The 140,590-nt window shown below is 35.6% G+C and overlaps 5 protein-coding genes, 3 long non-coding RNA genes and 1 other non-coding gene across 12 annotated transcripts in view; 3 read left to right on the plus strand and 6 right to left on the minus strand.

The window, feature by feature from the left end:
• Positions 1-16,644: 16,644 nt before the first annotated feature.
• LOC113763931 (GDSL esterase/lipase 2-like) lies at positions 16,645-18,514 on the minus strand. The gene is made up of 5 exons (XM_027307927.1): positions 18,211-18,514; positions 17,929-18,053; positions 17,618-17,845; positions 17,273-17,534; positions 16,645-16,938 (listed from the first exon to the last, which is right to left on the minus strand). The coding sequence occupies exons 1-5, from the start codon at positions 18,512-18,514 to the stop codon at positions 16,697-16,699; spliced, it is 1,161 nt and encodes a 386-aa protein (XP_027163728.1). The 3' UTR covers positions 16,645-16,696.
• Positions 18,515-30,240: 11,726 nt separating this feature from the next.
• Positions 30,241-31,659, minus strand: LOC113760145. The gene has a single exon (XM_027302716.1). The coding sequence runs from the start codon at positions 31,657-31,659 to the stop codon at positions 30,241-30,243; it is 1,419 nt and encodes a 472-aa protein (XP_027158517.1).
• An 8,055-nt stretch (positions 31,660-39,714) lies between these two features.
• Positions 39,715-40,211, minus strand: LOC113760794. The gene is made up of 3 exons (XR_003467101.1): positions 40,137-40,211; positions 39,883-39,982; positions 39,715-39,781 (listed from the first exon to the last, which is right to left on the minus strand). It is a non-coding gene; the product is annotated as an uncharacterized LOC113760794 (long non-coding RNA).
• Positions 40,212-45,171: 4,960 nt separating this feature from the next.
• LOC113760146 (U-box domain-containing protein 40-like) lies at positions 45,172-45,930 on the plus strand. Its single transcript, XM_027302717.1, has one exon. The coding sequence runs from the start codon at positions 45,172-45,174 to the stop codon at positions 45,928-45,930; it is 759 nt and encodes a 252-aa protein (XP_027158518.1).
• Positions 45,931-52,048: 6,118 nt separating this feature from the next.
• Positions 52,049-121,125, minus strand: LOC113764031 (probable LRR receptor-like serine/threonine-protein kinase At3g47570). 4 transcript variants are annotated; one of them, XM_027308066.1, is made up of 5 exons: positions 120,188-121,125; positions 119,200-119,562; positions 115,302-117,305; positions 114,840-115,173; positions 114,519-114,738 (listed from the first exon to the last, which is right to left on the minus strand). In XM_027308066.1, the coding sequence occupies exons 1-5, from the start codon at positions 121,101-121,103 to the stop codon at positions 114,714-114,716; spliced, it is 3,642 nt and encodes a 1,213-aa protein (XP_027163867.1). In that variant the 5' UTR covers positions 121,104-121,125; the 3' UTR covers positions 114,519-114,713. The 4 variants fall into 4 exon arrangements, with proteins under 4 accessions (XP_027163868.1, XP_027163867.1, XP_027163866.1 ...); XM_027308065.1 differs by having other exon boundaries at positions 114,813-115,173; XM_027308067.1 differs by lacking the exons at positions 114,519-114,738; positions 114,840-115,173 and adding an exon at positions 52,049-52,351.
• Positions 67,803-67,909, plus strand: LOC113764268. Its single transcript, XR_003467548.1, has one exon. It is a non-coding gene; the product is annotated as a small nucleolar RNA R71 (small nucleolar RNA).
• On the minus strand, positions 99,388-102,033 carry LOC113764032. The gene is made up of 3 exons (XR_003467445.1): positions 101,921-102,033; positions 100,354-100,431; positions 99,388-99,623 (listed from the first exon to the last, which is right to left on the minus strand). It is a non-coding gene; the product is annotated as an uncharacterized LOC113764032 (long non-coding RNA).
• Positions 121,126-134,192: 13,067 nt separating the features above from the next.
• Positions 134,193-134,487, minus strand: LOC113760614. Its single transcript, XR_003467080.1, has 2 exons — positions 134,354-134,487; positions 134,193-134,279 (listed from the first exon to the last, which is right to left on the minus strand). It is a non-coding gene; the product is annotated as an uncharacterized LOC113760614 (long non-coding RNA).
• A 4,190-nt stretch (positions 134,488-138,677) lies between these two features.
• Positions 138,678-140,590, plus strand: part of LOC113760147 — a 5,004-nt gene continuing 3,091 nt past the window's right edge. Inside the window, exon 1 of the mRNA XM_027302718.1 lies at positions 138,678-140,528. Within this exon, the coding sequence (XP_027158519.1) occupies positions 138,678-140,528 (1,851 nt within the window). The remainder of the gene's footprint in view (positions 140,529-140,590) is intronic.

Here is a 140,590-nt window from a genome sequence, read left to right on the forward strand (position 1 = left end):
TCGTAGGATCGGATCATAGAATCGGTAGATCCTACAAAACTGTAATAAATTGTTATATTTATAATTTTTAAGTTTGCAATTCATAAATATAGTAACAAATAATGTAATTCATGTGCAATCAATATAATTATATTGTTAATTAAGGTTAATTCATTTCTAAAGGTTCTAAACCATATTAATTTATTACAATAAAGACACAAAACACTAGCTTCATGTGATAACCTATAACAAAGATCATTTATTCACTTTAGTGAATTATATGAGTCAAATTTAAAGATTCATCAAAATTTCTAGGTTTAGAATTGGGCTTAATTATTTACATGGATTTAAAACACTCTGAATATAGTTTACAACGCAACAAACGACACTTAATTTCGAGTTTTCTATACAAAGATATAGTCAAAATACTAAAATTGTTATTTAATTTATTGAAAATAGTAGGATCGTATCAGGATCGTAAGTTGGATCGTTAGTCTTAATCCGGATCGTAGGATCGTACGATCCTACGATCCGGATCGCGATCCTAACAACTATGCTAAGCAGTTTAAGTGATGCATATGAATTGCACATCAACATATTAGTGCGAGTGATTTCACTATTAAAAGCAATTAAGTCACTATTGTAATTTGTAACTAATATTACTTATTATTAATCATTGTAAACTATAAACTTGAAACTTATCACTAATTATTGTACAGTCTAAGGTGTATTGTAGTTTAAATTAATCACTTTTTACTTGTTCCTTAAATCATTGATTAAGGATTCAAGATATAACTAGCTATACGTGATCAAATGAATACCAATTAAACTACAAAATGATTAAAACATGAGTACTGTGTTAAATTATAAATTAAGTTGGGGATCAAATCAGCAATAAATTTTTAAATAACTGAGGAGCATAATGAATGTATAATAATTTAGAGCCCCAATTCGACAGTGAAATGAATTTAGGTATCTCCAATTCAAAATTGAGAGCGATATATATTTCAATTGAGTCCAATAACAGAATTTACCGAATTCATATATTGAAGAATTACCGCATTTGCACAATTTGCTGACCCCTATGAATAACGTCGTCAATAAGGGGATGTATTAAAACCGTTGAGTAACAATTACTAATTTGCATATATTAAAATCCTTGATTTAATTTATAATGTTAACGAAGGTTATAAATATTAAAAATGGTAAGTTAAGCTTATTAATTAGGAATGCAGGTTATAAATATTAAAAAAAGGTAAATTAACCTTATTAGGAAGAAATTGCAAAATAAGAGGTTCTTTGATCATTATAATAGCAATCCTATCATACTCGAATTCCCAACCAAACACAATTATAGCATTTTTTTTGGGATATATCCTATCTACTCCTAATCCAACCAAATATTAGATAACCTGCAATATACAATTCCGAGTATCCCCCATTGTTTTACTAACTCCATTTTGATTTTGACTATTGCATAGTATCAATTTCGGCCCACTAATTATATTTCTAATGACAATGGTAAGTACGATTTGTCTATTTGATTTTTAGGTATCTAATTTTGCTTGTATTCCAATTTAAATTTGAATAACAAAGCCATACTAAAATGGGTTATTATCAAATCAAGTGCTTACATTGATTTTTAGGTATCTAATTTTGCTTGTATTCCAATTTAAATTTGAATAACAAAGCCATACTAAAATGGGTTATTATCAAATCAAGTGCTTACACCACTTAAGAGAACAAATAAAATGCAAGTTGCCGGACTTGATCACTTAACAAATACCAAATGGACACTATAATGCCCGTAAGATAAACCAATACCCATGGCCTATACAAAATGTAAACATGCAATAAATGATAAAACATCACCACCGAGGGCCTTAACTGCAAGCATTAGTCATTCATTGAAGAATGGGAGCCAGCAAATTGCACGTCTCGAGGCTTTTGCCATCAAATTTTGCTTTCCTCTGTCGAAGTGCAATAACTAGTTCATGCTTTAGTACCAAATGGGTTATTATCCATTGGGTCGAACACATATGAGTAATTATCCATGCTTCAATTAACCTTACCCACGGGTAAGTATATGCATTTAAATTGCTGCCAATTTCAACATCAAATCGGGGTCAACTTTTTCCAATTCAAACAGGGTGTTAGTGATGGAGACAAATCAACGCGAATAAACAATATAGGCAACCTGTACAAACCCTTCTCATTTTCAGTAATTTCTTATGTGTCATCTTCTCATTGGTTAATCTTAACTTTACCACAAAAATATTAGAAACTTCTTCACCATTTTGTAGAACTTCCCACTATAGATATGATGAAACTACTAGCATAGCTTCCAAATCCAATCACCCCAATAAAATGATCAGACCTGACAATTGGATGGGTTGACCGATTTTTGGACGGGTTGGTGTTGGATTTTTGTTTAAGTGAGTTATACTCGTTCAATTATAGATTGGATTGATGTTGAGTTGGGTCATATTAAATTGACTCAAATATGACCCATTATATTATTTCATGCATTTTGATAAATACGCCTCACACACATTTACATATGCACAATAATTTTTTCATACATGTAAACACATTTTTTGACATACATAAATTTTGTTTTTATTTTTTAGTTTTTTATATGAATTCCACTCTTGTGGGGTACATCTTTGCGGCTGGTCCTTTGCTAGTAAGCAGTCTATGGATACATATTGAACATTAATGCAAAAACTGAGTGCTATTGAATATACGGCCTTAAATTATGTTTGCGTCAAAGTTATAGGCTCCTAAGACGATACATTTTATTTTAGTTTTTAATACCAAAAGTAATTTTGGAGTGATTTTAAATAATTTTTTAGTATCACTTTAGCTAATTGCTACTCACTATACATTCGTTAAGAGGACTTAAGTGTTATTTTTTTTGGGAAGAGTGGAACTAATTTATAAAGGATCTATTTAACGGGTGCCTAATCGTTAAAATATATTTTGGGTGTTAAATTTTTGGAAAGGTAAAATTAATTAGCGAAAGTGTATAAATACAATGAAGGGTAGTAATTATTGGTGTGTATATATACATGGTAGGTTGGATGGAATTTAGGTGTGTTAATGAGCGTGCATTTGAAAAATTTATCATGATGGCTAAATGCAGGGATACAATGATTATGATTGTGTGTATTTCACATGGTAAGTTACGTGTAATTTAGATATGCTAACAATTCCTCTAGACACTTGTTAAAAAAATCCTTTGAATGTAGTTTTTTTTGGGATAATTGCAGAAATCTACCCTGAGGTTTCTGACATTTGCACTAACCTCCCCTGTGATTTGAAAAATTATACTGACCTCCCCTGAGGTTACTAATCCTTTGCAAATTTAGTCCAAATGATTAAAATATTGTTTTAAGGAGTGAAATTAGAATTTTGTACCAGATTTGCCCTTTGTGCTACATGTCCAATGAATGACAAAGTATTATAAATCAATTAACAATTAATAAACTTTAATGAGTATAATTTATGGGCAAACACGCATTACTCATTTAAAGTTCCGGCTCTTTACGGGTATTTTACTTTCAAACATTTAATTTATGATAAATATATCAATATTTGCAAGTGAAATTCAAAAAGTGTTACAGTAATATTCTTGCAAAAAGGAAATCGGTAGGTTATTTATTTAATATAAATTAAATATTTTTTTAAAAAAGAAATGGCCCATAAAGTATTAATTCTTTATGACTTTCATCCATTACATAAGTAAAGTATTCGCTCTGTATGTGCATTTTATTCTGAATTATTTAATTTATGTTAAATACATAAATGTTTGTAACTAAAATTGAAAAAGTGTTATATTAATATTTTTACAGAAGAGAGATTGATAGGTTTAATATTTAACAAAAATTAAATATTTGAAAGTAAATACAAATATGTATTTGAGCGTAAATATTTGTATTAAATTAAATGTTTGAAAGTAAAATACCCGTAAAGAGCCGGTACTTTAAATAGTTACCGGCTCTTTATGAGCAAACACGTATTATTCATTTAAAGTGCCGGCTCTTTACGGATATTTTACTTTCAAACATTTAATTTATGATAAATATATCAATATTTGTAAGTAAAATTTAAAAAGTGTTACAGTAATATTCTTGCAAAAAGGAAATCGGTAGGTTATTTATTTAATATAAATTAAATATTTTTTTAAAAAAGAAATAATTCATAAAGTATTAATTCTTTATGGATTTCATCCATTACATGAGTAAAGTATTGGCTTTTTATGGGTATTTTATTCTGAATCATTTAATTTATGTTAAATACATAAATGTTTGTAACTAAAATTAAAAAAGTGTTATATTAATATTTTTACGGAAGAGAGATTGGTAGTTTTTGTATTTAACAAAAATTAAATATTTGAAAGTAAATACAAATCTGTATTTGAGCGTAAATATTTGTATTAAATTAAATGTTTGAAAGTAAAATACTTGTAAAGAGCCGGTACTTTAAATAGGTAATGCTTATTTGCCTATAAACTATACTCCTTAAAGTTCATTAATTGTTAATTGATTTGTAGTATTTTGTCATTCATTGGACATGTAGTACAAAGGACAAATTTGGTATAAAATTATAATTTCACTCCCTAAAACAATATTTTAATCGTTTGGACTGAATTTGCAAAGGATTAGTAACCTCAGGGGAGGTTAGTGCAATTTTTCAAACCACAGGGGAGATCAGTGCAAATGTCAGAAACCTCAGGGGAGGTTTCTGCAATTATCCCTTTTTTTTATCTATTGAAAAATTTTTAAAGCACATGCATATGTTTGTATCTCTATCCAAAACTTGGCCATCCAAATAGATATTCTTAAAAGTAGTTCTTGTTGGTATGTTAAGCCTAACTTATATGTTAAAAAAATCTCCATATCAAATTTCACAGTTTTTTTTTTGGTCAAATCAAGTTTTAGTAAGCTTTCTTATTTACTACTTCAATTTGGAATTCAATCAAGGTAAAATTCGTTGTATTAATTAGTTGTTCAATATTTACCAAATCTTGTGAATTATAATTAAGATGCTTTTTTTATTGTATTTAATTTGAAAAAGTGAAATGTTAGAGTCTTTGTTCTAATTGTCTAATGACACCATCCTGTAGTCTCTCCTGCCATATATATTAGTGGAGCGTATTAAATTTATCTCTTAATTCTAACAAGCTTAGATTTTACCAGTCACAGCAATTCTTAGGAGCATGAACATGAAGGGTTTGTAACAAGATGACACAGTCAGATGGTTTTGAAGGCATACCAGAATTGCCAGAACCTATTATACATCACATGCCATCTATCCTCACCACCAAAGAAGCAGTAAAAATAGTTTCATTGTCTGAGGCATGGTTGAGTGCATGGCAAACTCGCCCCAGTCTGCAGTTTATCGATCACTACCTTTTGAGTTCTGAGTGGGACTATAACAATGATTTCCCAACTTCTGAAGGACTACTAAAACTTGTAGATTACACGACTTTCACCCACTCCATCTTTCAAATGTACTGCGAGTACAAGAAAGATACAAGTATTTTGGTGCTTAAGCTTAACAACCTCTTAGCTTTGGCTTCTCCTGTTGATAGCTGGCTGCAAATTGCATTCGAAAACAGTGTTACAAGGCTTGGCATTTGTATCTATTTTTATGCTTTACCTCAAGTGGTTTTGGAATCCAGATGGCTCGTAGACTTATTTGTCCAAAATTGCGTGTTAAATCTGCATACAGTTGAGAAGATAAGGTGTAATAGTCTTCGACAATTATGCCTTTTTCAAGTGTATTTAGATGATCTGACATGCGAGAAAATAATTTCAAGCTGTCGCTTAATTGAAAACCTACAAATTAGTTACTGTTTTGGGGTAAAGAATATTAAGGTAACCAAACTTCAAAAACTTAAGACATTTACTGTTGCCTTGCTCGCCAGTAGAAAATTTAAAGTCGAATCACCAAGTCTTGAATTCTTTTACTAAAGGAATGTGATCTCTTTCGACTCAGATAATAAAATAACTTGGCGGCTTCAACTCAATCCATCTCAGAAACTGAAGAATTTGTTCTTGTGCAGTGTTGCCATCTCTCATGAGTTTTTCTTGAACTTTGAACAAAATTTCCCACACCTTGAAGAGTTGAAAATCGACTTTTGCTTGGGGCTGCAAACACTCGAAAGTTCAAGTCACTCAATTAGAAACATACATTTGATTGGGAATCTGGAAGAGGTGCAGCTAGATGCTCCTAGCATGGTTTTGTTGAAATATGACGGGTATACAATCCCCAAGTATTCTTTTATCATATCTCCATGCAATCTTTGGGTTTCAGATATTAATATATTTTACCAGTGAGTCATCTGCAAAATTAACTACTGGACAGGTAGTTAATTTTGATAAGTCAGCCATGTTTTTTGCTAGAAATACTCCCATCATGATTAGAAAGGAGATTAGTGAGGTGTTAGACAACATGAGGGAGGCTCAGAGTGGTAAATATCTAGGCCTCCCTATGACTATTGGGAGAGCTAAAAACCAAGTTTTTGGGTATCTGAAAAATAAAATTCATAGCAAGTTACAAGGTTGGAAACATAAGATGTTTAGTCAAGGGGGTAAAAGGGTACTGATCAAATCTGTTATCGTGGCCATGCCTAATTATATCATGTCGTGTTTCAAACTTCCTAAATGTATGTGTAAGGAGATTAGTGCTAGAATTGCTAGATTCTGTGGGGGGGTGGGGAAAGTGATAATAAAATGCATTGGGTCAGATGGAGTAAGCTTTCAGAAGTCAAAGGGAGGGGGGTTGGGCTTTAGAGACTTGGAAGCTTTCAATTTAGCTTTGCTTGCAAAACAAATTTGGAGGATCATCACTAATCCAAATTTGTTAGTAAGCAAAGTTTTGAAAGCTAAATACATGAAAGAGGAAGACTAGCTGGAACAACAGCCCCCTACCACTGCTTCTTGGTGTTGGAAAAGTATGCACAAGAGGGGAGAACTACTTCAACAAGGCTTATGGAAGAGAGTGGGAGATGGAAGGACAGTGAAGATTTGGCAAGACAAATGGATACCTGGTTCGATCAATGGACGAGCATCAACTGCAAGACCAACAGGATGCCAGCTTGAGTACGTCCATGAATTAATAGAGGAAAGGAAGTGGAGAACAGATCTCTTGCAGCTTTAGTTTAATGAAGAAGAGGTGGAACACATAACCAGTATCCCCTTAGTTTATATGGAAGGAAAGATAGACTGTTCTGGAAACATAGTCAATCTGGAGTATATACAGTGAATACAGGATATGATGTCGAAAAGGGGGAAGGAAACAATGTGAATCAAAGGTTAGCGCAAGGATCAGAAACTAGCTGGGAGATTAGGAAGCATACAGTGTGGAAAAGACTGTGGAGATTAAATGTTAAGATGAAATTGAAACACTTCTTATGGAGGTGTCTACAAAATGCACTGCCTGCTAATGAAACACTCTATAAGAGGATTGGAAAGGGAAGCAATTTATGTAACTGTTGTGGGGAGAACGCTGAAACGATTGAGCACATTTTCTTCTTTTGCCCAACAGCTCAAGTAGTATGGAAGTTAGCTCTAGTGAAGTGGTAGGGGATAGTTGAGCTGCAATGTAACATTTGGAGATGGTGGGATGCTATGATGCAATCTGCTAGGGAGGCGCAAGGTATGGACAGAATCCAGCTCATGATGAACATACTGTGGCAGATCTGGAAAGATCGAAACAAGATGACATTCCAGACTGAGAATGTGGATGCAAAACTGATTGTAGATAAAGCACAACAAGAATGGCTTGAGTATGAAGCTGCAAATGAAACCAACACATGGCCAAATACAACATCAGTAGTGGAAGGACAGCTACAGCAAAAATGGGAACCACCTAAGGAAGAAGAAATAAGGATCAACACAGATGCTACAATCTCAGCTAGGATGGTAAGGACAGTCTTGGGGATAATTGCAAGGAATTGGCGTGGAGAGATTGTGAAAGCCAAAGGCATCGTGGCGAGGAGAAGAGGAGAAGCAGCCACAGAGGAAGCTTTAGCAGTAAGGAGTGTGCTGGAAATGGCCAAAGCTGCAAGATGTACAAGTATAGAGATCCAATCTGACTATAGAAATGTAGTGAGCCTAATCAACACAGGCAATGTGCAGGAATGTAAGCTACAAACAATCCTGGAAGACATTGAGGACCTGAAGAAGAGCTTTGAATGTTGTTTGTTCTTGTTTGTTCCCAGAACTGCTAATGGTTTTAGCCATGCTATGACTCAATTTGCAGTCAAGTCGGTTAGGATTATTGAATGGGAAGGTTCATTCCCATCTTGGCTATCAGAGTTAGCTAGAAAGGATATGGGGGTAGTTAGCCTTTTTTTGTAATTAACCCTTGTGTTATCAAGTGTTAATATTTATAAAATTGGTATCGTTTGTCAAAAAAAAAAGATATTAATATATTTTACCAGACAAATTTGGGGACTTCATGGTTCTTCAGATTGCTGGAATTTTTTTACGAAGCTAATCAAATCCGAACTCAACATCGGAATGGGACCAATGATCATGCCAGCTTTTAGTGTAGATTATGAGAATCATGAATTTAGTGTCATCTTTCCTCAGCCTCAAGTTAAATTACTCTTTATCTGCTTTGATAGATTTGATGATAAAATTGCCGATGCTGCATTGTCGTTTCTGGTTTACATCTTCCTGATTTGTCATCCTAAACCTATAAGAAGACATTGGAACTTCTGGAGTCCAAAAGAGAATTATTTAGTTTCTCTATAAGTTACTGATGTTCAAAACGAATCAGAAGCATGAGAAAATGCTGCAAACTACGTTGTGGCAGAAGCATCTAAAGGAAGCAGATGTACAAATATTTAAAGAGAAGCGAAAGGGTCAACATCCCTTACCATTGGACTGGGAAAGTTTTTCAAATGCATTGCCAACAGAAGAATGCATTTGATATCTTCACTTTGATTTAAAGTGGGAAAAGACAGATATGCCATGAGAAGCAAAAATACTAGGAACATGATCGATTCAACTTCAATAAAAATTGGAAGTACTGCGTAGATATACCTATTATTGCTATGGCTATTTGTATTATTCTTGGTTAAACTATGATCAATGCTGTGGTTGACTTGAGGATGCTAGACGTTTTGTTCACCGAGTCTGCCAAAATGCGGGGGAGAAAAGATTTTCTTGCTGCTAATTATATTCGTAGTTGATGACGGAGCACCAAGGACCAATGGCGATCAAGAGCAAGTTATTCAAGTACCAAGTGGTCCGATCACAAGAGCTCGTGCCAAGAAGATGTGCGAATCCCTTCAAACTCTTGTATGTACCATCCAAGAGAGAATTGGAGATGATTTGAAGATTATTGAAGGCTTGGAGAATGAAGATTCAACATTATATACCTTACTCCAAGTGGACGAGTCAATTGAAGGTTAGTCGAGGGCAATTTAGTCATTTTAATCACTGTCTTAGTTATTTAATTTTATTAATAAAGTCGGCCAACAACCACCTTGTATTGGCCGAACATTAGTTAGTAGAATAAATTAGTAGAGTCGGCCCAAAGGCCTAGCCCAGCCGAATTTAGAGTTTTCCAAGCCACTTTAGGTTTTAGTTTAAGTGAATCCAATTCACTTTAGGATTTCTAGTTTAAGTGGATCTAATCCACTTTAGGTCTAGTTTTCCAAGTCACTTTAGGATGTCAATTGTATGGCTATATATAGCCAAGGCAAGAGACCTTTACAATCAGTCTTGATATTAATAAAATTGTGAGTTTTCACTTTTCTCTTTCCAAGAGAGCCTCTTTGAATATTTTGAGAATCTTTCTCAAATTGTTCAATTGAACTTATCAATCAAGTAACTCCTTGGTTGTGGTGTTCATCTACCTTTAATTTGGTTCGCTAGTTCGTTAGATAACGGGTTGAGATAATGTCAATAGTGTTCATTATCTCGGGGATTAGATTTGGGTCAAATTTTCACTGCCTAAACGATTGGTGATTAGTTGTCTAGATCGTGTCAAGTGAGAATCATATCAGTTGGTAATCAGAGCTAGTCGACAACCACCAGGTTATATCCTTCTTTTCTTTTGTTTCAAGTCATATATCATCGAGTCTCCAAGTTAGTTTCGTCAAAACAAAAAAAAAAAAGTACTGTTCATCGGATACTGTTCACGTACTGTTCACTGTTACTGTAGCGGTACTCTTCATCCGAAATTTTTTTTTTCTTTTTTCTCATTCCTTGTTGTTTTTTATTCTTGTAGTTTCTTTGGTAATTTCTTGACGTTCTTGGATTGCATAGTGGGTGCTTGAAATTCGAAGTGAGGGTTGGAAAATTTTGTCGTGTCTTGCACTAAAAAAGGCTTTGTTGTATTGTTTCTTGAAGTTCTTGACAAATTTACCTTGTTTCTTGAAAATTCTTGGGTGAATCTTGAAGTATTGGGTTGGTATTCTTGGGTTCTTGAATTCTTGAAGTCAAAATTACCAAATCTTGAACAAACCAAACCCTTGTTCTTGTTTCTTGAAGTTGGGGCAGATCTTGTGCAAAAAAAAAAAAATCAAAATAATATTCTTATTCTTATTGAGATCCGAATTGAAAAAGAAGAAAAAGAAATTTGAATTGCGTTACAAAGAAAAAAACACAATGCAAGAAATAAAAAGGGGAAACAAATCGGATCACAAGGAGAAAGAAAAAGGAAACCAACTTGAATTTGAAAACCAAGTTGACTTGGGTTTGCAAAACAAATCCTAGTTGCACTCAAATTACCAAATTCTGATTGGTCACCTTTGTACCTGTGAGGAACCAGAAAATCAGCCACTAAACCACCCAAAAACAACCCATTAAACCTTGCTTACAATCTCCAAACAAAATCAGCCTAATGCAATCGGGTAGAGTACTTCTAGGATCCAAACAAAATTCTGCCGTCTTGGTCTTTGTTTTGGTCGAAGTAGTGTTCTGTCCAGCCTTGTATGTTAGTATTTTGAGTCATTTTGTAGATTGTTATTTGTGTTAGGAGTGTCCAAATAGAGTCCAAACAGGTCTGGTCGTTGGTTGTCTTGCTAGAGTCCTTGTTGAGTTCAAACTCTCACCACTCTTGAATCACTCTCTTGCGGACTAAACAGAAAACAAATCCCAACAAACTCTTGCTTGTGTAATCATTGTTTGAGTCATTATTCGGTCTTCAATTCCAGCTACACCTACATCACTCTTGGGAACAACTTGATTAAAGTTTGATTGAATCACTTAGAGGGAAATTCTAATTTCTTCAAGGAGACAATCAAGGGAATTGAAAAGTGAGTTGTGAGAGCATTATAGTATTTTAAACACTTGAGTGATACACGAGAGTGAGCGAAACACGTAAGGGAGCGAGTAAGGTTATTTTGCTACTAACCTTTTCTTGCAGGTACACATGAGCTTGGACGAAAGTGAACACATTCAAATGGCCGATCCTACACTTAAACTGGATGTAATATTGAATGAGTTCTACAAAAAAATCAATTTCTCCATCGAAACCTTACATGAGCGAGTTGACAAACTCGAACATGTACAAAGCTCCGTGAAGCAAAGTCGAATGAGGGCCTCCACCAAGGGATCCGAAGGGAGCTCCAATGAGGACGAACTTGAGGATGGTTCGAACCTTGATAATTACAATGGGCGGAACAAAGGGGGGAGGAGAAGACCTAAGTGAAATGACGATCCAATTCCGGGCATTAAACTTAAGATTCCAGTATTCCAAGGAAAGTTCGACCCCGAAATCTACTTGGAGTGGGAAAGGAAGATCGAAATGATCTTCGAATGCAACCACTATACTGAAAGCCAAAAGGTGAAACTCGCGGCCATTGAGTTCACTGACTATGCGGCCATATGGTGGGATCAACTACGCACTAGTCGGTGGAGGAATGATGAACGGCCCGTACGAACTTGGGATGAACTAAAACGGCTAATGAGGAAACGCTTTGTACCAGCCTACTACCATCGAGATTTGCACAACAAATTGCAAACTCTCACTCAAGGTAGTCTATTGGTTGAAGACTATTACAAAGAAATGGAAATGGCCATGATGCGTGCTGATATTCGTGAAGATCTAGAAGCAACCATGACTCAGTTTTTAAGAGGCTTGAGGACCGACATTGCTGACATAGTGGAGCTACATCACTACCTTGACTTGAATGAGTTGTTAGATAAAATAGTCAAGGTAGAAAGGAAACTCAAGATGAGGGGTACAAATCGCCAAAACTCCAACTTTCAATCTGGAAATTGGAGAAATTCGACCTTAATGAGAGAGGACAATCCCTCGAGTGCACAACACTCATCAAATCCGAGTGGAGCTTCAAGGGGAACCTTGAGACCAAATGATACTCCATCAAGGCCGACTCCAAGGGAAGGGTCTAACTCCAGCTGAGAGGTCTCTAAACCAAGGACCCGTGACACTAAATGTTTTAAGTGTCAAGGGTTTGAACATATTGCCTTTCAATGTCCAAACCAAAGGACCTTGCTTGTGTTACCCAATGGAGACATTTTGACGGATGTAGAAGAAGATGAACCTGAGATGGTGCCTTCATTGGAAGAAGAAATCGACGAATTTGAGGAAATACCAACTAATGACAAGGTTGGGTACCTAGTCGCAAGGCAAGCACTAGCCACTCAAGCTAGTCGAGATGAGCTCCAACGAGAAAACATTTTCTACTCAAGATGTCATTTACACAACAAGGTTTGTAACCTAGTCATTGACCCAGGGAGTTGCACTAATGTTGCAAGTGCATTAATGGTGGAGCAACTCAACTTACCAACAACCGACCACCCGCGTCCCTACAAGCTCCAATGGCTAAACAATAGCGGCGGGGTACGTATCTCCAAACAAGTCTTAGTTACTTTTCGCATTGGCCGATATGAAGATGATATTGTATGCAATGTAGTACCTATGCAAGCTGTACACATCCTTTTAGGCCGTCCTTGGCAATTCGATAAGAGAGTTATTTTTGATGGTTTTCTAAATAAATACTCCTTTTTGCATAATGGTAAAAAAATCACACTTGCACCTCTTACACCACAACAAGTGCATGAGGACCAAGTTAGCTTACAAAGGGAGTATGACATACATGCTACTAATCATAGATAAAACTCAAAGGGAGAAAATGGTGAGATGAGGCTAGAAAAAAATGAGAGGAAAAAGGCTGAAATAAGCTCGGCTATTGAGAAGAAAAGAGAGAGAAAACAAGTGTTAATTGCAAAAGCCGACGGTGTGAGGAAAGCCTTGTTTTCTACTAACCATCCTTACTTTGTTTTGCCTAGCATGTTTGTTAAATTTTCACAGGTTTATGAGGCAAATAAAGTGCGGCATTATGAGCCAATTCCTAAGCTATTTGTCTTGCACAACATTGGTAAAGTTGTAGATAACTTAATTGCGGTGAATGAGGTAAATTTCTTCCATACAACTCTTTGTTATCGTGGTACACCTAATGAGTATGAGCTGTCCATAAAGGTAGGCATTCTTCCCAGCATGGTTATGAGTAGTTATACACCTTATCTTGAAGAATTGGATGCTACTTTCTTAAGCATAGCTAAGTTTCTTGAATTGGTCATGCATGCTAGACCTTTAGAGTTAATTGGCCTTATTTTTAAGATTGTTCATGCATGTCATGTGGTTTATCATATTGGATTCATGGATTTTGATAAAGCTGTACATCTACTCTATGACCATCATTCTAGAGTTAATTTTAATACTTCAATGAATTGCAATTGCCTTAGTCTAGTTTTGGGTCATTGCATGATTCTTTCTTTCGAGTCACGTAATCATTTTGTGTGTGCTAACATCTGCATTCATGGTATGCTTCAAGTTCTTGAGTTAATAGGTGTTGTGTTTCAAGGAGTTAGTTTGCCTATGAGTCTCTGTCCTAGTTTCATTATAGTTCATGTGTTTAGTGTGCATTTAAAATCCTTGTCATGGGAGTTTGCATTTATTTTACTAAGTGATTCAAAGGTGTGCTTGGGACATGTCATAGGTCTTAGCATGACACATGGAGTTCACATATTTCCATCTTGCTATCACCTTGGTGGAAGTGTCGATTATATTTACTTCATTGATACTCATTCTTCATTCTTTGTATTTGATCCAGGAGTCAATGACTTGAACTATTGGTGTCATAATCGTGAGTTGAAGCATGCACATTGGTTCGTGTTCCGTTTGCATAGAAGGCATGCTTCTTGGCTCGTATTCATCCAAATATTCCCTGATATCCTCTATCGCAAACAATCGTTCGATTTGGGGACAAATCGCCTTCAAGAGGGGGGATTGATGACGGAGCACCAAGGACCAATGGCGATCAAGAGCAAATTATTCAAGTACCAAGTGGTCCGATCACAAGAGCTCGTGCCAAGAAGATGCACGAATCCCTTCAAACTCTTGTATGTACCATCCAAGAGAGAATTGGAGATGATTTGAAGATTATTGAAGGCTTGGAGAATGAAGATTCAACATTATATACCTTACTCCAAGTGGACGAGTCAATTGAAGGCTAGTCGAGGGCAATTTAGTCATTTTAATCACTGTCTTAGTTATTTAATTTTATTAATAAAGTCGGCCAACAACCACCTTGTATTGGCCGAACATTAGTTAGTAGAATAAATTAGTAGAGTCGGCCCAAAGGCCTAGCCCAGCCGAATTTAGAGTTTTCCAAACCACTTTAGGTTTTAGTTTAAGTGAATCCAATTCACTTTAGGATTTCTAGTTTAAGTGGATCCAATCCACTTTAGATCTAGTTTTCCAAGTCACTTTAGGATGTCAATTGTATGGCTATATATAGCCAAGGCAAGAGACCTTTACAATCAGTCTTGATATTAATAAAATTGTGAGTTTTCACTTTTCTCTTTCCAAGAGAGCCTCTTTGAATATTTTGAGAATCTTTCTCAAATTGTTCAATTGAACTTATCAATCAAGTAACTCCTTGGTTGTGGTATTCATCTACCTTTAATTTGGTTCGCTAGTTCGTTAGATAACGGGTTGAGATAGTATCAATAGTGTTCGTTATCTCGGGGATTAGATTTGGGTCAAATTTCCGCTACCTAAACGATTGGTGATTGGTTGTCTAGATCGTGTCAAGTGAGAATCACATCAGTAGTTATATTTATCTTCTTTCTTGGATATGGGTTACAGATTGAGGCACGAAATTCAGGAATACATCACTCCAAAACTAAAAATGAAAGCAAGATATATGTCATTATTATTATCCTTTTCTTAGCAGAAATTATTACTATCCTTTTCTTACTTACTCAGGTGCTTAGACAACTGGAGTAAAAGAGAAGTGACAATTTGCAACATGATACAAATTCACCTTTTATGTTGTGATTGTAATTGTATGAATAGATAATTTCTCGGGCACATCATCCGACTATGCTTTGTGAATTATTATGTCCTTTACACAAATATAAAACATGCTACAGGTTTGTAGTCTAGGGTAAAGTTTTCATCTTTATATAACAAAAATATGAGGTGTAATCAATAATTTAGAGGTTGGTTTTTGTCTTTTTATCACTTTTACTTCAATTGAATTAGTTTTAAATCCTGGCAGTTCATTTTCCTCTTGTGGATTGCTCGTGGATTCCATTGCATACACCAAGCTAAGACAGGAAGACTTTTGCTGAGGATTAGCAGACCAGCCACTTGGTCATTTTTCCAGCTTATAGACATCATAGCCTCCAGATATTTGGCCCGTAGGGAATAGGTTATGAAGCTAAAACGCTGTATGCAATTAGAAAAATTTAGAAGAGTAGGAGCAAAAATGAATGAATGAATAAACTCTACAGGTCTGGTTTTAGATATATCCACTATGGTTGGATTTCTATTTTGATTCATTTGGAGAGAAAAAGCAAAAGAACAGCAGGGACTGGAGGAGTAAGGTCCTTGTACAGCAAGACAAAAGGGGGGGAAACAGTTGAAAAAGAAATTTTCTGTATTGTAGGATTTGATTGGAATGTTGGACTTCTCTTTCTGCTTCATATCCTTTATAACTAGAAAATCATTTTAATTTAGAAAACTTTGACATTTGCAATCCAGTATCTACAATTCAATATATTGGCATATAGCTTTTCTACATGTTCAAGGGTAAATGCAAACTATTTCATAACACTCCTCTGCATAATGGCTAAAATGTATTTTGAATATTGTAATGTGGAACTGAATACTACAATCAGCTAATCAATCATGCTGCTGCTCAAAAACCATACAAAATCACCCTAGTAAAATTCTCTCTTTGTTGTTTCTTGTCAACAAACCAAAACGATAAAGAGAATTGAGTCCATGAATTTCCCAGAAGATCAAAAAATCATTTTATGCAGTTCTACATTCATTAATATCTGCTTGTTTGCTGGATCAGATCCCAACGATCTTTGAGGTCACTTTCTCATCTGCAGCTTATAATCAGGTATCAGTTTAGAAGAATCTGAATAGCTTATCATTCAACATTAGGTAGCCTGGCACCTTGTGAGATTTAAGTAAATTCCCCAAGGTTTGGCAATCAAAAAACAGAGATCCTCTTCCATCAAACAGTCTATTTCAATTTATTCATGGAACAATATGATGAAACAAACACATTTATGTATTGTTTTTGGCAACCAATATATATATATATTAACAGGTGTTTTGTTTTATCTTGAAGTAAAAACAGAAATTAAGAAACATAAATGTCACAAATGGTCCCTTAGTAATGAACTTCAATCTTGAGTAGAGCAGGTTACAGTGAAAGCTGAAAAAGTGACTTGAGATTATAAGGGCCAGTAACATTGGAGGGTCCAGCCCAGATGAGCTCCGCGAACTGCTGGTTGGCAGCTTGAGTTGGATGAACGGAGTCAAAGAAGGAATAATCTTGTGGATTGCCACAAAGCTCGTATTCTTTTATTCCCCACCTCCCTCCGCAGCTGTTTGTTCCTCGGAAAGGACCACTGCCGCAGCATGCACTCTTCACTTCCTTAAAGCCTTGTTATGGGAGTAATTAAATGCAATAGCAAAAATGGAAGCTAATTGTTAGTTACTCCACCATGTTCGCATTCTTGCTAGAATTATGGATGGTTTACCGAAAAATTTAGCAACCATTTAACTAGTGAATTCAGGGTTTTCTACAGTTGTAAATTTCAATTAAATTTGTACAGTACAATCAACTATATACTTTGATACTAAAATAACAAACTTAGACAGGAACATGCAAAATCAATTATATACTTTGATAATGGCATAGTTGATGAATACATAGTTATGCTTTTAATAGTTGGAGAAAACTATTCCTAATAGGCAAAAAAGTTGATGCACCTACCGTATTTTGATGGATTGTCAAATAAATCGACAAAAACAGCGAAAAAGTCAAAATATGAATATCTAAAGCTTTTGAGCTGCTTCTGCAGGTGCTCGAGTCCTTTGGAAAGTAAGACATTGTGTAACTTGGCCAAAGCTGTCATCTGTCCATTGCACTCTCCAGTCCCTCCAGCAGCCAAATCGGCAGCTCTATAGACTGGTGCACAGCCTAGAGGCGGCATATTTACAACTCCAAATTTTCTCCCACCTTTCTTGTATATTTCCTGTTATGCATGCTAACAATCACTTCGCCTTGCTCTATAATGGCTAATTGACTATTGTCTAGTAGTAAAAATTAAAAATTTACCTCGAGAGCAGCTGTAATGTTGCCAACCACCATTGCTACATAATCCTCTGGGGTAAACGACTTAAATATGTTGGATTTTCTTGAATCGCTGAAGTAATCATTTGCCCCTATGCTAAACAAGTACACAGAATTGGATACGATTCGTTCTGCTCCTCTTCTACCGATATTCGAAATCAATAGTTTTTCAGCCTCGTTGAAATGCCACAACTGCGTTTTAAGGTCGACAACCTGAGAAATGACTCGAAATCAATTAGCTATATATGTTGGGAAATGGCAATATTACATCACTGGTGGTCATTTCTCTTACTTACCGATCCGGGATAGGTTTCAACTAGAGCACCAGCGCCAGCAGATGCAAAGTTTGCACCATAAGCCAACTGATATTGGTAGCCAATTTGGAGATAAGGTGGAATGAAAGGGAGCTTTGCGTATTCAGCTGCAAATGGTCATTACAAGAAAGCAAGCTTGTTATTGAAGTACACACACACACACACATGTATATATATATAAATGTATGTATGTATAAAGGACATAATTAAGTGCATATCTTGTTGATTTTACTTAAGAAGTCAGGCTACCTCCTACATACTTACCAATAAAATCCGTAATTACACGGCCGTCGCAAAACCTTCCCGATGGATATTTGAAGAATGATTCTCCGTATGGGGGAAAGTTGGCCTGGAAACCTGTACTTGTGTTGATGTAGTTGTTATTCCCAGGATCAATAAGTGAATCACCAAAGACGAAGAGAGCAGCAATGGCTTCCGGATAATGGTCATCATGATGGAAACAATCCGCTGGGATTGTTAGACTTGCAAGGACAACTAATACTACTACTAAGCAGAGTTGGCTACACGAATTAGCAAGTTTAAGCTTAATTCTATATTCTTTCGTCATCTTCATGGTAGACTCTCAGGTTTTTCTTTTTTAAGCTCAAGTTGGATTGAAGTTTTATATTGGTTTTATATGGGGATTTTTTTTTTGTAAAAAAGAATAAATTTCATTCAATAAATCTGCACCAACAACGAAAGAAAATACACCAAATCAAACATGATACAAATATGTACACATCTGAAAACCAATAGATGCACATTCATCGTTGTAGTGCTAAGAGGTTTCAGCCGACATTTTTGAAAAATGTTCCAGTTGTCTTGTTCACTTCTTTACTAATCATGTAGCAATTTACGTAAATGATCTAAATATTGACTTACTGTGTCACTTGTAGAAGAAACTTGAGATTCAAATCTGGCGTCAACGTTACTCGACGAGGTATATGTAGTAGGTTTCGTCTTTTTCTCATCATAGCTTGGAAAATGATTTCAATTGATGTTAACGTGTCTCCTTTCAATAAAACTGAAGAGTACTAATGGTCAATATAGAGCTGCGCTTGCCTTTCTTTCAAATTGACATAATTTAAAAAAAATAATTTAGTTCACAAATTTCAAATTGCCTTTCTTTTTATTTTTTTAATTATCTTTTCATCTCATATACATCACATCATAAAAAATACTATAATAATTATCTCAAATAAATTATTCAAATAAACTCCTATCCAAATAAACCATTTGGTTTTCAAGAAAAATGAAAGAAAATACTACCATTAGATTGTAAATGATAGATTTCAAGTGTTTCTACTTTCTACCAAATAAATGAACTCATAAGTTTCCCAAGGCTAGACTAGACGAAGCTTCTTCAAATGGTACGGTGGTTTCTACCATTTCATTGGTATTAGATGACACAACTGCACGTGAGATATGCCGCACGTCAAGTCAATAGGAACCAAAGGACAACAACTGACAAGCCTCACTTCACCTTGAAAATGAAGCACAAAATAAGAGAAAAGAAATAAAAGATTACCAGTAACCTAATAAAGAGGTGTGCTGAGGATGGGGTCACATGATGGGCAGGTTATGAATGTGAATGTTCAGTTACGTATTAAAATGATAATATTTCAACAAAAATAAATTTAGTCTCCAATATTTATAATTTTAAGCACATTTCAAATGATGGAGCTAAACATTGACTAACAGTCAAAATTGTTTTAGCAATAAAATCCTATTTCAAACTTTCCTATACCACAGCCTCCTAATTTTTGCTTCGTACAGCAAATGTGTATTATTATCCAATTTTAACTTATTTAATGAAGATATACTTTTAGGTTAAATGATAATGTTGTGTCTATATTATTCTATATAGAGTACATAGTGGTTAACGACACTATATCATCTGATTTGAATTATTTATCTATAGAATCAAAGAAGTAAAACAATAAAAAATTATTTCATTAAAAAGAGACTATACTAGGTCAACTGTATACAACCAAGAGACATTTAAATACTTTGAACTCGTACAAAATTGCTCTCTTAATGAGGGCACAATTTATTTACTTTCCTATCTATTAAATCAAAAGTTTCAATGGAAAGTTTTAAAATAGTTACTTTGCTATTTGTTTACCTTAATATTTTCCCCTACCTCTTCCCCGTTACCTTAATAATTTTATTGAATGATTCAAACAATTATACAAAATATTAATTTCATCTTAAATTCAACTGATAATCTATTAAAATTAAAGAAAGAAAAACGAATCTGATTTACTTATAGTTCATATTCTTTATAGTTCGAATGGATATCTAATTAAGCATTTAAATATCAATACAATTAACAAAAAAAATAATAGAATTCATTATCAATTAATTCTCCATAATGCAAAACCATACATACATAAATTATGCTACATTTGAGACTAGTAATGCAAGAATAAAAGTCTATGAGAAACAAGTGGGATGAATACGCAAAAGAAAAAAAAAAAAGATGTGTGGTATAATAGGCACTACTCTTATGATAACATTGCTCACAAGCTCAGCTGACTGACTTTATTGCAACCGTCTATGAGCTGAAGGACCAGGAACCGTGTAATGAGAGCTATTGTTAAGGAAATATGCTTTGTTGTTGCTTAATTACACAATGTCACCTTATGCAAAGGCAAATTGGGACCTCGCTATTGGGTTGGGAATTTCACATGCTTTCTTTGTATAGTATTTACCATACCTACCTAGAACATGATATAGTATTCAGCAGTATTGCATTTTTGACGCATTGAGTCTTGAACACGTTATACAAGCTTATTTCCTTATTAACAATTTGCCTAAAAATATTCTAAGGAAAAATTGAAGATAACAGGGGGAGTATAGTTACAAATATTGTATAAAGACTGAAACAAGAAACAAAGATCCTCCTCTATCATACCGTTTATTTTGATTTAGGGCAAATTACAATTTACCTCCTTGTGGTATAGTTAATTTTCACGTAATCTCCTGTAGTTTTAAAAACTATATATACCCTCTTCATAGTTTGGATTAAAGTGTCAAAACAATGGAAATAATCATTCGTAACGAAACCTATGAAAATATAGAAATTACCGTGTTTAAAAATTAAAATGGCCGAAGTGACCAAATATATAAATATAATATGTATGATACTCTAATCCTGTATACCTTTATGTTTTACCATATAATCTCTTATGGTTTAATGTTTTACCATATAATCCCCTTATGATTTTCAAAATGTATACATAATCCCCTTATGGTTAATAAATAATTTTCAATTTTTCATAGGGATATTTTTTATATTTTAGGTGACTCCATTATGGGTTGCAAATTTCGTCACTTTGACACTTTAATCCAAATCATGAGGGGATTATGTATAGCTTTAGAAATTATAGGAGGTTATGTAAAAAAACTAAATCATATGGGGGTAAAGTGTAATTTTGCACTTTGATTTATTTGTGAAAGAGAAATGATGCAATGAAACAAACACATTTATGTTCTGTTTTATTTTGAGGTTAAAACAGAAACTAACATTCATGTCGCAGACGGCCCTTAGCAATGAACTTCAATCTCGAGTAGATTACATTATGAAAGCTCGAAAAAGTGAGTTGAGATAATAAGGCCCAATAATATTGGAGGGTCCGACCCAGATGAGTTTCGCAAACAGCTGGTTGGCTGCTTGAGTTGAATGACTGGAGTAGGGCTGCAAACGAACCGAACCGCTCGCGAGCCAAACTTGACTCAAGCTCGAACTCGAGCTCAAAATATTAAGCTCAGCTCGCGAGCTCGAGTATATATATATTTTTTATATTTTTTATTTTAAGTATATATATATTTTTTATTTTAATAGTAAAATTACATATATATCCTTAATATTTTATTATTTATTAAGAAAAAATATTATTTTATTTATTTTTTTAAAAATAAAATAATTATAGCTCGGGTTCGGCTCGAATCAAGTCGAGCTCAAGCTCGAACTTTAAATTGTCAGCTCGTCGAGCTCAAACTCGAGTTCGAGTTCAATAAAATTAAGTCAAAGCTCGATTCAATAAGGCCAAAACTCGACACGGTTCAACTCGTTTGCAGACCTAGATTGGAGTCAAAGAAGAAATAATCTTGTGGATTTTCAATTTGTCACATAGATCCTATTCTTTTATTCCCCTCCTCCCTCCGCAGCCACCAACTCCTCGAAAAGAACCACTGCCGCAGCATCCACTCTTTAACTTCTTTAAAGCCTTCCATGTAATTAAACCAAAGTGCAAAAATGGAAACTCATTGTTAGTAACTCCACCATTCAATGCAGGTTTGCTAGAAAAGTTTAGCACTGGTATAGTTAGTTTTGGGTTCAGAGTTTCTACTGTCGTGCCCCATTTTTTAAAATAAAATTTTAGTGCTGAAAAAATGATGAGGTTATCTAAAATTAGTTTTTTATTTTAGAGAATAAATAAAGAAAAAGGGCCTAATATAGGACTTAAAATGTGTGATGATTTGGGTCCAAAATTTAGTCTAAAAAGGGTTTTTAAAGAAAAATAGGAGTCGCCACTTGATATTAAATTTAGGTGTACCAAGTCACTCAAATATATATAAAAAAAATATAGACAAAACCCTTTTTAGACGACTTCAGGTCTTTAAAAACAAAAGAGCAAAGTTTGGGAGTCACGATTGAAGAAAGGGAAGGCAAAGATTTGATAAGTTCAAATGTAAGGCACCCTTTCAATCTAATCAAAATTAGTTGCGAGATTTAGTCGAAAATTTTCTTAGTTTAAACTATAAAACTTATCATATTAGGATGCTTCTACATGGACGTGAATCTAGATCTAGGGGTATCGGGAGGGTCGGAATGTCTCTTCAAAATTTAATTGGTGCAAATCATATTAATTGCGACGCCCAAGAGTGATTCCTTGAAGAGATCACGAATATGTAAAAAATGAAACTCAAAAAGAGAAAATTATAATATAGATAAATATATGTGACCTAAAAGAGGGGAATGCAACATAATGGGTATGGGATACTAAAATCCGTGACTTGAATTTTCCTTCTTATAAAAGGGAAAAGAGCATGCTAAAGTTAAAAAACCATATTCGTTCATTTCCCATATTTGAAGGATGATTTTCCTAATCCAGTCAAGCAAATGGACTAACCTATTTCTAATTTCCTAAATGGAATGCAAGTCTAAATGTCATGTTTCGCGCATATAGGAATAAGGGAGATAATATATAGAGGAAAAATCATGAAAGGTGAGAAAAAGACCCTAAAAATAAAAATATGCATGAAATGCAATAAATGTCACTCAAAAATGTGATTCTAACGCGTAAACGACCCTAAGGGTCTAGCATTGGATTAGTCCATTTCTATAGGTTCTCACTAGCGTTGGACTAGTGAGAAATCGGAGAAAAAGGCCACAATTAGCATTAGATTAGTGTGGTGACGTCATGCATTTATTATAGATAAATAAACCATATAAAGTATAATTAAAACAAATAGAGCACGAACACATAAAGCATAATATTTTGATGCAAAAATCATAAAGAAAGTGAATAAACATATAAACACACAAGCATGCAAGTACACAAGCAAATAAACTCACATAAAGACCTAACTATTATATTTGGGGCTCTAACTACAATCTAAGGGGGGAATTTGAAAAACTAATAACCTGACTATTACATTCATCTAACAAATTATATTTCTAGCAAAAATAAAATCTATCTATTACATAGCCTAACTAAATACATCTTTTGGGCACCTATCTATTACAATTTGACATTTAAATGCCTTCCAAAAAATCATCAAAAATTAAATGAAATAAATAAAATGGATGAAAACTTAAAATGAATAATGAAAAAAATAAAAAGAAAAACACTCAAAACATGCAATCATATATAAAAACACCTAGGAACACATAAGAGGATTTAAAATAATAAAAGAAGGTACCTCCCTTGAAGTAGTGGTTAAATGAGATTGGATTTGTCCTATTTATACTCCAAAATCAATAAAATGGTCAAGACACCAGTTTAATTAACAAATAAAAGGAATAACATGTAAACATAGTGCAAATTCACTTTATCATTATAAAGAAATTAAAATAATCATGCAATCTACCAATTAAAAAGCATTTAAATGAAGTATGGTTAACAATTAAAGAAAATAGACAAATTATACTTAAAAAATCAAAACTATCAGGGATCTAATTGTAAAAAAGAAAATTTTTAGGGTCAAATTATAATTATTACAAAGATTAGGGGTCAAAATTAAAGAAAAATAAAGTTCAAGGATTAAATTGCAATTAAATTAGAGACCTAATTCCAAGAAATAAAAAAAATTTTAGAACCACAGTAAAATTACTTAAAAGGTCAGGGCTAAACTGTAATTTTTGTATGAGATTTTGCAATATGAAAGGCCACTTGGGCCATTTCCTTTCTTTTTGGGCCGACAAATTATTTTGACCCGACAAAATATCCAAGGAAAGGAACGGGCTAGCCCAACTTCTGGTCCAAGCAAACCCAGCTAAAATGCATGGGTTTTATCCTCCCAAACCCATGTCATTAACCCAAAAAGTAAAACCAAACTCTTTATCAAAAACTCAATCAAAATAACATTAACCAAATCTTAACTTCTTTTTACTAAATCCAACAAAACATTAAATCTACCCAAAATTATTAAGCCTTAATCATGCTCTAAAACCAGAAATAATTTACTCAAAAACATGCTTAAAATATACAAAAGAGGATTAAAGCTTGAAAAAGAGAATTTTTTTTAATTTTTTCCAAGCTTTGGGTCATAGTATAATTATGCAGAAATTGAGGGGTTAAGTCACAATTTTCAAAACTTCCATGCAATCTTTTTCAAAGCTTTCTTCCGCATGCTTTTCTTATTTCATCAGAACACAAAATACCACCAACAATCATCAAAATTTGGACCAAAACAAGATTGTGCAGCCCGGAAACTCAACCAAATCTCATCACTTGAATATCATATTTAGTCACATGCACACATGGTAGAAATCTCAATCCAAGAGTTCACAAAAGACATAGCGGAAGGAAAGACAAGGCCAAGAACAAAATGGGGTAAAGTTGTTGTAGATTTGAGCTTATACGGAGGGAGAAGGTTGAACGGGTTACCTTTGATGTTGAAAGACACCAAATAAACGTGGGAGATCCAAGAAAAGTTAGCTTTAAGATTGGAATCTGACAGTCGAAATTTTGAGGCAGGATGTTCACGGGCTGATGAAGCAGCAGATTCGAGCCTGAATTTCACGTACTTGGAGGGGTTTTTTCTCGGAGATTTTTGAACAGAAGTTGCACTTCTACAAATGTAGATAGTGCAAATTTGGAAAAAACGTTGAAGTTACTGAGATTGAGGTCGGATTTTGCTCAAGAAGGAGGCAGGATGCTCAACCCTTGCTCAAGGTTTTCACAAAATTTTTCTGTTCTTTTTTTCTTCTTTTTCTCTTTTTTGGCCGCCTTCCCTTTCTCACATCTTCCTAATGGCTGCGTTTTCAAGCCTTTCTCTTGCTTTTATATCGAATAAAGTGGCAAAAACCTACTTTCAAGGGTATGGATGAAACCCTTACTTTGCCGGGATTTTTGAGCCATTAGATGGCTTTTTTCCAAACTATTCTTGATGAATTGTGTGAAGGTGATGTGGTTCCTTGTACTAACAATGTATTAGGGGGAAAACAAAGGGAAAATGCCAATCAAAATTGCTCCAAATGCCAGCTACAACTCTCTGTACTACATACTGGTTTCGGTACCAACTTACGAAGAAGAAGATGCGCGTGTGGAGAAAAAAAAAAATTTTTAAACAAAAATCTGATGAACCTGTTTTTTCTCTTCTTTTCTTCTATCTTTCCTTTCCTTTTCTTTCTAATTTCCTTCTAATTTTCTAAGAATGAATTGAAATGATTTTCTTTAGAAAAAGTAAGAAGTAGGAATAAAATAAAATAAATAAAATGAATAAATGAAATAAGAATAAAAATAAATAATATAAAATTTTTTGGTGCCTACAACTTGCCTCTCTTTGTCCGAGTTTCGCAGAAGTTCAAGACAAAGACGTAAACACTAAATTACTTACATGTTTGCTCCAACTGTAACAGAATCAAAACAAACAAAGTGAGTTTCAAATAAAATCTGCAAGTGTTTAAATCGATCAGTAGGATCTAATCCCAGTCGAAACAACTAGTAAAATCTAATGGATTGGAAAATCCAGACCTAAAGAAATGAAAGATTGGTGGGACAAAATCCGAACCCAACAAAGTAAAAAGTTGGTGGGATAAAATCCAAATTCAATAAAATAAACAGTCGGTAGGATAAAATCTAAACCCAATAAAATAACAACTGGTTGGATAAAAGTTCAAATCCAACAAAATAAAAGTTGGTAGGAAAAAATCCAAATCCAACAAAATAACGATTGGTGGGATGAAACCCAAATCCAACAAAATAAAAGTTGGTGGGATGAAACCCAAACCCAACAAAATAAAGGTTGGTGGGATAAAATTAAAATCCAACAAAATAATGATTGGTAGGATAAAATCCAAATTCAACAAAAATAACGGTTCGTAGGATAAAATCCAAATCAAACAAAATAACCATCCCAAGCCCAACACAAATAATGGTTGGTGGGATAAAACCTAAGCCCAACAAAATAACGGTTGATGTGATAAAATTCAAATCCAACAAAAATAACGGTTGGTGAGATAAAATCCAAACCCAACAAAATAACAGTTGGTGGGATAAAATCCAAACCCAATGAAAAAGTAAAAATGCATTGCAAAAAGGTGTGAAGCGATTTTTGCTATCTATCTGAGCAAATATTGAACTTGCTTATGGGATCAAATATCACCTTTCTAAAAAAATTTGTTCCAGTGTAGATTAGACTTAGCTAAATAAGTATTGTTTTTTTCTTCCTACAAGAAGATATGCATAATCCAATCCTACAAAAGGAAATAAAAACAATCGCGACGAAATATAATATCACCACTGTGTGGTTCTCGAGCCTTGAGGACCCTATAAACGTGAGCTTTTTGATGTCGACGAACTGTCCGATTTAGAAGACTTATGCAACCTTCTCTTGATCTGCTAGTATCTGTACTCAGCCAACCATACTTATACCATAAGATATACATTTATGTACCAATTATGATAAATTACGGGGATTGTCTTTTGGTTGAGTTTAATGAAAAACACGTAAAAGTTTTAAAATTATTTCATGCAACGACACAAAATACTACAAAATAATTTTCAACGAGAAAAATGACTTTTATTAAGTTTACGAAAGATGATTTAGAGACTTGGATACAAATTCGAGTGGCCTATCTATGATGAAAGAAACGTCACATTTGACCTCTTCTGATATCACCTTCCTGAAATTCAGTGTTGCCTGGTTACTGTCAAACTACCAAAAATAAAATTTATATTAGATCTACTACCAAAACTGAATGAGTATAGTGGTAAGTAGAGTCGTCTCCTCAGGGAACCGGTAGACTTATCACACATAGGTAATTGGGGGATTTTTGGAAGGGAGATAAAAGAAATAAATTATAGATGTAAGAGTGCTGAATTTCCAAACGCAAGAGATGCAATAACTAGAGAATGTAATAATCAATTAATTGACACAACCTAGTCAAGGAGATAATCTTGACACCGGTTCATGCAATTGATCATAGATACCTGAATTAATTCACACGTTCACAAATAAATTGGTTAAAGCAATTCAACAACCACCGAACCACCTCTCCTTAATTATATGGTAGTCCAGAGACGCTCTTAAACTACCCCCTTGTAAAATAGATAACTCCAGAGACACTCGAAGGATTTAATCTATTCACAACTTTAGGAATTAGAGAGACCTAATTCTAGTTAATAAATACACATGCGGGTTCATTTAAACTAGATTAATTAGTCCTACGGCACCAATTAGACTGCTTGCGAGGCAATAAAATTGTCCCGTTCGCCACTAATTTAAGACAATCAAGTGATACGCACCCTTGTCCTAATTGGTAATATACTATTTAGACAATTGAATAACTGGCCACATTAATCCAATAGATCCAAACAATAATAGGCTATTAAAACAAAGAATAATTAAATACTCACAAACGCCAAATTTAGAACAATTAAAACGATCTCACAGTTGTTCGTGCACAGGGCCTTGATTATTCCTCAACTAGATAAAAGAACTTAGCCTTACTTCATAATGATGAAGCAATCGAAAGCTTGCAAAGTAGTTTCGTCGTTTGAAGAAGTAAGGATCCGTCGGCTAGTCTACTAACTTGCGTTGGAGAAAAAAAACAAAGATAAAAACAAAACAAGATCCAAGACCGAAAATAAGATTCCTAGTCTATTGTAGTCTTCCTTTTAAAGTCTTTCCGTCGCTCTCTTGCTTTCCAACTCAGAGTTTGTTTCTAAAAGGGATTGCTTCCTTATTTTCCCCCTTGAATTGTTGTCAAAAGTCTTCTTTGAATCTGTTTCCTAATCCCACGCAGGTTCAAAATGTGTCTCCCAAGAATAGCGGTAGCTCCAAGAATAGGATCCGCGGTCCGTCTTTTTCACGCAGCCCTGCGGTCACTGGCGCGGGCACTCTCTGGAAGGACTGGTCTTCTGAAAATTCACTTCTTTGTGTCACTTTTGATATCAATTACCTGTAAATAATACCAATACCAAATATGAGCAGAAATCCATTACTCCGCACAATAATTGGCCAAAATTAGGACTAAACATCAATGTAATAAACACTCAATTATTGCCCTATCATTGCCAAAAGAATTTCAATATGAGGAGAAATCCAAATGAACATAGTCACCAGCTTTTTAACAGTCGATCCCTAGCTTTCCATTCACAACTCAGTCGGTGTTTCAAAACCTAACTTAGTGCCCTTTTGGATTTTCACTAAGGTTGCCCCCGCCTATTTAGTTTTCTTTTCTTCTTTTTCTTCTTTTTTCTTCTTTTTGATTTTGATTTTGATTTTTAAAAAAGGCGCCCTTTCAGGTTTTTACCTAATGAATAAATTTAACAAAAGCCTCTATCGATTCAGAAATATGTTTCAAGATTGATGGCATCAGTGTGACAATTCTTTTCCCAAGCCAGTATCTTACTTCAATAATTTGTTGTATCACACCATAAAAATCGATCATATTGTTACCATGCTCACCTCTAACTACAATACCACTGTTTTGAGTCTTTCTTTGCCTTTCCCGATTTTCCGTGTGAAACCTATACCCATTAACCATGCAGCCCGTATACATGCAAACTCGATTGTCTAGCCCAAATGCTAATGCTCGAAGCACACCATTGGAAGCCTCGCTGCCATACATAACCTAGTAAGGACAATTTCACCTAAATCAGTAATTTGTTGTATTAGAGATAAAAAAAAGTAGGCTGTCCAAATGACACTACAAACATACATGCTGTTTAACCCATTTTGCAAATTCTCTATCGTGCCTTTGGTCCACATTTTCAACACTCTCTGCCTCCAACTCCATTTTATGCGCACTATAGACAAAAACAATCACCTTGTATAAATTTGCCTTTGAACATATCAAAATATAGAACAAAGGTACAAGCTTTAATTAACATTAAAAGCTTACTTTATATAGTCCTCAAGCTCATCACAATTGTTCAATATAAATGTATGAATTTTTTCCAGCTCTGAGTCAAGGAAATTGCCCCTTTTGGGCCCTCCAAATGGACGACCAGGGCATGAAAAAATGGACAATTCACCAGTATTATATCCCCTATCATTGTTTCGTTCAGGCTTGTTGAATATTGTATCAATATTGTCTAGGTACATAGAGCAGAATGTCAAGCATTCTTTATCTATGTACCGCTCAGCAATGCATCCCTCTGGCCGGGCCTTGTTCCCAACATAACTTTTCAGCACTGTCATATGTCTTTCTCAAAGGAAAATAAAAGAAATTAGAAGATTGCAGTGGTCTTTAATAAAAAAAAACTTACAAGGCTATATGTACAACTCTCTACCTCTCAAATGGGAACATCCAATGATATTGAGCTGGACCGCCAAGGATAGCTTCAGCAGGCAAGTGAACCATCAAGTGCATCATTATATCGAAGAAAGCTGGAGGGAACAACCTCTCTAATTTACATAAGATGACTGCAATTTTTTGGCCTAACTCCTCCAGAACCTCTCTATGTATTGTTCTAGCACATAATTTTTTGAAGAATTCACTTAACTCGAATAGCACTTGCCGAACTTCTTTTGTTAAACTTCCACGGATTGCAAGTGGGAGTAGCCTTTGTATAAAATGTGGAAGTCATGACTTTTCATTCCAGAAATTTGAAACTAGCCACTCTTTATACATCGGCAAATGTTTGAGGCAAACCCATCTGGATATTTGACAGAATTCAAGAACTCACATACTTTTTTTTTCTCCTCCTTGGTTAGGCTGTAACAGGCATGTGGCATGATATAAGAGTCGCCATTTGGAATCAAATGTAGCTCTTTTTTCAAACCCAAATCCTTCAAATCTTGACGACACAACCAGTGGTCTTTGGTTTTGTTTTCAATATCCATAATTGTGGCAATGACAGCCTCTGAGACATTTTTTGACACATGCATTAAATCCAAATTATGCCTAAGAAGGAGGTCTGCCCAATATGGTAACTCAAAGAAACAACTTTTCTTTGTCCAGTTCAAACCACTCTCAGAACGCTTGCGTTTCTTTGCATTGGATTGCGCCTTGGTCTTCCCAAAATTTACCTCCATATTTTGTACCTGATCCAAAATTTCATTTCCAGATAAAGGTGCAACAGGATTCCTAAAGTCCACATTGCCATCGAAAGGTTTTTTTTCTCGCCGCCAAGAATGGTCAATGGGTAAGAAGCGGCGATGACCTGTGTAACACAACTTTTTTCGGTGTGGTAAATGTACGCAAGTTGTCTCAACCATGCAAATAGGACATGCTTGATACCTTTTCGTACTCCATCCGGACAGCATTGCATAAGCTGGAAAATCATTTATAGTCCATAGTAAAGCTGCCCGGAGGTCAAATTTCTTGCCACTATATGCATCATATGTTTCAACACCAAGCCACATTTCATTCAGTTCATCTATTAGAGGCTCCATGTAAACATCAATCTCATTTCCCGGGGATTTAGGCCCAGGAATTAGCATTGATAGGAAAAAGAAAGGATCTCTCATACACTTCCAAGGGGGCAGATTGTATGGCACTAGATAAATAGGCCAGATGCTATAAGCACTAATCATGGTCCCAAAAGGATTGAAACCATCAGTTGCAAGACCTAACCTCACATTTCTAGGATCAACGGCAAAGTCCGGATGCAACCTATCAAAGTGTTTCCATGCTTCACTGTCTGCTGGATGCCGCATGATGTTATCATCATGCACACACTTTTCTTTATGCCATCTCATATCTGAAGCTATTTCTTTGTGGGTATATAATCGTTGCAGCCTAGGTTTCAAAGGAAAGTAACGCAAAACTTTGCGTGGAACTCTTGAACCTGCCATCTTGTAGCGAGGTTCTTTACAATTTAGATTTGGACAAGTGTCAAAATTTTCATTTTCCTTGCGGAAGAGAACACAATCATTGACACAAGCATGGATTTTTTTAGATTTAAAACCTAAGTCTCGAATGAGCTTCTTAGCATCAGCAAAAGACTTGGGAACTGTGGCTTCAGGAGGTAGTGCATGCCTAAAAATTTCCAGCAATGCATTGAAGGACTTTATAGTCCACCCGCTCATTGTTTTCAAATGGAGCAAAGTGACTACAAAGGATAGCTTTGAGTAAAAATGATTCCCTGGATACAGCTCCTTTTTGCATCTTCTAACAATTTAAGAAAGTTATCTGTGTCACTATGATTCGCATTTAGACTATCATCTGTTGATTCTTCCCTACCAGCCCAATTGTCCCCCCATTGTGCTGTCCCAATGTCGTGCAACATGTCATTTAAATCTTCAGTATCACTATCCTCCTCTCCATCCCCATGTTTAGTACTATCCCCACAATTTTGGTGTCGAAATTGTTCCCCATGGTGTATCCATCTTGTGTAGCTTTTACGAATGCCTTGAGTCAATAAATGATCCCCCACAACTGTTTTAGTTTGGTTACAAAAATTATTGCATTGTGTACATGGGCATGGAATTTTTTGATTTTCAACTTTTTGAGAATATGCAAATTTGAGGAAATTTTTGACTCCGAGTTCATAAGCCTTGTCCTTCCTATTGCTAATCTTCATCCAAGTTTTATCCATGTCCTAGATATAGACACATCAGCCTTTAGTACAAAATACTTTTCTAATATCAAACTAAAGAGAATAATTTGTTAACTAGCTTTTTCAAAAATTAAGGCTACAAGTCATATGAAAAGCAGCCATAAAAGTAATATGAAAATTCATATGAAAAGCCATGAAATCAGTATCATATATCAAGAAAAGTAATATGTAAAGCAGCCACGAAATGAACATGAAATTAACCATGAAAGCAGTTTCCTAAAATCCAAAAAAGCCATATGTAAAGCAGCCATGAAATTAACCATGAAATCAATAGAAATTAAAGAGGAGAGACTTCAACAAATGCACTAGCAATCAACAAATGTTAATACCAACTGATGGTTAATACCAACAAATGCACTAGCAATTAACAAACAAATGTTAAAGAGGAGAGACTTCTAAAGCTCAGACTTTAAAACAAACAGAACAGAACAAAAAATACGCTTGTTAATACCAACCCAAAAAAAAAAGAACAAAAACAGGGGAAAATTAAAAGAAGAACAAAGTCACAAACGATGTTAAATCCAGATACCTCTACGATGTTATGGAACAAAGTCAATAAAAGAAGAACCGTACACAGAAATTTCTCAAGATACAAACTGAAAATGCAACATTTCAGAAGCCCAAATTGCCTCGAATAATGGCAAGGAAATGAAGCCTTTCGGGGGTAGGACAGAAGCCATTGGATAATGAGCTAACAAAAACAGGGGAAAATTAAAATGTAGGTTCGAAAATGGCAAGGAAATGAAGAACAAAGAACAAACTTCAGTTGAACTTACCTAAGAAATGTATAGCTTTCCCCAATTGCCTTGGATTTGCTGGTGCTAAAGAGCTCGACGCGGTTGCGGGTCAATAGAGGGGAGAAAGGGCTATCGTCAGTGGTGAAGGAAATGCTGAAGAATAAATTATGGTGCTGGATAGCTCGGACTTCAGTGGCTGATGGTGGTGGATAGCGGCGGACTTCAGCGGTTAACGGTGGTGAGCGGCATTTCGACACGGTTGCGGGTCAATGGAGGGGAGAAAGGGTCATCGTCAGTGGTGAAGGAAAGGCTGAAGAATAAAGCTCAAGTTGCTGGGTAGCGGCAAACTTCAGCTGCTGATGGTGGTGGATAGCGGCGGACTTCAGCGGCTAACGGTGGCGAGCGGCATTTCGAATCTACGGGAAGGAAGGGTTAGTTCACCATAGGAAGGAAAGACTGAGAATGAAATTTGTCTAAGTGTTGGAAGAGAGAAGCGGCGAGACTTTTGTTTGTGTGTGAACAACCAAAAACGACGTCGTTTTGTAGAGATTTCAGCCACCCGCCTCGCGCCTCTTTCAGATTTCAGACTGGCGCTCTTTTTTTTTTGGCATCTAAGCACATCTTTGAGATTCCAGGATTCACACCTTTAGCTTCATACATTTTTTTTCTTTTTTTTTTCCCTGGTCAAATTTTTTTTTCAGGTTTCTTTTTTCATACTTAATCTCTTTTTTTTTTCCTTAATCTCATCTATAAATATCAAATAAATTATTTGATATTGGTTTCTTTTTTGTGCATGTATATATATATATATGTGTGCTTGTTTGTGTCTATATACATCTTTTTGGGTTTGGACAACTCAATATACAAATTATTTAAGAAATTACCTTACAATAAAACTTACACAATAAAACATGTTTCAAAAATTTAACATGCATAGAATCGCTTATATACAGTATAGCACTTCTTACTCATGCTTATACTACTCTTTGTCTATTACTTAGTTTTTATAATAAATTAAAAGAAACATGTAATCAAATATTCTGTTAAATGTGTGGCAACTCTCAATCTTATTGCACAACAGATATTTTACTGAATAATTTTAATTTCGTATATACCCATTCCATATGAAAATAATTATTACTTATGATGTATTACACGTTATACTAATCTTTCACAGTGCTAACATTAGACTACAAATTATATTCAATTACACTTTTTCAAATTATTTCAGTTATTGATTTTTGGGGGTTGTTATAAGGAATACGTGAAAAAATTTTTATGCTCAGACATGTCTATTATGTCAACTTAGCAAAAATTACAAATATCTAAAAATAATTTGTTATTATATCATTTGCATTTTGCTAATACGTAATGAATAGGGGCTAAATTATAAAATTAAGGTGTCATATCTTCGGTGCTTTTGCTCATATAAAAGAATTGGGGGCTAAATAATAAAATTAGGGTGCCATAGTAGAATTAGTGAAATTTGATGAAAATACTATAGAATTGCTTATATACAGTATAGCACTTCTTACTCATGCTTATCCTACTCTTTGTCTATTACTTAGTTTTTATAATAAATTAAAAGAAACATGTAATCAAATATTCTGTTAAATGTGTTACAACTCTCAATCTTATTGCACGACAGATATTTTACTGAATAATTTTAATTTCGTATATACCCATTCCATATGAAAATAATTATTACTTATGATGTATTACACGTTATACTAATCTTTCACAGTGCTAACATTAGACTACAAATTATATTCAATTACACTTTTTCAAATTATTTCAGTTATTGATTTTTGGGGGTTGTTATAAGGAATAATAAAAAATTCGTGAAAAAATTTTTATGCTCAGACATGTCTATTATGTCAACTTAGCAAAAATTGCAAATATCTAAAAATAGATTGTTATTATATCATTTGCATTTTGCTAATACGTAATGAATATGGGCTAAATTATAAAATTAGGGTGTCATATCTTCGGTGCTTTTGCTCATATAAAAGAATTGGGGGCTAAATAATAAAATTAGGGTGCCATAGTAGAATTAGTGAAATTTGATGAAAATACTATAGAATTGCTTATATACAGTATAGCACTTCTTACTCATGCTTATCCTACTCTTTGTCTATTACTTAGTTTTTATAATAAATTAAAAGAAACATGTAATCAAATATTTTGTTAAATGTGTTACAATTCTCAATCTTATTGCACAACAGATATTTTACTGAATAATTTTAATTTCGTATATACCCATTCCATATGAAAATAATTATTACTTATGATGTATTACACGTTATACTAATCTTTCACAGTGCTAACATTAGACTACAAATTATATTCAATTACACTTTTTCAAATTATTTCAGTTATTGATTTTTGGGGGTTGTTATAAGTAATAATAAACAATTTATGAAAAAATTTTTATGCTCAGACATGTCTATTATGTCAACTTAGCAAAAATTACAAATATCTAAAAATAGTTTGTTATTATATCATTTGCATTTTGTTAATACATAATGAATAGGGGCTAAATTATAAAATTAGAGTGTCATATCTTCGGTGCTTTTGCTAATATAAAAGAATTGGGGGGTAAAATATAAAATTAGGGTGTCATAGTAGAATTAGTGAAAGTTGATGAAAATACTGTAGTATACAGTGATGCAAAAAGTTGTCACAAAATTGGAACTGGGTAGACTTTCAATGACAACAAGTTATGTTGTCACTGTAGAGAGAGCGTTTGTGACGACTTTACTTGAGTTGTCATAAAATCATTTCCCGCGGCATCAAATGAGATGCGCGCCAACTATTTCGTGACGAGTTGAGAATGACAACTTCCAATGTTGTCACTGATTATGCTTGTGCTGTACTCATCTGTGATGACACCTAATGTCGTCACTGAATTAGGTTATCTGTGACAAGATTTTTGTTGTCACATAAATTTTTGTCACGGAAAAATATATTTCTTGTAGTGATACATTAGTACAAATACCGTTAGTATTACTAGTGATAAAGGGCACACTCAATCTATATGCAATTTAAAACAATCACTTTTTATATGGAAGAAATTGATATAAAATTTTAATAAACAAAAAAACTTTGATCTTTTAAAATCTTTTTTAATAATATTTTAATGAATTTGGTAATTATACTGTTTATGGTTGGTTATCGATGAAAGTTAGTTATGCTATTGGATGACATACATAGACAACATGTTAAGCAAATGATAAAAGTATAATTAAGTGATCATGATGATAATGTTGAAAATTTAAAAGTGACAAATATGGTCTAATTAAATTTCACCTATTTGCACTTCGGTTATTATGTCATCAATTCATTCTCAGTAATTTGGTCTAATACAATTACAAATGCATTTGTTAAACATTTCTTTATGTTCTACCCACAAATATAATAAAACAATCATGCAACAACATATTACTTCACCTACATATATAATGAATCAATTTATGTAATTAAATGAATCAAAATTTATCTAATTCTGCACATACATATATTATTTATTTTTTCTAATTTCTTTTCACTTATGTATCTAACTTTACATTTTCTTCATTATGTCTATTGTTCATAAATTAGGAAACTAATATTAATAATATCTTGCATCTTTTCACATGGGTTAACGTGGGTGAACCGATGGTGGAGGTGAACCCATGTGACATGTGAACATGGGTTCACCTTCACTGACGAATCGTTTGGGTTATTGTAATGTGGAACCCACCATCACAACACTCCTTTACGTTCCGGTAGCCTTAGCCCACACCAAAAACAACCTCGAATTTTGTTTCTCCTAACGTGTCTTGCTCTCGTCACATGCGCACCGCATCAAACCACTTTACCAATGCATTGGTACAAACCACCATACCAATCCTTAGAATTTTGTCCAGAGTATAAGGAGAATCAACTACGTATGGGGACTTGGTTATGGAAAGGAAAATGCTTCAGGGCAGCCGCCTATGAGTAGCATTTGGTTTCATCAAAGCAAAGGCCTATTGCACCTTTTTGTTATTCTTGTTTTTGGATATTTGGACCATGGATATTGAAGATTTTGAGAAAAGTATGATAGTGGTCATTCATGTTTTAAGTTGGCAACGAACAGGATGTAATCAATGAAAATCTATTAATTAGTAAAACAAACAAGCAATTTTGCGTTGCATGATAGACATGATGCTCAAATTCAAAGGGAAATAACGATTTAATAGCTAAAGTTGAGATTTTAAAATTCAGAAATCATGGTTTCAAATCTCTTTTCCCTTCTTCGTTTCTTAAATCACATTTCTCTTTTTCTAGAAGTTAAAAAAAAATGTACTCACAAAATATAAAGGTACCTAAGAAAATGGTACAAGAATAAAATATACCACACCCACACAAAAGCACCAAAATAATCAAGGGATGCTGAACTGTTTTCTTCTTTACTAACATTACCCTGAAGCTTGGGCAGCAAATCAATAGAGAGAATTGACGTTCCCTTTTTCTTTTCTATGTGGAAAAGAAGCATAACATTAGATGTCAGTTTCATTATTCAAAGGAATAGTGTACATTTCCATAGGTACAATTGATCGTGGACAAAGACTTGGCATAAAAAAACAATACGGTCAATGTGTGTAGCATTTGACTTCGATAGGCAGCATGACCCGCCTTTGGAATTCCAGGGCTCTTGTCACTATTACTAACAGAAAATTTTTTTAGTGATTAAGGGCTTAAATTTCGATGGATAGTGATCAATCAAATTTTATAAAAAGCCCAATTCCGCTTTGAAGCGCAGGCTAAAGCTCAGAAAAGTGTCTTTTTTTAGTCAGTTTCCTTTTCTGCTAGTTTCGTCCGAAAAAAAAATCCATTCTTGACCTGACCAACTGCCCATCCTACATCCTTCACTTTTGAGTTTTCTGGAAGGCAACAAATTGTGTAATTTCACCAGAGCTATAAGCTTTTAGAAACCACATATTTATTTGAAACCATGGGCTTATAAATAGCTTTTGAAATAATAGCCATTCACTAGAACCAGTGTGTGGTATAATAGGCACTACTCTTATGATAACATTGCTCACAAGCTCAGCTGACTGACTTTATTGCAACCGTCTATGAGCTATGAAAGACCAGGAACCGTGTAATGAGAGCTATTGTTAAGGAAATATGCTTTGTTGTTGCTTAATTACACAATGTCACCTTATACAAAGGCAAATTGGGACCTCGCTATTGGGTTGGGAATTTCACAAGCTTTCTTTGTATAGTATTTACCATACCTACCTAGAACATGATATAGTATTCAGCAGCATTGCATTTTTGACGCATTGAGTCTTGAACACGTTATACAAGCTTATTTCCTTATTAACAATTTGCCCAAAAATATTCTAAGAAGGAAAATTTGAAGATAACAGGGGGAGTATAGTTACAAATATTGTATAAGACTGAAACAACAAACAAAGATCCTCCTCTATCATACCGTTTATTTTGATTTTGGGCAAATTACACTTTACCCCCTTGTGCTATAGTTAATTTCCACGTAATCTCCTATAGTTTTAAAAACTATATATAACCCCCTCATAATTTGGATTAAAGTGTCAAAATAATGGAAATAATCATTCATAACGGAACCTATGAAAATATAGAAATTACCGTGTTTAAAAATTAAAATGGCCGAAGTGACCAAATATATAAACATAATATGTATGATACTCTAGCCCTGTATGCCTTAATGCTTTACCATATAATCTCTTATGGTTTAATGTTTTACCATATAATCCCCTTATGATTTTCAAAATATATACATAATCCCCTTGTGGTTAATAAATAGTTTTCAATTTTTCATAGGGATATTTTTGATATTTTAGGTGACTCCGTTATGGGTTGCAAATTTCGTCACTTTGACACTTTAATCCAAATCATGAGGGGATTATGTATAGTTTTAGAAATTATAGGAGGTTATGTAAAAAAACTAAATCATATGGGGGTAAAGTGTAATTTTGCACTTTGATTTATTTGTGAAAGAGAAATGATGCGATGAAACAAACACATTTATGTTCTGTTTTATTTTGAGGTTAAAACAGAAATTAACATTCATGTCGCCGACGGCCCTTAGCAGTGAACTTCAATCTCGAGTAGATCAAGTTACATTATGAAAGCTGAAAAAGTGAGTTGAGATAATAAGGCCCAGTAATATTGGAGGGTCCGACCCAGATGAGCTTCGCAAACAGCTGGTTGGCCGCTTGAGTTGAACGACTGGAGTCTAAGAAGAAATAATCTTGTGGATTGTCACCAATATTTTAAAATCCGGACCGTCTATTGAATCGGTAAAATGAAAGGGTTGAGAGTCAATCGGTCGGACCGGTTCAATCCCGATTCAATGAATTATATATATATACACACAAACAAACACCTGTGCATAGGTTAAGATATTCCATAGATTTCACATGATAAAAAGTTACATATTTCCAAACACACATGAATTTTTAGAACTATAAATTTAACCAAACAAATTCATCTCAATTATACCTATCATTAAAAACTTTTTAGACCTTTCACAAACCACTACCGTATTTTGAAATAAAATAAAAGTCATTGAAACTTCTGAAATTAAACAAAGTCCAATAGAACTACAGATGCTAAAATCACAACCAACATAAGAGCAATATTATCCCATGTCCAATAGTCTAAATATTAGAACTAACAAAGAACAATATAAAAACTCATTTAATTCTAGAAAACAATCGAAAAATCCAAGCAAGTCTAATTTCTGAGGTTCTTATCATCTTTTTCGTCATTCTTGGACAACAAGTATTTAAAAAAAGCCATCTTGACAAGTCTTCATCATCGTCCAAGAGCATATATGAACAACTGACAAAAACACAAAGCTCATGTTAGTTTTAACACACCAACTAGTTCAAATCTTAAAAATAGAAAAAAAAAAGAACACAAATAAATTTCATACAAATTACCATTTGAATCTTTAATGCCAATCATCATCTTCATCATCATTAAAAAAGTTTCTACGCTGAAATGCTTCTAAATCAACATCTTCCCCTTCATCTTCATTATCTAAAGAAATCAACATATTTAATTGTTCAATTATACACACATTGAACAATTAAACACAATATTAACTTTACTTTTGCATCAAACTAATAACCAATTTCAGTTGGAAATGATAAATAAATTATAATTTCAGCTTTTACTAATACATGAAACTAACCTTCAAATGGTTGAGAATTTGAACCTTGATCATGAACTGGAATTTCTTCAAGTTCTTCATCTAACTCATCATAATCAAGTTCCCCTTCTTGTTCTTCTTCAACCACCCAAAATTCTGTTTTATCAATGGACTCATAATCAACGGGATCATACGATCTTTTTTGCTGATTATGCCTACAATATTTACACTTAGTTAATATTAAAATATTTTGAAAAAGAATGAAATGTCACTTATAAAAAGGAGTCATTTACATATACCTATTTTGCAAATGCAAATTATAATGCACATGTACAAGATCGTTGAGCCTTTGATGCTTCAACCTGTTCCTTTTTTTAGTGTGAATACATTCAAAAACACTCCAATTACACTCACATCCTAAAGAAGAAGCGGTTTGACTTAAAACCCGAATTGCAAGCTTTTGTAAATTTGGAGCATCACATCCAAAGAGTTTCCACCAATTCTCTGTCATTTTCAAAATTATAATATAAACAAAATAATCATAAATGAAATATATATTTTAGTAAGATTTAAATAGTAAAAGATATAAATTACCTGGCCTGTCTTTCTCACTAGTGAGAATAGCAAGTTTTCTGCCAAAACTTCCCTCCTGCTCTCAATACATTCCAATTTCCTTTGTTAAACTTTCCACACTACACCAATCCACTTTTGACTCTATGTAATCCAACAAACCATTTGTAATTTCTGGATGTGCAGAGAATGTGGCAGTGTCATACTGAAAAGCAGGATTTAAAAAATAGGCTGTAGCATGCAAATTTTTCCTCAACATTTGATCCCACCGGTCATTGATGACATCAACGTAAGCCTTATACAATCTTTCACTATTTCTGAACAACTTCTTGATGCCAGTAATTGCTCTAAACATACCTTCATAAACATATCCCAAAGAAGGCCTTTCATCAGTGTCACAAACTCTCAACAACCGAATAAGAGGACCCATTATTCTTACTGTGATCAAATAGTTATTCCAAAATCTATCATCCAAAACAATTTGTTTGACCTCTTTTCCCTTGCTCATTTTCAAGAACTTTTTATAATCTCTACTTGTGACTAAAGCTTGTAAACTATCTTTGTGATCATGTAAACTCTTTAGTGCAATAAAAGCAGTGGCAAATCGAGTTTCTCCCGGTCGAATAATCTACTTCCACCCATTAGTTTTTCTCAATCAATTCAAAGTAAATTTATGATTATACACAAAAGTAGTTACTGTGGAAGCAAGAGATACTAGAGATCTAACAGTAGTCATGTCACCAATATCCTTCAAAATCAAATTGATACAATGGGGCAGCACATGGAGACCAGCAAATAGTTGGATATCTTTCATTCAATAAAGTTCCCGCAGCCTTATAATTGCTAGCATTATCAATGACCAAATGCACCACATTCTTTGGACCAACCATTTCAACAATTTCAACAAAAAAATTGCACAAATTTTCTGCATTTGTCACAATGTCCGAGGCATCTACAGATTTAATGAAAGATATACCCTTGGGACAATAAACTAGAAAATTGATTAACGGTCTTTGTCTACTATCTTTCCACCCATCGCCCATTATAGTACATCCAGTTTCAGCCCAAGTGTTCGAAATGAATCAACAACCAACTTGACATCTTTCTTTGCATCTTGCAACAAATTGACTCTTAAAGAATGATAAGTTGGAGCTTTATAACCATGGCCCATTGATGCTATTTGATCACTAGCTTTTTGAAAAAATGGAGAATTAACAACATTCATTGGAATACATGCATCATAGAACCAAAGAGCAATGGCCATATCAGTATTTTGCCATTTATCCTTGCTTTGCAAACAAGCCTTAATAGTAGGTTGAGAACTATCACGTCCACCCTTAAAGAAAGTATGAATACCTGTGGGAGTAGTGGCTTTTCTTTTTCCTTTACCAGATGATATACCAACCTCATTCATTGATGTTTCCTTTACTCAATGAGGAGGAACCTCTTGCACTTCATCACCCTCAAAGTCATGCACTAGTCGTCCAAAAGGATTTTCCACCCCAAAGTCTCCTCTCTTTTCTTTTGATTTTTTTTCATTCACTTGTAAAGATGATAATCTTGCAAGTCTTACTGCTGGATCAACCTTTGAGCATGAGGTAATACTGCCTGTTACTCCTGCTAAGTGTTGCTTCATTCGATGGATGCCACCCCCTTGAAATACTTTAAAGCAATGAGTGCATGTCATGGTTTTTCTTCCTTGTGCATTTCTGCCCTCAGAAACATGTCCCCATGCTATATCTGTCTTCTGTCTATGACCATGAGGTTGACTTGCAGATTCTTCACTATTGAATGCTCCAGATGGTGAACATTGTGAGTTACTACCACTACCGGCATCCATTCTAAAATGAGATATCTAAATACAATTAGTCAAACAAATAAATTAATTAAATGGTTAGTTCTAATTTGAGCAAAATCTGATTAATATATAGACAAAAATCTATTGTGTTTACATTAGTCAATGGAAGAAGATGAACAAAACTCTCTAACATGCAATAATTTTCTGCTATAGAATATTTAGATCACTCAAATATTTGCATATAAAAAAAATTCTTAATTACTAACTTGGTGCGCAATTCTTCTAATCTCCACTTTTGTTTGTGTGTGTCCACCACATATTATGGACTTAAAAATGTTCATCCAACCAAAAAAACTGGTTTAGTGGTTTTATGAATACTGCCACGCAAATGCACAAGTAATTGGTTCACCAAAGACTTTAATTGGACCTTTGTTAATTTCTTTTTTTTTAAGCTAGGCTACAATGTTGGTGCAAATTTTGGAATTTTTTCTTGTGTGTAATTCACCTAGAAGGTTAGTTATTATTGTAAAGAAAGTGCAATTATTGTCAGTTTTGAGTTTCTTATCTGAGGATTATTTTTCTATACCAAACTAAGATCCTATATTGATTTACTTTTCTAGCTTTCTTGTAATTGAAGCATACGTATCTTCTACGTGGTCATAACCAATTGGTATCCCAAGTCTGCAACGAGTTGGATGACATTTTCAATTACGGAATGGAGAATATGGGGGTATGAAGCTTGCTTTGGTCAAAAGCTGTGCTTTTTAGCTAGACGGACCAAAGATTATGGTCCTACTGACTTTGAAACTCAAGCCACCCAAATGATTAAAAAAAAATTTTTGAGCCAGAGTGTCATTCTGGTTTAGGACCCTGTCAATTAATGCCATATTATCCAAGTTGCAAGTAGTGTCCACCATATAAAAATCAAAATGCTACAATTAATAAAATCAAAACACGTCCTTCTCAAGCAAAATTCATCAAACAGTCCCTCTCAAGCAATTCATCAAACAACTGGCGAGTCAACTTGAGACACCCCCATTTCACTAAATAAATGTAATGTTTCTAGCCAGAGACCCAACAAAGACATCATCAATTGTTGAAATTCCACAAGAAATAGAGTAAAAATTGAATTTTTTTCTCTAAAGTTTATATAACAACAATTGATATATTTTAAAATCAACTCAAAATATTTAATTTAATCCATAATTCTAAGTTAAATAGGAAAAATACGGACCATAATTAGCATATACACATCAAGTAACCAACTAAGAGCAACCAAAAAAAACAAAGAAAAGGTAAACTAACCTGGTAAATTGATAATGGCTTGAAATTTTAGAGGCTGACTAAACCATGCACTTCAATGCAAGAACAATTGATACTTCAACTTTTGAAATGAAAACAAAAGAAAATTGGAGTCCTTGGAGATTGAAGAAGAGAATTGAAATTGGCTTTTGTCATTGATAGTTGACCGAGACAAGGAAACAGAGAAAGCCAGGCGACGTATTTGCAAATCGGAGAGAAAACTCTTTAGTTTAGGCCTTAGGGTTAGAGCCGTTGGTTATTGCCTTATTGGTACTACTAGTCTACTACTTGGTGGCTGACCGAAAATAGGAAGTCAAATGTTTTAAAAATAAATAACTGTGGTTCATGGTTTTATACGGTTTGAACGGTTTTTCTCGGGTTTGACCGGTTCTTGAGATAAGTCAAACTAAGATATGAACCGGACCGTGTCCATGGCCGGTTTGCGGTTCGATTGGTTGAACCAATCGATCCGGTCCAGTTTTTAAAACATTGTTGTCACATAGCTCGTATTCTTTTATTCCCCTCTTCCCCCCATAGCCACCAACTCCTCGAAAAGGACCACTACCACAGCATCCACTCTTTAACTTCTTTAAGCCTTCCATGTAATTAAACCAAAGTGCAAAAATGGAAACTCATTGTTAGTAACTCCACCATTCAATGCAGGTTTGCTAGAAAAGTTAAGCACTGGTATAGTTAGTTTTAGGTTCGGAGTTTCTACTGTCGCGGCCCATTTTTTAAAATTAAAATTTATTGTTGAAAAAATGATGAGTTTATTTAAAATTAGTTTTTTATTTTAGAGAATAAATAAAAGGGAAATTTGCCAAATTGGTCCCTAACATTTATCAAAAACACTTTTTTAGTTCCTAACATATAAAATCAGCCAAAATTGTCCTTCACATTTAAATTGTGATCCAATTTGGTCCTAATGCTCATTTTTGCTCCTTTCTTCGGTTAAAAATAGCATGCCCCTCTCACGTGGTCATATTTTCAAGGGCAAAATTGGAAAACAAAAGCTTTACTCAACTGGCTAGTCTGTTACACTGTGTAGCAATTTGTGCACCGAGAGAGACAAAGAGAGAGAGAGATTTATCAGCTAGCGGCAGAATCTTATCATCATCATGTCCCCAATTGTAATCAGCAATACAATTTCTCTTTCAAAGTTGATAAGATTACTGCTATCATCATTATCATCATCGACAATACCTACCCGATTTGAAATCTCCCAATCGATCCGTAATATCCCTCACATATGAAAACCTTTTCAGGATCAAAACAGCAATGGAAAAGGGAGATGGGCAGTGGCGCCAAGCAGAAGCAGCTACCCAAGTGGAAAATCCACTTTGAGAAATCCCCAAAGCAAAAAATCCAACCTCCTCTGGAATTCGTCTGCCCCATCCCGGCTCCCTCATGGTTGACCCTATTATTGTCTCCTCCGACCACTCCTTCGAGCGTAACTGCATCGATGCCTGCAAGTCCCTCAACTTCAGACCCACCCTCCCTGACAGCTCTATTCCCGATTTCTCCACCCTCATCCCTAACCTCGCCCTCAAGTCCACTGTTCTCAGTTGGTGCCATTTTACTCTCTTTACCCCTTCTCCCAAACCCTTCGATTTCTGCTCCGCTCATAACCTCATTCGTACCTTATTGCTCGCTTCCCGTTCCCAACAGAACCCTAATCATCAATTATCAAAGTTCTCTTCCCAAGAAACCGAGCTGACTCGGACGCCTAGTCAAGTTTCCGCCAGCTCCAAGGAATCCGTGACGGCCGCCACTGTCATCAACAAGCCCACCACTCCTTTACCTTTCACCACCCGCCCCTATTGTTGCTGCTCTTCTTCGCCCTCCTCGGATATTGAGTCCTTGTGTCACTCTAGCTCCCTCGAAGAAGACAAGTTCATGACCAAGCTCCGGAGCTCTCAAATGTTCGAGCAAGAGGAGGCTCTGCTTTCCCTCCGGAAACTAACCCGGACCCAGGAGGAATCCCGGGTGAATCTCTACACTGCGTGTCTACTCTCGGCTTTCCGGCCTTTGATCACCTCCAAATATGCTTCTGTTCAAGTGAACTCAGTCACCGTTGTGGTGAACCTGTCCTTAGAGAGTCGAAGCAAGATAAAGATCTTGAGGTCAGGGATCGTCCCCAGTAGATCTGGGATTTGTGTTTTCTAATTTTGCCCTTGAAAATATGACCACATGAGAGGGGCGTGCTATTTTTAGCCGGAGAAAGGAGCAAAAACGAGCATTAGGACCAAATTGGATCACAATTTAAATGTGAAGGACAATTTTGGCTGATTTTATATGTTAGGGACTAAAAAAGTGTTTTTGGTAAATGTTAGGGACCAATTTGGTAAATTTTCCTAAATAAAAAAAATGACCTAATATAGGACTTAAAATGTGATTTGGGTCCAAAATTTAGGCTAAAAAGGGTTTTTAAAGAAAAATAGGAGTCGCCACTTGATATTGAATTTAGGTGTACCAAGTCACCCAAATATATATATAAAATAGACAAAACCCTTTTTAGACGACTTCAGGTCTTGAAAAACAAAAGAACAAAGTTTGGGAGTCACGATTGAAGAAAGGAAAGACAAAGATTTGATAAGTTCAAATGTAAGGCACCCTTTCAATCTAACCAAGGTTAGTTGCGAGATTTAGTTGAAAATTTTCTTAGTTTAAACTATAAAACTTATCATATTAGGATGCTTCTACATGGATGTGAATCTAGATCTAGGGGTATCGGGAGGGTCGGAATGTCTCTTCAAAATTTAATTGGTGCAAATTACATTAATTGCGACGCCCAAGAGTGATTCCTTGAAGAGATCACGAATATGTAAAACATGAGACTCAAAAAGAGAAAATTATATCTATATATATGTGACCTAAAAGAGGGGAATGCAACATAACGGGTATGGGATGCTAAAATCCGTGACTCGAATTTTCCTTCTTATAGAGGGGAAAAGAGCATGCTAAAGTTAAGAAACCATATTCGTTCATTTTTCATATTTGAAGGATGACTTTCCTAATCCAGTCAAGCAAATGGACTAACCTATTTCTAATTTTTTAAATGGAATGCAAGTCTAAATATCATGTTTCGCGCACATAGGAATAAGGGAGATAATATATAGAGGAAAAATCATGCAAGGTGAGAAAAAGACCCTAAAATAAAAATATGGATAAAATGCAATAAATGTCACTCAAAAATGTGATTCTAACTCGTAAACAACCCTAAGGGTCTAGCATTAGATTAGTCCATTTCTATAGGTTCTCACTAGCGTTGGACTAGTGAGAAATCGAAAAAAAGGACCACAATTAGCATTGGATTAGTGTGGTGACGTCATGCATTTATTATAGACTAGTTAAAATGACATCAGAAGTTTGTTCTAAAACACAAGCACCCGCTAGGAGGGAAATTGATTGATCTACTAGAATATGGGATTCAGATGTAGCTTGTGCTGTCATTGAGGTTGACTAACAGGCAACGATGAACTCCTACCATTGTTTCCTCTTCCAGACAATCAACGGTCCCCACAACCGGGAAGTGGTAGACACCTGCCATGTCTGGTGAAAGTATTTATTAAAACTAGGAGGGGATCACCGGGCGAACGCACGGTGTGAAATTAATAGGTAGTATGCCCAGTGTAAAGTCCATTGTAATTATTTTTTTTAAACAAAATAGATAATCCATAATTAGGAGTAATGACTAAAATAAGTTATAAAACTATGTTGGCCAAATATGTTGAGTCAAGGCCAAGTATATTAATAAAGAATGCAGTTAAAAAAAATTCTATAAATTATTACAAGTTGTATGCATAATTGGATACTAAGTGTTTACTAACTATGGTTCAAGCTTGCATTTCTCAATCTCTTTACAATGCCGAATATCGTTCAAGAGTTTATTTGTCTTCCTCTTCCTAGAGCTTATTCGCATAATCTCCTACCGCCATGTTTTTATCCTGCACAAGAGGCAATGCAATTTCATGCAATTTTATGTTTAAGCCATATGTTTAAGATCCATCAGCATACGATGCCGTTTGATTGATCAAAAGGAAAAAGGAAAAAAAAAACCCATAAATCCTCAAACCATATGCAAAAAAAAGTTCCAAAGGTAAAAAGTTCTTCAATATAAAAGACTTCCAAAGGTAATAAGTAGATTAACAATTAATCGCAAAAAGGTTGATAAATAATTGGGATTTATTTGGCAACCAAAAAGAGTGTTAATAATTACAAAAAGCTGGTAATTAAATGTTATTTGCTAGGCAATAAAAAGTGACAATTCACTTCCAAAAAAATAAAAAAAAAATTATCAATTGATTGCAAAAGTTGGTAATTAGATGTGGTTCATTTGGCAACAGAAAAAAAGTGTTAATAATTGCAAAAAACTAACAATTAAATGTGATTTATTAGGCAATATAAACTCAAATTGTTAATTAATTAATTAACAATTAATTGCAAAAAATTGATAATTAAACATAATTTGTTGTACAACCCAAAATAAAAGAGGACATTTTTTATGACATTTGAAAAAATTTTATAATTAAATGCATTTTTTGTGCAACCACAAAAAAAGAAGCCAATTTTTTTAATAATTCCAAACAATTGTTAATTAAACATGATTTGTTGGGTGACCAAAAACTTGACATTACTAATTAGTTATTAACAATTAATTACAAAAATTTGGTAATTAGATGTGATTTGTTGGACAACCAGAAAAAATTTGACAATTAAAGGTAGTTTTTTGGGCAACCACAAAAAAGAAGTCAATTTTTTGCTAATAATTGCAAAAAAATTGTTAATTAAACGTGATTTGTTGAATGACAAAAAACATGGCATTAAATTAGTTATTAACAATTAATTGCAAAGAATTGATAATTGGATGTGATTTGATGGACAACAAAAAAAAGGAATCCAAAATTTTTGTTAATGTGATTTGTTGGATAAAAAAGAAAGAAGCAAAATTTTAGCACAATCCTACATGCAATTGGAGGACTACCACCTCTCATCCAATCAAAACTCGCCACATCACCATTTTCATGTGCAATTGGGAGGACTACCACCAATTGATGAATCAGAGGATGACAACTCATCAAATTGGAATCAATTGGAGGACTACCACCAATTGGCCAATAGAAGAGCGCCACATCAGCAAGCAATTCAATTGGAGGCGATTGCATTCACACATAGACTATATATGTTAATAAATAAACCATATAAAGTATAATTAAAACAAATAAACACATAAAACAAATAGAGCACGAACACATAAAACATAATATCTAGATGCAAAAATCATAAAGAAAGTGAATAAACATATAAACACACAAGCATGCAAGTACACAAGCAAATAAACACACATAAAGAGCTAACTATTACATTTGGGGCCCTAACTACAATCTAAGGGGGGAATTTGAAAAACTAATAACCTAACTATTACATTCATCTAACAAATTATATTTCTAGCAAAAATAAAATCTATCTATTACATAGCCTAACTAAATACATCTTTTGGGCACCTATCTATTACAATTTGACATTTAAATGCCTTCCAAAAAATCATCAAATATTAAATGAAATAAATAAAATGGATGAAAACTTAAAACGAATAATGAAAAATAAATAAAAAGAAAAACACTCAAAACATGCTATCATATATAAAAACACCTAGGAGCACATAAGAGGATTTAAAATAATAAAAGAAGATACCTCGTTTGAAGTAGTAATTAAATGAGATTGGATTTGTCCTATTTATACTCCAAAATTAACAAAATAATCAAGACACCAGTTTAATTAACAAATAAAAGGAATAACATGTAAACATAGTGCAAATTCACTTTATCATTATAAAGAAATGAAAATAATCATGCAATCTACCAATTAAAAAGCATTTAAATGAAGTATGGTTAACAATTAAAGAAAATAGACAAATTATACTTAAAAAATCAAAACTGTCAGGGATCTAATTGTAAAAAAATAAGAAAATTTTTAGGGTCAAATTATAATTATTACAAAGATTAGGAGTCAAAATTAAAGAAAAATAAAGTTCAGGGATTAAATTCCAATTAAATTAGAGACCTAATTCCGAGAAATAAAAAAATTTTGGAGCCACAGTAAAATTACTTAAAAGGTTAGGGCTAAACTGTAATTTTAGCATCAGATTTTGCAATATGAAAGGCTACTTGGGCCATTTCCATTCTTCTTCGGCCAAGAAATTATTTTGGCCCAAAGAAAAATCCAAGGAAAGGAACGGGCTAGCCCAACTTCCGGTCCACGCAAACCCAACCAAAATGCGTGGGTTTTATCCTCCCAAACCCATGCCATTAACCCAAAAAGTAAAACCAAACTCTTTACCAAAAACTCAATCAAAATAACATTAATCAAATCTTAACTTCTTTTTACTGAATCCAACAAAACAAATATTTCAAGAAATGTGTTTTTTTTCTACTTTTTTTTTTGTCTTAATATGATATTTACTTAATTCTAAGTGACTCATTAATTCTCCATTTCCATTATTGAATATCAGATACATCGTAGTAATTGATACATAAAAAAAACTAATTTTTGTTATGTTACTAAAATTTCAAATATTTAAAAGTTTTTCCCAACACATTACACGAGAAAAGACTCTCACACGAAAAATTCAGCCGAGTTTCAAACCCTCTAGTACATCAGAATGACAACCAACCAGGACTTTACTTGAAGAATACTACAGGATTTAACCTGGCAATACTTTAATTTCCTAATAATATGGGGGCCTTTCACAATTTTCCGTTTTCACTTCGCAGGTGAAGCTGTAGAAGGAGAAACACTAAAAAGAAGAGAGCTGGAATCACATGGGATGCTGTTTGGTTGATGGGGTCCTCTGACCTTTCCCTCTCTTTCCTTTCTTCCAACCGACAATTATGAGCTTTAAACAATAGCAACAAAAAAACCAATTATATTTCCCAATTTATTCTTCTTTTTTCCTCCTTTCCCTTTTCCGATCTAAAATCATGGCTAACGATAAGGTAACCATTCCAATTCACGTTCTCACTTTTTTTCTCTCTTTTTTTTTAATTCCAAAATGTTCGGTCTTGTTTCTTTCTCTTGATAATTAGTTACAGAGTCGTGGAGTTCTTTTTTTTCTCCTTATTTTTCTTTTTGGAGTTAACTTTATAGCAAGTTAAGTCAAAGGTAGCATTCTTCTTGCTTATATTTCTTGAATTTTGTTGGAATGATGCAGCTCTTGACTTGGAAAAAAGAAACTATTTTTAGAAATTGATGGTTTGATTAGCTAAATTTTGGTTCAAATTTGTAGTTTAAGTTAATTTTAGTGCCTTTTGAAGAAATTCCTCTTTTTAAGTAAGTCTGTCAAGTTGAATGAAGTTGGTTTATGGTTAATTTTCTGGATAGCCAAGAGAGGGGCTTGATCTGTATTCTACTTAAAGACATTTTCAACTTGGTCCAGCCCATTCTGAGTAAATTCAAAAACTTTTTTGATCTTGAAATATATTGAGCGTAGCCCTACACATTGATGCCGATTGCACAAGTTGGTTGAGATTGTTAGAAGACAAACTCAATGCAACTGGTTAAGGCCCAACCTTCCTGGCTACAAATTATTTTATTTTATTTTATTTTTTGTGCGTAGCGACATAGGTTTAATCATATTGTAGTAGGATTATTCATTTGATGCATAATATTCAAAACAACTTATTATAATGGCCATTGTTTTCGCATTTTCTAACTCGCAACTGAAGTGGTCTGGTGGGATCTGATGGGAGGCCATGACAAAGAGATACTTTCTGTAAATCATATTATATACTCAGTTCCACTATGCATTTAGTTAATGCAAAACGATTTTTTTTTTAAGTACTGCTTGTTTTCAAAAAGGCAAAAATGTTCAAATTGGCCTTACCTGACCATAGCTTAGAGTATAAAAGTGTATCATAGATTTAACTTTGACCTTGACAGTGACAAAGAATATACTAGGCCAAACTGTGAGATTCTATAATTAGAAAAGGCTAAATGATTTCTTGCTTTGGTTGGTGTGATTGACAGAACAAGATTTTTAGAGACTAGAAAAAAAAAACTTTGGCATCTTAATAATATATTATTGATATATCGGCATACATAAGGTGGATAATATAACTTATTTTGCTTGATATTTCAAATCTTAGCATCATCCTGCAACAAAAGACATTGGAAAGATTATTTGAGTGGAACAAACTTGGTCAGTTGGATTAAGTAAAAGAACGTACTTTCATGTCGAGATATTCGGAAAAGACTCAAGTTTGACGTTTTATCTTTTGAAGTGCCGCCACAACATCCTTCATATTAGTCCGATCTCACGGGCATTCAACACAGCAACTCAAAGCCAATTTGAAGATCACTGAAATACACTCCAATTTCTCATTGAAATGCTCATCTTGCCACCCCAGTAAGTTTGCATCTATAACCTGAGTTGTTGCATTAGGCAGAGATTCTTCAATCCAACTCTTCAGGCTCAAATCATCTTTGAACATTTCATCACTAGGCTTCATTCTTGAAAAGGTTTCCATCAAAACTATACCAAAACTATACACATCAACTCTCGTTGACACCTGCCCTTCAAGTCCATACTCTGTGATATGAAAGGCAATACATCACGCTTAAAGCGAAAAAAAGTAGAAAACATGGAAGATTGACAGCTAATTCACGTAAAAAACGGATAAAAAAGCAACTAAAAAGAAGTCAAATATGCCAAACCTGGTGCCAAGTATCCAAGCGTTGCAAGTGTCTTGGTATGCAAAACACTATTTTCTTCATCCAAAAACTTTGCCATACCAAAATCACTCACATGAGCAACCATACTTTCATCGAGCAATATGTTCCTAGGTTTCAGATCGCAGTGAACCACTGGTGTTGTATAACCAAAATGGAGATATTCCAATGCGGAAGCAACATCCATCATTATGCTTATCCTTTGCAGCAGATCCAGGCAATGGTTGTGGGAGTACAACCATTTCTCAAGGCTCCCATTGGACTTATAATCAAGCACCAAGGCTTTAAAGTCCAAGTTAGAGCAGCTACCAATCACTTTGGTTAGGTTTCTATGGCGAAGGTTGCGTAGAACTTCACACTCTGTATCAAAACTCCCGGAAGTGACTTCTGCTAGTAAAGTGAAAACTTTCACAGCTACAACTGTCCCATCCGTCAAAATACCCTTATATTTAGATCCAAAACCCCCTTTGCCAAGTAAATTGCTTTCATCATAACCATTGGTTGCTTGCACAAGTTCATAGTATGAAATCATTTTTGGCAATCCCATGGGCAACAAATCAGTGTTTCTTGAAATCCCATCCTTTCTTCTGCATCTTAAAAGTAAAATTGCAGCAGTTGTAAGAGCAATTGTTGTTGCTGCAATACCTGATAGAATGCCTAGCATATGAAATACTTTCTTCTGACTGGATTTGTGAATCCGAGGAGAAGGACATGGAGGAACATGAAATCTCTGAGCGCCACACAAGTCATCATTAAACATGAATGATTCATATGTGAAGTTCTCGAAAGGACCACTAGAGGGAATTTCTCCTCTTAAGTAGTTGAAAGAAAGATTAATGTATTTGAGATATAAAAGTGTCTCCAAGGACTTTGGTATTGTACCTGATAGATTATTATTGGATAGATCCAAAAATTCCAAGCTTAACATCTGATTGAGAGAGTCTGGAACAGGTCCCTGAAGTTTATTTTGTGCTAATGAAAGCTTTGCTAAACTTTGCAAGCCTCCTAAGGAACTTGGAATATTCCCATTAAGGTGATTTCCTGACAAATCCAATAGTGTTACTACCTTCAAATTTCCAGTTTCATAAGGTAGTGAGCCACTCAAGGAATTATATGACAGGTTCAACGTCAAGAGATCAGTGAGGTTCCACAAGCTAGCAGGTGTGCTTGAGTTTAATAAGTTCCCGGCAAAGTCAATATCTCCCAAGGAACTTATATTATTTAAGCATGATGGCATTGACCCACGAAACTGGTTTTGCCCCAGATCAATTTGGTACAATCTCTTTAACTTGCAAATGCAATCTGGAATTGAACCACCTAATTGATTAGCACTCAAACCCAATGCTTGAAGATTTTGCAAGTATTCCATTGTGCTCGGAACGGGCCCACTCAGGTGATTTCCATATAGACTCAAAATCATTAGGCTGCTCAAATTCCCAATTGCATCGGGAATGCTTCCCTTGATTCCGCAACCATATGCATGGAATCTCTCCATAGAAGTTGAGAGATTCCCAACTGACATCGGAAGAAAACCGTGCAGTGGATTTTCAGCAAAAACTAATTCTTTCAGATACTTACAATTTGTTAAGTAACTAATAAAGCTCAATTCTCTAGATGAAGGTTCAGTTGTCAAATGATTATCAACGAGATCCAAATCTCTTAGAAGTCTTAGGTTTCCAAGAGAGTTTGGAACTGGACCGCTGAATCTATTTCCACTCAAGTCTAAAATAGTCAGCTTAGACGCGTTTGAGATTGAGGCTGGTATCACTCCATCAAACTCATTCCAAGAGAGAGCACGCACATCAAGGTTGATCAATCCATAACCCGTGGATGACAGAAGCCTTCCCGAAAGCGTATAGGGATAGTGCTTGCAGTGTCGAGATGTTGAATATTTGGGCTGGTATGGATCCAGTTAGGCTATTGGAGCCCAAATCAAGTTCTTCAAGATGCTTTAGGCGGCCAAGCTTGTGCGGAATGCTATCTAGAGAGTTAGTTACCACGTTTACAAATGTTAGTGCATGCTATGGATTAATTTACTCATGTCAGAATGTTTTAAAGAATTTACTTAAAACCTTCACACAAGTAATTGCTTTCTTTTTTTCGGATAAAATACTTTCACAACAACCAAGAGATATTTAAGTCAATAGGCTTTGAAGACAATAGAAAGGCAAATTTGCGTATATAATCAACATGGAATTGTTTTTTCTTTCATATAAATGCATATATTTTTGCAGATTAATATGCTTAATAATTACAAACATGATAAAATCTAGAAAAAACCATAAAAAAAGATTCAAGCTTATATATATATATATATATATATATATATATATATATAACTTCACACAAAATTTTTTTAAAAAAAGGGAAGCCTAAGCTTTGGTAGTTTGCTGAGGTGATGCTGTCATTCATATTTTGATTATTACGTCTGGAAATGTTATACGGTCTTTTGTACTACAACATATGTTTAATAAGAAAATTCTTTGTATTCTTCTTTAGTTACCGAAAGTGTTACCAACTATTTCTTCAGGTTTGATAAGTAATTACCTTTATGTTATTCTATAATTTGTTTACCTCCGGATTTCCTTCATACAAGCCTTCAAATTACTAATCAATATATTATTTAATTGTTTGAGAATATATAACTAGTAATATGTAGCTCTTTTTTTGTCTAATTTCAGCTAAAATGCAAAAAGAGTTGGGCTATTACCAGCAAAAGTAATAGTCTCCAATGACGAAATATTGAACACCCCCAATGGCAAAGGACAGGAAATCTGATTGTTAATTGTTGATGTTCACTATCTTCAATTTGTTTAGATTCCGAATCTCTATTAGAATTGTCCCTCGTAGAGAATTGATGTTTCTAGCTTTGGTGACATGAGATTAATTAGCTTTGAAATATTTATTCTAAGATGTAAAACAAAGTTACATTAGATTTCGAACTTTGTAATGCATACCAAGGTCAATGGATACTTATTAATACACGCAACTTATTATGTAAATGCCTCTTTACATTTAGTCAAATTTCCCTAAATGACAATTAAAACATGGAGCCCTAGACTTATTATATTTGATTGTCAGGTAAATGCGGCAAATAGTTATATGCACATTTATCTGATATCTGCTAAAATTCAAGAGCTAGGATGGTACCAATCAAATTGCTGCTGCGAAGATATAGTCGCTTGAGCGCCGTCAAGTTCCCAAATCCTTCCGGTATCACTCCAATCAAATTGTTGTCACCAAGGTATAGTTCCTGGAGTGCCGTCAAGTTCCCAACTTCTTCCGGCATCACTCCACTAAAGTTGTTGTATGACAACCCCAGTACACGAAGCTTTGAACATTTGGATAAGGATGCTGGTATCATGCCACTTAATTCGTTATGGGAAAGGTCAAGCCATGAGAGTCCTTGAAGACGGGCACATATGCTGGATGAAAGACTACCAGACAGGCTATTACCTTGAAAAGCAATCATTTCCAATGCGAAAATATTGAACATCTGCAATGGCAAAGAACCTGAAAACTGATTATAGTCCAGGAGAATTCGCTTCAACTTTTTTAATTTCCCAATCTCCATTGGTATTGCTCCTTGAAGAGAATTAACCTGCAGATTTAATGTCTCTAGCTTGGACATGTTGGAGATAGAAGGTGGGATAAAGCCTGTAAAGCTATTGTTCTTTAGAGAAAATTATCGGAGTTGTTGGAAGGAACCAACCCAAGAGGGAATATTTCCGCTAAGCATGTTAATGCCTAAACTAAGGACTCGTAACCTGGACAGACGAATCAATTCATGGGGAAGTTCTCCATAAAAATTGTTCCCACTCATGTCGAGGGACATGAGAAAGGAGAGATTGCCCAGTTGTGGAGGAATGGTGCCAGTAAGACCCAAGTTGGAGATGTTCAAGGCAGTGACTCTGCGGTGGCGGGAGCCGCAAGTGACTCCTCTCCAGTCACAAACTAAGGGAGTAGCCGACCAGTTGCTTGCCAACATTTCGTGAGGATCCCAAGTGATTTTGGCTTTCAATGAAAGAAGGGCTGATTGATCAGTGGTTATGTTGGGCGCGGTCGTGGCTAAGCAAGATAAGAGAGAACTTAGCCAGAGTCCAAGGGAAAAATAGTAGTGAGAAATTTTCTTCATGACTATACTCTGAGTTCTGAGACAACAGGCAAAGGCTTATCTAGGATGACTAGCAATTTCTACTTCAGGTACATATATATACAGAAGCAACTGGAAACAGCTAATGCACGTATGCAAGGACAAAGATAGAGACAATAACAGCATGATTTCTATCCGGATAAAATTTGGAAATTGAATTTTGTTACCAAATATGAATAGCAAGTAAACATGGATTCTCTTTTAATTTTATCTTTTTTCTTTGGACAAATAACACTTATCCCCCTTGTGATTTAGTTTTTTTACATAACCCCCTATGGTTTCAAAAACTATACATAACCTCTCTCATGATTTGGATTAAAGTGTCAAAGTGAAGAAAATGGTCATTTGTAACGGAGTCACCTAAAATGTCAAAAATACCCTTATGTAAAGTTGAAAATTATTTATTAACCAAGGGAGGTTGTGTGTATATTTTGAAAATCATAAGGGAGTTGTATGATAAAATATTAAACCATAAGGGGGTTATGTGATAAAATATAAAATCATACAGGATTAGTGTGTCATGTATTTATAAGGGTAATTTCGACATTTTTAAAGGTTTCATTCCAAATGATCATTTCCGTCATTTTGACACTTTAATCCAAACCATGAGAGGTTATATATAGCTTTTGAAATTATAGGAAGTTTATGTACAAAAACACTAAATCACAGGAGGCAAAGTGTAATTTGCCCTTTTTCTTTTCAGTAGCATTTTTTCTAAATCTTGTGATTCTTCTTTAGAAAACGAATATTAAACAAAATCTAGGGTAACCTGAATGCTTCTTAAAAAGTGATTGCCAAGGGCTGTCAGCTCATTTTCTTTTCTGATTTTTCAAATTTCTTTTTTTTTTTATCATAGTATTCATTTTCTTATTTGTTTGCAAAGAAACTGTTAAAAGTCTTTAACGTGTATTCTGGAATACTGGGGTAGGACGACCAAGACTTCACAACGTACACCGACGATAGAATGCTAATTTCTTTCCTCATAATTGGTACGTCGTCGTCTTTCCGTTCAACACTGAAACAAGTTCCACGACGCTTTATTTTACACTTATATTCCCAATGAAGGCAGAAAAATTATGAAGCAGTTTCGCTGATCTTATAGTTTCCTCAGTTGCGATGTTTAAACGTGTCATCACAAGATGAGTTGAAATAAAGCTAGAGTTACCTACCAACCAGTTGCTGAATGCTATCTCCTCAGAGTTTAAACGGGAAGCATAGATTAAATAGTCTTCTTGTCATGTATAAGTTCTGGATCTTCACGAAACGAATGTATAAACTATTTTACTTGCAATTATTTGAGATAAATTCTTTAAAGTTGAACCAAGTCTTAATAGAACTGTTAGAGAATAAAAAATGAAGTAGTTCATCCAAAAGTATGCAGTATGCACAATTGAACCATTCAAAGACGGAAGGTAAATGAACTAATACCTCATCTACCTGTGCCCTTTCTCTATTGCAAATGTAGCTTCCGTCAACAATTTACTTATACCAATCCTCAATTTCTATCTGACTATTTCATTTTATGTGATTTACACCTTATATTAATATTGTATTTCTCACTTTACATTTTTGGAAGCTAAATGATTCACATTACCAAATTATCCGAATCTCTCACTCTATGAAATTTAGGGGGTGCAAAAATGGTTCAAATTTAAAAATTTTAAAAATGTTCAAGATCATTTTATAATTTTATTTAAATTTGATGGGGAGGGGGAATTGCCTACCCTCAATCCTATGTGGCTTAGCCACTGCTTAAAATAGCATCTTTGTATATCTCTAATTTTTAATCCATTATTGACATAATTTTTTCCTCGATATTCATCCAAAAAAAATTGTTTTTACGTTGTTAACCGAAGGTCTTAACTCCACTGTTGATTGGAAGCCCAGAAAGGACCACTAATTACCTTGTTCTAAAATGTGCTGCATATAACTCTCGAAAAAATTTGTAGACATTTTTTTTCTCATGCAGTGTACGTAATGCATTCATACAGATATTTTGAGTTAAGACTCATGGATGCGGGTTTACAATGATACTTTCATATTGTAGAATTCGTTCGTGCATGTGTACATGTATGACAAAATAACTTGATCCTAGATGTGCTTGTACATCAACACCAATTTTGGTTTTGACTTGGTCACATGAGCAGAAAAGTGTAAGTTATTTGATCGTTTGAATCAGTCAGCATAAGCAGTAATGCGATGGAGTCGTCTCCTAAGTCCCTTAACATACACGTTTTCAGTTTTGTAATAAATGTTGTAATGGTAAAAAAAAACAAAAACGTTGGTATAGTCTTGGGATACACTATAAGTTGATCGGGACATCATCCTTCGTTGCTATACAAAACCAATGATAGAAAGACATCATTTCTAAGATAAAGCCTTATAAACCAGACATCTGCGCACGAAAATTCATGTACTACGATACAATCTTCTTGAAATTTTAGCTTGTTTAAATTATTTCTCTAATTTTACTAAGCCCATTAATTTCTTGGTCCACTGATTTGGTAGGTATCCATCAAGGAAAAAGAGAAAAACAAGTTTGTAGATTTATAATTATTATGAGAGGGTGGATGAAGTTTTGATTTCTATTTTATGTCCAAAGTCCAATCTCAGATTTTCTTCTAGTTTTCTTTCGAAGTGAGTCCCTGTTTCAGCTGAAATTCATGTACCAATTTATGGACTTCCTGTTGAGTGATGACATTACCCATGAATGTGTTACAAGTCATTGCGTGTTGGAAATTCTACTACTGCATTATTTTCTGGGAAAGTTTCGATAGCATAATTTTTTGGACAGTTTTTTTAAGCATGCAATAAAGAAGGAACTAGACGTCAAAATTTTTCTCCATAGACGCGTGGAGTTTTTTTTTTTTTTTTTTTTTTTTAAAGCAAGAGAAGGATGGGATTTAACAAACAGAAAGAGAGAAAGGACATTTGGACCCAAGATCTCTAAGGCGCATAGAGATTAAAAAGAAGATATTTATTATGATACATATATACTATTGAAAACCAGTTGTATCAGGCACAGAGAAATCTATAGTCTTATCATGTAGTTTGCCACACTTTATAAAGAGGGTAAATTACAGTTATCTCTCCTCTAATCTAACTTCTTACTAGAGTCTCATTATGGTTTGAAAATAACCACATTGCCTGCCTTGGTTTCTAGCAAATTGAAAGTCATTCTAACAAGATGACTCATAATTATTTAAAAGTTTGATATTGAAGTAACCCACCTTAATTATAATACCATCAAGAAGTGTTGCATAATAGTGTTTGAAAAATACACTTAAAAGAATAGGACAATACTTAGATGATAGACACTTCAAGTCTCAGACTTGCAGACATGAATGCAACCGGTTGGCACAGCTGAACCTTTCTTTTTAAATGCAACCCTCAAAAAAATTATAATTTATGCAACAGCCTGGTGGGTGTCAAACCTCCAAAAATAAAGTTAAACATAACAGCCTAATTGCCAACCAACACAATCTCAAATTTAATTTGTAAACAGGGCAAGTAGGGTCGTCTCCTCAGGGAATTGGTAAGCAAATCACACAGGAAAATGGAGGGGGGGGGATTTTTAGCAATAGTACCAACTAATTAAAAAGGAATAAAAACTGAAATTTAAAGTTGAGTAAGATAGCGGGAACCAAATTACACAAATAACAATTAATTAAAACAATCTAGTCAAGGAATTAATCTTGGCACCGAAGCACACAACTGATCACAGATACAAGGGACAATTCATATACTCACGAATAAACTGGTTATAGTGGTCAAGCGGCGCGCCCAACCACCAATCTTTCCTTAATTTTATGGTAGTCAAGAGACGCTCATAAACTACCCTCTTGTGACTAGACAACCCCAGAAACGCTCACAGGATTTAATGTAGCCACAACATTAGGAATTAGAAAAACCCAATTCTAGATGACAAACACACATGCGAATTTATTAGGCTAGATTAATTATCTCCACGATCCAAATTAGACCGCTTGCGAGGCGGTGCAATTGTCTCGTTTGCCACTAATCAAGATGCTTAAAGGCGACGCGCCAACATCTTAATTGGCTATCAATTATTTAGACAATCGAATAACAGGTCTAATTATCCAATAAATCTAAATAATAATAACTCAGGGAAAAATAGAGAATAATCAAATATCCATGAACATATAAATTAAAAATAAGCAATTAAAACGATCTCACAGTTATGGTGCTCCGATCCTCGATTTATTCCTCAACTAGATAAAAGATTCAGCCTTGCCTCATGTTTGTTGCAATCCCAAGCTTCAATCTCGTGTTCATTAATCAAAAGCAAAGTGCCCAACCTCTAAATCACGTTACAAAGGAAGAAAAGGAAAAAAAACCAACTAGTCTAAGCAACGAGACCCAAGGTCTTAGTCTTGCGGGATCCAGCTTTTTTTCTCTTCACTCCGTAGTCAATTCCCAATTTCTTTCTGGAAGCAACCTTCCCCGGTTCCTTATATTCCTCAAGCTTTCAAAATTCTCTCCTACTAAAAAGGATTAGCAATTTGACTCCCCCTAAAACTTAGCAGCTTCCCTTTTTTTTTTTTAGCCAATCACATTGTTGTATCTTTTTAGAAATATCTTCCTTTATTTTTCTCCATGATTTGTTGCCAAAATATTATCTGAAGATGTCTCCAAATCCAACGCAACTTCAAAACACAGCTCCCAAAAATAGTGGCAAGCTTCTAGGGATAAGTGTCACGGTCCGTCTTTCAGGATTCACTCTGCAATCTTTGGCGTGAGCACACCCTGGAATGTATAGTCTTCTGGAAATTCGCCTTTTTTATCACTTTTAACACCAATTGCCTGTAATTAACACAAATACCAATTATGAGCAGAAATCCAATACTTTGCATAATAAACTGTCAAAATTAAGACCAAATAACCACAAATAAAATGCATAATTATATCCCTATCAAATTCCCCCACACCAAGACAATGCTTGTCCTCAAGCATTTCAAACTTTAAATATACAACCAAGCGAGCAAACATTTTGCAGCAGTTGAATTCAAGACAATGGCTATTAATCAAAGCAAATATTGACAATGTATAATTTAGATAACTGTCAAGTACTGATGACAAATTTTACGAGATAACTCTCCAACTAGCTTTTAAAACCAACGACTCTTTCAAATCCAGACTAACTAATCTAAGAATAGAAAATATCCAACCAACATTTTTTTTTATTAACCGGTCCAACTATTAAGCAAAATCTCAACATAAAGACTCATGGATCCGCAGGCAATACAATTATTCACATACTTTCATGCTCGTATCCTCTTTTTTTTTCATTTTTTTTTCTGTTTCTTTTTCCTCTCTTTTTTTTCCTCCTTCTTGACGGAAGTGCTTAGTCTTGAGCAATTCAAGTCTTTTGACGCGAACTCCGACATCTCCCCAATGAAGGAGCCTGGTTACTCAACTTTAATCGTTTAAAGACCACATACTCATAATTATCGCTGCTTTTTGACCCGAAAATCGACACTTTAGGTGAAAACCCCCGGTTACTAGTCAATGATAACCAGCGGAGTATAGCCGAATATTATTCACAAATAAACACCCAAGTAAAATTAAAACCATGCAAGCCTGCTTCATTTCCTTAACATGGAGAACTAAGATTAATAGTTGAACCAGTTCACACAAAAATGTCAGAAAAATATTTACAATGCCTAGAAAAGTTAACCAAGGGAAATTGCAAGAGTCACCAAATCTCAAATATTTACCAGAGAGTCATCCTAAAATTTTACCATATCATACTTAACATATTATTATCTAAAACCGTAACAATGGTTAAATTTGAAAATCTAGCCATTGCTTAGCAGGGCTAAACCATAAAAATCCAAAAGGCATGGTAAAGGTTTCTTTTTTTTTTTTGAAGAAGGAAAAGCAGTAAGAAGGAAAAGCTAGACTACTCCCCCCACACCTAAGGTCTACATTGTCCTCAATGTAAGAACGAAAAGTTGAAGTTAAGTGAAGGGAGCAAAAAACTTCCCTGAATGAATAAAAACTGCAGCAAAACACCATGGTAGAGGAGGTGTCAGGGACTGGCAGCGTGGAGCCTCCGACGGTGGTGTGGTGTAGCGTTGCTTCAGATGGAAGCGGAAGTCTTCAATCCAAGCCTGTGTCCCCAAAGTCGACTAGAGTTGTTGTAAGGCGTGACCACGCCTTATAAGGCAGAGTCTTCTGTCCAAGCATTTCTACGGTGTTCAAGAGCATCACTTATAGGACGTGGGCATGCCTTGTAAATCCAAGTCTCTTGCCCAACACCAAAAAAAAAAAAAAAACTTGCAATGAAACAAAACAACCCAAAATCAACGAAAAACGAAAGAGAACGGTAACAAAAAAAAATGGAGGCCTTGGGTTGCCTCCCAAGAAGCGCCTTTCTTTAACGTCTTTGGCTAGACGACTCCACAGTGAGCAATTAGGCATAGATAGGATCTATCAAGTGTACTTCTTCCACAGTGCCAATGTCTGAAACATCAACAAACGGTTTTAAACGGTGACCATTAACCGTAAAACTCTTATTAGTCTCTAAATTCTGGATTTCAACCACACCATTGGGAAAAATATTGACTACCACATATGGTCCAATCCAATGGGATTTTAACTTACCTGGCATGAATTTCAACCGTGAATTGAACAAGAGTACCTTTTGTCCTGGGAAAAAGTGTTTTACACGCAATAGGCGGTCATGAAACTGCTTGGTACGCTCTTTGTACAAACGTGCATTGTCATATGCTTCAAGACGAATTTCCTCCAACTCCTGGAGTTGGAGCTTTCTCTCTTTGCCATCTCTATCCGCATGCAAATTGCATTGCTTGACTGCCCAAAATGCACGATGCGCAATAGCCACAGGTAAATAACACATCTTACCAAACACCAACCTATATGGGGACATTCCAATGGGCGTTTTATACGCCGTTCGATATGCCCACAAAGCATCATCCAATCGCAAGCTCCAATCCTTACTGTTGGGGTTAACCGTTTTCTCCAATATGCTCTTGATCTCTTGATTGGAGACTTCAGCTTGCCCATTGGTCTGAGGATGATATGTTGTACTCACACGATGGTGCACTCCATATTTTCTCATGAAAGCTGCAATGGTGCGATTGCAGAAATGGGTACCTTGATCACTGATGATGGCTCTCGGCACCCCGAACCTACTAAAAATGTGGGATTTGAGAAATCCTACAACAACTTGAGAATCATTAGTCCGGGTAGCCTTTGCTTCTACCCATTTCGATACATAGTCAACTGCTAACAGAATATACAAAAATCCAAAAGAGTTAGGAAAAGGTCCCATAAAGTCCATACCCCAAACATCAAACACTTCACAAAATAACATAGGCACTTGAGACATTTCATCCCTATGAGACAAACTCCCAAATTTTTGACATTTTTCACAGCTTTTACAAAATGCATAAGCATCACGAAACAATGTTTCCCAATAAAAGCCACAATCAAGGATTTTTCTAGCAGTTCTCTTAGGTCCAAAATGGGCACCACATGCATAATTATGACAATGAGCAAGGATAGAAGGAGTTTCACTTTCAAGTACACATTTATGAATAATTTGATTAGAGCCTATTTTCCACAGATATGGCTCGTCCCAAATATAGTATCGAGAATCATGGATTATCTTATCCCTCTTACTCTTACTCATGCCAATAGGAAATTTATGACTACCCAAAAAGTTCACAGTATCTGCATACCAAGGTTCCTTACCTTTGAGATAGAAAAGATGTTCATCAGGAAATACCTGAGATATGGGAACTGCTTCCTCTTCTCTTATCAACCTACTCAAATGGTCAGCTACTGAATTATCCACCCCTCTCCGATCCTTGATCTCCCAGTCAAATTCTTGCAGCAAGAGCACCCAACGAATGAGTCTTGGCTTGGACTCCTTTTTTGACAGGAGATACTTCAAAGCTGCGTGATCAGAGTAAACCGTTACTTTTGACCCCAATAGATATGATCTAAATTTCTCAAAAGCGAAAACAATAGCTAGAAGCTCCTTCTCCGTGGTGGTGTAGTTGCATTGAGCTGGTGTTAATGTTTTTGACGCATAGTATATCACGTGACTACACTTCCCACTCCGCTGTCCAAGCACACCTCCTACGGCATACTGACTGGCGTCACACATGAGCTCAAAGGATAGCTTCCAGTTTGGGGGTTGGATGATTGGTGCTGTGGTCAACATACCCTTGAGTGTGTCAAAGGACAATTTGCAATCATCTCCAAAGTTGAATGGCACCTCCTTTTGAAGCAGGCGAGACAACGGTTGAACAATTTTTAAAAAATCTTTTATGAAACGCCTGTAAAAACCTGCATGGCCTAGAAAACTACGAATATCCTTGACATTTGTAGGGTAAGGTAGACTAGTGATCAAATCAATTTTATCCTTATCTACCTCAATATCCCTTGATGAAACAACATGGCCCAAAACTATGCCTTCCTTAACCATGAAATGACATTTTCATAATTAAGAACCAAGTTTGTTTCAATGCATCTTTTCAAAACCTTTGTTAAATGGTCTAGGCACTGATCAAAAGAATCACCATATACTGTAAAATCATCCATGAAAATTTCAATGCAATTATCAATCATATCAGAGAAAATACTCATCATGCATCTTTGAAATGTTCTAGGAGCATTACACAAACCAAAAGACATAAGGCAATATGCAAAAGTTCTAAAAGGGCAGGTAAAAGTGGTTTTATGTTGGTTCTCTTGAGCAACAATAATTTGATAATATCCGGAGTAACCATCTAAAAAGCAAAAGAAACGCTTACCTGCCAACCTCTCAAGCATTTCATCAATAAATGGGAGTAGAAAGTGGTCTTTCCGAGTTGCGGCATTTAACTTCCTAAAGTCAATGCACATTCTCCACCCATTTTGTAATCTCATTGGCACTAACTCATTCTTTTCATTTTTCACCAATGTGATTCCAGTATTTTTAGGAACAACATGGACTGGACTTACCCACTGGCTGTCAGAAATAGGAAAAATAATTCCTAATTCTAACAGTTTGAGAATCTCTTTCATCACCACCTCCTTCATTGCGGGATTGAACTTGCGTTGATACTCTCTCACGGGTTTTGCGTCCGACTCCAAAAGGATGTGATGCATGCAAATGGATGGATTGATGCCTTTGATGTCTGCTAACGTCCATTCAATTGCTGGTTTAAATTCCCGTAAAACCCGTAAGAGCCTCTCTTCTTGCAACGCAGTTAAATCATTGGCAATGATTACAGGCAAAGTCTTGTTATCTCCCAAGTAAGCATATTTCAAATGCTCGGGCAGTTCTTTCAATTCCACATTAGGTGCCTGTTGAACAGAAGGTAGAATTCTTCCATTAGAAGTGGGTAATGGTAGAAAAGAATTTTCAAACCTGCCTGGAAGCGGATGTAGTGAATGTAAGGACGTGATAGCTTCTTTGACTTCCTCCTCCTCCATGTCGTCCACTTCCAAATTGGTCTTGCCTTGTTGTAAGACAAAGTCCAACTTGTCCCCCATGAAATTCTGTTCAAAATTCTCTTGCACGATGGTGTTAGTCATGCCAACAAAATTTATAGACTCAGTATCCACAGGATGCTTCATTGCATCAAAAATATTGAAAGTGACATTCTCTCCATCAAATTCCACAGATAAAGTCCCTTCATGTACATTTATTTTAGTCCTTGCTATACTCATGAAGGGTCTACCCAAAAGAATCACGGCTGAATTAGTAGAGTATTCATCATTCATATCAACAATGTAAAAATTCATAGGAATAATGAATTCATTGACCTTTACTAGAACATCTTCAACTAGGCCCTCAGGGTAGACATTAGACCTATTTGCTAGTTGAATGATTACCCTAGTTTCTTTGAGGGGTCCTAAATTCAAAACTTTAAAAATTGAAAGAGGCATGACATTTATTGAAGCACCTAAGTCAAGCATGCTTTTTTCAATTCTTTGATTGCCAATTATGCATGGTATAGTAAACATTCCTGGATCCTTACATTTCTGGGCCAACTTCCTTTGAAAAATCACTGAGACATTCTCCCCCACCTTCACCTTGTCATCCAGACTCAACTTATTGCGATTAGTGCATAAGCCCTTCAAAAATTTAGCATATTTAGGCAATTGCCTAATAGCATGCAACAAAGGAATATTGATCTCCACTTTCCTGAAGGTGTCCAAAATCTCTTTCTCAGATTCTTCCTTTTTAGCTTTTGTAAACCTGTCAGAAAAAGGAGGAGGAATGTCAACTCTCTTTGAGACTTCAGAGGATTGTTTCTCTTCTTCCTCTCCCACCTTCCTGGGCACTTCTTCTTCTTTGGCGTGGGCACGCCTAGGAGACTGTACCTCCTTGCCACTCCGTAATTGCATTGTACTGGCATTCTCCTTGGGATTAGGAATTACTTGAGATGGTAACTTCCCTCTATTGTTATTTTCCAAGTTGCTCATGGAAGTTGCCAATTGGGACATTTGTGCTTCCAAATTCCTAATGCTAGCACGAGTCTCTTGTTGAAATCTGTGAGACTCCTGTTGAGATCTTTGAGCCTATTGCTGTAATTGACTCGTGCTTTGGGCCAGTGACTTCACCATATCTTCAAGAGACATGTTTGAATTGAAAGTGGATGGTTGTTGCACTGGTGGCCGTGGTTGGAAATGTTGTTGAAAACCAGGGGGTTTTGAAGCATAGCTAAAGTTAGGATGATTTCGCCACTCTGGGTTGTAATTGGGTGCAAAAGGATCATTCCTTCGTGGAGGTGGTCCAGAAAAATCTCCCACTATGTTGGCTTGCTCAGGTGAATCCTCCTGGAGAGTTGGACACATGTCAGTCATGTGTCCGGGAGCAGCACAGATACCACAAGTCTTCACAGATTGTAATTGCCCCCTTGCCATTTGACGCACCAGAGAGGTAAGCTCAGACAGTTTACCCTCTAAGTCAGAGTGGTTCACTTCATTGACCCTTCTTATTGCTCCATCAGCTCTCACTCCAAATTGGTGGGAATTTTCAGTCATGGTGGAGATCAATAACGTGGCTTCGTCTGTGGTCTTGTTAACCAGAGCACCGCCACTGGCTGCATCTAACATGCTCCTATCCATGGGTGATAATCCCTCGTAGAAATATTGTATTAAGAGTTGGTCAGGGATTTGATGATGCGGGCAGCTGGTACACAGTTGTTTAAAGCGCTCCCAGTACTCATATAGAATTTTCCCATTCGCCTGCCTAACTCCACATATTTCTTTCCTTATATTGGCGGCTCTAGAGGCAGGAAAAAATTTCTCGAGGAATCTTCTCTTCAAGTCTTCCCACGTAGTGATGGATCCTGATGGCAGGTAAAATAACCAATCTTTAGCCTTATCTGCCAAAGAGAAAGGGAACGCTCTCAACTTGATGTGGTCCTCAGTGACTCCTTGAGGTTTCATTGTGGAGCACACCACATGAAATTCTTTCAAGTGTTTATGTGGGTCTTCACCTGCAATACCACGAAAAATAGGAAGTAATGAATAAGACCAGATTTAAGCTCAAATGCCTCTTCCGTGTTAGGAAATGTAATGCATAATGGCTGTTGGTTCACGTTAGGGGTTGCCAACTCCCTCAAAGTGTTTGGGGCTGCCATTGCTACTCGGGGGATATGCACTTCCTCTTCTTTAGATTCACTTGATGAATCACTGGAAACAAACTCTTGCTCAGATTCTGAAGGTGACGTTGAATCTTGTTGCCTATGCAACTTTGCCTCCTTGATCAACCATCTTGCAGTCTTCTCGATCTCTGGATCAAATTCTAATTCTCCTATACGAGAATATCGATGCATAAAATAAAAATAAAAATAAAAACTAAAGTCTGTGCAATAAGTCACTTAAAACACCAGTTCCCTGGCAACGGCGCCAAAATTTGGTGGGTGTCAAACCTCCAAAAATAAAGTTAAACATAACAGCCTAATTGCCAACCAACACAATCTCAAATTTAATTTGTAAACAGGGCAAGTAGGGTCGTCTCCTCAGGGAACTGGTAGGCAAATCACACAGGAAAATGGGGGGAGAGATTTTTAGCAATAGTACCAACTAATTAAAAAAGAATAAAAACTGAAATTCAAAGTTAGTAAGATAGTGGGAACCAAATTACACAAACAACAATTAATTAAAACAACCTAATCAAGGAATTAATCTTGGCACCGAAGCACACACCTGATCACAGATACAAGGGACAATTCATATACTCACGAATAAACTGGTTATAGTGGTCAAGCGACGCGCCCAACCACCAATCTTTTCTTAATTTTATGGTAGTCAAGAGACGCTCATAAACTACCATCTTGTGACTAGACAACCCCAGAAATGCTCACAGGATTTAATGTAGCCACAACATTAGGAGTTAGAAAGACCCAATTCTAAATGACAAACACACATGCGGATTTATTTAGGCTAGATTAATTATCCCCACGATCCAAATTAGACCACTTGCGAGGCGGTGCAATTGTCTCGTTTGCCACTAATCAAGATGCTTAAAGGCGACGCGCCAACATCCTAATTGGCTATCAATTATTTAGACAATCGAATAATAGGTCTAATTATCCAATAAATCTAAATAATAATAACTCAGGGAAAAATAGATAATAATCAAATATCCATGAACATATAAATTAAAAATAAGCAATTAAAACGATCTCACAGTTATGGTGCCCCGATCCTCGATTTATTCCTCAACTAGATAAAAGATTCAGCCTTGCCTCATGTTTGTTGCAATCCCAAGCTTCAATCTCGTGTTCATTAATCAAAAGCAAAGTGCCCAACCTCTAAATCACGTTACAAAGGAAGAAAAGGAAAAAAACCAACTAGTCTAAGCAACGAGACCCAAGGTCTTAGTCTCGCGGGATCCGACTTTTTTTCTCTTCACTCCGTAGTCAATTCCCAATTTCTTTCTGGAAGCAACCTCCCCCGGTTCCTTATATTCCTCAAGCTTTCAGAATTCTCTCCTACCAAAAAGGATTAGCAATTTGACTCCTCCTAAAACTCAGCAGCTTCCCTTTTTTTTTTAGCCAATCACATTGTTGTATCTTTTTAGAAATATCTTCCCTTATTTTTCTCCATGATTTGTTGCCAAAATATTATCTGAAGATGTCTCCAAATCCAACGCAACTTCAAAACACAGCTCCCAAAAATAATGGCAAGCTTCTAGGGATAAGTGTCACGGTCCGTCTTTCGGGATTCACTCTGCGATCTCTGGCGTGAGCACGCCCTGGAATGAATAGTCTTCTGGAAATTCGCCTTTTTTATCACTTTTAACACCAATTGCCTGTAATTAACACAAATACCAATTATGAGCAGAAATCCAATACTTTACATAATAAACTACCAAAATTAAGACCAAATAACCACAAATAAAATGCATAATTATATCCCTATCACAGCCCATCACTGTCCAACCAAAAACACAGCTTAATCCCACTCCGGCACCAACTGACAAAATCATGCAGAAGTCTTCTCTTTCTATTTCTCCCCCCCAACTCAGATCCTACCTTTACCTTAAAATTCATCGGACCTTAAAGTCATGAATGGCAAACCACCATATAAGTGGTTTGCATAACCACACCCAACAATTAAATCAACAGTACTATGTTATGGGTCTTTTTCTCACCTCAAGCCATCTTTGCTAGATCTTTTACACACCTGTTTGCACTTGTTTTAGCTTTCAAGTACTCCAACAGAAGACAAAAAAGGAGTTAGATATTTTCCAATTTAGTTGTGTTACACTTTGTAGCCTAGTAATCAACAGACCAGATTTTATATAAGCACCTGAAAGTTCATCTTTGCAAAACAAAGTTACGAGTGAAAACTCAATTTATGTAGGGAAGGGAGATTTGGGTACAGGGAAATTAATATAAGAGGGAAATATGATATGATACTGCTGAGTTTGGCATAAAAGCTGTATGGGCAGTGTTGGAGGAGCCGAAGGGAAAGACATGTGGAGTGATATTGGCCATGGCGGAGAAGAGAAGAAAGATTTGAGTGATGGGTGGGGACGAAATAAAGATCCAGGGGCTCTTGGAAAAGGAAGGAAAAGAGGTTTGGGTTGAGCAAGGGAGATGAGAGTTAGGAAAATACTAACTAACCGGTCGGTAACCCAATTATCTTTGAAATGACTAGATAATAGCAAGGATGAGATACTTCCGTAACTGAGTTATGACATAGTTACGGAATGTAACTTAAGTGTTATTGCCAGATTATGAATTCTTTTGTTGATAAGACATTTTTTATCTACTCGAGTCTACTTGTTGTCCGTCTATTTCTTCTGCAATAATTTTATTCAATGTGTCGATTGTTGTAAATGAAACATTTTGATTTGATCCTACTCTTGTCATGTATCTGTGGTCACGCACAGTACTTATTGAACTACATAGAATTGTTACAATTGGAGATCGTAAATCCAACTTAGCTGATAAGAATATTAATAAGATGAAATTGAAATTTCTAATTCGACTCTTAAAACCTTCCATTTCTTTCGTCGCCCTTGTAAAACTCGAATTCTTCTCTTAAACAAGAAAAAAAATTATGATTCGACTTATTAAGACAGAAATAGTTGCTTATCTTGTGAGTGAGTTAGGCACTTCTTATAATTATCGTTTAAATTGAGTGTATAATGTTTAGAGTAACCGGCATCTGTTTGAAAATAACAGTAGTTATAAGTTCGTAAAAAAAATGAATAGTCACATGAATTTGGCTAGATACACAAAAGTAATCAATTTAAACATGTTTTCATCATTGTAATAAAATAGTTAGTCTTCATAAACATCTAGCATCACAAGTTTGCAATTTCAAGTTTTGGTGCCCCTTAACCCCTTTTTAACTAGAATTAACAAGTTGTACTTCTTGACCAACTGGACCTTACGGTTAGTTGGATGGATATACGCACCTAACCCGCTGAGATTCATCTTTACGTACGTCAAGTTTTATACTGCTAAGAGAAAGTAACATTATTCATGGAAAGGTATAAATAGAAAAAAGACAAAGTCAGCTATTTAAGATACTGATCCAAATTGAATTTGACAAAAAAAAAGGCTATTAAACCAGTTCATAGAAATAGCCTTGTACAAAATCTTCAGCTGATGCTAGCAAATGAACCCTCATTCCCTATTATTTTACTTTATTTAGTTATTTATCTATTTACTTGCTAGAATTTTCTCATAATTTTAAACAAAAAAAACAAAGATCAAAATATAGGACAACTTTCAAGTGGTTTTTGTGACCTATCAACATTTCAAATCAAGACCGCAATTTCGATACCTAATAATTTTTTCCACATGCAAAGAATGAAGACAAGGGTGAAGATTAATTATATAACTCTTGTGACATGTCTTTGGGTAGTTCAATTGGTCAACTGTTGTGCTTTCATTTTGACAAGTTTTATAACGCGTATCTTACATATTTAGGTTAGGAAAATGTTATGCTTTCATTTTCAAATTTATACATGTGCTTATCCAGTTCTAACAAGCCCAAGACTTGCAACTAACAACGACAATGGGACTGTTTCTTTCCACAAAAATTGGCACATTATCTTCCCAATCAACCCAGAGCTACTAATACCAATTTTTGAGCTTTCAAAAAAAAATAATGAGATACTAATGATACCAATTTTACCAATTCAAGTCTCCAATCATTGTAGTCCAGGTCTTCTTTAAAAGTGAATGTTAGACTTTCTCAGCCAAAATGTCAGAGCTTTATGGAGATGATGACAGGTGGGCGACATTTAATTCTGGAACGTCTCTGTGGTTCTTATCCTTGCAAGCATCCTTTCATTTTGTGGCACAAGTCAAGCTTCTATTACAATTTGATACGGTAGCAATTCGCATATACAGTGTGTTGGTACCTTTATATTTACATGGTTTTATTACGCTGTCCAAAGTCTTTACTTTTTATACACTTGTCTTAGTTGAAGTATAAAGTTTTGTTAATGCCGGGTTGTGGTGTTCCAAAACCTGCATAAATAGTTAATTAACAAATCCATATAGAATTTGTTGAAATGGCTTCTCAAAACCTTGGTTTAAGAAACTTGGATCAATAAACTAGCAAGTTACCAATGTTTGAGGGTGTCCAGATGCGTTCGTCAGCCATTTCCCAAGCCATCTTCTCAGAAATCCAATCCATGGTGGGGATACAATTCAAACAAGTTATTCGACTGCAATCATTTTGTCAGTTATATGATTGAACGAATTCGTCTGGGGGTAGGGTTGCATACAAAGTTGTCCGCTGGGAGACAAAAGAGACAGGGAGCTATATACTTAATACGGATGGATGTACTAAGGGTAATCCAGGAGTAGGTGGAGGTGGTGGCGTTCTTCGGGGTTCAACTGACTTACCAATGATTGCCTTCTCGGCCTATCTGAGAGAAACTACTTGTCTCCGAGCAGAGGCTCGTGCCCTTCTTATGGGTCTTCAAACCTGTATACATAAGGGTTTCGGGAACATATGTGTACAATCGGATTCATTGGTTTTAGTTGGGATCATTCAGTGTCGTACTCAGTGTCCGTGGCAAATTCGAAGAGAGGTCAACCAGATTTGGCAGTTAGTAGAAGATCCAGCTTGTTGAATTCAAAGCCTTGAATTCAAAACCTAAATTGTAGACTTTTTCAAGTCACAATTGTTGAATTTGTGGCATCAATTTATATCCCACATCGATAGAGTTGAGAGCTTGGGTAAGGGCTTAAGAGTTATAAATAACTCTCAAGCAATTCAATACAATTACACCAAGTACCAAAAATAAAAGAATTACCCAAAAAGGGTTTTGTAATTCTTTTGTAATTTTTCTTCTCCCAAAATTTATAAAAGCGGGTCGCTTGAGCGGTGCTCGGAGATTAGGCAAAATTGGCCAAACTCCGTTATCAATTTTCAGGTGCATTCTTTCCTTATCTTTTTTATTTGTTCCGCATTTATTTATTAGTTTCTTTTTTATTGTAGTATAGCATTCAATATATTTGTCTATATTTGTCGGGTTTATTTGTAGTATTTTATACGATTCATTTGGGTGTATTTTCTTATTCGTGTGTACGTAATATTTATGTATATACGGGTTTAATTATGATAATACACCGTGCACGTAAATTCTGTCTAGGAGACTGGGTTTTAAGTGGGACCTCTTGTGACCCTTCCAGCCTTTCTTGAAAATTTTTTTGGAATGGTAATTCTGTCTAAGGAGATTGTTTCGACGATTTTTCTTGGAAATTACTGAATCGGTTTAATCACTAGTTGTATTTTTTTGAGTGAAAAATTACTCGATTTCCCCAACAAGTGGTATCAGAGCCGAATGTTCGTTCTTTGGCTTGTTTGTAGTTTGTTATATTGAATACTATCATTTGAGTCTGTAATGGTATCTGACAATTCCACGTCAAGAATTATATCTGGGGCATCGGCTTCCTCGTCCACATGGTCGAGGATTCCAATATCAAGTTTGAAGGTGGCGGTAGAGACATTTGACGGTACTGGCCATTTTGGCATGTGGCAAGGCGAGGTCATGGATTCCCTTTTCCAACAGGGTCTTGACATTGCCATTGAAGAAAAGAAATCAAATGACATAGAAGAGAAGGAGTGGAGTACCATAAATCGGTTGGCATGCGAAACTATTCGATCGTGTTTGTCCAAAGAGCAAAAGTATGCTTTCAAGAACGAGACTTCTGCATGGAAATTGTGGAGGGTATTGAAGGAGAAATTTCTGAAGAAGAGTGGTCAGAATAAACTCCTAATGAAGAAAAGATTGTTCCGATTCGATTACCAACCAGGTACTACTATGAATGAACACATCACTATGTTTAATAAGTTAGTAACAGACCTGTTAAATTTAGATGTAAATTTTGAAGATGAAGATTTGGCTTTGATGTTGTTGTCGTCCTTTCCTGATGAATTTGAACATTTGGATACTACGTTACTTCATGGGAAGGAAAATGTGTCTTTAGATGCTGTATGTTCTGCTTTGTATAGTTATGAATTGAGAAAGCAAGATAAAATGAAGAATAAAGTAGCTACAGCAGATGAAGCGTTAGTGGCAAGGGGTCGTCAACAAAGCCAATCAAAGGGGAGAAGAGGAAGATCCAAATTTAAAAGTAGAGTTGCCAAAAATGAGTGTGCTTTCTGTCGTGAGAAAGGGCACTGGAAGAAAGACTGTCCAAAGTTAAAGAAGAAAAGGAAAGCTCCGCAAGACGTAAATGTTACAGAATACAAAAGTGATGCGGAATCAGATTTTTCTTTGGCTGATCACCTTTAACATCCCATCCAGATAAGTGGATTTTGAATTCAACTTGTACCTATCATATGTCTCCCATGCGGGAGTGGTTCTTTGAATTTGAAGAACTTGATGGTGGAGTTGTGTACATGAAAAATGACAATCCATGTAAAACAGGTGGGATAGGTTCAATCAAGCTGCGTAATCATGATGGATCCACTAGAATCTTGAAGGATGTTCGGTACGTGCTGAATTTGAAGAGGAATCTCATCTTCTTGGGACTTTTGGAGTCAAAAAGTTTGGAAGTGAAGATGCGAGATGGAATTCTTAAAGTAACTAAGGGAGCACTTGTGATGTTGAAAGGTGTGAGAAAGAATAATCTGTATTACTACCAAGGTAGTACAGTTGTTGGGACAGCAGTAGCAGCAACATCTTCCAGTAGCAAGAAGGATGTGGAGGCAACAAAGTTGTGGCACATGCGATTGGGACATGCTGGTGAAAAATTCTTGCAAAATCTTGCCAAACAAGGATTATTAAAAGGTACGAAAGTTTGCAAATTAGAATTTTGTGAACATTGTATTCTGGAAAAATAAAGAAGAGTGAAATTTGGCACTGGTATTCATAATATCAAGGGTATTTTGGATTATGTGCACTCAGATGTGTGGGGACCTGCCAAGACTCCATTCCTTGGTGGCAGGTATTATTTTGTCACTTTTATTGATGATTTTTCCAAAAGAGTTTGGGTGTTTACTATGAAGAGTAAGGATGAGGTGCTAGGGATTTTCCTTAAATGGAAAGCACATGTTGAAAATCAAACGAGAAGAAAGATCAAGGTTCTCCAAACAGACAACGGTGGAGAATACAAGAGTGATCCCTTCCAGAAGATATGTCAAGAATGTGGCATAGTTCGACACTTCACAGTTAGAAAAATATCGCAGCAGAATGGGGTGTCAGAGCGTATGAACAAGACACTAGTGGAGAAAGTACGTTGCATGCTGTCTAATGCTGGGTTAGGCAGAAAGTTTTGGACTGAGGCTGTGACATACGCTCAATATCTCGTTAATTGCTTGCCATCATCTGTAATCGGTGGCAAGACTCCATTAGAGGTATGGTCTGGAAAACCTGCAACAGATTATGATTTTTTACGTATTTTTGGTTCTACAGCATATTATCATGTAAATGAATTAAAGTTGGATTCACGTGCAAAGAAATATCTCTTTTATGGGCTTTAATGCTAGAGTTAAGAGATACCGTTTGTGATGTCTAGAAGCAAAGAAGACTATTATCAGCAGGGATGTTACCTTTAACGAATTTGTCATGTTGAATAAGGTAACACAAGATGGGACTAGTGGTACTCCGCAACAGGTGGAGTGTACGCCGAAATAGGTGGAGTTTGAGCAAATAATGGTGAGCCCAGCAAATAGCACCATCAGTGACTCTCCCATGACAGAAGAGGAGTCAGATGAGGAAGAGGTTTCAACCCAAGGACCTCAACAGCAGCAAGAGTCAATTGCCGTCATTAGAGCAAGACGAGAAATTCATAAACCTGCTCGTTTTGTTGACATGGTGGCCTATGCACTTCCAGTTATTGATGATGTTCCATCCACATTTTTTGAAACAGTTCGAAGTACAGAAAATGATAGATGAAAAGATGCTATGGAAGAAGAGATGCAATCTCTTCAGAAGAACAGGACGTGAAAACTGACACAACTACCAAAGGGCAAGAAGGCAATTAGATGCAAATGGATATTTGCAAAGAAAGAAGGATTTCCTGACAAGAATGATGTTCGCTACAAGGCAAGATTGGTGGCTAAAGGCTACGCTCAGAAGGAGGGAGTTGATTATAATGAGGTATTTTTCTCCAGTTGTTAAACATTTCTCTAATAGAATTTTGTTGGCCTTGGTAGCGCAGTTGAATTTGGAGCTAGCTCAACTTGATGTGAAGACCGCATTCCTTCACGATGACTTGAAGGAAGAAATCTATATATCTCAGCCATATGGATTTAAAGTTGCTGGTAAAGAAAATTGGGTTTGTAAGTTGAGCAAATCATTGTACGGATTGAAACAATCACCGAGGCAATGGTACAAACGATTTGACCAGTTCATGATGGGTCAGAGGTACACAAGAAGCAAATACGATCACTGTGTGTATTTGCGCAAATTACGAGATGATTCCTACATCTACTTACTCTTGTACGTTGATGATATGCTGATAGCGTCAAAGAGCCAAGTTAAAATTAACAAAATGAAGGCTCAGTTGAGTAAAGAGTTCGAGATGAAGGATTTGGGAGAAACCAAGAAAATTCTCGGCATGGAGATAAGTAGGGATAGATCGAGAGGCAAGTTTTGTCTGACACAGAAGTAGTATTTGAAAAAAGTACTACAACGTTTTGGCATGAATGAAGATTCAAAACCTGTAAGTGTTCTGCTTGCTTCTCATTTGAAACTTAGCAGCCTATTATTTCCAAAAACGGATGAAGAGCGAGCATACATGGCGAAAGTCCCGTATGCTAATGCAGTTGATAGCTTGATGTATGCAATAGTGTGTACGAGACCCGACATTTCACAGGCAGTTGGTGTGATAAGTAGGTTTATGCATGATCCAGGCAAGGGTCATTGGCAAGCTGTGAAATAGATTCTACGATATATCCAAAATACTGTAGATGTTGGATTAGTATTTGAGCAGGATGAATCACTTGGTCAATGTATAGTTGGATATTGTGATTCTGACTATGCAGGTGATTTGGATAAGCGACGTTCTATAACTGGCTACTTGTTCACATTTGCTAAGGTGTCAGTTAGTTGGAAGTCTACTTTGCAGTCAACGATGGCTTTGTCTACAACGGAGGCAGAGTATATGGCGATTACAGAAACTGTGAAGGAGGCAATTTGGCTTCAAGGATTGCTTGAAAATTTGGGAGTTGATAAAAAACACATTGATGTGTTTTGTAACAGTCAGAGTGCTATTCACTTAGCAAAAAATCAGGTCTTTCACGCAAGAACGAAACACATTGATGTTCGCTATCACTTTGTGCGGGAAATTCTCGAAGAAGAGGAGATTTTTCTCCAGAAGATTCGGACTACGGAGAATCCTACAGATATGCTGACCAACGTGGTTACAAGACCCAAGTTTGAATATTGTTTAAACTTGGTTAACATCCTGCACATTTGAGTTGGCGCCTGAGGGCGCAAATTTAAAGGCACCACAAGGACAATTTGTTATTTTTGTTTGTGAGAAGATTTGTATTTTTTGAGTAGGACTAGAAATTATGCCAAGATGGAGATTTGTTGAATTCAAAACCTAAATTGTAGACTTTTTCAAGTCACAATTGTTGAATTTGTGGCATCAATTTATATCCCACATCTGTAGAGTTGAGAGCTTGGGTAAGGGCTTAAGAGTTATAAATAACTCTCAAGCAAATCAATTCAATTACACCAAGTACCAAAAACAAAAGAATTACCCAAAAAGGATTTTGTAATTCTTTTGTAATTTTTTCTCCCAAAATTTATAAAAGCGGGTCGCTTGAGCGGTGCTCGGAGATTAGGCAAAATTGACCAAACTCCGTTATCAATTTTTCGGGTGCGTTCTTTCCTTATCTTTTTTATTTGTTCCGCATTTATTTATTAGTTTCTTTTCTATTGTAGTATAATATTCAATATATTTGCCTATATTTGTCGGGTTTATTTGTAGTATTTTATACGATTCATTTGGGTGTATTTTCTTATTTGTGTGTACGTAATATTTATGTATACACGGGTCTAGTTGTGATAATATACCGTGCACGTAAATTCTGTCTAGGAGACTGGGTTTTAAGTGGGACCGCTTGTGACCCCTCCAGCCTTTCCTGAGAATTTATTTGGAATGGTAATTCTGTCTAAGGAGATTGTTTCGACGATCTTTTCTGGGAATTACTGAATCCATTTAATCACTAGTTGTATTTTTTTGAGTGAAAAATTACCCGATTTCCCCAACACAGCTAAAGTCTCACACTGTTATCGGGAGGCTAACACAGTTGCTGATGCTTTATCTAATGTGGGTATATCTCATCCAGATCAACAAATCAAGGTTTACGATACCTTCAGTATGTTCCCAAGGCTGGCTAGTGGGGCAATCCGCTTGGACAGATTAGGGATACCTTCAATTAGGAAAATTAGGAATATGTAAGAGAAATATTTTGTTCTCCATTCCATGAATAAATAAAAACATATTTGAAAAAAAAACTAACAAGTTACCTAATTATTCCCATATATACTAGTCATTGGGCGCATCTAATGCACGCGTGCGAGGACAAAGATAGAGACAATAATAGCACCGATTCTGTCCTATTGAAACTTGGCAATCGACTTTTCTTCCAAATTCAAATAAATATATGTTAATCTTCTTCTTTTTTTTAAGTAGTTTTTTTTTTCTAAAATCTTGTGATTCTTCTTTAGGAAACAAATGCTTAACTAAATCTTGGGTAATACTGCTCAAAAAGTAATTAATAAGAACTATCATCTTTCTAGAATCAGGTCTTCCGTTCAAAAGTAATTGTTAACCTTGTATTAACAGTTTTCCGTCTCATCTTTTCAACATAGACCATCGTTCAAATAATGTAAACCATAAGTATATATTTCCAAAAAAATCAACTACTGTTTATCACTCCATGTTTAGCCATACATTGTGCCATTGCTCTATATTCCCTTTTTTTTTTCTCCCAAGAAACTGTTGCAACTTTAGGTGTTCTTGGTATCTTGAGCATGGAGCCCACAATTTTTTTTTATATCCAATTTTATGTTAGACTTTTAATAATTTTTTATTGATTATGTAGCCATGGTTGAACATTTGGATTTAATTAGTATTGTCTATTAACAAAATCGAGTGCTTGTTGTCTATAGAAGTCTAAGTCTTCTTTGACAATGAAATGTGGAATTTTTTGCTGTCACAATATCAGATCGTAATGTTACTGATGGTAAGTGACATTTGTGTTGTTTGAACGCTTTTCTCGTATGCTTGCAAGCATCTTTCATTTTTCTAACCCATACCGATTCTTTGGCAAATTTTTCTACCCATCGAGAACCTAGATTTCACAAAAGGTTATAATAGTTCCCCAAACCAGCATATCATATAAAAATGGAACAAAAAGGCAGTGCAATCCGCTTACAGTGTATGTCGGTACTACATTATCAGAACCCTACACACACACACATACGTATATACATCTTAAAGAAAAATCTATCTGTCCTGCTCTTAAACTATTCTCATTGCCCTTCTATAGCTCCTTAATAATACATTGTTGCAAACAAGTCCCTTAAGAAAAAAGTTGGTGCTAACAGAACGAGGGATAATATTGATCAAACACAAGAATTTCTTAACAGTTTTTTGACGAAATTGTCCATCCGACCATTGAACTATTTTTTTGCACTTTTTTGGCACCTCAATAATGCACTGTTGCACTGTTGCAACCAAACCCTTCAAAAAAAAGTGTCACATTTAAGGACTTACGTCAAATTTAGCTGTTAGCACTTACGAAATAAGGGGTAAAATTGACCAAGATATCAAGAGAAATGTCCTAAAAGGCATCACAGATGAAATTGCCTCATTCTTTCATCAAAGCCCAATGAAGGTTAAGAAAAATGTCAAGAAGAAAATCGTTAAGAAATTTTCTTGTTTGGTCAATTTTACCCTTCATTCTATCAGCACCAACGGCTAAATTTGATGTAAATACTTAACATCACATTTTTTTTTGTTGAGGGGCTTGTTTACGACAATGTATTGTTGAGCGGCTAAATGAACTTAATAGGAATACTTTAGGGTCGGGCAGATAATTTCCTTGGTACCTTCTTGTGTTTGGTCAATTTTACACCTCATTCTGTTGGCACTAATGGCTACATTTAATGTAACCCCTTAAACGTGACACTCTTTTTATGAAGGAATTTGTTTGCGAAAATATATTATTTAGGGGTCAAAAGAGTGCAATAAGAATAATTTAGGGATTGGGTGGATAGTTTCCTCTATCTTAAATAGTCCGGTTGGGCAAAATTTTATGCTTTCATTTTCAAATTTATGGCATGTCCTTCCAACACCAACACGGCCAAGACTTACAACCACAATGGAATAGTTTCTTTCAACAAAATTGAAAGATTATCTTCCCATTAAACAGAGAAAAATACAGCTATACTAATTCTACCAATTTTGAGCTTGTTAAATATATGAGAGATTGGAGGAGTGTTTTGGGATAATTCTACCAATTCGGGTCTGCAATTTCTGAGTCCAGGTCTTCTTTGAAAGTGAATGTTGGACTTTCTCAAGCCTAGATGTCAGAGCGCTATGAGGATGATGGCAAGTGGGCGAGATTTAATGTCTGGAGCACATCTATACTTCCTATCCTTGCAAGCATATTTAAATTTTCTAGCGCTAGTCAAGACTTTATTCTGGGGCAAACTTTTCTAAGCATTAAGGACTAAGACTTCAAAAAATTTTACAGTTCCATAAAATAACATATTAAGGAAAAGTGGAACAAAAAAAATTACTACGTGATACGGTAGCAACTCGTATACAGTGTGCTGTATATTTACATGGTTTCATTACGTTATCCAAAGTCTTTTTTGGTGTAAATATATTAATTTCATATATATTCTCGTGCTCTTTTCAAATACTCATCTACATTGCCAAGTCGAGGTGTTCAAAACCGGATAAATCGTTAACCAACATACCCATATACAATTTGTTGAAATGGCTTCTTAAATGTTTGGACTAACTTCACCTTGCACTCCTAAACTTATATAACTTTTGCACTTTGTATCTTAAATTTCAATTTTAGATACCTTACACTCTAAATTCTCAATTTTAGATACTCTGTAACTCAAACTCTCAAGTTTGTCGTATCTAAATCCAATCAATGACAATATTAGCAAAATTAATGACATAGAGAATTCTATAAATCAATGATAATTCACTGGAAGTAGTCAAAAGAGGTCAAGGTATCGCAACTAGAACATAACTTTGCATTATCATTAATTTGTATCATCTTTTATCTCGTAAATTTTGTTAATAATCAATGATAATATGTTGAAAAAGGTCAAAAGAGCCAAGGAATCGCAATTAGAATAAAATGATATATTATCATTAATTTATACTATCATTTATCTCGTTAATTTTAGTAATGTGCTGTTATTAATTGGATTTAAATGGGACAAACTTGAAAGTTTAAAGTGTACGGTATCCAAATTTAAAAATTTAGGATATAAAGGGTCTAAAATTAAATTTTAAAATGCAAAGTGGAAAAATGGTATAAGTTCAAAAGTGCAAAGTAGAATTAGTCCAAAATGTTTACTAATCCAATTAAGGAGCAAGATTTTCAAAACCTTGGCTTAAAAAACTTGTATCAATGAACTGGCAAGTTGTCTAATTATTCCCGTATATACTAGACACTGGGAACATCTAATGCACATGCAAGGACAATCATAAGACAATGATAACATCAAATTCTGTCCTGATAGTTATACATGTATGGCAAGTGAACACTTTTCCTTTTTGTTTTTATCTTTTTTTTCGTATTTTTTTTTTAGCTCTTGTGATTCATCTTTAGAAAACAAGTGTTAAACAAAACCAGAACCAGAAGTACAATGGTTAACGTGTACTCTGGGCTATAGAATGCTTTCTTTCCACATGATTGGTACATTGTCTTCCCATTTAACCCGGAAACGAGTTACACACTTTTGTATTTTACATTTATCCTCCCAATCAAGTCAGAAAAAATTAAAGCCGATTTTCACTGATCTTAGATGTATACCTATACCACTGTATAGCTTAAACTTCATCATTCTGCTCAATCCCCATATTCATTGTAAACAGTACCGTAGTCAAGAATTTGCGGTGCTGAGGTGAGGTGACCACAAATACAAAAGGATACTTTGCTGGTGTTAACATTCGCAGTTAGGGTTGCAACCAATTTTTTTTTTTTTTTTTTGGGTCCTCTCAGTGTTATAAGAAGCTAATTGAATGGTGAGAAAAAAGAATCTTTGCTTGCCATCTTTTAACTGCATTTGATGATATGCGAAAGTATGTTGAAGGGAAAACATGTTTTAAGTGTACACAAAAGTTACAGAAATAATAATAATGATAATATTAATAATAATTTGGTCATCACATCAGTTCAAATAAGATAAGAGTTATCGATCACTTGTATAAACTACAAATCAATTGCTCTATGCTATCGGATATGGGAAAATAGTTCTATCTCAGACTATTCTGGAAAATTGGCTTCTTAGTATTATAGATGTTCTAGATTTTAACCAAAAAAAAAAGCATAAATCATTGTACTTTTAGTTATTGGAGATAATTTATACGAAATTCTTAATAGAACTGAGAGAGATTTAAAAAGCAATGTATAGTTTATCCAAGACCAGTTAAAGAGGAACGATAAATGAACTCAGCCAGCTACCCCTTTCTCTTATAAATGCAGCTTCGACAAAAAATTTCTTATTATTTTATTTTATGCACTTTACATATTATAGACTTTATAGTAATATTTTATATCCACTTTACATTTTGTATGCTAAATGGCTCACACTTGAAGCTACCTACCCATCCTAAGTCACTCGAACCTCCCACGGCATGAAGAGCTGTAGGGATACAATATGTTGAACACACCAAAGCTACTCTCCTGTACGTTCAAATGTGATATTTGTCATAAGAAAAGACAAATGATATTTTTACTCCAAAAAAAAAAAAAAAAACTCCGTGCACTCTACCCTTCTTTATAACTTAATGAAATAATATAAAAACCTATCAAATATTCTAGGAGACAGCATTACCCCTCTATGTATTCGCCAGTAACTTTGTCTCTTCAATTCGCTTAGTTTTTCCTACTCTAAAATGAGGTTTAAATTTTTATACAACTAATAATAAAGGAAATTTCTGATACTTTATCTACAAAATCACCTAATTGTGTTTACTATATTTTTCTAAAATAGTAAAATCCGGGGAAAAAAAATTTTTTGGTGGTTTTTTTGGGCCCCGGCGCGGGGGGTGGTGTTGTATTGGGGATACCTTTCCCAATTCTATTGGAGTCCAAGTCTTCTTTGAAAATGAAATATGAAATTTTTCTCAGCCACAATATCAGATCATAATGTGGTTGATGGCAAGTTAGCAACATTTAGTTTTTCTCGGCCTTGTTTAAAGGGTTTTTCCTATGTAGCAATCTGCCGACAGTCTATGTCGATTTGTATTATAAAGTCAACTGTTTGTGCTCTTCATAAACTAGTCGTTATTGAATTATACAGATATCAGTTGGGGTTTGTTACGATACTATTTGTAATATTCTAAGCCCACAAGCTGCCCCAAATAACTTTTGAATTAAAATCATAAATTCAAAATGATTATTTCATATTATTAATAATCCGACGGTCCGAAGGTTATATACCATTTCTTTCCACTTTCATTTTCGGATGTGGGATACTTCACCTATTTGACATCTTTAACCACGCCCTTTAACATCATTTTCGGATGTTAAGTGCACGTATCGGACTGATGGTTGATTGAAGGGTTGATGATCAAGACTCGAATTCAGTGAACCATTCGGTAAACCATTAAGAAATTTGAAGGCTGCATTTATATTTTGTAAATGCAGACTTCTGTCATAAAGATTTTTCCACAAGATGATCAGGACTTCCAATCTACAATCAAAAAGCTCGTTTGAATTGCTATTTTCTAGAGTTTTTATAGAAAAAAGTTCTGTAACGATCTGATGTACATAAGATAAAAATATGATTGAAAAATGTTTTCATGAAAAACATAAATTTTTTTTTGAAAACAAAAATTGCAGTCCAAACAAGGCTTCAGGGTCTATTTGGTGCAACATAAAATGCCTTTTTTACCTCACAAATATTTAAATGCTGGTTGTTTTCCAGGATATTAATTGCTCTCCGCCTTGGTTTGTGGTGTTTGTACCTATATAAATTAGGTTGGGTTACAAATGTGCCTTCAAGCCATTCCAACAATTCAAAATAAAAAATCATTATAAATGACTAATAGCATTTTTCACTCCTAACTGAAATTCCAGTTTAGACACAACGCATTTCAAACTTTTAGATTTGTCTCGTTGCCTAGACAAAAGTTAACACGTACATGCCACTGTAACTGTTTAAACCAGGCATATCAGTGAAATCTTTCTATTTTGCATCCACTAATTTTGTTTCAAACGATATGCTTGTCTGTTTTTCTAAGTGCTATCTTTGTTGAGGAAGGCCATGGACTTTTCTTGCTACTAGAGTGGATATGAACTGTGTAGTTAGTAAAAGAATTAAGATTCGAAATCTACTTTTCAACGAGTGGTATTCCAGAACGATCAACTTATTGTATTGGGACTCTTATCTCAATTAACCATAATTACATGGAGAAAAGGGTGAAGAAAGTTGTCCCTTTTCTTCTCCTTCTACGATCAATTTTGCAATTGTTTTGACGTGTATTTTGGGCATCCATGTCCAAGAAGACCAAGAAGAAGAGTTGCTACTTACAACGACAATGGAGTAATATCTATTTTTAACAAAATTAGCCTACTCTCCTCCCATTCAACCTAGAAAATGCAAGCAACCGTGCTTCCAACCAACCCTGAAAATGTGATAACTAATTTGGAATCTTTTTTTAAGGGTATAAAATGTGTAAAATTAAAGCCTTACGTACAAAGTAAAAATGGATAGAAATATGAATTGCACAAAGTCAAGTCTTAGGGATGGAAAAAGAATTCACCTACCTTAGAATGAGATAGGTATCCTCCATTCCGCGCTTAAAAAAAAGGGAAACATATATTTTAAGTTTACAAGTTGATAGGTCACAATTTTGTCATTTATTTTATAATTAATTCTCTCTTATTATTTTACTAAATGTGCGTTAATTGGCGGAATCTATTCACTTTTGGAAATTTGTGCTAATCGCAGGAAGTTGGAACAAAATATGATAAAAAGGTGCAAATTTCTCACTACATTTGCTGTTTGGCGTCGCCGCGTCAATTCAGTGTTTAACGTGTCCAAGAAACTATGGAATGATGCGTGATATCCAACTGACAATTGGAAGTGTAATGTGGGGCCCGAATATTCCATTATTGTTTGATCTGAATTGACAAAAGTAGTTTAACAAAAATAAGAAACTTACCCATTAGTATATTTCCTTGTTTGTTGGTTGCGGTTCAGTAGGATAGATAGAAGTCAATTGAGACTAGGTCACTTCACTTAGCTTTTAGAGGTCATCCGCCACAATCAAGAACACGATTTGCCTTTTGTCTTGTTCTTTTCCTATTTCCATCGATTTCATCATCCCAATTACAGGGAATGCATCCATCAATTGATTTTGCAATTTCGCGCGAGATTGTCTCAACGGAGATGAACTAAATCTCTTTTTCTAGTCAAGGAACAATGAAAGACTTAGTTCAACTTAAATTGTGAAATCGAACTGATTTTATTTTTTCCTATTATTTTCTGGTACTCATATATTTCCTACTTTATGTTCTTATGGTTGTTGCATTATTCAATTATTCTGGGCTCGGATTTTAGATTAATTCGATAACCTAATACCAATTAGAATAATTAAATCCATAATTGTTTAATTATTCTAAATTAGTAGTAACTGGCATGATTGGATTTGTGTCAGGAAAATATACAGGCTAATTTGAAACAGCCCTCGTAGCGTGTTGTTTGGTTAGAACAGGGTTTCTCTAATTCGTAAGGCAATTGAAAAATTGGATTCTACAGTCATATCTAGGATTATTTGACAATTAGGGTAATAGCTAACGGTCGTACCTTGGCTATCAATAATTTAAGGAAAAATTGACTATCATCGCTTGTTTGGTAGTTATAACTTATTTATCAGTTTGTAAGTGAAATTATTCTTACATTGATGATCAATTAGAAGAACCATTTCCGAAGTTGCTTCTTGACTAGAGCTTGTCCAATATTGTTTGAGTCTCAATAATTTGCCATTTACTTTGAGTTATTTATTATATTCAAGTAGTCTAGTTACTTTTATAAAATTCCCCGTATCCTGAACTCTAGAAGAAGTTAATTTCTCCCAGTCCCTGTGGATTCTACCCTGCATACCACTAGATATAAAATTTATATTTAACTTGAGTAGGAATTTATTATTGCACAGGCTCGACAACCTGTCAGAAGTCTAATACAACTTAATATACCGATGCTACATTGATAAGTGCATATTTTGAATGTTTTAAGTGTATTTTATTATTTAGTTTTGGTGTGTTTTAGTTACTTTTATAACTAATTAACTAAGTTTGTAGTGAAAATATGCATTTTATAGTTTAAATGTGAAAATTTGCATTTCTATGGATTTTAATGGTGAAAACTTCATGTTTTTGTAGGTTTAATGATTCAATCATCAAATGACATGAATTGAAAAGATAATTGGATGATTATTAATGATTTAAACTTATAAAAAGAAGATATGAAGTGCAAAATGCTCAAAGGATAAAATGCAAGTTTGATAGCTTTGACACCTTGTGGTATTTTGGCTATATCTTGAGTTAAAAGCATCAGATTGAGATGATTCTTAAACCATTTTGCATCTATGAAATAGATCTACATTTTTAATGAAGACATCAAAATCCAATTTGCAATTTTTCCAAGTCAAAAAGTCAAAATATAGAAGTGTATTTTCATTGTCGAAAGCTCAAACAGGAGATTGACCAGTTGAGGGTATTTTGGTTATTTCTCGATCCACAGAGCTGCAAATTAGATGATTTTGATGCATTGGAAAGATAACTCAAAGGGCTACAAATTTTATGTTTTACCTAAGAGCTAATTTAGCATCCATAATCGAAAAAATGTCAGTTGGTTTTGGACGAAAAACAGAGTAAGAATGACTTCTACCCAAAAAGTGCAAACCTGCAAAGAAGAAAACGTGGAGTGAAATACATGACCTAAGGTCGCGTATTCTAGTTCTGCATTCACACAATCTTTCTAACTCATCTACAACTCAAAATTTCGACTATAGTTGACCAAGAAGAGTGTGGAAACTTGGAGAACAACTCTTGATGAGTTCAAAAGCCAACTTTGCCAACCAAGAAACAACTCACCTTGTGTTTGAATTCTCTATATATAGTAGCCTATGGAGAACATTTTCAAAATTTTGAACTAGAATTTCCTTAGTTCAATAGTTAGGGTAGTATAGTATAGTTAGTAGGGGTGGCAAAAAACCCGCCGATCTGAAAATCCGATGAACCCAATCTGATCCGATCCAAAAAATAGAATATCCGATCCGATTTTTCTTAGCGGGGCAGATGAGGGTCAGGTACCCGCAAAACTTGGGTATGGATATGGATCAGAAAAATAAAAGTCCGCGGGTACCCGACCCGTAGGGTATATTTTATAAATATTAAAAAATTAAGGATCATTTTATAACTTTGTAATTTTTAATTCTAAGTGCAAGTGAAGTGGCTCACAGACTCATATTCTAATCCTCTATGATCCACCACTCCTCATCTTGTTTGAAGAAAGTGAATATTCTCGGTGAAACATGAACCAAATGAACAAAATGAAAAAAATTTTGTGAAACTCTATTATAAAAATTGTTCATCCCCTTTCATCCTTTTTATTTTTATTCTACCTCCATCGATCTTTTCTGCAAATTTTGCATCAATTCAATCAAAGATTTGTGTTTAGAGTTTCAATTTTCTGTTAGCTAGATAATTAAAACATTTGTGTCTTTCATTTATTTATTTATTTGATTTATTTTATTGCAATTATGTCTCTTAAATTTGTCTCTTTTATTTAGTGTAAGAAATTTATTTTTCTTTTTCATCATCTTTAATACCATAAGGTCTATTCCAAAGATGTAAAGAAGTTGGGGAAGATTTTTTAAGGTTATTTTGGTTATATTTTTTCCAAAAATAATTAGTTCTATTCAAATCTTTTCCGAACTTGATTTAACAATCGACTTATTTGGGATGCAGTATTGTACCATAACATCCTTAAGGAAGTTGAGAAAGTTGCCAAATACTTATTATCCTTGTATTTGTTGTGTTGTAGAAGGATGAAATGTGTGAGAATGGTGATGTACTCAAAATTATTATGAAATTTCGTTTTGTCCATTGGATATTATAATTCTAATATGTACTAAATTTATGAAATTGATTTGATTGTTGGATAAAATGTGTGAGAATGGTGATGTATGGACTTTAATTACAATATCTCTACCAATATTAATTGGAAAAAGATGTTTTTTTTTAATTGAAAAACATGCTGACATTAAGTGAAAAATAATTTTTTTTATTGAAAAATAGTTTTTTTTTAGGGGCGGGTACCCTATGACTAGCCCTTTTTTTTTCGGGTACCCGAAATCATTAGGAACGGATTAGGGTTGCAAAATGGCTGATCCGATATATTAGGGTCAGGTCAACCAAATCATGTTAGGGGCGGGTACCCGACCCGTGCCCACCCCTAATAGTTAGAGTAGTTTATCTTTCTTGTATTTGCAGTTAGATTTGGATAAAGATTTGAAGAGCAAAGATGGAGAGTTAGAACTCATGTGACAAGGGTGACTTCTCTCCTATCACTTTATCTTTTGTATTTAAGTTCATGTTTAGATATAATAGAAGTTTGAATCTTGATCTTTATGTTTAGTTAAAGTTTATGCTTAGAGTTATGGAAGAACTTTCTATATCTTGTTTGTGATATTTACTTGGTTATTTAATGATGTTATATTGAGCAAGTTATTTATCACTTTTACTTTTCTAATCATGATTAACCGGCCATTAATTATGATAATCTTAAGGTGTTAAGTTTACAATGAAAATTGGAATTTAAAACTAGTTCAAAGAAGTGATAAACCTAGAGAGTACACTCACGAAATTAGAGGTACACCTTTGTAATTTTAGTGATTTGTTTGATGGGTTATATTTTTGCCATTAATTCTATGATTATTTTCCTCTTTTATTATACCAAATATTATTTTAATTGATTGATTCTACTTATATTTGGTATTTGGTACTAATTGTAGGAAGGTGGAGCAAAAAGAGATAAAAGATGTGATTTTACAAGAGTTTCCCAATTCAAAATGGAGTCTACATGGATTATTGACGGAAGATTAAGAGGAAGTCTATTTGGTTTCAAAAAGCTACAAATTAGGAAATGAGAGGATGGCCGGCCCGCGTAATTAATACTCAAAGGAAGCAGCAATTTCTGGTCCTTTGATTTCCTTTGCACGGATTTGAGGGAGTAGTAGAAGCTGAATAGGAAACAAAAGAAAAGAGAAAGCCGGATCCCGCGGGATTGCTACTTGGCCAGGGCTCCTGTTTGACTTCGGGGAGGAAACAATAAGAGACGTGAGGGCACTAGACTTGCTCTCCACTTTTTTCTCCTTTGGCCGACTTTGAAAAGGAGAATTGCTTTGGTTTTTTATTTTTCAGTCTTTTACTTTTCTTCTTTGGACGGAATTTAGGAAACAACAATTGTAAACTTCGAATAGGTTGGTTCTCCATTAATGGAGAACTAGCCTCTTATTTCTAGTCAAGGGGCAACTGACGAATTGGTTTAGCAGTTACTGTGAGATCTAAATTATTTTTAATTATTTTCTTCATTTATTGATATTTATATGTTCCCCGCTTTTAATTGTTATAGCTCTTATGTATGATTGATTAGTGCGCAATAATTAATTGTTCATGTAGGCTATTTTGCTAAATGGGAATAACTGAATCCGTAATTGTTCGTTACCTCTATCCCAGTAGCAACTGGCATAATTGGGTTTATGTCAGGGAAACATACGATCTAACTTAAACAAACCCTCTTAGGTATGTGCCCCGAATATCAAGATAATTTGAGTGTCCCACTCAATAATTATGGAGATTTTTCACCATGATCTCAAACGTGGTATAACCCTAATCCAAACGGGTATGATCAAGGATGGTGGGATAACTCCAGTTATAATTATGGACAAAGGCCAATAGATTTTCAACAGCTAGAGTCTCAAGAACCGTCATCCATGTCAGGTATGTCTCTTGAAGAAATAGTTGAATTAATAGCTACTAACACATATCAAATTCAACAGGAGACATATCAAATTCAACGGGAGACACAAAAGATGAGTAAAGAGATGAAAGAAGGAAGGCGTGAATGGGCATCTAAAATGAGCAAATTGATTTCTCCAGTTTATGAAGAATTGCCCTCACCGACTACTATCGACCATGAGAAAGACGAGAGTGCAATTATTCTGACAAATGATATGGTACTGCAAGAGTCTCAAGAAGAAGAATATAAAGATGCAGTTGAAAAGAAAGTTGAAGCGCAAGAATTGAGACCCCAACATCAAATGGTGCAAATGAATGAATCCAGTGAACAATCTCCAAATGCGGTGACATCTCCTCCATTCCTTGATCAATATTTTCCTGACTCTTATTCTTTAATTCCTGTTAGTGAGATTGATTTTATTATATCAGATGATTTTGAATTTCATGTCAGGAATAAGTTAAGAGCCATGATGGCAAAATATCTCGGACCAATAAGTGCTCTTGATGGAGGAGTGAGTGAAGATTTAAGGTCATCACTTGTTTGTTTGGCGCCATCTACTGATCCATGGAAGTTCGTAGCTCGTGTGCTCAAGAATTACTCTATTTACGAGGGCTATCAGGATTACATAGAAGATGAAGCACTGAAGCGAGCTATACGATTTTATCCTCCATGAATAAACATGAAAATGTCTAGCCAAAGACATTAAAGAAAGGCGCTGCTTGGGAGGCAACCCAAGGCCTTTATTTTAGTTTTCTTATGTTTTTGAAGTTTTAGTTAAGTGTTAGTAGCATTTAGTAGTTTGTTGCTTGGTGGCAGGAAATTGGCAGTTAGACGTGACCACGCTAAGTGGTCACGTATGAGGAAAAGAGTTGGAAGGCGACGGTCAGAAGACTCTGTAGCAGTTAGGCGTGCTCACGTCGGGTGGTCACGCTAAAGGATCAAAAAAAAATTTTTGACGGATGGTCAAATGACTAGGGGCAGTTAGGCGTGCCCACGCTTAGGCCAGAGGTTCCTTGAGAAAAAAAAGGGGCGAAAATACGAAATTGCCCTGGTAAAAAAAAAAAAAATGAAAAAAAAATCAAAGGCCCGTAGCCCTATTTGCTCTCTCTTTTTTTTTTTTTCTTTTTCTTTCTTCTTCTTCCTTCTTTTCTCTTTGTCTGCCGCAGCACCTCACCTCACTCACACGCCCACCACCACCATAGCTCCTCCGTCCGCCACTGCCAGGCGATTCCGCAGCAGCACCAGCAGCGGCGGCCCTCCAGCTGAACCAGTCGTGCAGCATAGCGCGCGACACCTCCACACCAGCGGGCATCTGCACAACAGCAGACAGCGCGAGCCCAGCGCGCGGGCCTCGCGCGCTTTGAACCAGCGACGACCAGGTGCGACCTGCGCAGTCCCAGCAGGAGCAGCTCGCCCCCATCGCGCGCGACTCAGCCCAGCAGTCCGCCGCCACACCCAAAGTAGCTGTGCACTCGCTGTGCGCCTGATCCAGCCTCGCGCATCCATCGCGCTCGCGAGTCGTTTGACCAGCACCAGGCGGAGCTCAGAACCACCAGCAGGCGCACGACCTCCGCTGCGCGCAGCACCTCCAGCGCGCGTTCCAGTCTCTTTCAGTCGCAGCGAAGCCACAGCGCGCCTGTCCAAGCGCGTGAAACGCACGCGCGGTGCCTTCATCCTCTTCCGTTGCTGCCTCCGCTCTTTCACCACCCCCTCTGCTTGCCCAAACACCTCTGGTGATTTCGTTCTTTAATTTTCTGTCAATAAGTAGCTGAGGCCAGATTACTAGTTCTTTACTAGCTGATGCCAGAATTTTACTTGCTTAGCTGAGGCCAGATTTTTTATTTGCTAGCTGAGGACAGAAAATTTGTGCTTGTTTGGGTGCTGTGACATATATGTGGATTGATTGTTGATTATTTGGTTAACGTTGTGCCCAACCAGTGATATTTGAGGAAAGTTTTTACTCTAGTTTTGGGGGGAATTTTGTTATGTTTATCTAATTAATTGATTTTTGGGTTGAATTGGTAGTATTTGACAAAAATTTTGTCGTTCACAGGTTTAATTAGTTTTTGGGGTGAGTTTATTATCCGTTTCTGCACTTGTTTGTGATTGGGAGCTGTGACTGGGGGTCATTTGCCTTGTTGGTTGTTTGTTGACATATTTTGAACACCATTACTTGGCCTTTGTCTTGTCCACTGATATCCAATGACCAAACCCAAGAACAAAGGCAAGAGCAAACCTTCCACCTCTACCCCACTGCCCACAGTCCCCTCGAGTGGATCTGTCCCCTCGATTTGACCGAGAGGACCCCGGACTGTCCTCTGCGGCACCTCCACCGTCTTCCTCCGCCGATAGCCAGCTTGTAGCCCTTCGGCTCCAGATGCAGCACATGGACACTCGTATGGAGCGGATGGAGCGTCAAATGGGCGGGATGGCCCAGAATTTAACACAGTATCTCCATCACGTGGGTTTCCGCCCGCCTTTCCCTCCCCAGCCGTAGTTCCGTTCTGCCCCCCTCCGTTTTAAGGGAAGTGTCGTTGCCCCAATATCTCTGTTTTGCTCTTTCTTTGCTTACATTGAGGGCAATGCAAGATTTAGGTGTGGGGGGGTAGTATATTGGCATTTTATTGAAAAAGTGCAAGTGTAGGCATTTTTGTTGGAATTTTTTGTTTGACTTTGTCGAATTTTGTTCAATTTTTGCCTATCTTTGTGCTTATTTGTGATTATTCCTGATAAACGATGGTTAGATGTCTCAAATTTTTCTATTGCTAAGATTTTACACTTTAAGGTGTTGAGTATGACATGGTTGAGTTTAAGGGTATCTCTTTGATGAATATTTGAGATTTTGTGACTTTTGCACTTTTTGGTTAACTTTTCTAAGTATTGTAAATATTTGTCTAGCATTTTTTGTGCAAATTGGTTCAGCTATTAATCTTAGTTCTCCATGTTTAAGAAATGAAGCGGATTTGTGTGGTATTTAATTTTATTTTTGGTGCTTATTTATGAATAGTATTAGGCTATACTCCGCTAGTATCGTTGCCTAGTAACCGAGAGTCTTCACCACAAGTGTCGACTTTCGCGTCAAAAAGCGACGATAGATATGAGTATGTGGTTTTTAAGCAATGATGGCTGAGTAACCGGGCTCCTTCATTTGGCCAATGTCGGAGTTCGCGTCAAAACGCTTGAATGGCTGAAAACTAAGCATTCCCCCGAGAAAAAAAAAATATCAATCAAGTGGAGATATTAAAAAAAAAAAGGTGCTAATAGTGAAAAATATGAATGAATTGCTAGCCCGCTGACCCATGAATTTTATTGTTGAGATTTTGCTTAATAGTCGAACCATTTGCTTTTGGATGCGGGTTGAATATTTTATATTCTTAGATTAGTTAGTCATAAATTGAAAGAGTCCTTAATCTTCAAAACTAACTGGAGAGATATTTCTTGAAAAGTGCCACTAATACTTGACATAAGTTTTAATTATATCGTGGCAATAGAAGATTTGAGCTATAGCCATTGTTTGAATTCGATTGCTTGATTTGTTGTTCTCATGCTTGAGGACAAGCATGGTTAGGTGTGGGGGAAATTGATGGGTTATATTTTTGCCATTAATTCTATGATTATTTTCCTCTTTTATTATACCAAATATTATTTTAATTGATTGATTCTACTTATATTTGGTATTTGGTACTAATTGTAGGAAGGTGGAGCAAAAAGAGATAAAAGATGTGATTTTACAAGAGTTTCCCAATTCAAAATGGAGTCTACATGGATTATTGACGGAAGATTAAGAGGAAGTCTATTTGGTTTCAAAAAGCTACAAATTAGGAAATGAGAGGATGGCCGGCCCGCGTAATTAATACTCAAAGGAAACAGCAATTTTTGGTCCTTTGATTTCCTTTGCACGGATTTGAGGGAGTAGTAGAAGCTGAATAGGAAACAAAAGAAAAGAGAAAGCCGGATCCCGCGGGATTGCTACTTGGCCAGGGCTCCTGTTTGACTTCGGGGAGGAAACAATAAGAGACGTGAGGGCACTAGACTTGCTCTCCACTTTTTTCTCCTTTGGCTGACTTTGAAAAGGAGAATTGCTTTGGTTTTTTATTTTTCAGTCTTTTACTTTTCTTCTTTGGACGGAATTTGGGAAACAGCAATTGTAAGCTTCGAATAGGTTGGTTCTCCATTAATGGAGAACTAGCCTCTTATTTCTAGTCAAGGGGCAACTGACGAATTGGTTTAGCAGTTACTGTGAGATCTAAATTATTTTTAATTATTTTCTTCATTTATTGATATTTATATGTTCCCCGCTTTTAATTGTTATAGCTCTTATGTATGATTGATTAGTGCGCAATAATTAATTGTTCATGTAGGCTATTTTGCTAAATAGGGATAACTGAATCCGTAATTGTTCGTTACCTCTATCCCAGTAGCAACTGGCATAATTGGGTTTATGTCAGGGAAACATACGATCTAATTTAAACAAACCCTCTTAGCGTGTTTGTTAGTTAGGATTGGGCCTTTCTAGTTCTTAATGCAATCTAGAAATTAAATCCTACAGTCGTACCTAGGGTTGTTTTTGGGTTAGAGAAATAGTTAACGGTCGTACCTTAACTGTCGAGAAAGTAAGGAGAGGTTGGTTGTTTATCGCGTGTATGACAACTATAACCAATCTATTAATAAATGTGGAATTATCTGTGAATCGATGATCAGTGTATGAACCATTTCTGAAGTGTACCCTTGGCTAGAGTTTCCCCAATTATTTCTTTTAATTAATTATTTTCTGCAGTTAATTTATTTAGTTAGCATTTAATCCAAAACCCCCCATACTTTGGACTCTAGAAGAAACGAATTATCCCCAATCCCTATGGATTCGACCCTACTCACTGCTATATACAAAATCTGTATTTTTCTCGAGTAGGTATTTATTATTGCACAGGTTCGGCACCTGTCATTGTTTCATGTAATTTTATAGAAAAAATGAATTTATAGTTAGTTTCATAATCACGAAAGTAGGTATGAATTAACTATAGGTATATTTGGTACATCGACGAAAGCAAGTATCGCATACATTAGAAAATTACACCATAATTAGTCAAGATAATAGCATTCACTTAATTGGTAACTTCATTTGTAAGAGTAGTAAGGAATTCCATACCTCTAGAAGTTTTCTAGTGTTATTTGTATTACTTTTATCTCATGTTTGTAGTGTAGATTTAACTTCTTGCATTTGTGATAGTCTAAATAATAAAAAAATTGAAAAATTACCGGTAATTGACATTCTTTCCGGTGAACTCGACTCTTAATACCATATATTCAATTACGACTCATATACTTGCGAAAAATTATATGTGGAGTATTTAGGAGTTACAAATGTAAAACTTGACTATGGATAAACAAATTGATATATGTATACCCCACGCTCGTCAGACATAAAAGTATATATGTTTGTAAAATTCCGTCTTCTGTTTACCACAAAATCAGAGAGATGAAGCCTATATATATATATATATATATGTGTGTGTGTGTGTGTGTGAAAATTGCTATTTTAATCATATTGTTTCTCACTCCAATGTAGCATACCTAATTAAAGAGAATTAACGGGTTATGGGTCACTTGAGTTTTTACCCATACTGAATCCTATTTGGATTATATTATGTGTTTAAAAATTATCTCTAATTTTAAAATAACTTTAAAAGATAACTAATCTTGTCTTAATGATATCTGCTTTTTATCAAATTATTATAATGATTATATTATATGTTTAAAAATTATCTTTAATTTTAAAATAATTTTAAAAAATAACTATTTTTATCTTAATGATATTTGCTTTCTACCAAATTATTACATAAAAGTATAGTAAAACCTTTTTAAATTGCATTTATTGAAATCTTATATATCCCATAAATTACTTCCTTTCACCACCATATTATTTATTAGTATTCAAATTGTTCATCGTCTCTTTTTAATATAGAATTAATTTAGTGTAAAAAAGAGAATTAGTTGTCACATCAATAGATTTACCAATGTTATTGAAAATTGAATATTTATTGATAAAAAAATGGATTAATGGATCTTTTTCTACTTAATTAAGTATGAATATATAATTCTAGGTTTATGGTCATTATAAAAATTTAAATTATCTAAAAAAGTATTTATAAAAAAGAATATCTACCAAGTTTTGGATATGGGGTACATTATTTGATGCATACTATCATATTATAGTGAAAGTATGTAAACAAATTAATAAATAATTGAACATTTAAAATACATTAATTTTTTAAAATTAATATGAATGAACATGTAGAACTATTGTTAATTTTTATATTTAAATTATTCATATTTGTATAAATTTACAATAAATGAATAAATAAAGATCAAGACACGAGTAAAATTCTAGTATATTTTACTCCTCTATCAGAATTTTATTATTTTGTATCCGTACTGTTTGAACATTTAATTGTTCTTATCGGTATCTTGGTGTTGAAATCGAGTTTGTTTTTTTTTTAATTCAAATTTTATACTGGAAGTTGAATTATCTTTCTAGTTAGGGCTGGATGTTTTAGGTTAATTAAGTTTTGTATACAAATGCTTCGGTAAACAATAGTTCACACCATATCAATAAGTCTATTAATTAACAATTTCAACGTCCAAACTCTGTTGGCCAATGACACATGCCTACGTCTCTGTCTTTCAGATCTACCTATCTAAAACACCGATTTTGCTTCTTCTGAACAACTAACAGAGCTTCTTCTTATCATCCATTGTTTTTTCTTTTCATCCTTTGATTGTTGGCAAAAAATTTTTGGGATTTACATTCGGCCAAAGTTCAAGAGACATGTGAGCTAAAATCAGGCCTACCACATGTTTGACAAAATGTCCAAGTGAAAAAGAAACTCTTCCTCCGTTATCCGCTCCTGAAGCGTCAACTGCCACAAGTGCTTCTCTATGGCCGGCGCGGCTACGACGCCCGATCCGCCCTTAGGGGTGGCAGGAAAACCTCCTGTGGTGAAGTCTTTTGCTACTGCTTTAACAGGCAACGCAGCTGCTTCGTCATGCAATGACATTATTCCATATTTGGGCCAGCTTTCAACCTTTCGTGGGGAGCCGGCACTTTTGATATCTCGCAAAGAAATTTTAACTCTTTCTGAACCATTTAAGAATTTTCTTGTGGGCAGGTTTGCGTATAGCAGGCCTCCTATGGAGCTTATCAGAAAATTTGTTGTTTCACTTGGATTGAAAGGGGATTGCCCAGTTGGTTTACTAGATAACAATCATGTACTTTTTCGGCCATGTCTGGAAGAGGAGTACATGCGTCTTTTTGTCCGAAGATCATGGTTCGTGCAGAATTCTCCCATGACCATCAACAAATGGACTATCGATTTCAAGGCAGATCATGAAGCATCAATTGCTCCTATCTGGGTATCTTTTCCTGAGCTTCCTCTTCCGTTCTTTAATATGAAGTATTTGAATAAGATTGCATCACTCATTGGGAGGCCATTGAAGGTTGATGCTGCAACTTCAGATTTTCGTAGGTCATCCGTAGCTAGAGTGTTAATTGAGTTAGATGTATCGAAGGCGCCTACTCGACGTATTTGGATTGGTGATGACTCTAAGGGTGCATGGTAAAAAATTGATTATGAGTTTTGGCCAGAATTCTGCCATCATTGTGCAAAGATTGGGCATACTCAAGATCAATGTTTTAAAAAAAATCCTACTCTTCATCCTTTGAAGGCTGACAGAACAGTAAACGATCGTGAACCAGTACAGATTTATGCTCCAAAGAAGGTTAAGTAGGGTGTGACAGTCGAGGCTCATGTTCAGACAATTCCGGAGACTGCCATTTTAGGGAATAATTCGCATTTTATTTTGGATACTATTAATCCTGATGATCTCCAACCGAATATTGGGCAAAGCCATAAGGGAGAAGCTGCAAAGTCTGCTATTGTTGTAGATCGGGTTGTGGAGCTGGAGCATAGAGCAGTTGTGGGACTGCAAACTTCGACTTCGAATCCACTTCATGATGGGGAATTCACTGATCCAGAGTCTGAGGATGACCATTCTATTCAACCAGCAAATGGCGCATCCACAGTGGCTGCATCGAAAGAGAAGACGATGGAGACTGGCGACTCCTCACAGCAAAGTACTGGAATTAAGCTTGATGTGGCAAACGGTGCGCTCGCAAAGATAGACCAAATTCATGATCCACGTGATGTTGTGTCAGTTGGAGACGCACCCTTTGTGGGTACAAGTACAAGAACAGAAACGAAATCCTCTATGCCTCAAAAGCCACAGATTAAAGATGTGCCACAATTTAAAGATGTGTTCGAAGAGCTTAAATGGGAGAAAATACATGGTAAGATCCCCTGTGACAGCCCCACCTCCCCTTAAGGCGAATCAAAAGGCTCGGCGGACCGCCTGCCCAACTCTCACCGGGACTCACTACAGTTCTCAAATAAAATACATCACTCATATCCAATAACATAGGGTACAACCTCAAGAATAAACGATATAACATTTTTCAAACTTAGAACGAGATAAGATACATTACAAATCTCAAGTAAGGGTATCATTCCCCGAATAAGACAAAAGTCCTCAGTTCTCAAATAATTACATCAAATACTTATCAAGTGAATCGAATTCAAATTATATATGAGATATCCCTTCAGGCACTAATAACTCAATACAAGCGCTTTCTTTGGCCTCGAGCCCTGTGGGGAAAAATTATTTTTGGGGGTCACTAATTAAGCCTCAGAACTTTCACTTCCAAACCTGTTAAGGAAAACAAATTGGGGTGAGCTAACGCTCAGTGAGGCCAAGGGAAAAACATGCAAGCATGCGAGCAAAGACACAATATAAAGCAATAACTCAAGTAACAAGTAACTGTGAAACATTAAGCAAGTAGGGAATTGGATCACAATAAAAGGATACGAGAGCTCTCAGGAGCTAATCCACGAGCGATCCAAGCTCAGGTAGTTGACCCTCCGTCAACTTTCACAGTTATCCATGTAGAACTCCACTTACTACCTCCAGCCACCATGACACCCTCTTGGATCCGTAACCAAACAAGCATGTAGGTGGTATCACTTAACAAGTATACCTAGCAAGATCCCTTATTTGGATCAAGCTGTAACACTTCCCAAGGTTCACCAAGTTTCTCGACCAAGCCCTTGCCGGCTCGAGTTACAAGGCTAGCCAATGGGTTGGGGCGTCCCCCCCATTCACTTTTAGGTCGATGAGACAAAGCTCCAATCGACAAGATTTGGTCATAGCATTGAGACGGGATGAGCGGTACCTCCTACCCTAAAAGGGCATGATACATTCTGCCGCTCAATGCTCACAAAAAATACTTTTATTTACATTCACATGTAACACGTATCACTTATCAAGCAAGCAATTTCATGAAAGAGAGGACAAGGGCAATAAAGTACGCCCTAGCCTCATTAACTAGCAAGTACAAGAATCATTTCATTTAAACACTTCATATGCACTTGATACTCACCAAGTATCAAAAGTCAAAGTTTGAGAAATTAGCTCTAAGACGCTTCGCCGGGAGTTCCCTCGAAGTCCTCTTGAGATCCTGAAAGTATGCAATAATGCATTGTATCTCAAATTCCAGGCCATACAGTATTCGTGTAAAGAAAAGAAATAGTCAATTTTGACTCCAAAATTCAAGTTTCCAAAGTATATCAGTTCATAAGGAACCGACTTTCAAATGAGGTCTCAAGTGATAGGTGAACTCAAGTTTACCATGAAGATAGGTTTGAAATGCTCTAAGAGTTGTAAAAATGTAACCTAGGCCCTTAAAAGAACATTTAGGTCCAAATTGGAAATTTTCACTTTTCGAGTCATTCGTGGAAAAATTAGTCCGGAAGTTCGGAAAGTCTAAAATAGAAAATTTTACACCGTCATAAACTTCATTCGAAGCATAACAACTTTGTAGAAGGTCACTTTCCAAAAATCAAATCAGAAACAAGTCAATTTCTCCAAGAAAGTTTACTATTCATTGAAGATAGGTCAAAACAATCCAAGTTTTTCCAATAATTTTTGAATTTCGCTAAAAATCATAGAATCAAAACCAGCCTTTGAAATTTGATATGCATGTAAATTTCCAATCCAAGTTTCAAATAAAAAAACGGAACTCGATTCCGATGTTCTTAACTCAAGAAATAAAAAGTTGAAGTTCGCTAAAATTCCTGGACTGTTGGCCTTTCCAGAAATTTTCCAGATTTAATGCACTTCGCTAATTAGGCCGTATCTTACTCGATTCTCAGTGATATTGAAAACGGTTGGTGGTGTTAGAAACTAGGTTCACAAGGATATATTTATGTAGAAGAAATCATTTCCAAAATCCAGACATAAGCGGTTCAAAATCAAGCAACAAAATGGATTTTCTGGACAGTCTCGGATGAACAGTAATAAACAGACAGCCAACTTTCAAAACTCGCCACGAATCGCTCGGGACGAACTAGAAAATGAGCTTGGTACCATTTTAAAGCTCTAGGAGTCTACTTTCAAATGCCATAAATGGCACTCAATTTTGATCAACGAGCAAAACGTTATAGCTACACAAATGTTGCTGGTCAGAAAATTCTGGAGCTTGTTCCAGTTTTGCTTCTTTACTTGTAACTCAAAATTTAACCAACCATTTGGGTTGATTTTTGGTAGACAACCACAATACACATAGCACAACATATCCACACCAATTTGGAAGCTCAATTAGCACCAGAAAATATTCGAAATTACAGGGCAGCAGCAAACAAGAAAGTCGGGCAGCAGGTCAGAAATTTCAGACAATACATTCTCCAAATTTCTAACTTTCTTCCAACTTCATTCCATCAATCATTCTATATACATGTAACATAGCACAATATCAGCAACCACAACATGTTAATTCATCACATCAGCCACCAATAAGCATCCTCAAACCCTCGAGCATGTCATGAAATTGCAAGAACATAATTACTCAACCAATCAACCCAAATTCTACCATAGGTTGCAAACCCATGCTACCTTTGCTCCATTTGAGCTATAATTTTGCAAGATTGAAGTGTGGGTGAGTGAGTTACCTCAAGAACTTAGTTGGACAGCTTTAGGGCAGAAATTTTGACCGAAATTCCTCCAAGAAAACCGATGAACAGCCCCCTCTTCCAAGCTAGGATCAAAGCCCTCTAATGGATGATGAAATTTGAAAGTGGATTGAAGTAATTTTGTAAGGATTTTGGCTAGATTTTTCTTCCCTTTTTTTCTTCCTATTTTTGGCCAAACAGAGAGAGTGAAGAGAGGAGAGAGAGTGAAATCAGAATTTGTAATGAAAGTGGAGAGAATTGGTGACTTAATGATTAAGTCTAAGTGTCAACTCATGCTAGGTCCGTTTAGGGTCTTCGCGTGTCCAATTTTTGCGCTCGTTTGCAACTTTTGTGCACTAAACCTCTGAGGTAATTTCCCTAGTACATTAATAGTACATTACTAGTAGTCTAATATCATGTTCTTAAAATCTCCAATTAATCAAATTAATGTGCCTGTCGGGGCCTTTTCGGCACGCGCGTATATAAAGGTCAAACTTGAGGGTTTTCTCGTTTGAACTTGGAAATTCAACTTATTCGATTCTAAAACTCTAAAATATGATAATCCAAGTATATATATATATATAACAATAAAAATCACGATAAGCAATTCATCTTGAATAAATTTGGGCATCAAAATAATATGCGCGTAAAGAACCAATCGGTAAAATTTATTTTCGAGAAATTCATGTACTTTAGTATTTTTTTTTTTTGGGTAACTCGAGTACGAAATATTTTTAAAATGACCAATTTAACAATATTTTGAAATAATAAAATTATGGGTCCTCACATCCTCCTCATGTATCGAAAGCCCTTTCATCATTTAAGACCAATATGCAAGGATGACAACAATGAAGAAAAAGAAGATGATTCACAATGCGATAAAAATAGAGATCAAGACCAGAACCTAGTTCAAGAGCATTTTACGCAAGTTATTTCAAAGAAAGCAAGGAAGCAGCTCTCAAAAACAGGTAAAACAATGCAAACACGTCAAGATGTTAAACCAAATTCCCATGCTCACTCAAAATCCCACAATTGTGGGGCACTCTCATGTGGATGATATCTTTTAATTCATCTGTTATTTGTTTAGAATAGCAGTTTTTTTCCATATGTGCGTATTACCTTAACTGTCTCTTTTATTTTAACAGAGGTCAGGTTTGGCCCCCTTCCAATTCGCTGTACTCTTTCTCGATATAAATAAATTAAAGGATGGCATCCTGACCCCAATTTGGGGTTTGCCCAAAAAAAAAAATAATAATTAAGTTTTGTATACAGAATCGTGTTCTTGGATTAACTATTTCTTGTTAAAAAAATTACGAAAATCATGCTAAAATGGAAAGGGTGCAGGACCGGAATTTTTCATGTGCAACCGAAGGGTACCATTTAAACCTAATGCTTTATGAAGATAGTCATTTATTTATTTTTTTTTAGGCAAATTACATTTTACCTCCCTGTGATTTAGTATTTTCATACATAACCCCCATATAGTTTTAAAAATTATATATAATCCTTTCATAGTTTGGATTAAAGTATTAAAGCGATGAAAATGATCATCCATAAAGGAACATATAAAAATGTTGAATTTATCTTTGTTTAAAACTCAAATGGCTGAAGTGATCAAAATATATAAACATAATATGTGTGACACTCTAACCCCGTATGATTTTATATTTTACCATACAACCTTCTTATGATTTAATACTTTACAATATAATTCCCTTATGATTTTCAATATATATACATAACCATATGGTTAATAAATACTCCCTCCGTCCCACTTTGATAGTTCTGATTTTTTTCACACAGTTTAAGAAAAAGTAGTTAACTTTGTTGGAACAATCAATTTAGGTAACTATTTTTCTAAAATACCTTTACATTAATTAGAGTACAACTTTATGGAAACTTGAAATTATATTCTTTTGTTGGAGTTTCATTAGAAAAATTGTGGGAATATGGATGGTTTTGAAAATTTTTACTCATGGTTTGTAGCTAATGATGACATAGTTTGTTTCCCTCCTGATATAAATAAGCTTGAAAAATTTAAATGCATTAAATGTGGTAGGTTTATAGTAACAACAACTTACATTGGATAAGGGTATTTTAAGTTTCAGTCCTCTATTTGCCTTAAAGGGATCCTTTCCAGTGTAGCTCAACTAATCTTCACCTTAACTTCATTACTTGAATCATCTTCAACGTCAAACCCTTTGATAAACTAATGTCTTAGTATATCCCCCACACATTATGCTTATAGATTGTCGCAGGTAACGCCTCCAATTCAGGTATACGAACCCCATTCTGGTCACTTGTTTTGTCTACTACCGACCAGAAGCCTGCACCAGTGAACGTAAGTGTTCATGGTAGCCCTTCAGCCGTCGGCTGAGCGGCAAAAACTATCTGGTACAACAAAAAAATCCTTCTCTCAACTCTTTTCACAGCCGGCTACATCTCCAATCCAGATTCGACAGGCTTCAGTTTACAAGGGTGAAGCTGCGGTTGTTTTTTCCAAAGTAGATGCCGACAGACTTGCAGTGCCATTTAGATGGACCTTGGTTGGCAAATTTTCTCACAGACGACCTTCCTTGGAAGATACTCGAAAGTTTTTTGCTTCTTTAAACCTCAAAGACCAAGTTTCCATTTGATTATTGGATTATAGGCATGTTCTTATTAAGTGCTCCGCTGAAGTAGATTTCAACCGAATTTGGACTAGAGGAATTTGGCAATTGGGTAATTATCCAACGCGTGTGTTTCGATGGACCAGGGAATTTCATGTGCAAAGGGAGTCATCTCTAGTACCGGTTTGGGTAACTCTTCCGTCTCTGCCTATTCGTTATTTTGATAAACACTCTTTGTTTTCCATTCTATCTCCAGTAGGAAGACCATTGTTCCTAGATTCGGCAACAGCTGCTGGGACTCGTCCTAGTGTGGCCAGGGTGTGCGTGGAGATAGATGTAGCGAAGCTTGTAGTGCCAGGAGTTTGGATTGCTGTCGAAGGGGAATCTAGTTTCTGGCAACGTATTGTGCCAGAGAACATCCCTCCGTATTGTTCTATTTGTTCGCGATTAGGACATTCTCATGTGGAGTGCAAAAAGAATTTGGATAAGGTTGGGTCTCGGCAACAGCCCATGAAGATGCAGCAAGACTCACAGTTAGCTGGAAATCAGGTTGTTATTCTTCAACCTGTTAGTAACTCAGCTGGTAATGCGAATGAAACAATGGATACTGTGGTTTCTTCTCATGAAAAACGGATTACTGCTACGCTGGATGGAAGGAAAAATTTCCCAGGTGCAACGGACAAGGTTGCTGGATCTGTTTTGCAAGATGAGGAAGGGGATGTTCAGCAAGATTGCGGTGTTCACACTACTGTAGTGGAAGAAGAAACCCAGCCTGAGTCCTCTAATGTAAATGGATACATGGAGAATGCGGCAATGCTTGGGGGACAAGCGGTAATGGGAAACCAGCTGGAGGAGCACCTTGGTCTTCAAAATGAAAGGACCCAGCCTCTTAAGGAGAAATCTTTGACTCGCGAACAAGAACAGCTGGCCGAAATCAATGCTTTAAACATTGAACAAAATAATCTGACCGACAACAATGATATCGATGGAAATGAATTGCTGGCCGACAACAAAGTTTTGGAGCACCTCTATGTTGAATTACATGGGGTAGAAGACGTAGCTTCCACACAACATGGGGAAAATTTACGTATCTTGACTAATATTGCAAGAAATTTGTCTCCATGAATGGGGGTCCCACAAGAAAAGATGCAGGAATCATCAATGCACGCTCTAAACATTGATCAATCCGAGGAGCTTCATTGTGATTACCGACAAATGCGGAAGAAGGGTGTGCGGGCTCCTTTCCTATCTGACAGACAGTTACGGTCAGATACATCATCCAAAAACTCATTCCAGGTTCTTTCTCATGATTAATGGAATATTTTGGAATATTAGAGGGGTAGCTAAACTTCCTAATCTAAGAAGATTGATTAAATTAATACGGATGCATTATCCTCATTTTGTTGTGATTTGTGAGCCAAAATTAGACGTATCTAAAATTGAGTCCATTCGTTTATGTCTACTTTTTGATTATGTGTTTGTTAATTGCTCAAGTGATATTTGGATATTCTATAGTAGTTCTTTTGTTTGCTCTATCGTTGGTAGTTCGGATCAGCATATTTCTCTAGATATTCAAAGTCCATTGCTTCCTAGTAAAATTGTCATGTCTTTTGTTCATGCAAAGTGTTCAGTGGAGGAGCGCAAAGACTTATGGTGTTCATTATTACATGATAAGCCTAGTTTACTTCCTTGGTGTATTGGGGTGATTTTAATGTAATATTGGCACCATGAAAAATGGGGGGGGTTGTCTATTTGCTATAGCTGAGGGGGCGGATTTGATGTCTTTCATAGAGGAGGCTGAGGTCTTCGATGTAGGCTTCTCAGGAGCTAGCTTTACATGGTCTAATAATCGGCGGGGTAGAGCTCGAATTTCAAAAAGGTTGGACAGATTTTTAATCAATGGATCTTGTTTGGATCTCTCTAACACAATCTCTGTGCTTCACTTGGCAAGACACCCCTCGGATCATGCACCATTGAAGATTACGTTTGTGACCCGATCAGGTAATAAACCTCGGCCATTCCACTTCTTAAATGTTTGGACTACAAAACCATAATTCTTGGAGGTGATTCGCCAGGCTTGGAATCAAGATGTAGGGGGATCTCCATTGTGCGTTTTGTGCTCCAAATTATTGGCCACGAGGAGGGCTATTCAATCATGGAACAAGCAACACTTTGGGAATGTTATTGATGCTGTTCGTTATGCGGAAATGGCGGTCCATAGAGCAGAGGAGGTTGCGGATCAAGATTATTCAGAAGAGTGTCAGATTGAGCTCAATAAGGCACAGGCAGAGTTGCGGCATGCAATGTCAATTGAAGAGCAATTTTGGAGGCAAAAGGCCAGGGTTAAATGGCTTCGTCACGGAGATAGAAATTCAAGGTACTTTCATACGGTAGTAAGGCAGAGACGCGTTCAAGAAATGATACACCGTATAAAAAAATCCAACGGCGTTTGGGTAGAAAAGGATGATGATATATCAACTGAGGCAACAGAATATTTCAATAATCTCTTCACAGGTTCTTTGGAGTCATCTTCTGATATGCTACACCTAATTCCGCCGATGGTTTCGGAAGAGGACAATAAGAGGCTGGAAGCAGTGCCTTCGATCAAGGAAGTGTACGAAGTCGTGAAGTTAATGGATGGAGAAAGTGCTGCTGGTCCAGATGGGTTCACAGGAAAATTTTTTACATTTGCTTGAGAGGTGATCGCCCAAGATGTCTACAATGCGGTACTCAGTTTTTTCTGTGGGGCGGATTTGCCCCGTTTCATCACCTCTACTTCAATTGTTCTAATTCCAAAGAAGCCAAATCCTCAGGAATTTTCTCATTTTAGGCCCATCAGTCTATGTAATTTTTTAATAAATTACTATCCCGGATTTTGGCGGACAGGGTGGCTGTTTTATTGCCCAAAATTATTTCCCCCCAGCAGATAGGTTTTGTGAATGGCCGCAATATAACGGAAAATTTTCTCCTAGCTCAATAGGTGGTATCGAGTATGGGAAAAAAGAATAGAGGTGGGAATGTTTTAATGAAACTAGACATGTCCAAGGCATATGACCGGGTGTCATGGGGTCATATTATTGATGTTCTGAGGAGGTTTGGATTCGGGGAAATATTTATTGACCTAGTATGGCGGTTGCTTTCTAATGTCTGGTTCTCAATCATTATAAATGGCTCCTCCTACGGTTTCTTTAAATCTTCGAGAGGGTTTCGTCAGGGTGACCCATTATCACCTGCATTATTCATTATCAGGGCCGAGATATTGTCTAGAGGATTAAATAATCTTATCATCCAGTCGGGTTTCGTGGGATTCAAAGTTCCATATGGGTGTCCTTCTATAACTCATTTGGCGTTTGCGAATGATGTTCTCATATTTGCAAATGGCTCTTCCTTTTCTCTGAAGGCTATCATGCATAGGGATGGCAATGGGGGCGGGTACCCCGCGGGGGATTAATGGGGAGGGGGTTGGGGCGGGGGAAATATTTTTCCCCCCGCTTAGAAACGGGGCGGGTGGCGGGGGAGTGTACCCCCGCCCCATCCCCTGTCCCGCCACCCGCTTTATAAAAATAAATATAATATATATATGTATATAATTATATATATAATATATCATTTAATTAGTTACAAACTTATGATAATGATATTATCAGTTATATGTAATATATAATGTATGTTAGTATATGTAATATAATTGATATTATCAATTATACTAATAATTATATATGTGTACTAATACAAATTATTAATTGGTTATACAAAATTTACTAATACATTTATACTAAATCCCTAATTACACTTAATACAATAGTATTTTTTTCTTAAAAAAAATACAAGCACAATAATGAATTAGTGATTGTATTTGTGCCAAAAGTGAAAACTTGACTACTTTAGTTATATTTATTTCATCATGTTGGATTGTATTCAAATATTTTTTGTTTGATTGTTTTTATAAGTTTCAATTGTAAAATTATAATAAATAATAATTTGATGATGTGTTAATATTTTAGTACTTGATTATTTGCTAAAATTTAACCATAATAAAATTATATAACAAATTTTTATTAGCCCAGCGGGGGAAGCGGGGCGGGGCGGGGGACGCGGGGGACGGGGGCGGGGGGAGTTTGTAGACAGTGGGGCGGGGGATGGGGGAGGGGTCCCCCGCCCCGTTGCCATCCCTAATCATGCAGGTATTAGAAGCATATCAAAGGTGTTCGGGGCAGCTGATAAATGTGCAAAAAAGCTGCTACTTGGTACATCCATCGATGCCACTGGCGAGACGAAGGCAAATTGAACATATCACTAGGTTTGCCTGGCACTCATTTCCGATACGTTATTTAGGGTTCCCGCTATACTTTGGAAGATGTAAATCATCATACTATGGAGGAGTTTGTCAGTCTATTCTAGGGAGGATTTTGTCATGGAAATCAAGATTGCTTTCCTTTGGAGGCAAAATAGTTCTAATCAAACATGTATTGGCATCAATGCCAATGCGTCTGATGTCAGCTGCAGTGCTCCCGGGTAAGTTGTTCAAAACTATAGAAAAGACCTGCTCAACCTTCCTGTGGGGTTCCTCACCCGAGGAATCGAAGTACCATTGGATACGATGGTCTCATTTGTGTTATCCGGTTGAAGAGGGAGGAGTCGGATTTCGGAGACTATGGGACATATACAAAGCTTTTTCATTCAAGCTTTGGTGGAATTTCCGAACAGGATCATCGTGGTGGGCAATGTTCTTGAAAGCAAAGTATTGCAAAAGCCTTCATCCTTGTCACGTAGAACTCAAAACAACGGACTCGGCAATCTGGCGGAGGATGGTCAACGTCAGTCGACAAGTGGAGCTCTCAATGTTATGGGACGGGTCGTGTCACTTTTGGTATGACAACTGGTTGGGAAGTGGTGCGTTGTTCCTACAAGCACAAGTTATCCCAAATTTGACTTTCCGCAATTTCATCATCAATGGTCACTGGGATTTGAATCCCTTAGGTCTTACAATACCAAAGGAGAAAATGGCCTCCATTTTGAAGTACATACCACCGGAAGAAGGGAGTGAAGTTGAAGTCATTTGGATGCCCACCACATCTGGTAAATTCTCTCTACAATCGGCTTTCGAAGACATCAGGCAGGCCCGCCACAAGTCGATGGTTTTTGCTTCGATTTGGCATCCTCGAATTCCTTGAAAAGTCTCATTCTTCATGTTGCGACTATTTCTAGGAAGACTACCGCTACCGGATCGGTTATGTAAACTTGGTTTTCATCTATCGTCAAAGTGCTTTTGTTGTTCTTCGGCATCTGTAGAGTCTATCGAGCATTTATTTGCCAATGGACAAATAGCATCGGAAGTTTGGAACTATTTTGGAGGTTTATGTGGATTCAGCTGTTCAGGGTCTTCTTTGCGGTCCCGCATAGTAGGGTGGTGGTTGCGGTTACATGATACTGAGACACGACGGCTTATTGACCGCATTCTACCTAATATAGTTTGCTGGCAGATTTGGAAGGCAAGAAATAAAGCAATGTTTGAAGGTGTTCAGATGCGATCGTCTGTTATTTGTCATCTCATTTTCTCAGAAATTCAGTCCATGGTGGGGATCCACTTCAAACAAGTGTTTCGATTCCAATCTTTTTGTCATTTGTATGATCGATCGAACGTGTCTGTCGGTACGGTGACATACAAATTTGTTCGATGGGAGACAAAGGAGACAAGACGGCTCATACTTAATATAGATGGATGTTCTAAGGGTAATCCAGGAGTGGGTGGAGGTGGAGGAGTTCTTCGGGATCCAACTGGTTTACCACTGATTGCCTTTTCGGCTTATTTTGGAGAAACTACATCTCTCCGTGCAGAAGCTTGGGCCCTCCTTATCGGTCTTCAAAAGTGTAAACATAGGGTATTTGAAAATATAAGTGTGCAATCAGATTCACTGCTCTTAGTTGCGATCATTCAACGTCGCACTCAATGTCCGTGGCAGATTCGAAGGGAGATCAGGCAGATTTGGAAGCTCTTGCAGGAGCCTGTTCATTTTTCACACTGCTATCGAGAGGCTAACACAGTTGCTGATGCGTTGTCTAATGTGGGTGAGAATCACCCACATCATCAAGTCAAGGTATATGACAGCTTTACTATGTTCCCAAGGGAAGCTCGTGGGGCAATTCGCCTTGACAAATTAGGGTTACCGTCAATTCGGAAAATAAGATGTATGTAACACGGGTTTATGTTTTGTAATTCTTCTCATCAATAAAATAAAAAGTTGTTCTAAAAAAAATAAGGGTATTTCAGAAAAATTAAAATACAACTACATTTTTCAATTGAAAAGTGGACTACAATTTGGGACAGACGAAAAAGAAAAACAAGACTACCAAAGTGGGACGGAGGGAATAACTTTCAACTTTACATAGGGCTATTTTTAACATTTTATAGCATTTTAATTGGCCATATTTCCGCAGCAGAGGTCTATGAGGGTACCATTAATTTTCGAACCATATAAAAGTGGAATCTCCATTGGCAATCACTGGTACGATATAATCTGGTGTTAAATATGTTTTAGTTTCACCATGTTTTCTCCAAAATCAAGAATAGTCAATAGGACTAGATATTGCCAGGCCAGAGCTTGGTCCCCCAAGTAGACCTGTCAACGGGTCGGGTCCGGGCCGGAATTCATTATTCAGGACCCAGACCCGGCATAACATACCGGACTTGGACTCGACCCGTTTATTTGACGGGTCTTCTACTTTATGTTCCGGATTTGACGGGTCTCGGATCCGTGTCGGGTCTACCCGAAAAAATCTATCAAAATTTACAATTTCTAATAAAAATGAGAAAAAAATATATTTGTAAAATAATTTCTAACTAATACAAAAAAAAACCAAATAAGAAAAGAAATCAAATTGACTTTACTCAAATACATCACCCTAATCAAATTATATTGATAAATATATATATTTTAAAATATTAATCCATTTATATCCGGATCCGGATCTAATACGGGTCGGAATACTATATTCTGTATCCGACTCATTTTTGTTTGACAAAATGGATTCGGATCCGGGTAACGGAATTAAATCCCTACCTGTACCCGTAATAATTTGACGGATCCGGTCCGGATCCGGGTCCAGACCCGGACCGTTGACAGGCCTACCCCCAGGTTTTAGAAGTTTAATGGGAAGTTGTATCCTCACATAGAAAGTCAGCGCATACCCTTTCGTGCTAATTAAATTTTTTATCATACAAGGAACACATTGCAGAACCATCTTTAATCAACCAATGCATTTTTTGAGTGTGTTTTTTTTTTCACTAATTCTGACGAAGGTTTCAAAATCCCCACTCGTTGAAAATCTTTTAAAAATTATCTAATCCATTTAACTCGAACATGTTGAGTATCTAATCCTTTATCCCAAATGGTATGTGTTATAACAGATGCAGCGGAACAGAAAAACAAATAAGAACAAACAAGAACAACTTGAGGGAAATCAGATTTTATTAGGATTGAAATCGAAATAGTTTACAGACTAAAATAAGGTGTATATATATACAACCAAACGGACTGGACCCAAAAATAGACATCTCAAGGCATCTCAACGAAGGTCGAAAATCTAATTCAAGGCATCTCAACAGTATGCCATAAGGAATTGCAATTAATATGTTACTGAATGCACTGGTAAGTGATATAGAGAAACAGTTTTGGCATCCATATGCATCCATATACACAATCATGACTCTTTTCTTTTCTTTATGCCCTTGTGACTGCTATCCATCTTAGTTCTAGATGCAAAAGCTATGGGTTTGGGAAACTTCCCTACACTTCAGTGTAAAGAGCAGTATTCCATATATGCTATTTACTAACCGCCATTAATGAGTCCATGGATGCAATTCTTTCTTTAAGAGCTCTCAAACAAGGAAGTAAAATCTATTTAACTTAAATTCTTTACTACACCTCCTTCTTGGGAATGTGCGAAAGGGTTGAAAGAGACTCTAGGTCTCTCTTTTTTTTCCCCGTTTCTTTAGCTTCTTATACCATCATTCTTGAATGAGAAATGAACATATGAAAACAGATAATAATTTTAGTGAAACATATGATACATGGATGGGAAAATTGCTTCTTCGCTTAATTTATCAACAACATGAAATACTTTACAAGCTTCTGAAAGTTAAAGTTCTTGTAGAACGGCGAAATGCAGCTCGAAAAGTGCAATTCTTGTAACAATTCCGCGTGATCATGTAACAGGGTCACGCATCATTGTAAATTCTAACTAAATTTCGTCAAAACATCCATATATGTTTTGCCTTCTCTCTAGAATTAAGAAAGACTACAATCCCATGTGGGATTTTCTATCTTTAACATATAAGTTTATATTAAGCATGATCAGCTAAAACATTCAAGAGTAAATCAGCTTCAAATTCAGCATGACGACTGCCAAAGTCCCAAACCATTTGTAGACCTTCCCATAGCCAATATTGTAAGCAACCACAAAACTAAACTCTTTGGTGGTCGTTTCAGATAAGACCATTACAGTCCTCGGGGCAAGATTAGTACCCATTGAAGAACCATTTTCAACTTGGTCCAGCCCATCCTGAGTAAATTCAAAAACTTTTTTGATGTTGAAGTATATTGAGCGTTGCCCTACACATTGATGCCAATTTTACAAGTTGGTTGAGATTGTAAGAAGACAAACTTAACTAGTTAAGGCCCAACCTTCCTAGCTACAATTTTTTTTTTTTTTTTTTTTGTGGGTAGCGACATTGGTTTAATCATATAATAATAGGATTATTCATTTGATGCATAATACTCAAAACAACTTATTATAATGGCCATTGTTTTCGCATTTTCTAACTCACAACTGAAGTGGTCTGGTGGGATCTCATGCGAGGCCATACCAAAAAGATATCTAGGGGTGGCAATTTTCGACACGACCTGAAAACACGACACGAACCTAACACGAAATTAATGGGTTTGGGTTGAGGTTTCGGGAATTCGGGTCAGAATCGGGTTGGACCCGATTAACCCGAAAAGAAAACAGGTCGATCTCGGGTTAACCCATGATGACCTGATATGACCCGTTTACGAATTAAAAATAATTTAATAAACATAAAAATAATTTTATCTAACTAAACTAAGTTATTCTTTTTTTCAAAGGCATTAATTACTTAATCCTAAATGAATTTATTTAATTTGTGTGAAGTTGAAATTATTATATTTGGACAAATAATATATTATATTATTTTTTACTTTTATACTGTTTTAATTTATTTTATATTTTGTTTGGGATAAAACACTTTTACGGTGTTTAATTTATTTTAGATTTGGTTTGGAATTATTTATTTAAATTTTTATTACTTGATTATGTAATTAGTTTTGTGAGAAATTGATTTTATTAGAAATTACAGTGATAAATTAATAAATTAAAATTAATTTCGGGTCGACCCGTCAACCCGTCAACCTGAAATTTTCGGGTTCGGGTCAGCATACCTGACCCGTCACGGGTTGACGGGTCGGGTTCGGGTCAACAGATTTTCTGACGGGTTGACCCGAACCCGACCCGCCAACCTGATTTGGACCCGAATTGCCACCCCTAAAGATATCTTCTGTAAATCATATTATATACTAGTTCCACTGTACATTTGGTTAATGCAAAATGATTTTTTTAAGCAATGCATGTTTTCAAATACAGGTTCAAAAAGGCAAAAATGTTCAAATTGGCCTTAAAGTGTATAATAGATTTAAAGTGTATCATAGATTTAACTTTGGCCTTGACAGTGACAAAGAAAAGGTTATAGACAACGACAGTCCTTCTATAGACGAATTTACCACTATCATCGAATGAACAAATTAAATTAACTAGTTAAGTTAACTACCCCTCAAGAAATTCACGTTCCACCCACTGTACTCCTAGTAGTGCCACGACCAACTCAAGCTTCTTGGTCGCACAAGCAAAAGAAAAAAGGAAGAAACATGTTTAAGCGTGCAAAATATATAACTCTAATAAAGATTGTCATGAAAGAGAACTATGCAAATGCAGTTTTTCCTCCGGATGCCTTTCAAATGACAGCTAAGAAAATGAACTTAAAATTGGGCACATACAAATAGATTGCCAGAACAAGCTTTTAGAGACTAGAAAAAAAAAACTTTGGCATCTTAATAATATATTATTGATATATCAGCATACTTAGGATGGATAATATAACTTATTTTGCTTCATGTTTCAAATCTTGGCATCATCCTGCAACAAAAGACATTGGAAAAATTATTTGAGTGGAGCAAACTTGATCAGTTGGATTAAGTAAAAGAACGTACTTTCATGCCAAAATATTCGGAAAATACTCAATTTGACGTTTTATCTTTTGAAGTGCAGCCACAACATCCTTCATATTAGTCCGATCTCGTGGGCATTCAGCACAGCAACTCAAACCCAATTTGAAGATCATTGAAACACATTCCAATTTCTCGCTGAAATGCTCATCTTGTTGCCCAAGTAAGTTTGCGTCTACAACTTGAGTTGTTGCATTAGGTAGAGATTCTTCAATCCAACTCTTCAAGCTGAAATCATCTTTGAACATTTCATCACTAGGCTTCAATCTTGAAAAGGTTTCCATCAAAACTATGCCAAAACTATACACATCAACCCTTGTTGACAACTGCCCTTCAAGTCCATACTCTGTGATATGAAAGGCAATCCATCACGCTGAAAGTGAAAAAAAAAATAGAAAACTTGGAAGATTGACATATTATTCATGAAAAAAACAGATAAAAAAAGCAACTAAAAAGAAGTCAAATATGCCAAACCTGGTGCCAAGTATCCAAGCGTTGCAAGTGTCTTGGTATGCAGAACACTATTTTCTTCATCCAAAAACTTTGCCATACCAAAATCACTCACATGAGCAACCATACTTTCATCGAGTAATATGTTGCTAGGTTTCAGATCGCAGTGAACCACTGGTGTTGTATAACCAAAATGGAGATATTCCAATGCGGAAGCAACATCCATCATTATGCTTATCCTTTGCAGCAGATCCAGGCAATGGTTGTGGGAGTACAACCATTTCTCAAGGCTCCCATTAGACTTATAATCAAACACTAAGGCCTTGAAGTCCAGGTTAGAGCAACTACCAATCACTTTGGTAAGGTTTCTATGGCGAAGGTTGCGTAGAACTTCACACTCTGTATCAAAACTCCCGGAAGTGACTTCTGCTAGTAAAGTGAAAACTTTCACAGCTACAACTGTCCCATCCGTCAAAATACCCTTATATACAGATCCAAAACTCCCTTTGCCAAGCAAATTGCTTTCATCATAACCATTGGTTGCTTGCACAAGTTCATAGTATGACATCATTTTTGGCAATCCCATGGGCAACAAATCAGTGTTTCTTGAAATCCCATCCTTTCTTCGGCATCTTAAAAGTAAAATTGCAGCAGTTGTAAGAGCAATTATTGTTGCTGCAATACCTGATAGAATGCCTAGCATATGAAATACTTTCTTCTGACTGGATTTGTGAATCCGAGGAGAATGACATGGAGAAACATGAAATCTTTGAGCGCCACACAAGTCATCATTCGACATGAATGATTCATATGTGAAGTTCTTGAAAGGACCACTGGAGGGAATTTCTCCTCTTAAGTGGTTGAAAGAAAGATTAATGTATTTGAGATATAAAAGTGTCTCCAAGGAATTTGGTATTGGACCTGATAGATTATTATTGGATAGATCCAAAAATTCCAAGCTTAACATTTGATTGAGAGAGTCTGGAACAGGTCCCTGAAGTTTATTTTGTGCTAATGATAGCGTTGCTAAATTTTGCAAGCCTCCCAAGGAACTTGGAATATTCCCAATAAACTGATTTCCTGACAAATCAAATAGTGTTACTACCTTCAAATTTCCAGTTTCATAAGGTAGTGAGCCACTCAAGGAATTATATGACAGGTTCAACGTCAAGAGATCAGTGAGGTTCCACAAGCTAGCAGGTATGCTTGAGTTTAATAAGTTCCCAGCAAAGAAAATTCCTCTCAGGGAACTAATATTATTTAAGCATGATGGTATTGACCCGCAAAACTGGTTTTGCCCCAGATCGATTTGGTACAATCTCTTTAACCTGCAAATGCAATCTGGGATTGAACCACTTAATTGATTATCATCCAAATCCAAAACTTGAAGATTTTGCAAATATTTCATTGTGCTGGGAATGGGTCCACTCAGGTGATTTCCATGTAGATTCAAAATGAATAATCTGCTCAAATTCCCAATTGTATCGGGAATGCTTCCCTTGATTCCGCAACCATATCCATAGAAGCTCTCCATAGAAGTTGAGAGATTCCCAACTGATATCGGAAGAAAACCGTGCAGCGGATTTTCAGCAAAACCTAATATTTTCAGGTACTTGCAATTTGTTAAGTAACTAATAAAGCTCAATTCTCTCGATGAAGGTTCAGATGTCAAATGATTTTCAACAAGACCCAAATGTCTTAGAAGTCTTAGGTTTCCAAGAGAGTTTGGAACTGGACCGCTGAATCTATTTCGAGTCAAGTCTAAAATAGTAAGCTTGGACGCATTTGAGATTGAGGCTGGTATTACTCCATCAAACTCATTCAAAAAGAGAACAAGCACTTCAAGGTTGATTAATCCATAACCTGTGGATGACGGAAGTCTTCCAGAAAGCTTATTGTTCGTTAGGTCCAGTCCTTGCAATGTCGAGATGTTGAATATTTGGGCTGGTATGGATCCAGTTAGGCTATTGTTGGCAAAAGCAAGTTCTTCAAGATGCTTTAGGCGGCCAAGCTCTTGGGGAATACCACCTAGAGAGTTACCACGTTTAGAAATGCTAATGCATGACATGGATTAATTAAGACACTAGCAGACTTCAGGCTGTGCTAAGCACAGGTTATGCCCTCTAAATTTCACGGACAATAAGGTGAAAACCTTTCTTTCGCATAAAATCAATAGAAGGAGCAAAAGTAGAATATATGGCCACTTATGTACATTACTAAATATAAGAGCAAATCTTAATCCTATCACTAAATAATTACTAATTAGCTAACTTAACTATAAATATACTTGGAAGTAAAATTTTAATGGAAGTTGATACGTTGGAGTTTAGCTTAACAATTAAATTTAAAGTTCTTGTTTATTTCAATGTTGTTTAAGAATTGAGATTATGAGTTAGGACTTAGGATTATGAACCTCTTTTTTTGGCATAGGCATATCATGTTTGTTTTTAAATTAAGTTGATTTAATTTTATTACAAAAACATATGGGATATTATTTTATTACAACAATTTTTTTAGAGAAAAATAAAGTATTTTAACTAACTATTGATATTTTAGATTATGGTTATTACCGAATTATCGGTTCTCTAATCCAATTTATCAGTCTAAGGTTTGGACGGTAATCAGATATTATCTTAAAAGGTCAATTTTCAAATTATAAAAATTTTCTTTACCAAATTCTCAAATATCAACCGATGGATACCCATAAACATAAGGGGCACACTTGTTTGATTTGGCATGAACAAAAGGCAAAAAAAAAAAAAAATGATATGCAATGGCAAGAATAGTAATGTGTAAGAAATATTAGCAAGTCACTTGTCAAATTATTAGAAAGTCACGTGGCAAGCAAGGGGGCAAAGGAGAAAAGCCCATCTGCTTCTTATATACATGGTAGATTATAAACTCTAGTAAAATGTTTCATCAAAGTTTAAATTAAAGGGAGACGATATCCTAAGGTTTGTTAAATTCCCAATATCTTGGGGGATCATATCTACAAAATTGTCTTCATCTAGTAACTAGCGAAAAATGATTGGCCAGTAAATTTAAGTTTTACCACGTGAGATTTTATATTCAAACACTAATGACAATCTCTATCTATAGTCTATAATATATACTGTTAACCATTTTAACTCTTCTAGAAGGTTTGTAATGTTCTTAGAGCTTGACTTGTGTTTAACAAATAATTAATACTACTGCTAAACCTGTTGACACTTTGTTAGTTTTAAAATTACAAAGATATTAGTCAGTTATTTGTACAAATCTCAAACAAACACTACTTACATTTAATTGCTTATATAGTTATCATTTATTGTACAATTTTAAAAGACTCATATTCAGTGTAATCTCTTTAGTTATCCAAACTTTTAATATTATGCTACTTATTTTAAGTTGGTTAATTATCACTTATCTGTACAATTTTTACAGTTTATTATTCCAACTCCTCAGCGTACAACTCATTCACTAGATCCTCAATTGGTGCAACATGTTCTCCAAACATCTTTCGAGGAGAATCAGAAATTTGGATAATAATTAATTTTTGCATATCTTTCCAAACCTCATAGTCTATTTCATATGGAACTATATTTGATTCTATGGATTTTTGATAGCTTTTATTATGAAAATAATGTTGAATAATTTATTCTAAGATTTTAATTATTTTTTAATAAAAAAATGTAAGTCCTGTGCATAGCACGGGGATTAATGCTAGTTGGAAATTCTATTCAAATTGTGATCCAAGTGATTTTTTTTCTCATGTTAAAATGTTTTAAAGAATTTACTTAAAACCTTCTTCCTTATAACATGGAATTGCTTTTTTTTTCAGATAAAATACTTTCACAACAACCAAGAGATATGTATATATATATATATATATATATATATATATGTATATATTTCAGCTCAAATGCAATAGTTAGGAAGGTACCGTGTAAATTGTTCCCACTAAGATATAGTCCCTTGAGCGCCGTCAAGTTCCCAAATCTTTCCGGTATCATTCCACTAAAGTGGTTGTCATACAACGACAGTAGTTGAAGCTTTGAACATTCCGTCAACGATGACGGTATAATACCACTTACGTCGTTGTAGGAAAGGTCAAGGCTTGTGAGCCCTTGAAGACGGGAACATATGCCAACGGGAAGACTGCCAGATAGGCTATTACCTTGTAAACCAATAACTTCCAGCGAGGAAATATTGAACATCCCCATTGGCAGAGAACCGGAAAGCTGATTGTTGTTGATTTCCACTATCTTCAATTTGTTTAGATTCCCAATCTCCATTGGAATTGTCCCTTGCAAAGAATTAAATGACAGTTTATATACTCTTAATGTCTCTAGCTTTGGTGACATGAAATTTTACATTCAAGAACCCAGTAATTAATTAGCCTTAATAATGCATACAAATCGCGAGATCTAGTAATTATTTTACTTTTGCTTAAAAATTCTAAAATATTTATTCATGTCAAAAGACGATTTCAATGAGAGAAAAAAAAAAAAAGAGTTATGCTTGCTAGCGTGTGTAAAAGAGCCAGCCATGGGGTAACGCAAGTATTTATCTTAATTACTTTTGTTAATCTGTTTTTAAAATATTTCATCAAAAACTTTCTTTCTCATTACTGACAAGAAAATAAAATTAAAGTTATGCACGTTAACGTGTATTAAACAACATAAAACGAGCTCATGAATTTTTGTAAGATCTGCTTGGGGTACTTACTTCTAGGGATTTTTGCCCTACCAATTTTTGTGTGCCTCCGGATTCCCTTCATAGTTCTGACAAGCCTTTAAATTACTAATCAGTATAATATTTAATTGTTTGAGAATATACATATATATATATATATATATATAAAGATCTATGTAACTCTTTTCTTTGGTGATTTCAACTAAAAATGCAAAAAGAGTTAGGACGGTACGTACCATCTAAATTGTCGTGACTAAGATATAGTTCCTCGAGTGCCGTCAAGTTCCCAACTTCTTCTGGCATCACCCCACTAAAGTTGTTGTATGACAACTGCAGTACACGAAGCTTTGAACATTTGGATAAGGATGCTGGTATCATGCCACTTAATTCGTTGTAGGAAAGGTCGAGCCGTGAGAGTCCTCGAAGACGGGAACATATGCTGGATGGAAGACTACCAGACAGGCTATTACCTTGAAAAGCAATAATTTCCGATGTAGAAATATTGAACATCTCCGGTGGCAAAGAACCTGAAAGCTGATTCCGGCTCATCTCTATATACTTCAATTTATTTAGGTTCCCAATCTCCATTGGTATTGCTCCTTGTAGAGAATTAAACTGCAGATTTAGTGTCTCTAGCTTTGACATGTTGGAGATAGAAGGTGGGATAAAGCCTGTAAAGCTGTTGTTCTCTAGAGAAAAGTGTTGGAGTTGTCGGAAGGAACCAACCCAAGAGGGAATACTTCCGCTAAGCATGTTAATGCCTAAACCAAGGACTCGTAACCTGCGCAAACAAATCAGTTCATGGGGAAGTTCTCCGTAGAAGTTGTTCCTGCTCATTTCGAGGGACATGAGAAAGGACAGGTTCCCCATTTGTGGAGGAATTGTGCCATTAAGGCCCAAGTTGGAGATGTTCAGGGCAGTGACTCTGCGGTGGCGAGAGCCGCAAGTGACTCCTCTCCAATCACAAACTGAGGAAGTAGCCGACCAGTTGCTTGCCAAGATTTCGTGAGGATCCCAAGTGATTTTGGCTTTCAATGAGAGAAGGGCTGATTGATCCGTGGTAATGTTGGGGGTGGTCATGGCTAAGCAAGATAAGAAAGAACCTAGCAAGAAGAGTCCAAGGGGAAAATACAAGTGAGATAATTTCTTCATGATTATACTCTCAGTTTTACTAACGTTTAAGACAACAGACACGGGCTAATAATTTCTAGTACAGGTACTTATATATGTATATATATACCAAACACTTGGAACATCTGATGCACGTATGCCAGGACAGAGATAGAGACAATGATAGCATCAATTCTGACCGGATGAAATTTGGTTATGGAATTATCGAGAAATTTCTAAGTTTGTGATGAAATTTAAAAAAATTCTACAAAAGGGGCGATTTCGGTGAGGTATTCCGTAGGGGGTCTTCGCATTTCAGGAATACGAGCTCTGATAATGCGAGCTCTGCAGAATTTTTTTATTTTTTTTCGGAGGCCATAGAGCTCGCATTCGCGGAATGCGAGCTCTCCCAAATTTAAATTTTTTTGCTTTTTTTTTTGGAGCTAGAGAATTGTCCACCCTAGTTTCTTTCTTGTAGAACTTCTCCCTTGTCTGATATTCTAAGCTCCACAACTAATTAGGACAAGTTAAAAAAAATCAAAACTCAAAACTCTTCAGCTAATCTATTCTTAGTGTAGAACTAATCTTTGCCAGAATTTTCTATTTGTTACTTTTCATTATTATTATTATTATTATTTTGCTTGCAGGTGCTTATTGTAGCAGGAACTAGTACCACATCAAGGGCGTTGAGCTGGGTTATCTCCCTGCTACTGAACCATAGGCACGTTTTGCAAAAAGCCCAGGAAGAGATTGACTCTTTTGTTGGTAAAGAGAGATGGGTAGAAGAATCTGATATCAAGAATTTAGTCTACCTACAGGCCATTGTCAAAGAGACAATGCGACTACATCCACCAGCACCTGTACCCATGGTTCAAAGTCACGGTTGCGGTCGCGGTCGCTGCCCGGAACGTTCCACATCGGTCTCGGCATATCGGTCGCGGTCTCGGTGAGACGCAAATTTTAAAATATTTAATATTCTAAAAATTGTTAATAATATAAAAAAGTATGCTAAATAAAAATAATTAAAAAATAGCAAAAGAAACGGCCAAGTCAATCCGTCACGGTGTGACTCGGCTGATTTCTCATTTTGACTCGGGATAACTCGGAGTGACTCGGTGTGACTCGGCCGAGTCAATCCGTCGCGGTGACGACTCGGCCGATTTCTCGGCGAGTCAAGTATTTCGGTATCGTTTCGTCACGGTATCGTATCGGTAGGGGCCGAGACGGTGACGACTCGGCCGAGTCGTCTCGGTCTCGGCCGAGACTTCGAACCATGCCTGTACCTATGCCACGCCAAGCCGACGAAGACTGTAACGTAGCCTTGTCTTGGCGCTCACCCAGCTCTCAGTGAGCTCGCATTCGTGGAATGCGAGCTCGCATTCGCGGAGCTCGCATTCACGGAATGCGAAGACCCCCATTTGTAGAACACACTCCAAGAACCGCCCTCGTTGTAGAATTCTTTTTTTTTCCATCATAAACTAAGAATTCACCCTGGAATTATCTTCCAGATTAAAACACACTTACTTATGTATGGCAAGTAAGCGCTGGTTCTTTTCTATCTTTTTCCTTCTATTTCATAGTTTTTGCAAAATCTTGTGATTATTTTTTAGAAAAAGAACTAAAAAAAAGGCTACTTTAACTTCAATAATTCTCAAAATGTGGTCAACTTATTTTCCTTTTTTTTCGAAGGAATTTTTTTCCCAAGAAATTGTTACAAGTCTTTAACATTTTTTTCCCATGAATTTTTTTTTTTTGGTCCAAGACTCTCAGAGTTCAACTAGGACTATAAAAGTTTCGTATTATGCAATTTGCATGTTCGTGTCAGAACGAGCACAAAGTCATACACTACACATTAAGGGTTTGTGCATGCTCGTGTCGCAATCTATTCACACGTAGGGATGGCCTACAAATTCCCCCCGCCCCCATCCCCGCCCCGTCCCCCGGCCCCCATTCCCCCCTCCCCATTCCCGTCCCGCCACTGCTGTCGGCTTCTCCCGCGGAATTAATAAAAATTTGTTATATAATTTTATTATAGTTAAATTTTAGTAAATAATCAAGTGCTAAAATATCAACACATTACCAAATTATAATTCATTGTAATTTCACAATTGAAACTTATAAAAACAAGTAAACAAAAGTTATTTGAATACAATCCAATATGATGAAATAAATACAACTAAAGTAGTCAACACTTTTGGCACAAATACAATCACTAATTTATTATTGTGCTTGTGCTTTTTTTTTGAGAAAAAAAAATATTATTGTATTAAGTGTAATTAGGAATTTAGTATAAATGTATTAGTAAATTTAGTATAACCAATTAATAATTTGTATTAGTACACATATATAATTATTAGTATAATTGATAATATCAATTATATTACATATACTAACATACATTATATAATACATATAACTGATAATATCATTATCATAAGTTTGTAACTAATTAAATGATATATTATATATATAATTATATACATATACATATATATTTATTTTTTTAAATGGGGGCGGGGGCCCTATTTCTAAGCGAGGTTTTTTCCCCGCCCCAACCCCGCCCCCATTGCCATCCCTTTTCACACGGGATCCTCAGTGCCACTACTTCAGTGGCAATTCAGTGTCACTTCTATATTTATGTCAAGTATCCTGTTTATTTAATTTGGCATGTGCTATTTATTTAAATTTCTTCTACCATCACGTGATAAGTGGGATGACACTGAATTTGGCACCGAGTAATGGCATAGAAGATCTCAACTGCAATCTATTGATGATCGTGTCTTATTGTGTTTTAACGTGCTTGACCCTTCAAACTTTTAGGTAAAAATTACTAATGAAATGTCATAAATTTTTGAGAATGTAAAGAACAAGGAAATAAAATGAAGACAATAAGTCATAGTCCAAAATAATAAAATATTATAAATTAGCAATCATTTATGCCAACAACCATAGGGCAAAAATAATTTCCATCTGTCAATACCAAAAAAAAAAAAAAAAAGTATCCATCTGTCAACAAATGTGAATTGACGAATGAAGGATTATACCACGACTGGTTAGTAGTTAGTACCCTGTCGGCTTTATCTTTTTTGACACAAGTTCGCTTTTATTATTTTGAGTTTTAACTCTTATGCGGCTTTTTCCTAGACATTTTGGCACCAATACTCTCTTTCTCTTTTTGCTTTCTTTTTTTTGTGTCCCGCAGGGAGTGGATTCCACAGACTATTCCCCACCCTCCACAACAAATTGGGAGGGAATTAAACTACTTTCACTAAATTTCAGAGACATCTAAATTTTGGTGCAAATAATTGGAGGGATTTCGAGCAGTGCTTTTCTCTCAAAAAAGAATTTATTTTGTGTTTGAAAATTTTTGAATGAATTTTTAAAAGGCTTTCACCTTTAACAATTAGCTCCACTATTCAATTTTAGGTGGGAAATAAACCGCTTTCACGGTAAAATTTAGGAAGAAATCGAATTTGGTATAAAAAAAAAATGTAAGACCTTTACCAATCTGGCTGCAATACTATATTTAGGATAGAAGAAAAACAATTTTCACTAGTAATTTAAGGTGGCAACCGAAAAAGTTCGTAAACGTAAATATAGGAGGGAAATCAATTTCTTTTTTCCCCAAAAATGCTTAGTTTTGTTTGAAAATTTTGGTGTAAACTCTTAAAGTGCCTTTGCCTTTAAACTTTGACTCCAATACTGTAATTATGAGGGAATAAACCATTCACAGTAGATTTAAGAAGGATTCTACAAAACCAAACTTTTTTCCCTCAAGAATTGTTCTGAGGCAATAAAATCCAAGCAATTTGGCTTTAAAAAAAAAAAAAAAACTATAAGGCTTTTGACTCTACACTACTTACCCTAGGAAGGAAGTTTCTAAACTATTTTCATGATACATTTAGGAGAAACTAATACAGATAAATATGCAAGGGAATCCAACTAGCTTTTTCTTTGGCCAAAAATATATTAATTCTGTCTAAAATTTTGGTTGAATTCTTCATTCTTAAGGGACCTCTGACTTAAATTTTGGCTGTGATACTATATTAGAAGAGAAGTAGGGTGTTAGACTTTCTTTAACCATAAATTTAGGAAGGAATCTAAAGAAATTTGGCGTTAATATAAGAAAAACCATGTAGTACTTTTTTTAGTTATATAATAGAAAAATTCCACAAAATTATGAAGAAATAATTAGTGATTCGGGTTATAAGCATATCGTGTTACAAGCTCAGGTTGACGTGTCAACCCTCAACTTTAATAGATTACTAGCAAGTCAATGACGTCAACCCATGGATTGAGGAGATACATCCCATGGGTTTCGATAATATGATCCATTTGATACACGTGTCATAAATATGTCGACGGATTTGTAATTGCAACCCAAAATTGTCAGTCATAACCATTCAAAAACACGTCACCGTTAACTTAAACTTCCCAATCAATGTTCTCAATGGAAACCACATACAAACGTTGTAAACCAGAATCCACTCTGGAGTGACATTATGATATTGGTGAGAAGAAAATACATTATCAGCTTTTATTAATGTCCATTCAATTGTGTAAACCAGAATTATTTCCTCTAATAGAATTTTAATTGTTCGTATTAAAGGAGAAAATATTGAACCAAGGTTACAAGAGAAATCTAAAAGTTTAAACATGAGAGGGAAGAAAAAATTTTGTCCACGAATGGAATCAAGGAATTATACGTGGAAGGCAAGAATATTGTGGAAATCTGAAAGAAAAGCTATAATCACGGCAATCTGGACCCGATTGAAAACAAAAACGTTGGTTTATGAGGTGAAACAAGAACTCATCATATGGAATTTAAGATCATCTTTAATCGTAATGCTCACCATTTTAGGGTGATTCTAGGCCTTAAATTTGCTAAAATCCTAGGCCTTAAAAATAAGAAAATTAAGCTTAAATCCAGATTTGGGGATGAATATATTTGAATGTTAATAGCATCCATGTTTGAATTTCAATTAGAATCTAGGAGTTGATGCACTAAGAAAAATAAACACCAAAATTAATATTTTCCTTTGTAAATTGGGCAATAATGATTAATAAACTACTAGAAAACCCCCATATTTCACCAATAGGTCAACCACAAGAAGAGAAGAGAAAGTGTTGAGGAAAAAAAAGGATACAAAACTAGCATTCACAACTTCGACATTCTCAATTTGGATAACATTGAGAAAAAATTAATTTTTAGGAGAAAAAGGAACAAAATATGTCATAAAAGTAAGAACGATATTGAATTTGTTGTGATTTGCGCACCACAAAACTAGGATATGGCATAAATCAAGGGAAAATGGCATAAATCATCCCTCATATATTACTTATGTTATAATTCAATCCCTCAGAATGAAAGCAAGCGATTTTAGTCCCTTATACATAAAAAGCGATTGATTTTGGTTTTCAAAAGCCTTTTTTGATCAATTTTGGCCGGAATTAGCTAAGGGCCCACCGCATGCTCCAAATTTTTAAGGGTAAATTCGGCAATTCAGTTGCTACATTAACTGGAAATGTGAAGGACCAATTTTATTTCATCCCTATTCCCCAAATTGGAACAAAAACACTTAAAATTTTTTCTTCTCCCAAACCCTAAACAAAACCCCACCAATTAAAGGGACTCTTCAAGAAATGGGTACCCAATGGCGCCATCTACTATTGTGCCCAAGAGTGATACTGACGAATCAAGTACCTATAAATCCATGGAGCTCAGGAAGAAGAAAAGAATGAAAAGGTTAGCATATATCGTTGCATTTGCTATATTTCAAACAATAATCTTCCTTCTTCTTTTTTTTGTATTTGGCTGCCCTGGTGGTGATGCGTGTAAAATCACCTAAAGTAAGATTGGATCAACAAGAAGAATAGGAGCATTAGGCACAGGGCACAAGTCAGGATAAAGAACAATAATTTTGCGTGGTACAAATTTGATAGCAACATAACTACTTTGACCTCAGGAGGTGTATTGGTGGAAGAAATTTGTGATCCCTAATGGACGGGCAAGATTGAAATCCACCAAGACATTCTATGTTATTGTGGATGTTACTAATCCTTCAAACTCCGACACTGAAGGTTTTCATCCTGGGTTGCTGCAACTGACTGCTAAGGTTGAGTTGACTGGAAAAGTCAAATTAACTATGGTTTTGAAGAAGAAGAAATCTGCAGAAATAAACTGCACCATCTCCATTAATTTGTCAACAAATTTTGTCCAGGAGCTCATATGCCAGTGAGGGCTTTGCTCAAGAGCATTCATTTTGTAAAATGCATTTTTAGATTGTCTGTTGCCCATGAAAATGGGTTTTTTTAATTTACTTATGAAAATGATTATTGATTCTTTTTTTTTTAGTGTTTCTACTATGATATTCACATTTTAGTTTAGTTTTTTTTTCAGTTATTTAAACTTCACAGTTTGTGGTTGCCATGGAGATTTAAAGTTAGAAGCCCCAATTTGGACAATATATATATATAAATAAAATAAAATAGGTTCTTTACATTTCCAGTCAATGCAGCAACTTAATTGCCGAATTTACCCTTGATATTTGAAGGCGATGGTGGACTCGCGGCTAATTCTGGTTAGAATTGATCAGCAGAGGTATCAGAGGACAAAAATCAATCGCTTTTTATGTATGAGGGACTAAAATCAGTCATTTTTATTTGGAGGAACTGAATTTTAACATCAATAATATGTAAGGGACGATTTATACGTTTTTCACTAAAATCAATTATTGGTCCAAGGAATTGATAGGCAGAATTGACGCGAGTGAAATCAGTGATTCAGAAAAAAAAAATACGCATGCAAATGAAAAATAGAAAGAAAAAATTAATTAATCTCCATATTTTAGGACTCGAAATAAAACATATACAATTATAACAGGTTGCAAATTTAGAAAGAAGAAGAAGAATAGATATATAAAAATCTACGGACTAGGACTCAATACAATTGTGTTTTGTGCTATTTCGTCTCGTCATTGTACATGTTGAAATTTTTTGTATACAAATACATCATAATGTTCTATTGAATATATTTCAAATATTTTATTCATATACACCTTTTTTACTCTAAATATAATAATATAATGTAATTGTACATCAACTAATGTAAAAATATAACAATCCGACCAAATTGTACCGGACCCCAACGAGGCTGGCCCCACGCCCCAAATGTCCACATTTAATATTGAAGAACGTCATAGTACTATGTGCTAAATGTTTATTTTGATAACTCTGATTGACTAAATTTTTGAGAACCTAAACACTAGGTCATTTGATCGCATTTTTATCTTAGGCATACTCTTGGTATCTATTTCCAATTAGGCCTTGTTTTGGTGTTAAATTTAAAAAGTTGAATTCCCAAGAGTCGTAGATCTCGCGATTTAGAATTCAATCTCACAATGTGTTAGTTTTCGTCCCATTTCTTTGAGGTTAATTATATTCTTCTGGTCTGTAATTTGACAATATGTTAAATTTGTCCTACCAATTTGGGTTAATGTTACAGGAGAATGTCTTGGTATAAGTTGTTCTATCGTTGCTGATATAACGTGCACAAAGGATGAGAAATTAAAACTTTCTCGCAAACTTTTCGCACAAATCTTGAAGTGAAGCGAATTGATTTACACAATAGTTTAATTAAGAAAAAATTTGATGAGTAAAGATCACTTTATAGAAGTAAACGGTACATTTCTTTATTATTAGATTCAAAAAAGACTTCACACCTTATAAGGGAAGGATAAGGGGGAAAGTTTGAGAATCCAACCATGAACCTCTTAGTAATCAGGCTAATGTCCCTTCAAACTAAACTCGATCTTCTTTAAACTTAGAAACATGCTTAGAAAATGGATCAAAAACACAGAAAGCTGGTTGAACTTGTTGGACCAAAAAGTTTTTTTTTTTTTTTTTTAACTGAGACCAAAAAGTTATTTGTTTGAGCAAATAGACTGTGAAATGAACGTATCAAAAATGACAGTGCCTGAACCCAACAAGCGACAAATGAAGTATCAAAGAATTAAATTACCAAAATTGGAAGAAAGTGCCTAAAAAAATTGGAAGAAACTATCGAAAAAGAAACCCCCATTAGATAATCTTTCAAAGATTAAAACCATGGAAACATATGAAAAGATGCATATTACACTTAAAACAAATAGTTGGATTACTTTTTCTTTCACATTTTGATCTTTAAGAAAACATATATGAGTCACAACATTGAGTTACATTATATGTATCTCGTGTCCTCCCATACAGGCATTTTCGAAATGAACAACCAACCGTTCATTACTCCTAGTTTTGTGGCTATATTGAGCACTCGCTCTCAACTCAATTTCGGTCGCACTCAATCTCTCAACTCATTTTCTGTTCATCTGTTTTTTCTCCATGACATTGGTACAAGTCTTCAACGTATATTTTGGACTAATGGGCTAGGACAAACCAAGTTAACCAAGACTTTGGGATGTACAACGACAATACAATACCATTTTTCTACATAATCGGAACATTATCTTCCCATTCAACACAGAACACTATTTTGTATTTTATACTTATCTTCCCAATCAAGCCGAAAGATGTACAAACAAAGTTTGCTGATCTTAGACGTAAAACTATGAAATTGTATTGCTTAAATTCATCATTCAATCGTTTTCCTCAGTTGCAGTCTTCATTGCAGACGGTGCCATAGTCAAGGTTGTTTGGTGACTACAAATACAAAAGGGTACTTTGCCAGGGTTACCATTCACATTTACTGATACAAATTTATCTCTCTTTTTTTTGTTCCCACTCATTCAAATATAGTCCTGTAAGAAACAAAGTAAAAAAGTGAGTAAAAAATCTTTGCTTGCTATCTTTTAACTTCATTTGATGACATGTGGGAGTATTTTGAAGAGATTTTTTTTTTTTTTTTTGCCGCAATGACAACATTTTGAAGCTAATCTTCTTATTCTATAGGAAGAGAAGTCTAAAGAAACTATACAATGGACTAACAAGTATACAGATCGGACTAGACTAAAAGAATATTCTGATACCTCCTTTGAATTTTTTTCACCATAGGCCAAAAAGAGATTTAATTCCTTTTTTATGGCTATTGATCCAAAACTCGGTGGTTATGTTGACGTGAAGATATCTTTGAATTTACACAAAATTAACAAAAGAAAACAAGAAAGAAGAAAATTCCTGTCATCACAAGATGACTTCAAATAAAGCAAGAGATACAAACACTTTATATAACTATAAATGAGTTGCTCTATACTCTCTAATTTTGGAAAATAAGTGGATCTTAGATCTTAAATAGAAAGTATGGAGTAAATGATCTTCATATATATCCTATAGACTTTCAAGCCAATGATTTCCGATCATTTGTAATTTCAATTATTTGAGATAATTTGTACAAAAAAGGAAGACCAACTATTAATAGATCTAGCTGCTATATTAAAATGCAATACTTTATCCAAGAGAATTCACAAACTAAATCAATTAAAGAGCATTGTCCAAAATGAGGAACGAAAGTTATAGAAAGTGGACCAACTATAGCCAAATGCAAAATCTAAGATCATTTGACGAGTAAATTTTAAGAGCTTTTGTTAAAGCAAAAGCTTGGGGAGGGGGGCGAAGCGGAAGTCAATGGGGCTTTCTCCCAAAATTATAGGGCAGCGAGAGAAGGACTTCAAAAGTATTTCTCAAAATTTATAGGGGATCAAAGTTCAAAACTACAACCCCTGCCACCCCCTCTCTTGCAATTTCTAATTTACCCTAACTCCACTCTGTATCCTCAATGTTTTTATCAATTCACTTTTTACCTTTCTATTTTTTTGGTGCAACTTCACACGCAATAGTATTATTATACTCTTACTTTGCAAATTATATTTGCGCACGTACGTCTTCATGACCTAACTCAATTTGGTGGCAATATTAATTTGGTAGTTGTCTAGTTTTTAGTTTGACTCTCAAATTCTCCTTTTAAATCTTTTCTCCTTGTAAGGTATAGAGTTTTCCTTGAGCCAAAATACTGATAATAAAAATAAAATCAAATAACACAAAATTGAATGCTAACTAATTCACAATCTAAAGTTACTGACGCATCCCAATCTTTCACACTATTAAGAGAGGTACGAAAACTTAGGATTACGCACATCCCAATTGCTCTCCTTTATCATTAAAAAATGGGGTGAGTCGATCTTACTAGGAAAAAAAAAAAAAAGTAAAGCTACTCTCCTTTGTCAATGAAGAAAAATATTGTACACCCACGTATTAATTTCACCTATTTCTATCAAGAGTGCCAAGAAATGAGGTAACATGGGACGTTTTGCCAACTCAAGGATGCAAATTAAGTCTTTAACGCGCAAAATGAGAATGGATGTTCATTACTTAGAATAAAGTAGTTCTTGATTAGATTGTTCAATCAAAGGAGACAAGAATATGAAGCATGCAAAGTCTGAGATAGTGATAGCATTCACCCATTGGGGGCCGAATGGGGCTGGGAAAGAAGGGGACGGGCAGGGCATGGTATCCTTGCTTAAGAAAACATGAGTGACGGAGATTGAACTTCTAGAACAAAGATATTTGAACTAATTTAACCCAAAAAAAAGAAGAAGATATTGTACAATGTCCATCTATTCTTTATCACATTCATGTCGATAATATATTTATGCTAGCTTATTGAAAAGTCCGATTCCAAGTCCAAGTCTGCACAACGATTACACTTCATGTATTCAATAATTGGAGTCCCAAGTCTTCTTTGAAAGTGAAATTGCGGACATTATCTCAGCCACAATGTAGCAGATAATGGAAATTAGCTTGATTTCTACGGCAACTTCCTGGGACAACTCAGAGTGACTTGATTGCGAGGCAATGTGTCGATATGGAACAAAAGGCCAAGACTTGAGAGAAAGTTCTAATTCCACAAACTTAGACCAAAAAAAAAAAAAAAAACACACACACACACACACACAACAAAAAGTACTATCTGTGTCGATAAAACTCAATTTCTGTAGCTCAAAGAAAGACCTCAAATTCTATCGAATACCTGTCGACATGTTTATTACGTTGAGCAAAATGTAGTTCTTATATGAATATATGAATTTTGTACTCTTGTTCGCAGTTTATGACTCTTGTCTTTGTTGGATTATATTACTATGTGAATGCGGTTGAGTGTTCAAAGGAACCACACAATTAGTTATTAACTAACAAATAGCTGAATAAGAGCTTTGAAGAAATCAATGGTTAACGTATTCATGGCAACCGTTACACAGCGGATCAGCAATGACGCCCCACCTTATCAACCTGTCTTTAGTATCCAATCGATATTTCTACACATAACTCAGATGATAAAGGCAGCTTATAACAATTTCAAGGCTGGCTTAACCAAAAAAAAAAAGACACAATCTTATTCCTTTCTTCTTCCCATTGGCAGTTTAATTCCATTGAACTTCACTAAAAATTGAAGAGGACTTGGCCTGTAAAATACTTCCAAACTGCCTCACAATATTATGGCTATATTTCTGCAGCAGAGGGAACCATTAACTTTCGAACCATATAAAGGTTTGTGCCTCACAATCTATTGCCAGACCAGAGTTTTTTCCCTCAAGTTTTAGAAGTTTGATGGCAAGTTGTATCCACACAGAGAAACTCAGAGTATACCCTTTCGTGTTAATTAAATTTTTTATGATACGAGGAACACATTGCAGAACCATCTTTAATCAACCAATCATTTTTTGAGGGTGTTTCTTTTTTTCACTAATTCTGACGAAGGTTTCAAAAACCTCACTCATTGAAAATCTTTTAAAAATTATCTAATCCTTTTAACTCGAATATGTTGAGGATCTAATCCTTTTATCCCAATTGGAATGCCATATGGAATTGAAATTAATATGTTACTGAATGCAGTGGTAAGTAATATAGTGAAACTGTTTTGGCATCCATATACACAATCATGACTCTTTTCTTTTCTTTTCTTTATGCCCTTGTGACTGCTATCCATCTTAGTTCTACACAATCATGACTCTTTTCTTTATGCCCATCTTGAGTAAATTCAAAAACTTTTTTGATGTTGTAGTATATTTAGCCTAGCCCTACACATTGATGTCAATTTCACAAGTTGGTTGAGATTGTAAGAAGACAAACTCAACTAGTTAAGGCCCAACCTTCCTAGCTACAATTTTTTTTTTTTTTTTGTGGGTAGCGACATAAGTTTAATCATATTATAGTAGGATTATTCATTTGATGCATAATATTCAAAACAACTTATTATAATGGCCTTTGTTTTCGCATTTTCTAACTCGCAACTGAAGTGGTCTGGAGGGATCTCTTTTTTTTTTTTTCGAAACGATAATTGATTGTATTTCTTGTCAAAAGATGTACAAGTGCAAGCAAAAACTCGATTTAACTTTACAAGCGGCATTTTTACCACTAAAGAAACCAAAGTTCCTCATCTAAGGTGATGCCCAAGGCATAGGTGCTAAGCTTGGAGTTTAGTTGATTCTTATTATTTTTCCTCGTCTGGCGGGATCTCATGCGAGGCCATAACAAAGACATACTTTCTGTAAATCATATTATATACTTAGTTCCACTATACATTTAGTTAATGCAAAACAATTTTTTTTTTAAGTACTGCTTGTTTTCAAATACAGGTTCAAAAAGGCAAAAATGTTCAAATTGGCCTTACCTGACCATAGCTTAGAGTATAAAAGTGTATCATAGATTTAACTTCGGCCTTGACAGTGACAAAGAATATACTAGGCCAAACTGTGAGCTTCTATAATTGAAAGGATTCGAGCTTTCCAGAGTCCTATTAGAAAAGGTTAAATGATTTCTTGCTTTGGTTGGTGTGATTAATGAACCCCTAACAGATTACGCATTTCATAAATAACGATTATGTGATAATGGTTGCAACCCAAAGCGGAATGAATTAACAAACGGGACGCTAACTAGTTATTCAACAGGCGAAATTTGGGAAGGATACTATTTGAAGGACAGAATTGAGAAAAGAACTAAAGATTGTCATGAAACAGAACTATGCAAATGCAGTTTTCCTCTGGATGCCTTTCAAATGACAGCTAAGAAAATGAACTTAAAATTGGGCACATACAAATAGATTGACAGAACAAGATTTTTAGAGACTAGAAAAAAAAAACTTTGGCATCTTAATAATATATTATTGATATATCAGCATACTTAAGGTGGATAATATAACTTATTTTGCTTCATGTTTCAAATCTTGGCATCATCCTGCAACAAAAGACAATGGAAAGATTATTTGAGTGGAGCAAACTTGATCAGTTGGATCAAGTAAAAGAACGTACTTTCATGCCGAGATATTCGGAAAAGACTCAAGTTGACGTTTTATCTTTTGAAGTGCCGCCACAACATCCTTCATATTTGTCCGATCTCGCGGGCAATCAGCACAGCAACTCAAAGCCAATTTGAAGATCACTGAAATACACTCCAATTTCTCATTGAAATGCTCATCTTGTCGCCCAGTAAGTTTGCATCTATAACCTGAGTTGTTGCATTGGGCAGAGATTCTTCAATCCAACTCTTCAGGCTCAAATCATCTTTGAACATTTCATCACTAGGCTTCATTCTTGAAAAGGTTTCCATCAAAACTATACCAAAACTATACACATCAACTCTCGTTGACACCTGCCCTTCAAGTCCATACTCTGTGATATGAAAGGCAATACACACTACAAGAAATATATTTTTCAGTGACAAAAATTTATGTGACAACAAAAATCTTGTCACAGATAACCTAATTCAATGACGACATTAGGTGTCATCACAGATGAGTACAGCACAAGCATAATCAGTGACAACATTGGAAGTTGTCATTCTCAACTCGTCACGAAATAGTTGGCGCGCATCTCATTTGATGCCGCGGGAAATGAATTTATGACAACTCAAGTAAAGTCATCACAAACGCTCTCTCTACAGTGACAACATAACTTGTTGTCATTGAAAGTCTACCCGATTCCAATTTTGTGACAACTTTTTGCATCACTGTATACTACAGTATTTTCATCAACTTTCACTAATTCTACTATGACACCCTAATTTTATTTTTTAGCCCCCAATTCTTTTATATTAGCAAAAGCACCGAAGATATGACACCCTAATTTTATAATTTAGCCCCTATTCATTACGTATTAGCAAAATGCAAATGATATAATAACAAACTATTTTTAGATATTTGTAATTTTTGCTAAGTTGACATAATAGACATGTCTGAGCATAAAAAATTTTTCACGAATTGTTTATTATTCCTTATAACAACCCCCAAAAATCAATAACTGAAATAATTTGAAAAAGTGTAATTGAATATAATTTGTAGTCTAATGTTAGCACTGTGAAAAATTAGTATAACGTGTAATACATCATAAGTAATAATTATTTTCATATGGAATGGGTATATACGAAATTAAAATTATTCAGTAAAATATCTGTCGTGCAATAAGATTGAGAGTTGTAACACATTTAACAGAATATTTGATTACATGTTTCTTTTAATTTATTATAAAAACTAAGTAATAGACAAAGAGTAGGATAAGCATGAGTAAGAAGTGCTATACTGTATATAAGCAATTCTATAGTATTTTCATCAAATTTCACTAATTCTACTATGGCACCCTAATTTTATTATTTAGCCCCCAATTCTTTTATATGAGCAAAAGCACCGAAGATATGACACCCTAATTTTATAATTTAGCCCCTATTCATTACGTATTAGCAAAATGCAAATGATATAATAACAAACTATTTTTAGATATTTGTAATTTTTGCTAAGTTGACATAATAGACATGTCTGAGCATAAAAATGTTTTCACGAATTGTTTATTATTCCTTATAACAACCCCCAAAAATCAATAACTGAAATAATTTGAAAAAGTGTAATTGAATATAATTTGTAGTCTAATGTTAGCACTGTGAAAAATTAGTATAACGTGTAATACATCATAAGTAATAATTATTTTCATATGGAATGGGTATATACGAAATTAAAATTATTCAGTAAAATATCTGTCGTGCAATAAGATTGAGAGTTGTAACACATTTAACAGAATATTTGATTACATGTTTCTTTTAATTTATTATAAAAACTAAGTAATAGACAAAGAGTAGGATAAGCATGAGTAAGAAGTGCTATACTGTATATAAGCGATTCTATGCATGTTAAATTTTTGAAACATGTTTTATTGTGTAAGTTTTATTGTAATGTAATTTCTTAAATAATTTGTATATTGAGTTGTCCAAACCCAAAAAGATGTATATAGACACAAACAAGCACACATATATATACATGCACAAAAAAGAAACCAATATCAAATAATTTATTTGATATTTATAGATGAGATTAAGGAAAAAAAAAAGAGATTAAGTATGAAAAAAGAAACCTGAAAAAAAAAATTTTACCAGGGAAAAAAAAAAGAAAAAAGATGTATGAAGCTAAAGGCGTGAATCCTGCAATCTCAAAGACGTGTTTAGATGCCAAAAAAAAAGAGCGCCAGTCTGAAATCTGAAAGAGGCGCGAGGCGGGTGGCTGAAATCTCTACAAAACGATGTCGTTTTGGTTGTTCACACACAAACAAAAGTCTGGCCGCTTCTCTCTTCCAACACTTAGACAAATTTCATTCTCAGTCTTTCCTTCCTATGGTGAACTAACCCTTCCTTCCCGTAGATTCGAAATGCCGCTCGCCACCGTTAGCCGCTGAAGTCCGCCGCAATCCACCACCATCAGCCGCTGAAGTCCGAGCTATCCAGCACCATAATTTATTCTGCAGCATTTCCTTCACCACTGACGATTGCCCTTTCTCCCCTCTATTGACCCGCAACCGCGTCGAGCTCTTTAGCACCAGCTCAGGTGAAGGAAAATAGAGGAGGGCTTTGGCAGTAGAACAAAACAGAGGGAAAGAACAAAACAAGAAAAAAAGAACAAAATAGAGGAGAAAAAAAGGGCGGCGCACAAGTGAGCAAGAAAAGCTGAGGGGGAAGCCTGAGAAAGGGCGGCTAGGTTTTAGAGGAGAAAAAGAGAAACAGAAGAGCAGAGAAGCAGCTAGGGTTCTTGGAAGGGAGGCCTTGAGCGTGAAAAGAAAAAAAACAGAGTGAAGGAAGAGTGGCAGCTGACGGGAAGATCAGGAGAGAAAGACGCGGCAACGGACAGAGGAGGAAGAACCAGGTCACCACCAGTCCGCGTCCGCTCTGCTGCTGTCTGCCATCGCCAACACCGCGCACAACCTCCTGGGCTGCTGCCGTTCTCTGTAACACTAGATGAAGGCTCTCGGACGAAGTCAGACCTAGTCATCTTCCAATTCCAACTCACCATCTTCGGCTTCGTCATAATCGCCGTCGCCACCGCTCAAGTAAGAGCACTATAAGTCGCCCCTTTTTCTTTGAATTTCAGTTCCTTCCCAAGTCCTCTAAGCATGTCTGCCATGGCTTCGTTTATTGCAATTGCCCCGTTGATTGTTCAAATTTTAGCATGCGCATGTTATATCATGATTGAATTTGAAATCCCTTGTACTTCTGATGATTTTGGGGCCAACCGTGGCTTCATTTGAGCAAAGAATTGCTGGAATTTTTCATGTTCGTTTACTGTTTGTTAAAATGCCCAAGTGGTCTAACAGCAGGCCGTAACAGGGCATTCGTTCAATGCTCATTGCTGCATTTTATCTTTCCCTATCCCTGTCTCAAGTTTTGGTTGATGAAATTGTAAATCTGATTAGCATATCAGGACTGCCTCTGAATTTCATAGCTTTCTTTCTAATAACTACACATTGTGAGAATTTTTTTTCCCCCGAAGGGTATGACATGCTCTGCCCTACAAAATGGGAGAAAGTATCAACTTTAAGGCCACTTTTGAAGCGAACATATATATAGTTGTAATAATTTCAAGCCGGTTGCTTGCAGTTTAACATGATCACGGTATAGATTTTTGGCAACCCAAACGCCAGATTTAAAGTCGAACCACTCCACAGGCGGTTTGGGCCGGCCACAAAAGGATTATTTTAAAGTTGGGCAGTCGTAGTGAAGGGTGCATACACTTTTCAGCCAACTCATTAGTTCTGCTGCTCAATCAGTCAACCTCCAAAGACTGGCTAACTTCATTTTAAACTGTAGATAGGGTAGGTCAGTTTAAGGGTAAAAAAAAAAAAAACTGAATTTAGATACTTATAATACTACTGTACTCTAACATGGCCAGATTGCTGAGTTCATTACCAATTACTTCACAGTCACTACTGAGTTCGAACAGGTGCCAAAACTAGAATGTCGTCCCAGGGCATTCGTTCAATGCTCATTGCTGCATTTTATCTTTCCCTATCCCTGTCTCAAGTTTACGCATTTGAGTCTGGTTGATGAACTTGTAAATCTGATTAGCATATCAGGACTGCAGGCTGAGTTTCGTGATGTTTCTGCTTCTTGGTTTTGTCTCATTGCCTGGTTTGATATTCAATCTGATAGGGAATCCGCAATTGAAAATGAAAATTGCAGCTAGTGTTGTCGAAACCTTCAGTTTGCCGAAATCTTCTTCCATTTCTTTTGCATGAAAGTCTCATAAAAAACTTGTATTCTCTTTAGTTTGATATTACAAAAGTATTTTGTACTAAAGGCTGATGTGTCTATATCTAGGACATGGATAAAACTTGGATGAAGATTAGCAATAGGAAGGACAAGGCTTATGAACTCGGAGTCAAAAATTTCCTCAAGTTTGCATATTCTCAAAAAGTTGAAAATCAGAAAATCCCATGCCCATGTACACAATGCAATAATTTTTGTAACCAAACTAAAACAGTTGTGGAGGATCACTTATTGACTCAAGGCATTCGTAAAAGCTACACAAGATGGATACACCATGGGGAACAATTTCGACACCAAAATTGTGGGGATAGTACTAAACATGGGGATGGAGAGGAGGATAGTGATACTGAAGATTTAAATGACATGTTGCACGATATTGGGACAGCACAATGGGGGGACAATTGGGCTGGTAGGGAAGAATCAACGGATGATAGTCTAAATGCGAATCATAGTGACACAAATAACTTTCTTAAATTGTTAGAAGATGCAAAAAAGGAGCTGTATCCAGGGAATCATTTTTACTCAAAGTTATCCTTTGTAGTCACTTTGCTCCATTTGAAAACAATGAGCGGGTGGACCATAAAGTCCTTCAATGCATTGCTGGAAATTTTTAGCCATGCACTACCTCCTGAAGCCACAGTTCCCAAGTCTTTTGCTGATGCTAAGAAGCTCATTCGAGACTTAGGTTTTAAATCTGAAAAAATCCATGCTTGTGTCAATGATTGTGTTCTCTTCCGCAAGGAAAATGAAAATTTTGACACTTGTCCAAATCTAAATTGTAAAGAACCTCGCTACAAGATGGCAGGTTCAAGAGTTCCACGCAAAGTTTTGCGTTACTTTCCTTTGAAACCTAGGCTGCAACGATTATATACCCACAAAGAAATAGCTTCAGATATGAGATGGCATAAAGAAAAGTGTGTGCATGATGATAACATCATGCGGCATCCAGCAGACAGTGAAGCATGGAAACACTTTGATAGGTTGCATCCGGACTTTGCCGTTGATCCTAGAAATGTGAGGTTAGGTCTTGCAACTGATGGTTTCAATCCTTTTGGGACCATGATTAGTGCTTATAGCATCTGGCCTATTTATCTAGTGCCATACAATCTGCCCCCTTGGAAGTGTATGAGAGATCCTTTCTTTTTCCTATCAATGCTAATTCCTGGGCCTAAATCCCCGGGAAATGAGATTGATGTTTACATGGAGCCTCTAATAGATGAACTGAATGAAATGTGGCTTGGTGTTGAAACATATGATGCATATAGTGGCAAGAAATTTGACCTCCGGGCAGCTTTACTATGGACTATAAATGATTTTCCAGCTTATGCAATGCTGTCCGGATGGAGTACGAAAAGGTATCAAGCATGTCCTATTTGCATGGTTGAGACAACTTGCGTACATTTACTACACCGAAAAAAGTTGTGTTACACAGGTCATCGCCGCTTCTTACCCATTGACCATTCTTGGCGGCGAGAAAAAAAACCTTTCGATGGCAATGTGGACTTTAGGAATCCTGTTGCACCTTTATCTGGAAATGAAATTTTGGATCAGGTACAAAATATGGAGGTAAATTTTGGGAAGACCAAGGCGCAATCCAATGCAAAGAAACGCAAGCGTTCTGAGAGTGGTTTGAACTGGACAAAGAAAAGTTGTTTCTTTGAGTTACCATATTGGGCAGACCTCCTTCTTAGGCATAATTTGGATTTAATGCATGTGTCAAAAAATGTCTCAGAGGCTGTCATTGCCACAATTATGGATATTGAAAACAAAACCAAAGACCACTGGTTGTGTCGTCAAGATTTGAAGGATTTGGGTTTGAAAAAAGAGCTACATTTGATTCCAAATGGCGACTCTTATATCATGCCACATGCCTGTTACAGCCTAACCAAGGAGGAGAAAAAAAAAGTATGTGAGTTCTTGAATTCTGTCAAATATCCAGATGGGTTTGCCTCAAACATTTGCCGATG

This window comes from Coffea eugenioides, chromosome 2, assembly GCF_003713205.1.
Source record: "Coffea eugenioides isolate CCC68of chromosome 2, Ceug_1.0, whole genome shotgun sequence".
NCBI lineage: Eukaryota > Viridiplantae > Streptophyta > Magnoliopsida > Gentianales > Rubiaceae > Coffea > Coffea eugenioides.

Excerpts from the sequence above, each read along its gene's own strand:
- LOC113760145 (XM_027302716.1), bottom strand. The coding sequence starts at position 31,659 with ATGAGCGGGTGGACTATAAAGTCCTTCAATGCATTGCTGGAAATTTTT.
- LOC113763931 (XM_027307927.1), bottom strand. The coding sequence starts at position 18,514 with ATGACGAAAGAATATAGAATTAAGCTTAAACTTGCTAATTCGTGTAGC. Across the intron at positions 17,846-17,928 it reads TTGAAACCTATCCCGGATCG|GTTGTCGACCTTAAAACGCA; the intron begins GTAAGTAAGAGA and ends GTCATTTCTCAG. Across the intron at positions 16,939-17,272 it reads TGACAATCCATCAAAATACG|GCTTTAAGGAAGTGAAGAGT; the intron begins GTAGGTGCATCA and ends TCCCATAACAAG.
- LOC113760146 (XM_027302717.1), top strand. The coding sequence starts at position 45,172 with ATGGTTGACCCTATTATTGTCTCCTCCGACCACTCCTTCGAGCGTAAC.
- LOC113764031 (XM_027308066.1), bottom strand. The coding sequence starts at position 121,103 with ATGAAGAAATTATCTCACTTGTATTTTCCCCTTGGACTCTTCTTGCTA. Across the intron at positions 119,563-120,187 it reads TAGTCACGACAATTTAGATG|GGACAATTCCAATGGAGATT; the intron begins GTACGTACCGTC and ends ATTCTTTGCAAG. Across the intron at positions 115,174-115,301 it reads GCTTGGATACTTGGCACCAG|AGTATGGACTTGAAGGGCAG; the intron begins GTTTGGCATATT and ends TTCATATCACAG.